This window comes from Pristiophorus japonicus, chromosome 12 (assembly GCF_044704955.1).
Source record: "Pristiophorus japonicus isolate sPriJap1 chromosome 12, sPriJap1.hap1, whole genome shotgun sequence".
NCBI lineage: Eukaryota > Metazoa > Chordata > Chondrichthyes > Pristiophoridae > Pristiophorus > Pristiophorus japonicus.
In genome coordinates this window covers 108287497-108431675 of record NC_091988.1, presented here as the reverse complement: position 1 = coordinate 108431675, position 144179 = coordinate 108287497, and the positions used below count along the sequence as shown (strand labels likewise).

Here is a 144179-nt window from a genome sequence, read left to right as displayed (position 1 = left end):
GGTGAGGCCACACCTGGAATACTGTGTGCAGTTTTGGTTTCCATATTTACGAAAGGATATACTTGCTTTGGAGGCAGTTCAGAGAAGGTTCACTCGGTTGATCCCGGGGATGAGGGGGTTGATTTATGAGGAAAGGTTGAGTAGGTTGGGCCTCTACTCATTGGAATTCAGAAGAATGAGAGGTGATCTTATCAAAACGTATAAGATTATGAGAGGGCTTGACAAGATGGATGTAGAGAGGATGTTTCCACTGATGGGGGAGACTAGAACTAGGGGGCATAACATTAGAATGCCACCCATTTAAAACTGAGATGAGGAGGAATTTCTTCTCTCAGAGGGTTGTAAATCTGTGGAATTCGCTGCCTCAGAGAGCTGTGGAAGCTGGGAGCTGGGACATTGAATATATTTAAGACAGAAATAGACAGTTTCTTAACCGATAAGGGGATAAGGGGTTATGGGGAGCGGGCGGGGAAGTGGAGCTGAGTCCATGATCAGATCAGCCATGATCTTATTGAATGGCGGAGCAGGCTCGAGGGATCTGATGGCCTACTCCTGCTCCTATTTCTTATGTTCTTATGAGAGACCCTTTAAATGCCCCAACTATGAGAAGAGCTTTAAAAGCACCGAAGAGCTGAAGAAGCATCAATGAGTTCACACCGGGGAGAGGCCCTTCAGCTGCTCTCACTGTGGGAACAGGTCATCGAACCCAGTGAGACACCAGCCAGTTCACAGCGAGGACACAGACTCTTTAAATGTTCCGACAGTGAGAAGAGCTTCAAAAGCTCCAAAGACCGTTGACGAGAGCCTGTTCAAATGCTCTCACTGTACGTGTAGGCCATCATCCGGCCTTCTGAAACATGATTGCATTTACACCGGGGAAAGGCTGCTCCCCAGCGCCCTGAGTGAAAAGCGATTCCCCAGTCCATGTGACCTGTTGAGACACCAGTGCGTTCACACTTCACCGCAGTGGGCTGATTCTGCAATCAATCATATCCAGGGCTGATCCATGTTAATTATGGTAATGGGGGGGAGGGATTGTGATGCTGATACCCCCGAATAATTAGGCTGGAGTTTAATATTCTGTATCTACATGTGTTGGGAAAAAATTGCTCCTTTTATGTCGGGTTTCATAAGAACATAACAAATGGGAGCAGGAGTCGGCCATTTGGCCCCTCGAGCCTGCTCCAACATTCAATAAGATCATGGCTGATCTGATCTTGGTCTCAACTCCACTTCCCTGCCCGCTCCCCAGAACCCTCGACTCCTTTCGTGCTAAGCAATGTGGCTAACACCAGCATCTTGGGTAAGCACTCCAATACACCCTTTCAGGTTGAATGGAGGTGTTCCACAAAGCAGTCACCCAATCTACGTTTGGTTTCCCCAATGTAGAGGAGACCACATCGTGAGCAGCGAATACAGTATACTACATTGCAAGAAGTACAAGTAAATCGCTGTTGCCCCTGGAAGGTGTATTTGGGGGCCGGGACAGTGGGAAGGGAGGGAGTAAAAGGGCAGGGAAGGTGCTGTGGGAAGAGGAGAGGGTGCTGGGGGTGACTGCGGAATGGACCAGGATGCCATGGAGGGAGCGGTCCCTTCGGAATGCTGAGAGGGGAGGGGAGGGGAAGATGTGATTGGTGGTGGGATCACGCTGGAGGTGGAGGAAATGGCGGAGGATGATCCGTTGAACGTGGAGGCTGGTGAGGTGGGAGGTGAGGACAAGGGGAACCCTGTCGTGGTTCTGGGAGGGGAAGGGGTGAGAGCAGAGGTGCGGGAAATGGAACTGGCACAGTCGAGAGCCATGTGAACCAAGGTAGAGAGGAATCCTCGGTTGAGGGAAAGACATATCGGAAGCATGAGTATTGAAGGTGGTATCGTCAGAACAGAAGCGGCAGAGACGGAGAAACTGGGAGAATGGAACAGAATCCTTACAGGAAGCAGGGTGGGAGGAAGTGTAGTCCAGGTAGCTGTGGGAGTCAGTGGGCTTATGGTGGGTGTTTGTCGAAAGCCTATCCCCAGAAGTCGAGGCAGAGAAGGGATGAGTCAGAGATGGATCATGTGAAGGTGAGGGAAGGGTGGAAATTGCAAACAAAGAGAATGACATTTCCTAGCACAGGGCGAGCGCAGGAAACAGCACCAATACAGACATCAATATACCAGGAAAGAAGGGGACTCGAGTAGGACTGGAACAAAGAATGTTCCACATATCTGACCGGAGGTGCTCTGACTGATAAAATGTCCCATTCCCCAGCACTGACATCCATCACCTCGATGAGCACAAAGATTCACCTAAAGGAAACACAAACCCACATTCATCCCCAGACACAGATACCGAGGGACAGGGAGTGTCCGGGACAACGACATTTCTCACTCTAAGGTATAAATTCACCCTGTCCCTCTCCCCATTAATCCTGGGCTCCACACGGGTCGAATCCTGCTCCTGTTTCCCTTCCTGTAACAGCACTGAGCTAAATCCAGCCCATAATGAGCAGGGCTCAGAGAGGTTGTTGCTAGGCAGTGATGTCATAAAGCAGAGCTCTTCAACCCAGCTGGTCCTCTCCTTGTCCCTTTAAAGGTGGAGAGCTGGGACATCCCGTGTCAACACACATCCCCCTGTTCATACTGAGAATCCCTGGGGAAGGCCCAAGGCCCAGAGTGTGGAGCATAACCCAGGGGGAAAGTGGAGGAGAGCTGGTGCTGTGTGGGAGATGAGAGAGGAGTCTGCTAACTCCCAGGGGCAGATCAGACAAAGTGCTTTGAGTGGTGGGTCCAGTGGTGAAACTGATCCCAAACCAAAGGGAATAAATAAAATGCAATCCAAGTGAACAAGCAACGGGACAACGGGAGGAAACCACAACCGGCCCAAAAGTGGGAATAATCTCCCCAACAGGTCGGTCCGGGTGTTTAGAAACTACTCCTAGTGACTGTGTGCCTGCAGGACTCGGCTTCACTCCAGTGTTTACAGGCTCACACCCAGGGGACAATGTGTGGGAATTACAGGGCAGCAAGGACATGCCCAGAAATACCCCAGAGCACTGAAAGCCCACTGGGCCCCAGCCCATGCTCATCGCAAAACCCCAGGAAAGGGCAAATTGAAAACTAGGTTTTCAAGCATGATGCTCTGTTCACACATCGAAGGTGAGAGAGATGCTGTGGGGCACATGCTAAGTCCAGTAGGTGAAAGTGATTAACAGACTGGGTTTTGTGTTCAGTGATCCCGGGCGTGTTACCAAAACCATGGTTTTATGAAAGGGAAATCATGTTTGACAAATTTGCTGGAGTTCTTCAAGTAACGAGCAGAGTGGATAAAGGAGAACCAGTTGATGTTGTATATTTGGATTTCCAGAAAGCATTCGATAAGATGTCACACAAAAGGTTACTGCACAAGTTGCCAAATTAATTTAATCTAGGGGTTAAGTCATGGCAGGAGAGCTCGGACACGTGTTATGCTCCTCCTGTACTATGTGGGAAATCAGGGATGCCTCCGGTGTCCCTGATGACTACGTGTGCGGGAAGTTTATCCACTTCCAGCTCCTGACCAACCGCGTTGCGGAACTGGAGCTGCGGGTAGATTCACTCTGGAGCATGCACGATGCTGAGAATGATGTGAATAGCACATTTAATGAGTTGGTCTTATCGCAGGTAAATGGTACACAGCCAGATAGAGAATGCAAGACCAACAGGAAGAGCAGTGCAAGGAAGGTAGTGCAGGGATCCCCTGTGGTCAGCCCCTACAAAACAGATACACCGCTTAGGGTAATGTTGAGGGGGATGACTCATCAGGGGAGAGCAGCAGCAGCCAGGTTCATGGCACCATGGGTGGCTCTGCTGCACAGGAGGGCAGGAAAAAGAGTGGGAGAGCGATAGTGATAGGGGATTCTATTGTAAGGGGAATAGATAGGCGTTTCTGCGGCCACAACCGAGACTCCAGGATGGTATGTTGCCTCCCTGGTGCAAGGGTCAAGGATGACTCGGAGCGGGTGCAGGACATTCTGAAAAGGGAGGGTGAACAGCCAGTTGTCGTGGTGCATATAGGTACCAACGACATAGGTAAAAAATGGGATGAGGTCCCACAAGACGAATTTAGGGAGCTAGGAGCTAAATTAAAAAGTAGGACCTCAAAAGTAGTAATCTCGGGATTGCTACCTGTGCCACGTGCGAGTCAGAGTAGCAATCACAGGATAGCTCAGATGAATACGTGGCTTGAGCAATGGTGCAGAAGGGAGGGATTCAAATTCCTGGGGCATTGGAACCTGTTCTGGGGGAGGTGGGACCAGTACAAACCGGACGGTCTGCACCTGTCCTAGGGGGAGTGTTTGCTAGTGCTGTTGGGGAGGAGTTAAACTAATATGGCAGGGGGATGGGAATCAATGCAGGTAGACAGAGGGAAAAAAAATGGAGACAGAAGCAAAAGACAGAAAGGAGAAGAGTAAAAGTGGAGGGCAGAGAAACCCAAGGCAAAAAACAAAAAGGGTCGCTTTACAGAAAAATTCTAAAGGTTCAAAGTGTGCTAAAAAGGCAAGCCTGAAGGCTCTGTGCCTCAATGCGAGGAGTATTCAGAATAAGGTGGACGAATTAACTGTGCAGATAGCAGTTAATGGATACGATATGGTTGGCATCAAGGAGACATGGCTCCAGGGTGACCAAGGCTAGGAACTCAACATCCAAGGGTATTCAACATTTAGGAAGGATAGACAGAAAGGAAAAGGAGGCAGGGTAGCGTTGCTGGTTAAAGAGGAAATTAATGCAATTGTAAGGAAGGACATTAGCTTGGATGATGTGGAATCGGTATGGGTGGAGCTACGGAATATCAAAGGGCAGAAAACGCTAGTGGGAGTTGTGTACAGACCACCAAACAGTAGTAGTGATGTTGGGGAGGGCATCAAACAGGAAATTAGGGGTGCATGCAATAAAAGTTCAGCAGTTATCATGGGTGACTTTAATATGCATATAGATTGGGCTAACCAAACTGGAAACAATACGGTGGAGGAGGATTTCCTGAAGTGCATAAGGGATGGTTTTCTAGACCAATATGTCGAGGAACTAACTAGGGGGAAGGCCATCTTAGACTGGGTGTTGTGTAATGAGAGAGGATTAATTAGAAATCTCATTGTGCGAGGCCCCTTGGGGAAGAGTGACCATAATATGGTGGAATTCTACATTAGGATGGAGAATGAAACAGTTAATTCAGAGACCATGGTCCAGAACTTAAAGAAGGGTAAGTTTGAAGATATGAGGCGTGAATTGGCTAGGATAGATTGGCGAATGATACTTAAGGAGTTGACAGTGGATGGGCAATGGCAGACATTTAGAGACCGCATGGATGAACTACAACAATTGTACATCCCTGTCTGGCGTAAAAATAAAAAAGGGAAGGTGGCTCAACCGTGGCGATAAAGGGATATCAGGGATAGTATTAAAGCCAAGGAAGTGGCATACAAATTGGCCAGAAAAAGCAACGAACCCGGGGACTGGGAGAAATTTAGAACTCAGCAGAGGAGGACAAAGGGTTTGATTAGGGCAGGGAAAATAGAGTACGAGAGGAAGCTTGCAGGGACCATTAAGACGGACTGCAAAAGCTATGTAAAGAGAAAAAGGTTGGTAAAGACAAACGTAGGTCCCCTGCAGTCAGAATCAGGGGAAGTCATAACGGGGAACAAAGAAATGGCAGACCAATTGAACAAGTACTTTGGTTCAGTGTTCACTAAGGAGGACACAAAAAACCTTCCGGATATAAAAGTGGTCAGAGGGTCTAGTAAGAAGGAGGAACTGAGGGAAAGCCTTATTAGTCAGGAAATTGCGTTGGGGAAATTGATGGGATTGAAGGCCGATAAATCCCCAAGACCTGATGGTCTGCATCCCAGAGTACTTAAGGAGGTGGCCTTGGAAATAGCGGATGCATTGACAGTCATTTTCCAACATTCCATAGACTCTGGATCAGTTCCTATGGAGTGGAGGGTAGCCAATGTAACCCCACTTTTTAAAAAAGGAGGGAGAGAGAAAACAGGTAATTATAGACCGGTCAGCCTGACATCAGTAGTGGGTAAAATGATGGAATCAGTTATTAAGGATGTCATAGCAGCGCATTTGGAAAGAGGTGACATGATAGGTCCAAGTCAGCATGCATTTGTGAAATGGAAATCATGCTTGACAAATCTTCTGGAATCTTTTGAGAATGTTTCCAGTAGAGTGGACAAGGTGGTGTATTTGGACTTTCAGAAGGCTTTCGACAAGGTCCCACATCAGAGATTAATGTGCAAAGTTAAAGCACATGGGATTGGGGGTAGTGTGCTGACTTGGATTGAGAACTGGTTGGCAGACAGGGAGCAAAGAGTAGGAGTAAATGGGTACTTTTCAGAATGGCAGGCAGTGACTAGTGGGGTACCGCAAGGTTCTGTGCTGGGGCCCCAGCTGTTTACACTGCACATTAATGATTTAGACGAGGGGATTAAATGTAGTATCTCCAAACTTGCGGATGACACTAAGTTGGGTGGCAGTGTGAGCTGCGAGGAGGATGCTATGAGGCTGCAGAGTGACTTGAATAGGTTAGGTGAGTGGGCAAATGCATGGCAGATGAAGTATAATGTGGATAAATGTTAGGTTATCCACTTTGATTGTAAAAACAGAGACAGACTATTATCTGAATGGTGACAGATTAGGAAATGGTGACCTGGGTGTCATAGTACATCAGTCATTGAAGGTTGGCATGCAGGTACAGCAGGCGGTTAAGAAAGCAAAGATATGTTGGCCTTCATAGCGAGGGGATTTGAGTACAGGGGCAGGGAAGTGTTACTACAATTGTACAGGGCCTTGGTGAGGCCACACCTGGAGTATTGTGTACAGTTTTGGTCTCCTAACTTGAGGAAGGACATTCTTGCTATTGAGGGAGTGCAGCGAAGGTTCACCGGACTGATTCCCGGGATGGCGGGACTGACATATCAAGAAAGACTGGATCAACTGGTCTTGTATTCACTGGAGTTCAGAAGAATGAGAGGGGATCTCATAGAAATATTTAAAATACTGACGGGTTTAGACAGGTTAGATGCAGGAAGAATGTTCCCAATGTTGGGGAAGTCCAGAACCAGGGGTCACAGTCTAAGGATTTAGAACTGAGATGAGGAGAAACTTCTTCACCCAGAGAGTGGTGAACCTGTGGAATTCTCTACCACAGAAAGTTGTTGAGGCCAATTCACTAAATATATTCAAAAAGGAGTTAGATGTCGTCCTTACTACTTGGGGGATCAAGGGGTATGGCGAGAAAGCAGGAATGGGGTATTGAAGTTGTATTGTTCAGTCATGAACTCATTGAATGGCGGTGCAGGCTCGAAGGGCCAAATGGCCTACTCCTGCACCTATTTTCTATGATTCTATGTTTCTAAGATAAAAGCTCACGGGGTTGGGGGTAATATATTAGCGTGGATAGAGGATTAGCTAACTGACAGAAAACAGAGAGTCGGGATAAATGGGTCATTCTCAGGTTGGCAAACTGTAACTAGTGGAGTGCCACAGGGATCAGTGCTGGGGCCTCAACTATTTACAACTAATGACTTGGATGAAGGGACCAAGTTTAATGTAGCCAAATTTGCTGATGATACAAAGATGGGAGGAACAGCAAATTGTGAAGATGGCGCAAAGAATCTACAAAGTGATATAGACAGACTAAGTCAGTGAGCAAAAATTTGGCAGATGGAGTATAATGTGGGAAAATGTGAGGTTATCCACTTTAGTATGAAAAATTAAAAAGCAAATTATTATTAAATGGGGAGCGATTACAAAATGCTGAGGTACAGAGGGATCTGGGAGTTTGCATGAAACACAAAAAGTTAGTATGCAGGTACAGCAAGTAATCAGGAAGGCCAATGGAATGCTGGCCTTTATTGCAAGGGGGATAGAGTATAAAAGCAGAGAAGTCCTGCTACAACTGTACAGGGTATTGGTGAGGCCACACCTGGAGTACTGCATACAGTTTTCTCTCCGTATTTAAGGAAGGATATACTTGCATTGGAGGCTGTTCAGAGAAGATTCACAAAATTGATTCCTGAGATGAGGGGGTTGTCCTATGGAGAAAGATTGAGCAGGTTGGGCCTATACTCATTGGAGTTTAGAAAGAATGTGAGGTGATCTTATTGAAACATGTAAGATTCTGAGGGGGCTTGACAGGGTAGATGCAGAGAGGATGTTTCCCCTCGTGGGGAAATCTAGAACTAGGGAGCATAGTTTCAGAATAAGGGGTTGCCTATTTAAAACAGAGATAAGGAGGAATTTCTTCTCTCAGAGGGGTGTGAATCTTTGGATTCTCTGCCCCAGAGAACTGTGGAGGCTGGGTCATTGAATATATTTAAGGTGGAGATAGACAGCTTTTTGAATGATATAAGTCAACGGTTATGGGGAGCGGGCAGGGAAGTGGAGCTGAGTCCATGATCGGATCAGCCATGATCTTATTAAATGGCGGAGCAGGCTCGAGGGGCCAAATGGCCGACTCCTGCTCCTATTTCTTATGTTCTTATATTCCCTGGAGACCAAGGCTGGGGGAGGCACTCTGGAAAGTATGGGGATCTGGGATTTGTCCATGAGAATAACCGAAGATATGAGAACTGAAATAATCTCGAGTTAGATCACATTAGAACAGTGACTATACTCATTGGCTATAAAGTGCTTTGAGACATCCGGTGGTCATGAAAGGCGCTATATAAATACAAGTCTTTCTTTAGAAAAGAGAAAAGGCCCAAAACTGGAACAGTCGGGAACAGGACATTAATTAGTCTCACCTCATCTTGGAGACATCAAGGACTCGACACACTGTGCTTGAAAGCTGATTTATTTGACGTATATGCATAATATTAAACTGCAGCCCAGTTATAGGGTTAATAACATCAGCAGAAACAACCGCAACTGTCAGAGTGAACATGGCTCAGTCCTGGATGTGATTAACAGCAGCAATAACAGCAGAATCCAACCCCTGCAGTCACTTGTGAACTCGCTGGTGTGTCAGCAGGTTGGATGACCGAGTCAATCCCTTCCCACACACGGAGCAAGTGAACGGCCTCTCCCCAGTGTGAACTCTGTCATGTATGTAACCTTTATGTGACAACACTGCAATACTGTATATACTTGAGAAATGCACACCTTGACCACAGGGGGTGAACTTGTGGGAGACACTCCTCACCTGGTCATCCAGGTATATAAAGGGAGGTCCCACGCAGGGTCATCACTTCTTGGTCCTGTGAATAAAGGTTCAGGTCACAGAGTGACCTTGTCCATAGAATGTGCCTCGTGTGGATTTGTGGTATTGTGTAAGGACTTTACATTGGCAACGAGAAACGGGAATCAGCGACCCATGAGAATGGCCACCGGCAGCACAGATGAACGGTACTGTGTTGGTGAGGACTGGGACAATTTCATTGAGAGGCTCCAGTAGAGTTTTGTCATGTAGGACTGGCTGGGAGACGCAGGGGCCGACAAGCGAAGGGCTCATCTGCTGACCAGCTGCGAACCTAAGACTTACGCACTCATGAAAGACCTGTTAGCACCCGAGAAGCCGGCGGACAAAACCTTTGAAGAGCTCAGCAAACTAATCGGGGAGCACCTCAAACCGGCGAGCAGCATATACATGGCCCGACACAGATTCTATACCCACCGACGTCGGGAAGGACAGAGCATCCCGGATTCCGTTGCGGACCTCCGGCGCTTGGCCAGCATCTGTAAGTTCACAGACGCCTGCAGGGGGGAGATGCTAAGGGACTTCTTTATTGAGGGCATTGGTCATGCTGGGATTTTCAGAAAGCTAATTGAGACCAAGGACTTGACCTTGGAAGCGGCGGCGTTGATGGCTCAGACTTTTATGGCGGGGGAGGAGGAAACCAAGATAATATACGCGCGCAATTCTGCCTCCAACGTGGCGATGGATCAGGGAGTCAATATCATAAACGCGACACAGAGCCCCGGAGGTAGGCAAGGGCAGTTCGAGACACCCCAGGCAGCAATAGACCCAAGAGTAAGTCTCCAACAGAGACAATGGCAGACTGAACGGACACTTACGCGCCCCCAGTGGTGCTAAAGAGCAGTCAAAGAGACAATCAGCGAGGAATGCCTTGGAACAGCTCTTTTGTGCACAACAATGGGAATCTCAGTTCATGCTGGAGGTGTGGGGCAGACATGCTGCCAGGACTTGCAGGTTTCAACAGTTCGTCTGCAGAAATTGTAACCTCAGTGGCCATTTAGCCAGAATGTGCAGAAAGCCTGTAACCAGGCTAATATACGAGGAGGATGAACCAAATGAGGGGTCTGCGAGGCAGGATGACGCTTGGGGCAAATCAATGGATGCTGAAGTTTAGCGGGTTCATGTGGCAAACATTCACAGCTCATATACCAAAATGCCACCTATGATGATGAAAGTCCTATTAAACAGCATCCCTGTATGCATGGAGCTGGACATGGAGGCCCAGCCAGTCACTCATGGGTGTTCAACAATTCGAAAAGCTGTGGCCACTCAAAGCTAGCAGACCCAAACTAGAACGCATTGAAATGCAATTACGGACGTACACCAAAGAAATCATTCCAGTGCTGGGCAGTGCAATGTTGGCAGTCACACACAATGGATCGGTGAACTGGCTGCCGCTCTCGATTGTCCCGGGCAATGGTCCCGCGCTGTTGGGAAGGAGCTGGTTAGCTGAGATGAACTGGAAATGGAGGGATGTGCACGCAATGTCATCTGTGGAGCGAAGTTCATGCTCACAGGTCCGACAGCAATTCGAGTCACTATTTCAACTTGGCGTCGGGACGTTCAAAGGTACCAAAGTAGTGATACATATCACCGCGGACGCCAGACCAGTGCACCACAAAGCCAGAGCGGTGCTGTATGTGATGTGGGAGAAAATTGAGAGCGAGTTGGATTGGTTGCTGAGAGAGGGCATCATCTCGCCTGTTGAATTCAACGACTGGGCGAGTCCCATTGTTCCCGTCCTAAAAGCAGATGGCTCAGTCAGGATCTGTGGTGACAACAAGGCCACTATCAACCAGGTGTCCCGACAAGACCAATACCCGCTCCCGAGAGTGGAAGATCTTTTCGCCACGCTGGCAGGCGGCAAGCTGTTCATCAAGTTAGACCTCACTTCAGCCTACATGACCCAAGAACTGGCCGACGAATCTAAACTGCTGACCACCATCACCACGCACAAGGGACTGTTTGTTTACAACAGGTGTCTATTTGGCATTCGATCAGCAGCCGCAATTTTTCAAAGAAACATGGAAAGCCTGCTCAAATCCATTCCTGGAACGATCGTATTCCAGGACGACATCGTCATCACGGGTCGAGACACCGAGGAACACCTCCACAACCTGGAGGATGTGCTACGCCGACTGGACTGGGTAGGCCTGCGACTCAAGAAGTCTAAATGTGTGTTTTTGGCTCCTGAGGTTAAGTTTCTGGGCAGGAGGGTTGCTGCAGATGAGATTCGGCCCACCGAATCCAAAACAGAGGCGATTCGACGAGTTCGGCAACACATCGGAGTTGCGTTCATTTCTGGAACTCTTGAACTATTTCAAGAACTTTCTGCCGAACTTAAGCACATTGCTGGAGCCGCTACACATGCTCCTGCATAAGGGTTGCGACTGGTTTTGGGGGGACTGTCAGGAACGGGCTTTTGATCGGGCGCGGAACCTACTTTGCTCAAATAATTTGTTGACCCTGTACGATCCCTGTAAAAAATTGGTTCTGACATGTGATGCAGGATCTTATGGGCTTGGGTGCGTGTTGCAGCAGGGCAATGCTGAGGGTCAACTACAACCTGTGGCTTGTGCCTCCAGGTCGCTCTCTCAAGCTGAACGGGGATATGGGATGGTTGAGAAGGAAGCACTCGCATGTGTCTATGGGGTGAAAAAGATGCACCAGTACCTTTTTGGCAGAAGGTTCGAATTAGAAATGGACCACAAGCCGTTAACATCCCTGTTGTCAGACAGCAAGGCTGTCAATGCCAATGCGTCAGCTCACATGTAGCGATGGGCTCTCACGCTTGCTGCGTATGACTACACCATCCGGCCCGGCACCGAAAATTGCGCTGACGTGCTCAGCAGGCTTCCACTGGCCACCACTGAGGGGTCAGCGGAGCAAAGCGCTGAGATGGTCATGGCTGTCGATGCCTTTGACAGCGCAGGCTCTCCCATCACAACCCGCCAGATCAAAATCTGGACAAACAGAGATCCCCTCCTATCCCTGATTAAGAAATGTGTCCTGACTGGGGATTGGGCGCCCGCACACGGAGCACGCCCTGAGGAGGTCAGACCGTTTCACAGACGGATGGATGAGCTCTCCATCCAAGCCGACTGCCTACTATGGGGCAGCTGGGTAGTCATGCCCCAGAGGAGCGGGGAGGCCTTCATCAGGGAACTCCACAGCGAGCACCCAGGCATTGTGATGATGAAGGCCATTGCCCGGTCACATGTGTGGTGGCCTGGAATTGATTCAGACATGGAACATTGTGTTCGCAGGTGCACGACGTGTGCCCAGCTGGGTCATGCCCCCAGGGAGGCGCCGCTCAGCCCGTGGCCCACCAGGCCATGGTCACATATTCACGTAGACTACGCGGGCCCATTCATGGGAAAAATGTTTCTCACTGTGGTTGATGCGTACTCGAAATGGATCGAGTGCATCATTTTGAATTCGTGCATGACATCCACCACTGTGGAGAGTTTGTGCGCGGTCTTTGCGACCCATGGCTTGCCGGACATCCTTGCTAGCGATAATGGCCCATGTTTCATGAGCTACGAATTCCGGGAGTTCATGTCGGGTAATGGCATTAACCATGTCAGGACAACACCATTCAAGCCGGCTTCCAATGGCCAGGTGGAACGTGCGGTCTAAATCATAAAACAAGGCATGCTCCGGATTCAAGGACCCTCCCTTCAATGCCGCCTATCGCACCTCCTGCTGGCCTACAGGTCCCGACCGCACTCGCTCACGGGGGTCTCGCCCGCGGAGCTACCCATGAAACGAACACTCAAAACTCGGCTGTCCCTCATTCATCCACTCCTGTCTGACATTGTTGAGGGCAAGCGCCAGTCCCAAAACGAGTACCATGACCGAAATTCAAGGGCGAGATGTATAGAAATTGATGACCCCGTATTTGTTCTTAATCACGCTTTGGGGCCCAAATGCCTCGAGGGTACTGTATTAGACAAAGAGGGGAATAGGGTCATAGTGGTTAAACTTAACAATGGGCAGATATGCTGCAAGCATCTGGACCAAGTTAAAAAAAGGTTCAGCATGGACACTGAGGAACCTGAGGAAGATCATGAGACGGTATTCACACCACCACCAGTGAACGAACAACAAGAACATTCAGCAGCATGCACAGTCCCTGCGGCCAGCCCGGACAGGCCGGAATCACCACAGGTGACAGAGACGCAGGCCAAGGCTCAACAACCAGAGCCCCAACTGCGGCGCTCCACGAGGGAGCGCAGACCACCCGAGAGACTTAACCTATGATCCCAATAAGATGTTGAGGGGGAGGTGATGTCATGTATGTAACCTTTATGTAACAACACTGCAATACTGTATATACTTAAGCAATGCATACCTTGACCACAGGGGGTGAACTTGTGGGAGACACTCCTCACCTGGTCATCCAGGTATATAAAGAGTCATCACTTCTCGGTCCTGTGAATAAAGGTACAGGTCACAGAGTGACCTTGTCCATAGAATGTGCCTCGTGTGGATTTGTGGTATTGTGTAAGGACTTTACAAACTCGCTGGTGTCTCAGCAGGGTGGATGACTGGGTGAATCCCTTCCCACACACGAAGCAGGGGAATGATCTCTCTCCAGAGTGAACTGGCTGGTGTGCAATGAGATGGGATGAATTAGTGAATCCCTTCCCACACACGGAGCAGGTGTCCGGTCTCTCCCCTGTGTGAACTCGCTGGTGAGCAATAAGGTTGGATGAATTAGTGAATTGCTTCCCACACACAGAGCAGGTGAATGGTCTCTCCCCAGAGTGAACTCGCTGGTGAGCAATGAGATGGGATGACTGCATGAACCTTTTCCCACAATGAGAGCAACTGAACGGTCGCTCCCCAGTGTGAACTCGCTGATGGTTCAGGAGGTTGGATGAGCGAGTGAATCCCTTCCCACACAGGGAGCAAATAAATGGCCTCTCCCCAGTGTGAATGCGTCGATGAGTTTCCAGCTGAGACGGGTAATTAAATCCCTTCCCACAGTCCCCACATTCCCAGGATTTTTCAATGGTGTGACTGCACTTGTGTCTCGACAGGCCAGATGATTGGCTGAAGTCTCGTCCACACACAGAACACGTGTACGGTTTCTCCCCGCTGTGCACGGTGCTTTTTGCTTCCATCTTCAAAAGCCGATGATATTCAGGTCCTGATGAATTGAGTGATTTTGTCAAATCTTACTGTTGTTTGATTTGATCGTCCGGTGTACAAATACTCCCCTTCTTATACCCAGTAAAATGAATTTAAAAACAGGAAAAAGTGAATGTGAGAGAGAACCCGTGAAAATACAAAGGCAGGTTGTGAAATTGAGCTTAATTTATCTGGTCATTTGTGGGATAAAAACAGAAAATGCCCCAAACCCACAACCTCCACCACTTTGAAGGACAAGGTGCGTGGGAACACCATCACCTCCAAGTTCCCTTCCAAATCATGCATCATCCTGACTTGGTCATATATTGCCCTTCTTTCATCGTCGCTGGGTGAAAATCGTGGAACTCCCTACCAGCACTGTGGGAGTACCTTCACCACAAGGACTGCAGCGGTTCAAAAAGACAGCTCACCACCACCTTCTCGAGCAGCAACTGAGGACTGGCAATAAATGCTGGCCGTGCCAGCGATGCCCACACCCCATGAATGAATTAAACAAATCTGCATATGTAAAAGAAGATAAGAACATAGGAACTAGAAACAGGAGTAGGCCATATGGCCCCTCGAGCCTGCTCCACCATTCAGTAAGCACATGGCTAATCAAAGCCTCCCTGATAAAATGCGACATCCCCACTGACACCTGGGAGTCCTTGGCCATAGACCGCCCTAAGTAAAGGAAGTGCATTCGGGAGGGCACTGTGGTTCTCGTATTGGACAGTACAGCCACCTGAGAACTCATGCTAAGAATGGAAGCAAGTCTTCCTCGATTCCGAGGGACTGCCTATGATGATGATGATGATGGCTAATCTGATCATGGACTCAGCTCCACTTCCCCGCCCGCTCCCCATAACCCCTTATCGTTTAAGAAACTGTCTATTTCTGTCAAATTTATTCAATGTCCCAGCTTCCACAGCTCTCTGAGGCAGCAAATTCCACAGATTTACAACCCTCTGAGAGAAGAAATTTCTCCTCATCTCAGTTTTAAATGGGCGGCCCCTTATTCTAAGACCATGTTCTAGTCTCCCCCATCAGTGGAAACATCCTCTCTGCATCCACCTTGTCAAGCCCCCTCATAATCTTATACATTTCGATAAGATTACCTCTCATTCTTTTGAATTCCAATGAGTAGAGGCCTAACCTACTCAAACTTCCCTCATAAGTCAACCCCTCATCTCCGGAATCAACCGAGTGAACCTTCTCTGAACTGCCTCCAAAGCAAGTATATCCTTTTGTAAATATGGAAACCAAAACTGCACGCAGTATTTCAGGTGTGACCTCACCAATACCTTATATAGCTGTAGCAAGACTTCCCTGCTTTAATACTCCATCCCCTTTGCAATAAAGGCCAAGATTCCATTGGCCTCCCTGATCACTTGCTGTATCTGCATACTATCCTTTTGTGTTTCATGCACAAGTACCCCCAGGTTCCGCTGTACTGCAGCACTTTGCAATCTTTCTCCATTTAAATAATAACTTGCTCTTTGATTTTTTTTCCTGCCAAAGTGCATGACCTCACACTTTCCAACATTATACTCCATCTGCCAAATTTTTGCCCACTCACTGGATGAAAAGCTTCTACAGAAATACCTGTTCGTAAAACAATATTGTTTTACATTGTACATGCAGCATCTAGCTAACAACCTAATCTCCCTCAGAACCCGACTCCCCGGACAGACCCACATGGTCAATTGTTGGTGCCACTGGGCCCAGCAGTCGTGGGGGTGAAACCCAGCAGCTTCTCCTCCATCCCCACTACAGCTCAAACCGATGCAACAAACAGATCCACACAGGAGGCCAGGGATATAAATCTGAAATAAAGAGAGAAAATACAGGAAATATTCAGCAGGTGAGGCAGCATCTGTGGAGAGAAACAAAGTTAACGTTTCAGGCTGTTGACCACCTGTCTGCGTGCAATAAAACACTGCCTGACAGTTGCTGACTAATGACGGCTGCAGGACCCACAATTCTCTGCTCACCAGAAACCGTTCTGTACAACGCTGCGAGTGCGCATGCTCCCCAGGGCCACGCGCCATTCTGGGAGCGCCTGGGTCCTGTCCTTCGTCCTGAGTCGGACTCGGTGGACCCTGTTGAAGATTGCCCTCTCTCTCCTCCCCCGAAATGTGCTGACTCCGGCTGGGTTCAGTTCTACACTCACTGGTTCCCCACCTTTTGTGAAATGCTTCGGGCACTTTGTTAAACACACATACACAGCAGAGGCACATTATTTTAATGGGAGATCACTTACGCAGGAGCAGCCAGTGGTGTGGAGCCTCCTGAGAGTCCGGCCACCTTCCAGCCAGTATTTACAGGAGCTGGGACACAGAAAATGGTCTCATTAAAATCAGAGAAATATTTGTTCACACAACCCGACCCCCCAAAAATACTGAGTAATTTCTCCTTCACTTATAGACGCTCCCCAACCGGTCGCCACTGACAGACGCTCCCTGACCGGTCACCATTGACAGACGCTCCCTGACCGGTCACCATTGACAGACGCTCCCTGACCGGTCACCATTGACAGACGCTCCCTGATCGGTCGCCACTGACAGACGCTCCCTGACCGATCACCATTGACAGACGCTCCCTGACCGGTCACCATTGACAGACGCTCCCTGACCGGTCACCATTGACAGAAGCTCCCTGACCGGTCACCATTGACAGACGCTCCCCGACCGGTCACCATTGACAGACGCTCCCTGACCGGTCACCATTGACAGACGCTCCCTGACCGGTCACCATTGACAGACGCTCCCTGACCGGTCACATCCACATCACACACACTCCATTCAGCAGGGCCCCAATATAGAAACATAGAAACATAGAAAATAGGTGCAGGAGTAGGCCATTCGGCCCTTCTAGCCTGCACCGCCATTCAATGAGTTCATGGCTGAACATGCAACTTCAGTACCCCATTCCTGCTTTCTCACCATACCCCTTGATTCCCCTAGTAGTAAGGACTTCATCTAACTCCTTTTTGAATATATTTAGTGAATTGGCTTCAACAACTTTCTGTGGTAGAGAATTCCACAGGTTCACCACTCTCTGGGTGAAGAAATTCCTCCTCATCTCGGTCCTAAATGGCTTCCCCCTTATCCTTAGACTGTGTCCCCTGGTTCTGGACTTCCCCAACATTGGGAACATTCTTCCTGCATCTAACCTATCTAACCCCGTCAGAATTTTAAACGTTTCTATGAGGTCCCCTCTCATTCTTCTGAACTCCAGTGAATACAAGCCCAGTTGATCAGCGGCCTTTCAGTGTGGAAGGAGAAATGTTTGTCTGTTCTGTCTGTGGGGAAAGATTTCAGACATCAGTGTGACTGGAGAAGGCCCGAGACACACACACCCGAGTGAGAGTGTTCCAGTGCACTGACTGTGGAAAGAGCTTTTACCAGTTACACAGCCTGAAAACATCACCATTCACAGCGGGGAGAAACCGTACACGTGTTGTGTGTGTGGACGCGGCTTCGACTGATCATCCAATCTGAAGAGACATCAGCAATTCACACCGGGGAGAGGCCGTTCCCCTGCTCCGAGTGTGGGAAGGAATTACTTCTGTCATCCCATCTTCTGACACACCGACTTGTGCACACTGTTAAGAGACCATTTAAATGCTGTGACTGTGAGAAGAGCTTTAAAAGCAGGAAGGATGTGCTGACACACACGTACTCACACTGGGGAAGACTGTTTAGCCGCTCCGTGTGTGGGAAGTGATTCACTCAGTCACTCTACTTGTTGTAACAGCAATGAGTTCATACTGAGGAGAGATCTTTCACATGCTCTTATTGTGGGAAGGGTTTCACTTCGAAGTCCTAACCTGCTTAATCACCAGCGGGGTCACTTGCACGTGAGCGACTTCACCTGCTCCGTGTGTGCAGCCCAAGTATAAAAGGCCAGTCATTTTGTATATTAGTCACTTTGGGCCTTAATAAAGCAGAGCCAAGGTCATACCTCTTGGAGTTAAATAGTACTCAGTCTAACAGTTATTGCATATACAACATTTGGCGACGAGGCAACAAGAACCTTTGCATGCAAAAATGAGCACAATTGGATTGTTGGAGTGATTTGTGGAAGGAGAAGATTGGGCAGACTTTGTGAGCCGTTTGAGCCAGTTCTTCGTGGCCATCAAAATGGAGGAGGTCGGCGACGCAGATCGGCACCGGGCGGTGTTCCTCACGGTCTGCGGTCCAAACATTTATGGTCTGATAAAGAATCTACTCCTGCCTGTGAGACAACAGAGAAGACGTATGAAGAATTGTGTACACTGGTACAGGATCAACATAAGCCAGACGAAGGCATCATCATCTCGAGATACAGATTTTACACGCACGTTCACTCAGAGGGCCAGAATGCGGCGGAATTCGTTGCCGACCTGAGACATCTAGCGGGACTGTGTAAGTTCGGGGCTGTGTTGGCTGACATGCTGTGGGACTTCTTTGTAATCGGCATCAACCACAAGGTGATCCTGCGTAAACTACTGGCGGTGGAGACGTTGGACTTGAGCAGGGCCATCACGATCGCTCAGTCATGCATGACGATGGATAGAAGTCCAAAGCAGATATCAGTGAAAAATCGAAACTCGGCAAGTACTGTAAATGTGACTGATTCGGCGTTCGACAGAGCGGCACATGGCAGGGCCTACATGATTGCGTACGCAAAACCTGTGCCTGCCCAAAGTCCGCCGAGGGAATGCATCTGATTTCTCCGTGTTGGCGTTGTGGGGGAAATCACCAGCACCGGCAGTGCCGATTTAAGCAATATAGTTGCAAAGGCTGTCTGAGAGTGGGGCATCTCCAGCGCAAGTGTCCGCAGATGAGCAAGCCTACTGCGACACACCACATGAAGGATGATGGTCAGACTAGCGTGGATCCAGATATGCAATCCTAGATACCAGAGGAAGAAGTGTATGGACTGTTCTCGTTCCTAACTAAGAGCAAACCGATAATGGGGTGCTGGTGTCGATGGAACTGGACATGGGGGTGAGTCAATCGATAATGAGCTAGAGGGCATTCGACAAGCTGTGGGATACTAAGACTGTGAGGCCCAGGCTGAGTCCAGTCAATGACAAGTTGCGCACGAACACCAAAGAACTCATAATGGTGATTGGCAGTGCCACAATTAAAGTGTCATATGATGGTGCGGTTTACGAGTTACCACTATGGATTGTCCCAGGCAATGGCCCAACGCTGTTCGGCAGGAACTGGCTTGAAAAAAATCAGATGCGATTGGAACAACATCAAGGCGTTGTCATCGGAGAAAGATACATGTGCCCAAGTACTGAGCAAGTTCCCCTCGCTGTTCAAACCAGGTATCGGCAACTTCACGGGAGCCAAGGTACAGATCCACGTGGACTCAGATGCAAGACCCGTCCATCATAAAGCTCAGGCAGTTCCGTACATGATGATGGAGAAGGTCAAAATCGAACTGGACAGACTCCAGCATGAAGGGGTCATATCACCTGTTGAATTTAATGAATGGGCCAGCCCCATTGTTCCTGTGCTGAAAAGTGATGGCACAGTCAGAATCTGTGGAGACTACAAGGCTACGATCAACAGGGTTTCGAAACAGGATCAGTACCCGTTATTCGAAGGCTGATGACTTGTTTGCAATGCTAGCAGAGGGGGGGGAAGTCGTTCACCAAACTGGACTTGACGTCGGCCTACATGACACAGGAGCTGATCGAGTCATCGAAGAGACTTACGTGCATTAACATGCATAAAGGACTGTTTATTTATCACAGGTGCCCTTTTGGAATTCACTCGGCTGCAGCAATATTTCAGAGGAACATGGAGAGTCTACTGAAGTCCGTTCCCAGAACCGTCGTGTTCCAAGATGACATCCTGGTCACAGGTCGTGACTCCAAGGAATATCTGAACAACCTGGAAGAGGTTCTACATCGTCTGGACAAAGTGGGACTCAGACTGAAATGCTCGAAGTGCATCTTCATGGCACCAGAGGTCGAATTCCTGGGGAGGAAAATTGCTGCTGACGGCATCAGGCCCATGGACGCGAAAACCAAGGCCACCAAGATTGCACCCAAACCAAAGAATGTGAAGGAGCTGCGTTCGTTCCTGGGCCTACTCAACTACTTTGGTAACTTCCTACCTAAATTGAGCAGCTTATTAGAACCAATGCACATGCTGCTAAGAAAAGAAGAAAAGGCAATAACTGGGTGTGGGGTGCGTCTCAAGACAGAGCTTTTGAGAAAGCCACTAATCTGCTTCGCTCTAACAAGCTGCTGGTACATTAAGACTCATGTAAACATTTAGTATTGGCCTGTAATGCTTCGTCATGTGGAATTGGTTGCATACTCCAACAAGCTAATGAGTCGGGTAAACTTCAACGAGTCGCGTATGCTGAAGGGTGAAAAATTTGTGGGAACTCCCCCCCCCCCCCAGTGTTTGGACTCATTGGACAGGAAATTTAATTTGGAACTATCTACCAGAAAGTTTGAAATCCTAAAGTACACATGGAAGAAACTACGAACTTTAATCGAATTTGGGATTTTACGAGATAAATTTAGTCTGTGTGGGCAAGGCTAGAAAACTAAAGGATGGCTATCCTACAAAGAAATCAATTTGAGTATTGAAGCTGTCTGGGGCATTGAAATGAAACTGTTTGGAGAATTGTGGATACTCGAAAACCCTTCTCCACAGAAGACATTAACATAGCAACAATTAACCCAGAGATAGCTAACCATCAGCCTGAATCTGGAAAGCCATTTCAGCATATGCATAACAACAAAGGCCCATCCAGCCCTCATGGAAAAAAACCCAAGCACAGACAGACATTGCAAATACCAAGCTAATATTTCCATCAAGAAACAGATTTAGAATATCGGCACACCCGAGACAAGTTAACATTTTAATGAGCCCGCCAATATATGACAAAGAATTATCGGGCCCACTAAAATTAAACAAAGGATTCTGGACTGATTCGGCGTGAAGATTAGGACAGCTCCAACAGTATAGCTGGACCCTGCTTTAACAAAGGGTATGCTACTGCCTCAGAAGACACTGCTAGGGATGCTTAGCATCAAGAAAGGAGAGAGACCACCGCAGCAGTTGTAAACTAACTTCTCCAGCCTCGATGTCCTGAAATCGGAAAAGGGGAGGAAGAACATCACCATCACGGTAGCAACCGACCACAGCCAACATGGTATCACCAAAACCACCGCGATTGACCAACTTCGAAACAAAACTCCACAAGGAAGAAACCGAAGAATCGAAAGTTTCCACTCTACAATCTAAGGCCTGACTACCAACAGGTGAAAACATTACCTGAAGAGACTTTAAACCTATGCCTAACGAAAGAAAATGGGTGCTTACTCCATAAGTCCAAAATGCACCTTACTGCATCAGCGGACACCACCCAACTGAAGATTGCGCAGTAAGAAGTCTTCTCCGACGTTCGGGGTACGGCAAGCAGAACCTACAGAATCCAGCGAACCCCGAAATTGCGAACTACCGCCAACTGACCAGAAAGGATTGGTAAATATAGTCGCTGTTTGACCTGGAGTCTAATCTAGTCAATGTTAGGCATTGGGAGGTGGGAGGTGTATTATTCACTATAACCCCTTTGAATGTGTGATGTACTGTTCTTTATTAGAGTGATTATAAATTTGACATTGCATTTTCTTGTCTTTAATAAAAAATCAAAGTTTCTTTTGCACCAAACCAGTTGTGTCTTGCACTTTATCACATCCCCCAAATAAATCCAGAGTCGAGAACCCAAGGGAGTGGGAGCGATTCGAACCGCTCAGAAGGTCAGAGGTGAACCTGACCCCCGGGACCACCCCCTACAATGCTTCAAAAAGTTTGTCTAAAGCGGAACGAGCCTACAGTATGGTAGAGAAAGAAGCACTAGCCTGTATGTATGGGGTTAAAAAGATGCATCAGTACCTGTTTGGTCTTCGGTTTGAACTGGAGACAGATCACAAGCCACTCATTTCACTGTTCTCTGAAAACAAAGGTATCAATACCAATGCTTCATCCCACATCCAGAGATAGGCGCTGACATTATCCGTTTATGATTATGTCATTCGCCATAGACCTGGCACTGAGAATTGAGCTGATGCTTTGAGCCATCTGCCGTTGCCCACACCGGAGGTGGAAACGCCACAACCGGCAGACCTATTGTTAGTTATGGATGCTTTTGAGAGTGAGTCACGGCCCAACAAGTTAAGACCTGGACCAGCCAGGACCCGATTTTATCGGTGGTGAAGAGTTGCATCCTCAAAGGTGATTGGTCTGCCATACCCAAGCAAATGTGCGAGGAGACCAAACCTTACATTCGTTGCAAAGACGAACTGTCTATTTAGTTGTATTGTATACTGTGGGGCAATCGTGTTGTTATACCCAAGAAAGGGAGAGAGAAATTTATACGTGAGCTACACAGCACACATCCCGGCATTGTAATGATGAAAGCCATTGCCAGGTCTCATGTATGGTGGCCGGGAATTGACTCTGAGCTGGAATCATGTGTGCATCAGTGCAACACTTGCATGCAGCTCAGCAAAGCTCCAGCGGAATCGCCGTTGAGTCTGTGGTCGTGGCCATCCAAACCATGGTCCAGGATCCACATAGACTTTGCAGATCCCTTCCTGGGGAAGATGTTTTTAGTTGTGGTGGATACATATTCGATGTGGATAGAGTGTATAATCATGTCATCCAGCACATCCACATCTATCATTGAGAATCTCAGCATCATGTTTGCGACACATGGTCTGCCTGACATCGTTGTTAGCGACAACGGATCATGCTTCACCAGTCAGGAGTTTCAAGAGTTCATGAAACTCAAAGGTATCAAACATGTGAGGTCAGCACCGTTCAAACCTGCATCCAATGGGCAAGCAGAACGTGCTGTCCAAATCATAAAGCAGAGTACGAAGCAAGTAACCCAAGGGTCACTGCAGACCCACCTGTCATGCATACTGCTTAGTTACAGGACAAGACCACACACGCTTACCGGGGTCTCACCTGATGAACTAACGATGAATTGAGGTCTTAAAACCAAGCTATCTCTTGTATACCCTGACTTGAATAATCATGTTGAATACAGAAGACAAAGTCAGCAAGGGTATTACGATCGTGTAGCTGTGTCATGTGACATTTCTGTAAATGATCCTGTATATGTTCTGAATTATGGTCAGGGTCCCAAGTGGATCGCTGGGACTGTCATGGCCAAGGAGGACAACAGAGTCAAGCTCAAAAATGGCCAAACATACAGGAAATATATGGGTCAGACAAAGCTATGGCACACAGACGAACTGGAACAGGCGGAGGAAGAGACAATCGACGACCAATCAACCTACCCCCAGTCATCAGAGGACTCAGTGGTCATCAGTGAATCAGGACTTTCAATCCCTGATATGGCCATTGCCACTCCCACTAGGTCAGCTACCCAGCCAGCAGTCACAACAGACTCTGAACACTCACCCAAGGCTGGAGTTGAACTGAGACAGTCAACCCGGGAGCGTAAAACACCGGACCGTCTCAATTTGTAAACGACTGTGTTAATAGAAACATAGAAACATAGAAAATAGATGCAGGAGCAGGCCATTCAGCCCTTCTAGCCTGCACCGCCATTCAATGAGTTCATGGCTGAACATGAAACTTCAGTACCCCATTCCTGCTTTCTCGCCATACCCCTTGATCCCCCAAGTAGTAAGGACTTCATCTAACTCCCTTTTGAATATATTTAGTGCATTGGTCCCAACCACTTTCTGTGGCAGAGAATTCCACAGGTTCACCACTCACTGGGTGAAGAAGTCTCTCCTCATCTCGGTCCTAAATGGCTTACCTCTTATCCTTAGACTGTGACCCCTGGTTCTGAACTTCGCCAACATTGGGAACATTCTTCCTGCATCCAACCTGTCCAAACCCGTCAGAATTTTAAACGTTTCTATGAGGACCCCTCTCATTCTTCTGAACTCCAGTGATTATAAGCCCAGTTGATCGAGTCTTTCTTGATAGGTCAGTCCCACTATCCCGGGAATCAGTCTGGTGAATCTTCGCTGCACTCCCTCAATAGCAAGAATGTCCTTCCTCAAGTTAGGAGACCAAAATTGTACACAATACTCCAGGTGTGGCCTCACCAAGGCCCTGTACAACTGTAGCAACACCTCCCTGCCCCTGTACTCAAATCCCCTCGCTATGAAGGCCAACATGCCATTTGCTTTCTTAACCGCCTGCTGTACCTGCATGCCAACCTTCAATGACTGATGTACCATGACACCCAGGTCTCGTTGCACCTTCCCTTTTCCTAATCTGTCACCATTCAGATAATAGTCTGTCTCTCTGTTTTTACCACCAAAGTGGATAACCTCACATTTATCCACATTATATTTCAACTGCCATGCATTTGCCCACTCACCTAACCTATCCAAGTCACTCTGCAGCCTCATAGCATCCTCCTCGCAGCTCACACTGCCACCCAACTTAGTGTCATCCGCAAATTTGGAGATACTACATTTAATCCCCTCGTCTAAATCATTAATGTACAATGTAAACAGCTGGGGCCCCAGCACAGAACCTTGCGGTACCCCACTAGTCACTGCCTGCCATTCTGAAAAGTACCCATTTACTCCTACTCTTTGCTTCCTGTCTGACAACCAGTTCTCAATCCACATCAGCACACTACCCCCAATCCCATGTGCTTTAACTTTGCACATTAATCTCTTGTGTGGGACCTTGTCGAAAGCCTTCTGAAAGTCCAAATATACCACATCAACTGGTTCTCCTTTGTCCACTTTACTGGAAACATCCTCAAAAAATTCCAGAAGATTTGTCAAGCATGATTTCCCTTTCACAAATCCATGCTGACTTGGACCTATCATGTCACCATTTTCCAAATGCGCTGCTATGACATCCTTAATAATTAATTCCATCATTTTACCCACTACTGAGGTCAGGCTGACCGGTCTATAATTCCCTGTTTTCTCTTTCCCTCCTTTTTTAAAAAGTGGGGTTACATTGGCTACCCTCCACTCCATAGGAACTGATCCAGAGTCTATGGAATGTTGGAAAATGACTGTCAATGCATCCACTATTTCCAAGGCCACCTCCTTAAGTACTCTGGGATGCAGTCCATCAGGCCCTGGGGATTTATCGGCCTTCAATCCCATCAATTTCCCCAACACAATTTCCCGACTAATAAAGTTTTCCCTCAGTTCCTCCTCCCTACTAGACCCTCTGACCCCTTTTATAGCCGGAAGGTTTTTTGTGTCCTCCTTAGTGAACACTGAACCAAAGTACTTGTTCAATTGGTCTGCCATTTCTTTGTTCCCCGTTATGACTTCCCCTGATTCTGACTGCAGGGGACCTACGTTTGTCTTTACTAACCTTTTTTTCTTTACTAACCTTTTTTTCTTTACATACCTATAGAAACTTTTGCAATCCGCCTTAATGTTCCCTGCAAGCTTCTGCTCGTACTCCATTTTCCCTGCCCTAATCAAACCCTTTGTCCTCCTCTGTTAAGAGCTAAATTTCTCCCAGTCCCCAGGTTCGCTGCTATTTCTGGCCAATTTGTATGCCACTTCCTTGGCTTTAATACTATCCCTGATTTCCCTAGATAGCCACGGTTGAGCCACCTTCCCTTTTTTATTTTTACGCCAGACAGGAATGTACAATTGTTGTAATTCATCCATGCAGTCTCTAAATGTCTGCCATTGCCCATCCACAGTCAACCCCTTAAGTATCTTTCGCCAATCTATCCTAGCCAATTCACGCCTCATACCTCCAAAGTTACCCTTCTTTAAGTTCTGGACCATGGTCTCTGAATTAACTGTATCATTCTCCATCCTAATGCAGAATTCCACCATATTATGGTCACTCTTCCCCAAAGGGCCTCGCACAATGAGATTGCTAATTAGTCCTCTCTCATTACACAACACCCAGTCTAAGATGGCCTCCCCCCTAGTTGGTTCCTCGACATATTGGTCTAGAAAACCACCCCTTATGCACTCCAGGAAATCCTCCTCCACCGTATTGCTTCCAGTTTGGCTAGCCCAATCTATGTGCATATTAAAGTCACCCATTATAACTGCTGCACCTTTATTGCATGCACCCTTAATTTCCTGGTTGATGCCCTCCCCAACATCACTACTACTGTTTGGAGGTCTGTACACAACTCCCACTAACGTTTTTTGCCCTTTGGTGTTCTGCAGCTCTACCCATATAGATTCCACATCATCCAAGCTAATGTCTTTCCTAACTATTGCATTAATCTCCTCTTTAACCAGCAATGCTACCCCACCTCCTTTTCCTTTTATTCTATCCTTCCTGAATGTTGAATACCCCTGGATGTTGAGTTCCCAGCCCTGATCATCCTGGAGCCACGTCTCCGTAATCCCAATCACATCATATTTGTTAACATCTATTTGCACAGTTAATTCATCCACCTTATTGCGGATACTCCTTGCATTAAGACACAAAGCCTTCAGGCTTGTTTTTTTAACACCCTTTGTCCTTTTAGAATTCTGCCGCACAGTGGCCCTTCCTGTTCCCCGCCCCGGGCCTCTCCACCCCCCACCCCCACCCCCCATCTCCCCTCCGTCTCCTGCCTCTGCCTCCCTTTTGTCTCCCTCTGTCTCCCTGCATTGGTTCCCATCCCCCTGCCATATTAGTTTAACTTCTCCCCAACAGCACTAGCAAACACTCCCCCTAGGACATTGGTTCCGGTCCTGCCCAGGTGCAGACCGTCCGGTTTGTACTGGTCCCACCTCCCCCAGAACCGGTTCCAATGCCCCAGGAATTTGAATCCCTCCCTGCTGCACCACTGCTCAAGCCACATATTCATCTGCGCTATCCTGCGATTCCTACTCTGACTAGCACGTGGCACTGGTAGCAATCCCGAGATTACTACTTTTGAGGTCCTACTTTTTAATTTAGCTCCTAGCTCCTTAAATTCATTTCGTAGGACCTCATCCCTTTTTTTACCTATGTCGTTGGTACCAATGTGCAGCACGACAACTGGCTGTTCTCCCTCCCATTTCAGAATGTCCTGCACCCGCTCCGAGATATCCTTGACCCTTGCACCAGGGAGGCAACATACCATCCTGGAGTCTCGGTTGCGGCTGCAGAAACGCCTATCTATTCCCCTCACCATCGAATCCCCTATCACTATCGCGCTCCCACTCTTTTTCTTGCCCTCCTGTGCAGCAGCGCCAGCCATGGTGCCATGAACTTGTCTGCTGCTGCCCTCCTCCGATGAGTCATCCCCCCCAACAGTACTCAAAACGGTGTATCTGTTTTGCAGGGGGATGACCACAGGGGACCCCTGCACTACCTTCCTTGCACTGCTCTTCCTGCTGGTCTTCCATTCCCTATCTGGCTGTGGACCCTTCTCCTGCGGTAAGACCAACTCACTACACGTGATACTCACGTCATTCTCAGCATCGTGGATGCTCCAGAGTGAATCCACCCTCAGCTCCAATTCCGTAACGCGGATCGTCAGGAGCTCAAGGCAGATAAACTTCTCACACACGTAGTCGTCAGGGATACCGGAAGTGTCCCTGAGTTCCCACATGGTACAGGAGGAGCATATCACGTGACCGAGCTCTCCTGCCATGCCTTAACCCTTAGATACCTTAAATTGGTAATAACAATGTTACAGTTCACTTACTGATATAAAAAAGAAAAAGAAAAGCTACTCACCAATCACCAGCCAATCACTTACCCCATTGGCTGTGACGTCATCTTTTGATTCCTTTCTACTTCTATTTTGCTTTCTCTCCCGCAGTAGCTGCACCGGTACGCCTTTTATAGGCCGCTCCGATGCTGCTCCCACCTCTCGCCAACTGCCGCTGACTCTCGAGCTCCCGCTGGGCCTTTTATAGGCCGCTCCGACACTGCTCCCACCTCTCGCCATAATATCTCAGAGCGGGGTATTGCCATGTATGTACTTTTGGGATCACTTGGAGGCCATTGGGCTGCATGCACGTGTGTGCAGCCCAAGTATAAAAGGCCAGCCATTTTGTATATTAGCCACTTTTGGGCCTTAATTAAAGCAGAGACAAGGTCATACCTCTTGGAGTTAAACAGAACTCAGTCCAACAGTTATTGCATACACAAGTGTCCATGGTTTGTACCTGTGATAGACTGAACTGTTGTGTCTCACTTTACACTCAGCTGACACTCTGCTGACCCACCCCTTTGCCACACATATTGCGTGTGATGGTGTTTGAAATGTTCTGATCTTTGTAATTGATTGCTCGTTGATTTAATCTTTTGTTACAAACGTACCTTGCACTATTTCCTTAATCGAGATAATTGTTTCAAATACTTCCAGGTCTTTTGCTCCTCCATTGAACCGTGTCAATAATCCTTGGTTAGGGACTGGGGGATGGGTGTAGGTTTAGGGGCTAGTGGTTGGGGCTGTGGTTATTGGTTAGGGAGAGTCGATCTGATCTTTGGCTTACTAGATTCGGGTTAGAAAGCATTATTGCCAGCACAGTGTCACTAGACGTGTCGATATTCATTTCATGTTTTTAAAACCACTCGCAGATGAGTCACAAAACAGTCTCAGGGATTGTTCATTCAAGGAACATTCTTTCTGACCAAGTCTGATTTCCTCCCTTTCACATCTCGACATTTCCCACGGAAAAGACATCAGGGACATTAGACTTTGGGATTTTGGGACAAGAACAGGCAGATCCAGGTGTTGCACTGGTTACATCCAATCATCAGCCTGCCTGAAAAGGGCTTCTGACAATAACCCTTCACCAGGCCCCACCGATCGCCATCTGATTCCACCGTCATATCTTCATCCATTACCCGCCTTTCGTCCTCACTGGGGCTGGATTCACCACCATGACTGTCATGTATTCAACCAGCATTGTAACCCATGTATAATCTGACCTAAGTTGTACACTGAGTACAATGACCACTAGGTGGTGAACTTGTGGGAGACACTCCTAACCTGGATCTTCAGATATAAAAGGGGAAGCTCCACCCACTTCCTGCACTTGAGTGCTAAGGAATAAAGGACAGGTCACAGACTGACCTTCTCTCAAGCATGGGCCTCGTGTGCATTTATACTGTATAGTAAGGACGTATCAATGGCGACGAGAAACTGGGATTTAAACCACGCGAGCATGGCCACTAGCAGAACAGACGAGAGGTACTGTGTTAAGGAATGGTTGGGGCAGAAATTCAACATTGTTAAAGCAGCACACAGTTCTCCAGGTAGACAAGGGCAATTGGGCATGCCCCAACTTTAGTCGAACCCAGAGGGGGAGTTCGACAGAGACAATGGCAAGCTGAACGGCGATTCACGTCATTGCAAGGGACAATGCGGCCAGTAATGGGGCCATCAACACCTGTTAATGGCGCACTCAAGGACAGTCACAGGGGCAGTCAGGGACGATCGACTGGCAAGGGACCTTTTGTTTCCAACAGCAGCTCATGTTGGAGGTGTGGAGGCACACACTCAGCCGGAATTTGCAGAGATGAGCAAAATACCTGCAGAAATTGCAGAAATAAACGCTGGGGGAAATCGCTGGAAGCTGAAGTTCAGCGAGTTCATGTGGAGCACGTATATAGTTCATACACCAGGACACCACCGATAATGATGAAAGTGCTCTTCAATGGCATCCCAGTATCAATGGAGCTAGACACGGGGCCAGCCAGTCCCTGATGGGTATCAAACAGTTCGAAAAGTTGTGGCCGTCCAAGGCCAGGAGGCCAAAATTATCGCCGATTGACGCACAGCTACGGACATACACAAAGGAGATCATGTAGTCGTGACCCACAAAGATTCGGAGAACAGGTTGCCACTCTGGGTTCTCCCGGGGGACGGTCCCGCATTGCTGGGGAGGAGTTGGCTTGCTGTCGTGAACTGGAAATTGGACGATGTCAATGCAATTTCCTCTGTGGAGCGAGTATCATGCTCACAGATCCTGAACAAATTTGACTCATTATTTCAACCCGGCATTGGCACTTTCATGGGGGCCAAGGTAGTGATTCACATAAACCCGGACGCCAGGCCAGTACACCACAAGGCCAGGGCGGTGCCGTATGTGATGCGGGAAAAGATAGAAGACGAATTGAACCGCCTGCTGAGGGAAGGCATCATTTCGCCAGTCGAATTCAGTGACTGGGCAAGCCCGATCGTGCCGGTGCTCAAGGCGGATGGGTCGGTCAGGAAATGTGGTGATTACAAGGCCACCATCAATTGGGTGTCACTCCAAGACCAGTACCCGCTACCGAGAGCGGAGGACCTCTTTGCGACGGTATCCGGTGGCAAACTTTTTTCAAAATTGGGCCTGACCTCAGCTTACATGACCCAGGAGCTGGCGAGTGAGTTGAAGAAGCTGACCACCATCACGACACACAAGGGGTTGTTTGAGTACAACAGATGTCCGTTCGGGATTCGCTTGGCTGCCGCGATCTTTCAGCGAGATATGGAAAGCCTCCTCAAGTCAATTCCAAGGACGGTGGTTTTTCAGGACGACATCCTCATCACAGGTTACGATACTGAAGAACACCTCCACAACCTGGAGGAGGTGCTACGCAGACTGGACCGGGTAGGGCTGCGACTGAAAAAGGCAAAGTGCATCTTCCTAGCTCCAGAGGTAGAATTCCTGGGGATGAGGGTAGCAGCAGACAGGATCAGCCCTACTGCGTCCAAAACGGAAGCGATCCAGAGAGCACCCAGACCCCGTGACACGACGGAGCTGCGTTCATTCCTGGGGCTCCTGAACTATTTTGGTAACTTTCTTCCCAAATTGAGCACGCTGCTAGAGCCGCTACATGTGCTCCTATGCAAACGTCGCGAATGGGTCTGGGGGGACAGCCAGGAAAGGGCTTTTAATAGAGCACGCAATTTGTTATGTTCCAACAATCTGTTAACGCTATATGACCCATGTAAGAAACTTGTGTTAACGTGCGATGCGTCATCCTATGGTGTCGGGTGTGTGTTGCAGCATGTCAATGCCAAAGGTCAGTTACAGCCGATAGCTTATGCCTCCAGAAGTCTGTCCCAGGCAGAAAGGGGCTATGGAATGGTAGAAAAGGAGGCACTCGCATGTGTATAAGCGGTAAAGAAAATGCACCAGTACCTGTTTGGCAGAAAATTTGAGCTGGAGACAGATCACAAACCCCTAACGTCCCTTTTGGCCGACAACAAGGCCATAAATGCAAACGCATCGGCCCACATACAGAGGTGGGCACTCACGTTAGCCGCCTATGACTATATAATTCGGCACAGACCGGGCACCGAAAACTGCGCCGATGTACTCAGCAGGCTCCCACTAGCCACCACTGAGGGGGCTACCGAGCATGCTGCTGAGATGGTCATGGCTGTTGAAGCTTTCGAAAGCGAAGGCTCACCTGTGACAGCCTGTCAGATTAAAGTCTGGACAAATAGAGACCCGCTATTGTCTCTAGTCAAGAAATGTGTCCTGAATGGGGACTGGGCAGCCACGTACAGGGCATGCCCTGAGGAATTTAAACCATTTCACAGGCGCAAGGATGAACTCTCGATTCAGGTCGATTGCCTGCTGTGGGGAAACCGAGTAGTCATGCCCCAGATGGGCAGAGAGATATTTATCAGAGAACTCCACAATGAGCACCCGGGCATTGTCATAATGAAGGCAATTGCCAGGTCACGCGTTTGGTGGCCAGGGATAGACGCAGATCTGGAACTTTGTGTTCGCAGGTGCAACACGTGTGCCCAGCTGGACAATGCGCCCAGGGAAGCCCCCCTTAGCCCCTGGTCCTGGCCCGCCAAGCCTTGGTCACACATCCATGTGGACTACGCAGGTCCTTTCATAGGAAAAATGTTTTTGGTTGTAGTAACGCCTACTCAAAATGGATCGAGTGTGACATTTTAAATTCAAGCACATCCTCTGCCACGGTAGAAAGTCTACGGGCAATGTTCGCCGCCCACGGTCTACCGGACGTCTTGGTCAGCGACAATGGCCCATGCTTCACAAGCCTACTGAATTCCAGGACTTCATGGCTGGCAATGGAATCAACCATGTTAGAACGGCACCGTTCAAGCCGGCCTCATACCGCCAGGCAGAACGAGCAGTGCAGATAATCAAACAGGGGATGCTCAGAATCCAAGGGGGTTCCCTACAAAGCCACTTATCATGCTTGCTGTTGGCCGACAGATCCCGACCACACTCGCTCACAGGGGTTCCACCCGCAGAGCTGCAAATGAAAAGGACGCTCAAAACCAGGTTATCCCTTACACACCCTACTATGAAAGAAATTGTTGAGAGCAGGCGCCAGTCACAATGTGACTACCATGACAGGAATGCGAGGGCGTGATGTATTGATGTAATTGACCCTGTTTTTGACCTCAACTACGCTGCAGGTCCCAAATGGCTCGTAGGCACTGTGATTGCCAAAGAGGGAAATAGGATTCTGGTCGTTAAACTTACCAATGGACAAATCTGCCGCAAACATGTGGATCAAACAAAAAGGAGGTTCAGCAACCCCATAGAAGCAGAGGAAGAACACAATATAGAGTTCACTCCTCCACAGGTGTCCGAACACCGGAACCAAGTGGAGGAGAGCCCAGTTATTGTGGACAGTCCGGACAGGCCTGAGGCACCGCAAACAGCAGACACTCAGGCCAGCGCCCAACAACCGGAGCCCCAACTCAGGTGCTCTGCAAGGGAGCGTAAACCACCAGACTCAACCTGTGATCCCAATAAGACTTTGGAGGGGAGGTGATGTCATGTATTCAACCAACATTGTAACCCATGTATAAGCTGATCTAAGTTGTGCACCTTGAGAACACTGACCACAAGGGGGTGAACTTGTGGGAGACACTCCTAACCTGGACCTTCAGATATAAAAGGGGAAGCTCCACCCACTTCCTGACTTGAGTGCTGAGGAATAAAGGACAGGTCACAGACTGACCTTCTCTCAAGCATGGGCCTCGAATGTATTTATACTGTATAGTAAGGACGGATCAATGACCATTCCCCACACTGAGGGCTCTCTGATTCCCAATTATAGTCTCAGTGTAAGTGGTCCCTGGATTCGGTGTCACAGTGTAAGTGGTCCCCGGATTTGGTGTCTCTGTATAATTCGTCCAATGAATTGGTGGCACAAAGTAAGTGGTCCCTAGATTTGGTGTCACCCTCTAAGTGGTCCCTGGATTTGGTGTCTCACTGTAAGTGGTCAATCAAATTGGTATCTTGGTGCAAGTGGTCCCCGGAATTGGTGTCACAGTATAATTCGTCCTCAGATTTGGTGTCACAGTGCAAATAGTCCCTGGATTTGGTGTTGTGATGTATGTAGCACTCAAATCACTGACTCCACACAATCTGGTGTTGTAGTAACTGCTGTGACCTTGGTCCTTTATTGTGTAACTCCAGAGTGCCTCCCAGATGTTGTGGGCAGCCTTTTATACTCTGTCTCGCATGTCCTTTCAGGTCTCCCACCACAGTGCTCCTTGTGGCGCACCATTGTACTTATACATTTAATGTACCTGGACAATACATAACAGGTGTCACAGTGCAAAAAGTCCCTGGATTTGGTGCCACAGTGTAAGTGCTCCCCGGAATTGGTGTCACAGTATAATTCATCCCCAGATTTGGTGTAAATGTGAAAGTGGTCCTTGGATTTGGTGTTTCAGTGTAAGTGCTCCCTGGATTTGGTGTCACCATGTAAGTTGTTCCAGGACTTTGTGTCACAGTATAAGTGGTCCCCGGATTTGGTGTCACGGCATAATTCGTCCCCAGAATTGGTGACACAAAGTGATCCCTGGATTTGGTGCCTCAGTGTAAGTGGTCCTCGGATTTGGTGTCACAGTATAATTCATCACAAGATTTTGTGTCACAAAGTTAGTCATCGCTGGAATTGGTCCTAGGAATCAGTGTTTCAGTGTAAGTGGTCCGCAGATTTGGTGTCTCAGTGTAATTGGTCCATGGATTCGCTGTCACAGTGCAAGTGGTCCCTGGGTTCGGTGTCACCATGTAAGTGCTCCTTGGATTCGGTGTCACCATCTAAGTGGTCTCAGGATTTGGTGTCTCGGTGTAAGTGGTCCCTGGATTTGGTCCCAGGATTCAGTGTCACCATCTAAGTCATTGCTGGATTTGGTGTCACAGTGTAAGTGGTCTCTGGACTTGGTGTAAATGTGGAAGTGGTCCTTGGATTCGCTGTCAGTGTAAGTGCTCCCAGGATTTGGTGTCTCAGTATAAGTGCTCCTTCAATTTGATGTCTCAGTTTAAGTGCTCACTGGATTTGGTGTCTCGGTGTAAGGGTCCCATGATTTGGTGTTGCACTGTAAGTGGTCCCTGGATTTGCTATCACAGTGTAAGTGCTCACTGGATTTAGTGTCACGGTGCAAGTGGTCCATGGATTTGGTGTCGGTGTAATTGGTTCCTGAATTTGGTGTCCCAGTGTAAATGCTCGGTGTATTTTGTGTCTTGATGTAAGCGAGTCCCTGGATTTGGTGTCTGTTGGAGAGAAATTTCTTAACCCATAACCTTTGTAACTTTTATAATGTGTAGCCAACTCCCCTGTCTTTCTCTGATGAATTATGGGACAAGGAGAGTAGTCAAGTAAGAAATGTATACTGAAGCAAAAAGCATGTATAGTTTCAAGTCCGGTGACCCTGAGTCATGGAGATAGGGGAAGTAAGACAATGGGCGGTTGAAGAGGCAAACAGATATATATCGCTTGTACTAATAACAGGAAGATAGTTCCTTGTTTTTCTGCTGATGCGGAGAACTAACCCTACTTGTGCGAGCGTATGCTAGTTAACCTTTGACTTACCACAATGTAAAGATAGATTGTCATAGCATTACCATATAGGGTAAGACGTTACAAAAATGTTAGATAATTGGACAATGGTGTAAGGGGGCGGGACCGCCCCCAAAGGTATAATTGTAATTTCGAAACTTCGCTCGGAGAGAAGGTGTGGCGAAGCTGCGGAGTTTCCCCACTTCTCCCAGAGCGCTCTGTACAAATAAACTGTGACGTTTTCCTCACTGTTCTCGGACTCAGTGTGGAATTTATTTCCCTTACAGATTTGGTGCTGCGAGCAGAGTGAATACGGTCGCCTCGGGTCGCCTAGCCAGTGAAGAGGGACAAGTAGTCATGGTTTGACCGTCCAGTCAGTTGGGCCCCGGAACAGGGCGACCCCTGAGTCTGATTCACCAAAGAACAAAACGTCCGTGAACGGTGAGAAAAACCACAGTTGAGCGGTGGGTTAGAGTCTAAGCTAGCTTGGTCTGAGTGATGTGTGAAAGAAACAAATGTTCGCCGCCACTTCGATTGTCACAAACTATCTCAGTCACCTAACTTGAGCCGGAATTAAGAGGGCAAATGCCCCACATGAAGGCCAAGGATTAAGGTCGAAGGGAACATAGAGAGGACAAAGTGGCGACGGAAAAGTGGAACAGTGAGTGAAGTAGGGACTAATCTCCTTGCGACTTTGAGTCACACAGGTCGGGATATTGGGGGTCGTGTGTAGAACAATTAATGTGGTTGTAGTAAGTTGCGGGTGCAGCTGGAAAAGATCGTAGTGGGTCACGGAGGCGCCATTTTTAACGAATCGCAAGCGTGTTGAAACACCTGTGACGATAGAGACTGCAAGTCCTGAACGGACCGCTGACAGTAGTAAGAACGCGATGGGAAAGACTACAATGTCCGGTAAGGAAATGGAGTGAGGCCCCCTGGGGTCCCTGACCAGACTCTACCTAGTCGACCAAAAGGAAGGTTGGGACCCGGCAAAGAAGGTACACGAACAACGGGAGTGGTGGGAGACACAGAAGCAAAAGAAAATGAAGAAAGGTGCTGTTTTGTTGGTCCACCAGTTGGTCAAATTGACTGATGCGGTGGAGAATAAAATGACAGAATGTGTAGAATTAAGCGCTAAACTGACAGAAAAAAATAAGCGAATACGGGAGTTGGAAAAACAATTGGAAATGTACAATCCTCCCCGGTTTTTGGGGTTTAACGTAACAGCGGGCAAAATTGGAGGAGAAGGGCCACCCGGGTATCAAGAGGAAGAAGAAGTTAGTCCAACTGCCCCACCGGCAGGGGACGACTCAGACACCAAGGAGGCGAAAGCTGCCCCTCTGAAATGGGGGAGGACGGAGGCAAACCCTACCTCAAAATTTTGGCCATTCAGCCCGGCCGAAAAACGAATAGTCATGACCGAATTGGGACTCTTGAAGCCCAGGTCGAACAACGAGGCTTATTGGGCAAAATTAGACATGTTATGGAACCTACACGACCTACACCCCCGAGACATTCACACCATAGTACCTGCCAGTTGTCCACGAGACAAGTGGAGGAATCTACAGGGCGCTGGGATGTCGGATGGAGGACGGGCAACGGCAGTGACACTACTCGCGACTCGGGCCCAGCAGGTCGCTGCGTTCCTCCTCTTTAAAACAGCGCTCCAAACCGCCCTGGGCAATCCTCAGGTTAATTGGGGAAAAATCATGACATGTAAGCAAAGGAAGGGTGAGGGGAGTAGTGAATTCGGGGAACGATTATTCGAGGCCTATAAGGAGTCGTCCGGACAGGCCGACCCGCAACTGACCGATCGCCCTTCATTCAGATGTATAAAGACGGGTTGTCCGCTAGACACCAAGCGGTAATAAAGTTGGGAGTAATGACCCACAATGTATACGATGAGGTTGTCCGCTGGGAATGTTCGGTGGATGCTCAAGATCATGAGGACAAGCACACAGTGGTGAAACAGGAGCGGGTGGGGGCGGCAGGGACCACCTCCAAGGGGGGTGGGGCATGTTTCCAATGTGGAAGGATGGGTCACATGGCACGAGACTGCCGCTCTGCCAATCTATGTACATATTGCAATAAGAAAGGCCATGAAGAGGAGAATTGTTGGAAGAAAGGAAAGGGCGCGGGAACGTCCGGAAACACCTTGCGCGATAAAGTAGGAGCCGAGGAATATAACCAGTTCCTAGACTATCTAAAGACCAAGGGGACTCGCTGACGGGTGGTGGCCCCGGCCCGGGGGCGAGGAGACGAGCGGATGTTTGTGTCTGCACTAGTGGGGGGCCGGCCATGTGAAATGCTAGTGGACACCGGAGCCGCCGTCTCAATCACAAACCTACCCCTGCCCCTGACTCGGCATAAGATTCACATAGTGGGACTGGGGGGGAACAAATTCCGGCGTTCAAAAGCGAGATGCAGGTGGTGGAACTGGAGAATAAACTCTTGTTAGCCCAGTTTTGGGTATGTAAAAATAATGAGGGAACTATCTTGGGAATAGACCTGATAAGGGAATTTAGATTGCTGGTAGACGCCGGACACATTAAAATAATTTGGCCAGAGGCTGACGGACGAAAAAAATAACTCATCCGTCGCCTTACGAAACATTGCAACAATAGGTAGCGCCGCCCTAAGGGTCCGAAATTGGAAACAGGAGCTGGGGATATACAGGATAATATGTGAGGCGTTAGGAGAGGTCTGAGCAAAAACAAAACCGGACACGGGACGGGTAAATATGACACCAATCCATATTGCGGGACCTGAGCATTAGGCGCACCGACAGTACCCAATAAAGCCGGAAGCGGCGGAAGCCGTATTAAGAATCGTGTCCGAGCTCATCAGCAAAAGGATACTCCGGGAAACGGAGAGTACCACAAACTCTCCGGTATGGCCGGTCGTAAAACCTGACGGGTCCTACCGTCTCACTATTGATTACACTGCCCTGAACAAAGTTACCCCTAAATTACATCCCATAGTGGCTAGCCCGGCTACTATTTTGAATGTCCTGAGCCCACGGCATAGGATATTCACGGTGCTGGACATTGCAAATGGATTCTGGTCCCTTCCCCTGGACCAGGAGTCACAGGAGAAACTGGCCTTTATGGTGAGTGGGAGACAGTATACCTGGACCCGACTGCCGCAGGGATTTCACAATAGTCCAGCAATCTTTCACTGGGTCATGGACTCGGTGCTGGAAACCATCGACTTGATTTCCTACCGTAGCACAGTATTGCAGTTTGTGGATGACCTATTGATAGTGTCTGAAGACTCGGAAGGCCACCAGGCAGCACTTATTGCAGTCCTGAAAGCTCTGAGCAATGGAGGGTTTAAAGTAAACCCCAAGAAGGCTCAGATCGGCCAGGAGACTGTGTCGTACCTGGGAAAGGAAATATCCCAAGGAATCAGGACCAGGCCTAGAGATCGGAAGGTGGTGATCCAGAGAATGCTCCGACCGATCTCAGTGCGAGGAGTCAGGAAGGTATTAGGACTGTTTAACTAAAGTAGGAATTTTGTCCCAGGGTTCGCCGGAATAGTCGAGCCAATCCAATGGTTGGTAAAAGGCGGAAAGCCCGCCACCGCACCCATAGAATAGGGAACAGAACAGGAGGAGGCCTATGGGCGACTCAAACAAGCCCTGACCTCTGCCCTGGGACTGGGACTGCCCGACATGGGGAAGCCCTTCCACATTTATTGTGAAAACGAAGCAGGGTTTTATGCGGCGGTAGTCACGCAACAGCATGGGGACCAGAAGCGGCCGGTGGCGTATTATTCCACACAACAGTCACCCGTAGTAGGCAGACTGTCGAAATGCGTGGCCGCCCTCGATTGTGCCGCATGGGCAGTGAAAGTCAGTGAACCCACCGTGATGACTGGGAATATTGTCCTGCACACGAGACACACCTTGGTAGAAATGCTGAATACCGGACGGTTGAAATCGGTCTCCAATATGCGCAGAGCACGGTGGGAGGCGGTCCTGCTGCCGGTAGATCAATCCGTAGGGATACGGGAGGAAACCCGGCCAAGGGGATGATCTCCTACATGGTAGCCTTGGGGAGAAGGGGGTTCATCACAACAGGAGGGGAACCAATCCAGCACCAGGAGAGGGTCCAGGAGTTATTAAAAGCAACGGATGAGCTGTTACAGGCAGCCGTAATAAAGGTTCAGGCCCATCAGAAGGTCAGATCCCCGGAACAAGAGGGTAATCAGGCAGTGGATGCTGCCGTGCAAAGGGCGCTGGAACAAGATTTAGAGGAGAGAACTGAGGGAGTGGGTAGTGTGTCGCATTAGAAGGTGGACATAGTCCAACCTCACGCGGATACCTCCCCCGAGGAGCGGGAAGAGTGGAAGGCGATGGGAGGCGCCCCGGATAAAGACTCAGTGTGGAGGAAAGAGGGGAAGGTCATAGCCCCAAATTGTATTAAGCACACTTTGTTGGACCTACACCATGGTGTGGCACATCTGGGCAGAGGGTCCATGACGGAGCTACTCACGCGCGAATAGCGGTGGCCTGGAATGGGCCCATATAGCCAAACACTGTCAGCACTGTATAACATGTGCGCAACATAACCCTGGCAAGCCGGTTAGAATACGGATGGCCCATCAACCGAGACCAAGGGGGCCATGGGAAAATATACAGATAGATTTCACTGGGCCACTGCCGGACTCGTGGGGGAAAGGATACTGCTTGGTGGTAATTGACCAATTCACTCGGTGGAAGCGTTCCCCACACTACAGTGGCCAGGATACTGGCCGAGGAGATCATCCCCAGATGGGGGGTGCCGGTGCAAATGGATTCTGATCAGGGCACCCACTTCACGGGAGGGGTGATAAAGGCAGTATGTAAACTGATGGGGATAAGATGGAAATTCCACATCCCATACCATCCCCAGAGCTCGGGGATGGTAGAACGGATGAATCGAACCCTCAAGGTGGCAATTGCAAAGGCAATCCAAGAAACCGGGAGGACCTGGGTTGAAGTGTTGCCCCTCATTCTAATGAAGTTAAGAGCGATCCCAAACAGGATGACTGGGCTGTCCCCCTATGAGCTAATGACGGGTAGAGCAATGCAACTCCCAGAAGGGATCGTCACAGGAGGGACTGATGTGGGACCTTAAGGGATAGGATCAGGAGGTACGTCCTGGAAATGAGCAACAGTCTTAAGGAGATGAGAACGCAGGTCAGGGATAAGCAGCTCCGACAGGACGAGAAATTAGAATCCACCGCCCTCCAAGATGTGCCGCAGGCAGGGACCCGCGTAATGGTAAAGGTCATCCCTGGGAAGCCTGGCTTTGCCCCAAAGTGGATAGGACCGTACGAGGTTATGATTAGTGGAGATACATGTGCCTGCGTTGACATGAGAGGACGGGGGCAGTGGAAACACTGGACTCAGCTTAAGGTTTTCGAGCCGAAAAACTAATGCCTGTAGTATCCACTATTCTTTGATTCGCCCACAGGTCAATAGACACTACAAGCAACATATACGGCCATTTTGCCTTTGACTATTTGTTAATATAGAGTGATAAGGTGAAACTGTGTGCCGCAGTCTGTATAATAGCCTTGGTGTACGTCAAGTGCAGCGCGTGGGAAGCGAGAGCTCCATGTAAACACCTTTCTGTATATGTCTTATGTTTATGCGCGAAATGGGAACTTTTCTAGTTGCTGGGTGTGCTCACATATCCCTATACATTCCAAAGGGGGAATTCCTTTGCGCCCCGTTGCCCTGACCCTAACTGAGACTGTCAAGTGGCTTCTGAGCCAGAATGGCACAGGAGGAGGAGGGGAGCCAATGCAAGAACGAAGGATGAAAGGCGGGTCAAGAGAGGGATCACGGATAGGAGGGGGACCATCATACTACTACCGTGTGGACAACCACGGGGACGTCACCGAGTGGGAGAGTGCTGGGTACCCCATTAGTCAAACGTTCCAGGGATGGTACCAACCACCCTATGACCACAAAAGGGAACCCCCATACCTAGTCCTGACCAATACCTCGGGGATCGGGAGGCCAACCGGGACTATATGTTTAACCCAAAACGACATATCATAGGGTACAGCGATTGCCCACGCAACCTCAATATCACAACAGGCGCACAGGTCACTATCCTCTCACTCCTTCCGAATAAAACAGGTGGAGGTCTGTGGGCCCAGTCTTGGCACCCCGACACAATATATGAAATGGCAGCGTATAACGGCACGTATTTTGTGTGCGGGCATAGGGCATATCCCTGGTTACCCAGGCGATGGACAGGGTCCTGTTATTTGGGATATGTGGTCCCCTTTGTCAGACAGGTACGTACCCTGGCAGAGGTGCGTACACCAGGTCGACGAAGATGAGCGATTACCCCGGTAGAAAGACTCTTTAGAGTTGTGATGTTCCCATACGGGATAGGGCGCACCATGGATGAACTAAAAAACGTAGAGAGAGTTCTGGAACAAATAGCTAACGACACTGCTGAGGCGATGGAGAGCATAACAGCTGAAATGGTAGCCATACATACTACCGTACTTCAGAACCGAATGGCCCTAGATTACGTATTGGCCCAGAACGGAGGCACTTGCGCATTGATTGGGGCCGAATGTTGCACTTATATACCCGATAATTCGGAGAATATAACCAACCTAGCCGACCATATAAGGAGAGAAGTGAGGCAACTAACCACCCCGGATGGTGCAGTTGGCTGGCTGGGGGGATGGATGTCTAAGTTGGGACAAAGTATTGTACAGGGGCTGATTTTGATTGTGGGCATATGCCTGGCCTTGTACCTCGCGGTAATGATGATTAAGATATGTATGTCCAAGTTGTGTACCGCGATACCCATAGCTGCCAGGACTTACATCAACGATACAACAACCCAAATTCCACCCGCAACATACCAGAAGCTGCTCCTCCATTTTCAGCAGTACCACCAACTTCAGGCTCGCCCAAGAATCCTGGCACAAGACGACAAGACAGTCCGAATGTCGGATTGGATTGTTCTTATCCGCATGAGATGGGAAAAGATCAAAAGGAGGGACTGTTGGAGAGAAATTTCTTAACCTATAACCTTTGTAACTTTTATAATGTGTAGCCAGCTCCCCTGTCTTTCTCTGATGAATTATGGGACAAGGAGGGTAGTCAAGTAAGAAATGTATACTGAAGCAAAAAGCATGTATAGTCTCAAGTCCGGTGACCCTGAGTCATGGAGACAGGGGAAGTAAGACAATGGGCGGTTAGAGAGGCAAACAGATGTATATCGCTTGTACAAATAACAGGAAGATGCAGAGAACTAACCCCACTTGTGCGAGCGTATGCTAGTTAACCTTTGACTTACCACAATGTAAAGATAGATTGTCATAGCATTACCATATAGGGTAAGACGTTACAAAAATGATAGATATTTGGACAATGGTGTAAGGGGGCAGGACCGACCCCCCAAAGGTATAATTGTAACTTCGAAACTTCGCTCGGAGAGAAGGTGTGGCGAAGCTGCGGAGTTTCCCCACTTCTCCCAGAGTGCTCTGTACAAATAAACTGTGACGTTTCCCTCACTGTTCTCGGACTCAGTGTGGAATTTATTTCCCTTACAGTGTCTCATTGTAAGTGCTCCCTTGCTTTTTTGCCCCAGTGTAAGTGGTCCCTGAATTTGGTGTCTCATTGTAACGGTCTCAGTATTTGCTGTCACAGTGCAAGTGGTCCCTGGATTTTGAGCACATTGTATTTGTCCCTGGATTTGGAAAGTTTGTTGAGCTACAGCGCCGAGGCCCTGCTGCAGTGAGTGAAGTGTCAGAAGGACGGGCGCGGGCTGAGCGCTCAAACCCCGCGGGGATAGGGAGAGCGAGACAGTCAAGCTGTGATTGGAGGATCAGCGAGGGGCGGGGGGAGGGGCCCGGGACTGACCTGAAGGAATCTTTCCCCCCACCACAATGACGTCACTAAGGGATTGCCCACGGGTTTAAATCTTTGGCGGGTTTGTGTTCCAACAGCACTTCTTCTCTGGGACTGAGGGCAAAGGTGCTGCCCAGCAATGTGTTCAGCACAGAATGATCCCACACAAATCTGTTCCCCATTAACACAGGTCACATTCATTCACCAGAAACAGCCCAGGGCCTGCAGTAACTGCAGCCCCGCGCCTAACTTCAGTTAAACACACAACTGAAAACATGGTAAAGAAAAAATAAAACCCACTATAGTTCAACAGAGTCTATTCGTGGGCAGTGAGCCCCCCTCTCCCCAATTCCTCTTTCACCCTTACTCTCCAATCTTCCTCCCCCCCCCCCCTCCTTTCACCCCTACTCTCCAATCTCCCTCCCCCCCTCCTTTCACCCCTACTCTCCAATCTCCCTCCCCCCCCCCTCCTTTCACCCCTACTCTCCAACCCCACTCATCCTAACTCCCTTATAAGAACTAGTAGGCCATTCGGCCCCTGGAGCCTTCTCCGCCATTCAATAAGATCGTGGCTGATCATCTACCTGAACTCCACTTTCCTGCACTATCCCCATATCCTTTGATTCACTTACTATCCAAAAATCTATCGATCTCTGTCTTGAATATACTTAAAGACTGAGACTCCACAGCCCTCTGGGACAGAGAATTCCAAAGATGCACCACCCTCTGAGTGAAGACGTTTCTCCTCATCTCAGCCATAAATGGCCGACCCCTTATTCTGAGACTGTGATTCCTGGTTCTAGACTCCCAAGCCAGAGGAAACACCCTCCCTGCATCTACCCTATCAAGCCCTGTAAGAATGTTGTATGTTTCAATTAGATCACCTCTCATTCTTCTAAACTCTAGAGAATATAGGCCTAGTCTACTCAATCTCTCCTCATAGGACAATCCCCCCATCCCAGGAATCAGTCTGGTGAACCTTCGTTGCACTCCCTCTATGCCAAGTATATCCTTCCTCAGGTAAGGAGACCAAAACTGTACACAATATTCCAGGAGTGGTCTCACCAGGGCCCTATATACAGGCAACTCTTGATTATCCGGGTCCCTCGGGGATTGGGCTATTCCGGGTAAACAATTTTTCCGTTAGGGTGAGTTTACATTTATAAGTTAAAACTTTAATGAATCAATACAATCAGCTACAACCAGTAACAAAAGATGGACATTACCAGCATGCATGTATAGGCCCAGTGCCGGCTCTGCCCCAGTTCCCAACGTCAGCGGTGGCTGTTAGAGACAGCGGCTGCAGCAACGCGCACACACACACCCACAAAGCAAGGGCAGAGGAGGGTAATTTTTATGGTGAGTAAGAGAGAGAATTTGCAAGTGTGAGAGAAAGAGCAAATACAAATGAGCAGTGTTTGGAAGGTGATTTTTCCAAATTATTTGGGGCTGTCTTTTCTGTTAGCAACAGAATTTTAAATCCCGTTACAACGGTTTTCCGTTGCATCCATGTACGAATAATCGAGAGTTGTCTGTAATTGCAGTAAGACGTCTTCACTCTTATACGCTAATCCTCTTGTAATAAAGGCGAACATACCATTTGCTTTCCTGATTGCCTGCTGTACCTGCATGTTAACTTTCAGTGATTGGTGTACAAGGACACCCAGGTCCCTCTGAACAACAACATTTCCCAATCTCTCACCATTTAAAACATACTCTGCTTTTCTATTTTTCCTACGAAAGTGGATAACTTCACATTTCTCCACATTATATTCCATTTGCCATGTTCTTGCCCACTCACTTAGCCTGTCTGTATCCCCTTGAATTCTCTTTGTATCCTCCTCGCAACTTACATTCCCACCTAGCTTTGTATCATCAGCAAACTTCGATACATTACATTTGGTCCCCTCATCCCAATCATTGATATAGATTGTGAATAGCTGGGGCCCAAGCACCGATCCTTGTGGTACCCCACTAGTTAAAGACCTCCAACTCGAAAATAATCCGTTTATTCCTACTCTGTTTTCTGTCTGTTAACCAATCCTGAGTCCGTGCTAGTATATTACCCCAATCCCACGAACCCTAATTTTGTTCAATAAATTCTTGTATCTTATCGAATGCCTTCTGAAAATCCAAATACACCACATTCATTGGTTCCTCCTTATATATTCTGCTAGTTACAAACCTCAAAAACTGTAACAGATTTGTCAAATATGTTTTCCCTTTCATAAATCCGTGTTGACTGCTCAATCCTATTATTATTTTCGAAGTGCCCTGTTACCACGTCCTTAATAATAGATTCTAGCATTTTCCCTACTCCTGATGTCAGGCTAACTGGTCTGTTGTTCCCTGTTTTCCCGCCCCTCCTTTCTTAAATAACGGGATTACATTTGCTACCTTCCAATCTGCAGGAACCGTTCTAGAATCTGGGGAATTTTGGAAGATGACAATCAATGCATCCGCTATCTCTATAGCCACCTCTTTCAAACCCCACAGCAGGTGAACGGCCTCTTCCCCTGTGTGGACTCACTGGTGTAAAATGTGAAGGCTGTGAGTTTGTGAGTAAATGCTGCCCCCCTTCTCTCTCAGCCTGGAAGAAGAGTTTACAAAAGCCCTGACTGTGAGCCCAGGATAGAAACTCACAACATTCTCTCCTCCTGGTTCCTGGGCCAGGGAAAGGCCGCGCATGCGCCCTGCTGCCCCAGCAAGATGGCAGCCTGTCACCGGGAGAAAGCCCCGCAGCTGCCCCTCCCCCGGGGGCCCACAGCGGGTGTGTGTGAAGCGGAGTTTGCTGTGGGGCCTGGGCCGCACTCGGTGTGTGTGAAGCCCGCGTCCCCCCGGGGTTTATTAACCCGCTCCCTCCGCCCATCCCTCACCCGCGGCCGCGCCCCACTGCGCATGCTCAGCTCACACTGCCCGGGTGACTGACGGCAGCTCCCGACCAATAGGGAGAGCGGGGGCGGGGCTGGAGGACCGAGCGGGCGGATGGTCTTCCAACCAATGGGAGTGTGTGAGGGGCGGGGCCGCGGGTGAGGGATGGGCGGAGGGAGCGGGTTAATAAACCCCGGGGGGACGCAGGCTTCACACACACCGAGTGCGGCCCAGGTCCCACAGCAAACTCCGCATTATCCGCCTCCCCGCAACTGGCGCCAGGTTAAGGCCCAAACTCCGGGACATCCCGACAGTCAGGGAGCGTCTGTCAGTGGTGACCGGCCGGGGAGCGTCTGTCAATGGTGACCGGTCGGGGAGCGTCTGCAATTGAGGAGACTTAGTATTTTGCGGGTTGGTTTGTGAGAACAAATACATCACTAATTTTAATAAAATTCTTTTTTTTGTTTCCCAGCTCCTGTATATACTGGCTGTAAAGGGGCTGGACTCTCCGGAAGCTCCATAACGCTGGTTGCTTGTGTGTAAGTGATCTTCCATCAGATTAATGTCCTTCTGCTTTGTGTGTGTTTAACAAAGTGCCTGAAGCACTTCACAAAATGTGAGGATCCAGTGAGTGTAGAACTGAACCCAGCCAGAATCAGTACCTTCAGGGGAGGAGAGGGAGGGGAACCAGTGAGTGTAGAACTGAACCCAGCCAGAGTCAGCACAATTGTCTGTTTCAATTTTCTATCCTGTACTTGCAGTGATGACTTTTGTAAACTCCTTTTACGCGGTATTAGAAAGAGTGAATTTTCAGACAGGAAACTCAAACTAAACATCGTGTCAAGATCAAGTCACTCCATTTATCAGCACCTGAATATCAGCGGCCTTTCAATGTGGAAGGAGAAATGTTTGTCTGTTCTGTCTGTGGGGAAAGATTTCAAACATCAGTGTGACTGGAGAAGGCCTGAGACACACACACCCGAGTGAGAGTGTTCCAGTGCACTGACTGTGGAAAGAGCTTTAACCAGTTACACAGCCTGAAAACATCACCATTCACAGTGGGGAGAAACCGTACACGTGTTGTGTGTGTGGACGAGGCTTCGACTGATCGTCCAACCTGGAGAGACACAAGGACACCCACACCACGGAGAAACAGTGGGAATGTGGGGACTGTGGGAAGGGATTCAATTATCCATCCAAACTGGAAACTCATCGACGCAGTCACACCGGGAGAGGCCGTTCACCTGCTCCGAGTGTGGGAAGGGATTCACTTGTTCATCCAACCTCCATGAACACCAATAAGAGAACTTTTAAATGTTGTGACTGAGAAGAGCTTTAATAGAACAAAGGATCTGCTGACGCACCAACACTTACACCGGGGAGAGGCCGTTCACCTGCTCCGTGTGTGGGAAGGGATTCATTGAGTTATCACACCTGCTGACACACAAGTGACTGACACACAAGTGACTGAAGGGGTTGGATTTTGCTGTTATTGGTGCTGTTAATCACATCCAGGACTGAGCCATGTTACTCTGACAGTTTGTATGTTAATAACCCTGTAACTGGGCTGCAGTTTCATAGAATTTTACAGCATTTGGCTCATTTTGCCAATGCTGGCTCTTTGGTAGAGCTATCTAATTATTCCCACACTCCAGCTCTTTGCCCTGAGCCCTGTAATTTCTCCTTTTCAAGGATTCCCTTTTTGAGAGTTGTTATTGAATCTGTTTCCAACACTCTTTCAGGCAGTGTATGCTAGATCAAAACAACTCGCTGTGTAAAAAATTCTCCTCATCTTCCCTCAGTTTTGCCAATTATTTTTAATCCTATTATTTGCCCTCTGGTTACCGGCCCTCTTGCCAGTGGAAACCGTTTCTCCAGGGGCTACAAGATTCTAGCTTTCTAGTGTTGGGTAAGGCCAAGTTCAACAGGATGTGGCCAAGACTGTCCACAGTAAACTGGCCAAATTTGTTTATGGGTAAAACGGCACAAAATCAGTGGTAGATGTTTAAAAAATAATTTAATGTGATACAAAACCGGTTTATACCCCTGAGGGGCAAGAGCTCGACTTGCCAAAAAAAACAGCCCTGGACAACTAAATGAAAAGCTTACAAAAATGCAAACAATAGCCTGAATCCTGGAGAATGGGAAATGTACATAGATGAGCAAAGGGTCACAATACAGGCAGTAAGATCAACAAAAAGGAAGTATGAAAAGAAACTTGCGAGGGATATCAAAATCAACACACAATTTTTACAATTACATTAAGAAAAAAGGGTAGTCAGGAGCAGTGTTGGCCCCTTCAAAACTGATGTCAATGATAAGGAAATGGCAGGCATATTGAATAATTACTTTGGTCAGTATTTACAGTAGAAGAAGCATGCCAGAAATCCCAAGGAAATTAATATTGAATCAGGGAATCAATAAAAATTAACATTAGTAATTAAAAGTCTCATAAAAAAGGGATTGGCCATTTAGGACTGAGACGAGGAGAAATTCCTTCACTTCAAGGGTGGTGAATCTTTGGAATTCTCTGAGCCCCCACAGTCCTCTGGGGTAATCATTGAGTATATTCAAGACAGAAATCGATAGATTTTTGGATATTAAGGGAATCCAGGGATATGGAGATCGGGCGGGAAAGTGGAGTTGAGGTCGATGATCAGCCATGATCTTATTAAATGGCGGAGCAGGCTCGAATGGCCGACTCCTGCTCCTATTTCTTATGTAAGTAAAATAACAGTAATGAAGAAAATAATGGTACTGAGAGTGACAAACCCCCAGGACCAGATGGTTTCCATCCCAAGGTTTAAAGGAAATAGGTGAGCATATTGCAGATGCTCCAAAGTTCTCTCAATTCAGGAACCGTCCCTTTTTAAATTGGAAAAATGTGCATTTCACTCTGCTGGTGAGAGGGGGAAACCAGGGAATTATAGAGCAGTTAGCCTAACATCTATTGTCGGGAAATTACTAGAGTCTATAATTAAGGATAGGATGACTGAACACCTCAGAAATTTTCAGCTGATCGAAGAGAGCCAGCTTAGATTTGTGAAAGGCAGGTCATGCCTGACAAATCTGATTGGATTTTTTGAAGAGCTGACTAAAGTAGTGGTCAGGAGAATGTTTATGGACTTCCAGAAGGCATTTGATAAAGTCCCTCATAAGAGTCTGTTATCTAAGGTAGAAGCCCACGGAATTGAGGGCAAATTATTGGCCGGGTTAGGAAATTGCCTGAGTGGCAGGAGAGAGAGAGAGTAAGGATAATGGGCAGGATGTGACTAGTGATGTCCCACAGGGATTGTGTTGGGGCCTCAACTATTCACAATATTTATTAACGACTTAGATGATGGGATAGAAAGTCATATATCAAAATTTGCCGATGCCACAAAGATAGGCGACATTGTAAGCATTGGAGATGGAAGCATAAAATTATAGCGGGATATCGATAGATTATGTGAATGGGCAAATCTCTGGCAAATAGATTTCAGTGTGGGCAAATGTGGGGTCATTCACTTTGGACCAAAAAGGAGAGAACAGAGTATTTTCTAAATGGTGAAAAGCTTAAAAACAGTGGATGCCCAAAGAGACTTGGGGTCCAGGTACATCGATCATTAAAATGTCAAGAACAGGTACAGAAAATAATCAAAAAGGCTACTGGAATGCTGGCGTTTATATCTAGAGGACTAGAATACAAGGGGGGGTGGGGGGGTGGGGGGTAGAAGTTATGCTGCAGCTGTACAAACCCTGGTTAGACCACGCCTGCAGCACTGTGAGCAGTTGTGGACACCACACCTTAGGGAGGATATTTTGGCCTTGGAGGGAGTGCAGCGTAGGTTTACCAGAATGGTTGCCGTATTACAGGAAGGACGTGATTGCACTAGAGAGGGTGCAGAGGAGATTTACTAGGATGCTGCCTGGAATGGAGAATCTTAGTTATGAGGATAGATTGGATAAGCTGGGTTTGTTTTCATTGGAACCGAGGAGGTTGAGAGGAGACCTCATCGAGGTGTAGAAAATATTGAGGGGCCTGGACATAGTGGATAGTAAGGGTCTATTTCCATTGGTGGAGGGGACTATTACGAGGGGGCATAGTTTTAAGGTTTATAGGGGATTTGAGGGGGGGGCGCTTCTTTACCCCGAGGGTTGTGGGGGATCTGGAACTCGCTGCCTGGAAGAGTGGTGGATGCAGAAACCCTCCCACGTTTAAGAGATGGTTGGATGGGCCTAGAGCTGGTAATTGGGATTAGACTGGATGACCTTTTTGTTGGTCGATGCAGATATAATGGTAAGTACTGCAGGGAATAGAATACGGCCAGGGTGATCTCCTGGACTAGTGTCGATCGCCTGGATGGGTCGGAGAGGAATTTTCCCAGATTTTTTCTCCCTAAATTGGCCTGTGTTTTATCTGTTTTTTGCCTCTCCCAGGAGATCACATGGCTCCAGTTGGGGTGGAGTGTAGAATGTTTCAGTATAAGGGGTGTCGCAGTTGTGTGGGGCGGACTGGTTGGGCTGGGTGCTCTTTGCCTTTCATTGTTCATAGGTTTATATGTAACCTTTAGGGCTGCTGACCAAGGGCCGTGCGGCTCTTTGTCAGCCGGCGCGGACACGATGGGCCGAAATGCCCTCCTTCTGCGCTGTAGATTTCTATGTTTCTATACCTGGACTTCAAAGATTAAGTTACGAGGAGATTCATTAATACGCCCCAGCTGGAAGTTCATCATCGCAGCGACACTGGGGAGAGGCTGTTCACCTGCACCGTGTGTGTGAAGAGGTTCACGCGCTGATCCCACCTTCTGACACACCAGTGTTCACAGCAGAGAGAGGCTTAGCGTATGAGTCTTGCTAACTAACTATAATATTGTAGGAATATTACAATAAGTATGTCTTTGTAGTAACTCCCGTATGAATATTTTGCACTCATTTAACTCTAGTTGTATTATTGTAGAATCTATATGTTAAAAATAGTATAGTATTAGGCAGTCCCTCGTATCGAGGATGGCCCGCTTCCACACCAAAAAGGGATGAGGTCACAGATATTTCAATGAGGGCCCTGACATTCCAGATCCCGAACTGCATATTGAAGGGTGGAAGATGCCTGTGCGTGGATTCTTTTAACGTGGGGTGGTGTTGCACACCAGCCACCAAATTCAGAAAAAAAATAAAGCCTGTGCTCGGGACTGAGGTGTGTGGAGTGTTTCATTGCAGATCTCAAACTTGACTAGGAATAGCGTAAAAGCTCATAAGGATTGTAAGCAACTTCAGTCTGACATACACTGGAGATTGGTGTCAGTGACTGTGGGATGGGTTTATATCAAACAGAGATTAGCGTAAATGCAATGATGTCTCTTGCAAAGTTTTGCCCTGTGAAAATTCTGGTGGATAGTTGGGAATGTGATTAATGGGGATGTCCTGTGTAATAATTGTAGAATCACAGCCTCCTTTTATAATGCAGAGGGAGCTTTACTCTGTATCTAACCCATGCTGTACCTGCCCTGGCAGTGTTTGATGGAACAGTGTAGAGGGAGCTTTACTCTGTATCTAATCCTCTGTACCTGCACTGGGAGTGTTTGATGGGACAGTGTAGAGGGAAGCTTTACTCTGTATCTAACCCCGTGCTGTACCTGCCCTGGAAGTGTTTGATGGAACAGTGTAGAGGGAGCTTTACTCTGTATCTAACCCCGTGCTGTATCTGCCCTGGGAGTGTTTGATGGGACATTATAAAGGGAGCTTTATTCTGTATCGAACCTGTTGTGGAAAGAAACCACTCGGAGTCATGGGTAGGCTATGATGTGAGAAACTTTATTACAAGCATGCAGGGGAGAGAACTTTAGCAAAGCAAAGACTCTCCCATCGAACAATTACATGAGATTTTCTACATTATTGGGCGGAAGTGGAAGCTTGTCAGTTTACAAAGATAAGAAACGTCCATATATGTCTGTGACTGACGACTGCTGAACCGTTGACCCTGCCCACGTAACCAGTAAATGTCTACGCCCATGTCTCTTCCATGGAGTCTGGAACAGAGTCTAGCACGTAGGCTTTGAAAGATGCTTTCAGTTATCTCAAATATTCCAGTTTCAAGACCTTTGCATCTCACTTTCTGTGGTTCTTCAACCACCATGTCTGAAGTCACAAGTTCAACTTATTGTCCTTTGTTCTAAACTGCAGAAGCCTGCAGTTTTAACATCTTTTAGCTTACAAATGGCCAAGCTTCCCATCATGCCTTGCGATTACAATGGCTTGTTACTGACACCAGCATCCATTAAAAGGTAATTCTGACTTGCACGTGAAGCAATAAACACAGGTTCTCATCACATTAAACAATGTTACATATAAACCGATGAGCAATAAACAATGGCAGAACGGTAAAGAGCATCCGGCCCAACCAGTCCGCCCCACACACTGCAACACCTCCTGCACAACTATGTTGTGACTTCAACTATTTCATCATCATCATAGGCAGTCCCTCGGAATCGAGGAAGACTGGCTTCCACTCTAAAAATGAGTCCTTAGATGACTGAACAGTCCAATATAAGAACCACAGACCCTGTCACAGGTGGGACAGATAGTCGTTGAGGGAAAGGGGTGGGTGGGTCTGGTTTGCTGCACGCTCCTTCCGCTGCCTGCGCTTGGTTTCTGCATGCTCTCGGCGACGAGACTCGGCTCAGCGCCCTCCTGGATGCACTTCCTCCACTTAAGGCGGTCTTTGGCCTGGGGCTCCCAGGTGCCAGTGGGGATGTTGCATTTTATCAAGGAGGCTGTGAGGGTGTCCTTGAAACAATTCCTCTGCCCACCTTGGACTCGTTTGCCGTAAAGGAGTTCCGAGTAGAGCGCTTGCTTTGGGAGTCTCGTGTCTGGCATGCGGACAATGTGGCCTGCCCAGCGGAGCTGGTCGAGTGTGGTCAGTGCTTCAATGCTGGGGATGTTGGCCTGGTCGAGGACGCTGACGTTGGTGCCCTCCCAGGGGATTAGTAGGATCTTGCCGAGAGATCTTTGGTGGTTTTCCAGCGACTTGAGGTGTCTACTGTACATGGTCCATGTCTCTGAGCCATACAGGAGACGGGTATTACTACAGCCCTGTAGACCATGAGCTTGGTGGCAACTATTTACTGTATGTACTAATGACTTGGATGATGGGATAGAAAGCCACACATCCAAGTTTGAGATGACACAAAGATAGGAGGCAGTGTAAGAAGTGGAGATGGGAGCATAAATTTACAGAGATATTGATCGATTATACAAATAGGCAAAACTGTGGCAAATGGATTTCAGTGTGGGCAAATATGGGGTCATCCACTTTGGACCAAAAAAGGAGAGAACAGAGTATTTTCTAAATGGTGAAAAGCTAGAAACAGTAATGGTCCAAAGGGACTTGGGGGGGGGGGTCTATGTACATCGATCATTAAAATGTTATAGAAACATAAGAAATTTTCAGCGCAGGAGGAGGCCACCTCGGCCCATTGTGTCTGCGCCGGCCGACAAAGAGCCATACGGCCCTCGGTCAGCAGCCCTGAAGGTTACATATAAACCTATGAACAATGATGGACGGGTAAAGAGCACCCAGCCCAACCAGTCCGCCTCACACAACTGCAACACCCCTTACACTGAAACATTTTACACTCCATCCCAACTGGAGCCATGTGATCTCCTGGGAGAGGCAAAAAACCAGATTAAAAACCCAGGCCAATTGGGGGAAAAAGATTTGGGAAAATTCCTCTCCGACCCATCCAGGCGATCGAAACTAGTCCAGGAGATCACCCTGGCCGTATTCTATTCCCTGCAGTACTTACCATTATATCTGCTCCGTCCAACAAAAGGTTATCCAGTCTAATCCCACTTTCCAGCTCTAGGTCCGTAACCCTGCAGGTTACTGCACTTCAAGTGCCCATCCAAGCACCTTTTTAAAAGTGGTGAGGGTTTCTGCATCCACCACCCTTCCAGGCAGTGAGTTCCAGATCCCCACAACCCTCCGTGTGAAGAAGCCTCCCCTCAAATCCCCTCTAAACCTTCCACCAATCACTTTAAAACTATGCCCCCTCATAATTGACCTCTCCACCAATGGAAATAGACCCTTACTATCCACTATGTCCGGACTCTGTTTGTACCCCTCACTGAGGTCTCCTCTCAACCTCCTCTGTTCCAATGAGAACAAACCCAGCCTATCCAATCTGTCCTCATAACTAAAATTCTCCATTCCAGGCAGCATCCTAGTAAATCTCCTCTGCACCCTCTCTCGTGCAATCACGTCCTTCCTATAATACAGCGATAAGAACTCCACACAGTACTCCAGCTGTGGCCTAACCAGAGTATTATACAATTTTAAGCATAACCTCCCTGCTCTTATATTCTATGCTCGGCCAATAAAGGCAAGCAATCCTTCTTAACCACCTTATCCACCTGGCCTGCTACTTTCAGGGATCTGTGGACAAGCATTCCAAGGTCCCTTTGTTCATCTACACTATTAAGTGGCCTACTGCTTAATGTGTATACCCTTTCCTTACTAACCCTCCCAAAGTGCATCACCTCACACTTCTCTGAATTAAATTCCATTTGCCACTGCTCTGCCCACCTGACCAATAGATTGATATCCTCCTGCAGTCCATGACTTTCCTCTTCATTATCAACCACACAGCCAATTTTAGTGTCATCTGCAAACTTCTTAATCATACTCCCTATATTCAAATCTAAATCGTTGATATATACCACAAAAAGCAAGGGACCCAGTACTGAGCCCTGCGGAACCCCACTGGAAACATCCTTCCAGTCACAAAAACATCCATCAATCATTACCCTTTGCTTCCTACCTCCAAGCCAATTTTGGATCCAACTTGCCACTTTGCCCTGGATCCCACGGGCTTTAACCTTCGTGACCAGTCTGCCATGTGGGACCTTATCAAAAGCCTTGCTAAAGTCCATATACACTATATTATCATGAACAGGTACAGAAAATAATCAGAACGGCCAAGGGAATGCTGGCCTTTATATCTAAAGATCTAGAATCCTGTATCCCAGAAGCTCCTCGTTTACCGTAGCTTTGGCAAAGTCCTCTTCCTTGGTCAACACCGATGCAAAGTGCTCAGTTAGTACCTCAGCCATGCCTTCTGCCTCCACCAATACATCTCCATGTTGGTCCCTAATCGGCCCCACCATTCCTCTGACAAGCCTTTTACTGTTAATATGCCGAGAAGCCCTTTGGATTCCCTTTCATGTTAGTTGCCATTCGATTCTCAAACTGTCGCTTTGCCCCTTTTATTTTCTTTTCCACTTGCCCTCTGTACTTTCTATATTCAGCCTGATTTTCCCCTTGTATTATGGAGCTGACATCTGTAATTTGCCCCTTTCTCTGCTTCATCCCAGTCTCTAACTCTTTCGTCATTCAGGGAGCTCTGGCTTTAGTCGGCCACCCTTTCCTCCTTGTACCAAACCTGTCCCCGAACCATCTCCTCTTTGAAGGCCGCCTATTTCTCCATTACTAGTTGACGACGGCAGAAGAAGCTTCGCCTGAAAGACGGCATCCAAACAGAAGAAGAACCTCAAGTGCGACAAGAGCTGATCGCTCTCCCGCCTTAACGCTCAAATCCTTGGTCTTCACCTTTATCTACTGATTGATGCCTGTGTGAACTGTTAAATCAGTAACCATAACTTTGATGAACTAAAGTCCAGAACAGGGAGTCTTTCTTTGCCGAATGTCCAGGTCCGCAAAATCACTGGAATATCTGTATCCCTTCACCAGTGGGTGCAGAACCGAACCCAGCCCAAGCAGTGGGACAGAGAAAACTGCACGTGAAGGAAAGAATTTGAAAATTGTGTGATTGGTTTGGATTTCAGCATGGGGGATGACGGAGTGTGTGTGCGTGGCTGGGATTTAGCTTTAGAGGAACACGTGAAAATAATGCTCCATATAAATGAGAATTGTCTGTTCTGAATTTCTATCCTGTAGTTACAGAGATGACTTTTGCAAACTCTTTTTACAGGGTATTAGAAGGGGAGGATTTGCAGACTAAGCAAACTCCACATGGCCCGACCTTGATCATCTTGTAGATCTTACACACTGTTATGGATAGCAAGCTGGTTACAAAACAGGAAGCAGAGAGTAGGGATTAAGAGTAACTACTCCGACTGGCAAAGGATGGGAAGTGGTGTTCCATAGGGATCGGTGATGGGACCATTGTTGTTCACCAGTTACATAAACGGTTTGGACTCGGGAATCGGAAGTATAATTTCAAAATTTGTCAGTGACCAAATTGGGAGGTAGAGTTAATACTGAGGAAGACTGCGACAAAATGCAAGACAGCATTAATAAGCTTTCAGAATGTGTGTGTAATTAGCAAATGAATTTCAATAATTGTCCATTTTGGTTGGAATAATAAGGAGGCCACACACACACTACTTGTAACATAAGATTCTAACGGGGGTGGAGGAGGAAAGGGCTCCCGGGGTACAGATACACACATCACTAAAAATAATAACGCAGGTTAATAAGGCCATAACAGAAGCTAATCACTGGGCTGCATTACTAGAGGGACCAAACAGAAAAGCAGAGAAGTTATGTTAAACTTGTATTGAACCTTGGTCAGACCACACTTGGCGCACTGTGCACAGTTCTGTCACCGTATTATGAACAGGATATAGAGGCACTCGAGAAGCTGGAAAAGGATTCACAAGGATGATCCCAGAACTGAGAGGATACACTTATTAGGAAAGATTGAACTAGCTTGGGGCTTTTTTCCCTAGATGGGTGAGCTGATCAAGGTCTTTAAGACTATGAAAAAGTTATATAGGGTGGACATGGAGAAAATGTTTCCACTTGTGGGAGTGTCCATAACTACAGGTCATTAGTAAATCCTACAGGGAATTCAGGAGAAACTTCTTTCCCCAGAGAGGTAAGGATGTGGAATATGTTACCACAAGGAGTGGTTGAGGCAAATATTTTAGATGCAAATATTTTAAGGGGAAACTAGATGAGTGCACGAGGGAGAAAGGAATCGAAGGATATGCTGATAGGGTTCGATGAAGAGTGCTGTGTGGAAAGAATGACTTGGATTTATATAGCGCCTTTCACGACTACCAGATTCCTGAAAGTACTTTGAGTGTGGTCACTGTTGTAATGTAGGAAACGTGGCAGCCAATTTGCGCACAGCAAGCTCCCATCATCGGCATTCCCTCGGGATCGAGGAAGACTTGCTTCCACTCTAAAAATGAGTCCTTGAGGTGGCTGAACAGTCCAATATGAGAACCACAGTCCCTGTCACAGGTGGGACAGACAGTGGTTGAGGGAAGGGAGGGTGGGTCAGGTTTGCCGCACGCTCTTTCCGCTGCCTGCGCTTGATTTCTGCATGCTCTCGCCTAGGTGCTTAGTGCCCTCCCGGATGCACTTCCTCCACTTAGTGCAGTCTTTGGCCAGGGACTCCCAGGTGTCAGTGGGTATATTGCAATTTATCAGGGAGGCTACGGATCATGAGCTGGAAAGTGGGATTAGGCTGGATAGTTCTTGGTCGGCTGGCGCGGACACGATGGGCTGAAATGGCCTCCTATGCTGTAAACTTCTATGATTCTATTCTATGATTTGAGTATAAGAGTAAAGATATCTTGATGCAATTATACAGGGCCCTGGTGAGACCACACTGGGAGTATTGTGCACAGTTCTGGTCTCCTTACCTAAGTAAGGATATACTTGCCATAGAGGGAGTACAACGAAGGTTCACCAGACTGATTCCTGGGATGGGGGGATTGTCCTATGAGGAGAGATTGAGTCAACTAGGCCTATATTCTCTAGAGTATAGAAGAATGAGAGGTGATCTCATTGAATCATTGAAAACTCTTACATGGCTTGACAGGGTAGATGCAGGGAGGATGTTTCCCCTGGCTGGGGAGTCTAGTCTCAGAATAAGGGGTCGGCTATTTAGGACTGAGATGAGGAGAAACTTCTTCACTCAGATGGTGGTGAATCTCTGGAATTCTGTATCCCAGAGGGTTGTGGAGGCTCAGTCTTTGGTAAGGTTATCAAGGTTATATACTCAATCTCCGCCCTCCAAGCGCTGACCCTGTGGATGCTGGCAGTGGATCAGCCATCACCGATCCTCCCCGCATCTCCTTGCAGAATGTCCGTTCACTTGCAAACAAGGCCCTTTGCCATCCATGAGCTTATCGTGGATGATCCCAATTCCATAGATCCCAAAAAGTTAGTTTGCAGGTGATCAGGAAGGCGAATGGAATGTTGGCCTTCATTGCGAGAGGGATGGAGTACAAAAGCAGGGAGGTCCTGCTGCAACTGTACAGGGTATTGGTGTGGCCGCACCTGGAGTACTGCGTGCAGTTTTGGTCACCTTACTTAAGGAAGGATATACTAGCTTTGGAGGAGGTACAGAGACGATTCACTCGGCTGATTCCGGAGATGAGGGGGTTACCTTATGATGATAGATTGAGTAGACTGGGTCTTTACTCGTTGGAGTTCAGAAGGATGAGGGGTGATCTCATAGAAACATTTAAAATAATGAAAGGGATAGACAAGATAGAGGCAGAGAGGTTGTTTCCACTGGTCGGGGAGACTAGAACTAGGGGGCACAGCCTCAAAATACGGGGGAGCCAATTTAAAACCGAGTTGAGAAGGAATTTCTTCTCCCAGAGGGTTGTGAATCTGTGGAATTCTCTGCCCAGGGAAGCAGTTGAGGCTAGCTCATTGAATGTATTCAAATCACAGATAGATAGATTTTTAACCAATAAGGGAATTAAGGGTTACGGGGAGCGGGCGGGTAAGTGGAGCTGAGTCATGATCTTGTTGAATGGCGGAGCAGGCTCGAGGGGCTAGATGGCCTATTCCTGTTCCTAATTCTTATGTTCTTATATGTTGATTGTATCGACATCATGGAACTTGGCTGAGGGGAGATGGCACCTTACCCTTAAACAAAGCCTCCCTGCCTGGCTATACCTTCCACCACTTGCCCCACTCAGATCGCCTCTCATCAAATCATACCTTGGTCTATCCCCCTACTCCTCCAGCACTTAACATCTCACCCTATTCCGCCCTCTCACCTCTCATTCAAAACTTTCATTCTCGAGCGCCCACCCAAGTATGATAATGTTATCACAGATATATCTTCACTGCTTTCCTCCCTCAGCCTCTGCACCGAGCGACTTCTCATCCTCAGTGATTTCAACCTCCATCTCAATTCATCATGCTGTCTCTCTCTCTCTCTCTCTCTCTCTCTCCTCTGAGTTCACTACCCTCCTGTCCTCCCTTAATCTCTCCCTCCATGTGAACTCCCCAACCCATATTCACGGCCACCCCTCGCTATTCCTACCATGTCAATGACAGATAAGGTCTTCTCTGACCATTTCCTTGTATCGCTCTCCACCCACATTCATCTTTCCCCACCCAAACCTACTTCCTTCTGCATCTGCCCCTGGAACAAACTCTCTACAAACTCTCTACAACTGCACATCAATTCCAAACTGTCCAACCTCTGGCCTTCCTTTCACAGTGACATTTCTGCAGCCACCAATCTGCTCAACCACACCCTCACCACTACCTTTGATGCCCTAGTCTCCCTGTTAAACCATTACTCTCTCTCACCCTGGCCGTCCCCCCTGATACAACCCTCAACTTCGCTCCCTCAAGTCCAAGGGACGCAGACTTGAACGGGTGTGATGGACAACTGGTTTAGCCATTCACCGCCAGATCTGGTTGGACCACAAAGCATTATCGGATCTTACCCGGGTCTCACTATTCCAGGATCATTCTGGAATGTAAAGATAACACCCGGCTACTATTCTCCACTTCTACCCATCTCCTTAAACCCCTCTCCCCTGTCTCCATAACACTCGCCTCCAAGTGTGAGGAGCTAATGGACTTCTTAGTCTCACAGATTGCGACCGTCTGATCAGCTGCCTCTGAGAGTTCCCTTCCTTCTCCTAGCCCACCGGGCCAAACTTCCTCTGAGGTTTCCCCTGTCCTAAACTCGTGTCTTTCTCCAGTTTCTCTCTGATCTCCCCTATTGATCTCTCCACATCATCCTGTCCATGAGACCCACTTCCTGCTCCCTTGACCCTATTTCCACTAAACTGCTGACCACCCAACTTCCTTTTTTGGATGGAGATAAGGGAAATAAGTCACTGGTGGGAATGGTCGACAGGCCCCCTAACAGTAGCTATGAATCAAAAAATAATGGAAGCTTGTAAGAAAGGTATGGCAATAATCATGGGCGATTTAAATCTTCATATAGATTGGACAAATCAAATTGGCAAGGGTAGCCTTGAGGAAGAGTTCATAGTGTATTCAGGATCGTTTCTTAGAACAATACGTTGTGGAATCAACCAGGGGGCAGACTATTTTAGATCTGGTAATGTGTAGTGAGACAGGATTAATTAATCTCATAGTAAAGGATCCTCTAGGGAAGAGTGATCACAGTATGGTAGAATTTCAAATTCAGTTTGAGGGTGAGAAACTTGGGTCTCAAACTAGTGTGCTGAACTTAAATAAAGGCAGTTACAAAGGTATGAAGTGGACTGGGAAAATAGATTGAAGGGTAAGACTGTAGATAAGCGGTGGCAGATCTTGCGGAGACATCATTGGTGGTATTTCTCCAGCGACGTGAGCTGTCTACTGTACATGGTCCATGTCTCTGAGCATACAGGAGGGTGGGTATTACTACAGCCCTGACACTGTCAACCACGAGGGTCTATGGAACTTCCTCCTCCATTTTGGTTGGCCCCAAAAGTTCGTCAACATCCTTTGCCTGCTCCACGACGACATGCAGGCCGTGATCCTTACCAACCGATCCATTACAGACCCAATCCATGTCTGGACCGGGGTCAAACAGTGCTGGCCCCTAATCAAGATCCACGGCGCGGCCCTGAGCAACGTGGATCATTTCCCATATCACGGGAGCCTCTTATCAACAAAAGCAGACATTAATGAGGAGATTTAACACCGCCTCCAGTGTACCAGTGCAGCCTTCGGCCACCTGAGGAAAAGAGTTTTCGAAGACCAGGCCCTCAAATCTACCACCAAGCTCATGGTCTACAGGGTGTAATAATACCCGCCCTCCTGTATGGCTCAGAGACATGGACCATGTACAGTAGACACCTCAAATTGCTGGAGAAATACCACCAACGATGCCTTTGTAAGATCCTACAAATACCCTGGGAGGACAAACGTACCAACATTAGCGTCCTCGACCAGGCCGACATCCCCAGCATCGAAGCACTGACCACACTATCAGCTCCGCTGGGCAGGCCACATTGTCCGCATGCCAGACACGAGACTCCCAAAGCAAGCGCTCTACTCTGGCTCGTTTGCCATGAAGGAGTTCAAAGGTGGACAGAGGAAACGTTACAAGCACATCCTCAAAGCCTCCCTGATAAAGTGCAGCATCCCCACCGACACCCGAGAGTTCCTGGCCAAAGACCGCCCTAAGTGGAGGAAGTGCATCCAGGAGGGCGCTGAGCATCTTGAGTCTCATCGCCGAGTACATGCAGAAAACAAGTGCAGGCAGTGGAAGGAACGCGCGACAAACCTGTCAACCAGTGTCTGTCCCACCTGTGGGAGGGTATTGGACTGTTCTGCCACCTAATTCTAAGAGTGGAAGCAAGTCTTCCTCGATTCCGAGGGACTGCCTATGATGAGGAGACCATGAGCTTGGTGACCACGCACAGCCCCGGGCCTGGCATCGCCACGCACAGTGCCAGAGGTGAGAGTGCGACCCACTGAGCAATGGCTGGCACTTACAATATGAGCCAGTGGGTTGTGAGACAAGGGCAACAAAGGCCCACAGCCTCCCCAGGCCCGGAAGAAGGGACGGCTCACTGTAGGGCAGCGAATCAGCCGGTACAAGTCCTTCCCCTTGGGCTCTCCGGTTGGTTGGAGGACCCATTGCCACCTCAGTCCTCCAGTCCAGCCCTACTTGCTCCCAATTGGTCGGAAGCTCCCCCAGCCCCACCTCACTCACTCCCTATTGGTCGGAAGCTCCCATCAATCAGGCCGTGGGCCCGGGTCACGTGTCGCTCGAGCGTGCTCTGCCATACTGAAGCAGCTCCGCTCGGGGCCCAGATGGGCAGCTCTCACATGGGATTTCCCTTTATTCTCCCCCCCCCCCCCCCCTCTACCCAATCGGAGCGGAGAAAACTCACTGTGTCACGGATCTAACGGACACAGACGCCTTTCCCTGGGAGGCCCCGTAGTGACTTCGTGCCACAGGGTCCGAGTGCACAGGCGCAACTCCGGGGCAGGGGACAGGAGGGGCAGTTGGTGTCCTCTGGGCATGGGCAGAGGGGGGCACTGTGCCAGACTCGGCACAAACAGCGGCTCCACATGCGCAGACTCTCAGCTGTCAATCACCCATCAGGCAGACTCGGCTGGTGAGACCTGTGACATCACTAAATGTACAGCACAGAAGGAGGCCATTCGGCCCATTGTCTCCGCGCCTGCCGACAAAGAGCTATTCTGTCCAATCGCCCTTTCCAGTTTTTGGTCCGTAGCCTTGTAGGTTATGACACTTTCTTTTAAAGACTTGTATTTATATAGCACCTTTCACAACCACCAGATGTCAAAGCGTTTTACAGAGAATTAGGTACTTTTTCAGTGTAGTTGTAATATGGAAAACGCAGCAGCCAATTTGCGCACAGCAAGCTCCCACAGACAGCAATGTGATAATGACCAGATAAATTGTTTCTGTTATGTTGATTGAGGGATAAATATTGGCCAGGACACTGGGGATAACTCCCTTGCTCTTCTTCGAAAATATTGCCATTGGATCTTTTATGTCCATTTGAGAGCCGACGGGGCCTCGGTTTAACGTCTCATCCAAAAGACAGCACCTCCGACAGTGCAGCACTTCCTCAGCACTGGGAGTGTAAGCCTAGATTTTTGTTCTCCAGTCCCTAGTGGGACTTGAACCCACAACCTTCTGACTTAGAGGCAAGTGTGATACCCACTGAGCTCCAACTGACCCCACTGCTGAGGGAATTGGTCCTTCATAATTTTATACACCTCAATCAGGTCTCCCCTCAGCCTTCTCTGTTCCAAACAGTACAACCCCAGCCTATCCAACATCCTCGTAAATCTTCTCTACCCGTTCTGTGCAATCACACCTTTCCTGTAATGCGGTGACCACAATGCGCCAGCTGAGGCCTAACCAGTGTTTTATAAAGGTTTAGCATAATTAAACGTCAAATGCTGAGAGTTGTGTGATGAGGTTTAGAAGGGCAAGGTTTATCCAGTCAGTTGGATGTGAGCTGAAACATGCTCTTATTCGGCTAAAAAAGGCAAGTATTCCGTATGCCGCCTTAACCTCATCAGCTACCTTCAGGGATCTGTGGACATGTACTCCAAGGTCCCTTTGTTCCTCTACACTTCTCAGTGTCCTACCATTTAATGTGTATTCCCTTGCCTTGTTAGCCCTCCCCAAATACATTACCTCACACTTCTCCGGATTGAATTCCATTTGTCACTGTTCTGCCCACCTGACCAGTTCATTGATATCTTCCTGCAGTCTACAGCTTTCTGCTTCATTATCAACCACATGGAAATTTCTGTATCATCTGCAAACTTCTTAATACTCCCTACATTCAAGTCTAAATCATTGATATATATACACACCACAAAAAGCAAGGACCTAGCACTGATCCCTGGAGAACCCCACTTCCAGTCACAAAAACATCCATCAACCATTACCCTTTGCTTCCTGCTTCTGAGCTAATTTTGGATCCAACTTGCCACTTTGCCCTGGATCCCAGGGGCATTTACTTTCGTCACCAGTCTGCCATGTGGGACCTTGTCAAAAGCCTTGCTAAAATCGTTTCTTCATCTTGGGCAGTCCCTCGGAGTTGAGGAGGACTTGTCTCCACGCTAATATGAATTCTGAGATTACTGCTGAGTCCAATGCGGGACCTACAGCCTCTGTCACCGGTGGGGCAGATGGTGGTTGGAGGGACGGGTGGGTGGGGTGCTTGGGTTGCCGTACGTTCCTTTCACTGTTTGCGCTTGCTCCCGGCGAAGGGACTCGAGGTGTTCGGCGCCTTCCGGATGCTCTTCCTCTACTTTGGGCGGTCTTGGGCCAGGGATTCCCAGGTGTCAGGGATGTTGCACTTTATCAAGGAGGCTTTCAGGGTGTCCTTGAAGCGTTTCCTCTGCCCACTTGGGGCTCGCTTGCTGTGTTGGAGCTCTGAGTAGAGCGCTTGTTTTGGGAGTCTAGTATCGGAGATGAGGCCCATCCAGCTGATCCATATACACTATATCAAACGCATTACCCTCATCGACCCTCCTTGTTAAGTCTATGGTAGAGCTGTCCAGTTAGTTCCACTCCCTACTCTTTCCCCATAGCTCTGCAAATATTTTCCCTTCAGCATTTATCCAATTCACTTTTGAAGGTTGCTATTGAATCTGCTTCCACCTTTCAGACAACGTTTTCCAGATTGCAACAACTCACTGCATAATAAATGGTTCCTCATGTCGCCTCTGCTCCTTTCGCCAATCACCTGAACTCTGTGTCCTCTGGTTACCGACCCTTCTGCCTCGAGAAAGTGTCTCTCATTATTTAGTCTATTAAAACCATTCATGATTTTGAACACTATCAAATCTCAACCTTTTCTGCTCCACGGAGAACAACCTCAGCTTCTCCAGTATCTCCACATAACTGAAGTTCCTCATCCTTGGTACCATTCTAATGAATCCCTTCTGCACCCTCTCTAAGGTGTAGACATCCTTCAGAAAGTGTGGTGCCCAGAATTGAACACAATGCACCAGCTGAGGCCGAACCAGTGTTTTATAAAGGTTTAGCAGAACTGAACATCAGTGGGGTTTAGGAGGGTGAGGTTTATCCAGTCAGTGAGATGTGCACTTGGAGTGGGGAGCCAGGGACTCGCTGTGTAACCGGGCACAGGCACTCTGCACAGCCCACACATCACTTGTTTCATAAGAACATAAGAAATAGGAGTAGGCCATAAGGCCCCTCGAGCCTGCTCCACCATTTAATAAGATCATGGCTGATCTGATCATGGACTCGGCTTCACTTCCCTGCCCGCTCCCCATAACCCCTTAGCCCCTTATCATTTAAGAAACTGTCTATTTCTGTCTTAAATTTATTTAATGTCTCAGCTTCCACAGATTCACAACCCTCAGAGAAGAAATTTCTCCTCATCTCAGTTCTAAATGGGCGGCCACTTATCCTAAGATCATGCCCTCTAGTTCTAGTCTCCCCCACAAGTGGAAACATCCTCTCTGCATCCACCTTGTCAAGCCCCCTCATAATCTTATACATTTCTATAAGATCACCTCTCATTCTTCTGAATTCCAATGAGTAGAGTCCCAATCTACTCAACCTTTCCTCATAAGTCAACCCCCTCATCCCCGGGATCAACCGAGTGAACCTTCTCTGAACTGCCTCCACAGCAAGTATATCCTTTCATAAATATGGAAACCAAAACTGCACACAGTATTCCAGGTGTGGCCTCGCCAATACCCTGTACAGCTGTAACAAGATTTATCTGCTTTTATACTCCATCCCCTTTGCAATAAAGGCCAAGATACCATTGGCCTTCCTGATCACTTGCTGTACCTACATACTATCCTTTTGTGTTTCGTGCACAAGTACCCTCAGGTCCCGCTGTACTGCAGCACTTTGCAATCTTTCTCCATTTAATTAATAACTTGCTCTTTGATTTTTTTTCTGCCAAAGTGCATGACCTCACATTTTCCAACATTATACTCCATCTGCCAAATTCTTGCCCACTCACTTAGCCTGTCTATGTCCTCCTGCAGCCTCTTTATGTCCTCCTCACACATTACCCTTCCTCCCATCTTTATAGCGTCAGCAAACTTGGCTACGTTACACACAGTCCCCTCTTCCAAGTCGTTAATATAGATTGTAAATAGTTGGGGTCCCAGCACTGATCCCTGCGGCACCCCACTAGTTACTGATTGCCACGCCGAGAATGAACCATTTATCTCGACTATCTGTTTTCTGTTTGTCAGCCAATCTTCTATCCATGCTAATATATTACCCCCAACCCCGTGAACTTTTATCTTGTGCAGTAATCTTCTGTGGGCACCTTGTCAAATGCCTTCTGGAAGTCCAAATACACCACATCCACTGGTTCCCCTTTATCCATCCTGTCCATTACATCCTCAAAGAATTCCAGCAAATTTGTCAAACATGACTTCCCCTTCATAAATCCATGCTGACCCTGCCTGACCGAATTTTGCGTTTCCAAATGTCCTGTTACTGCTTCTTTAACAATGGACTCCAACATTTTCCCAACCAAAGATGTTTCCCACTTGGTGCAAAAGAAATTTATTAATTGCAACAATTCATTTGATTTGATTTTAAATAGTTGAATTTATAAATTTAATCTGTAATTTTATTTCTTCCTCTGAGCCTCTCCACTTCACCTGTCAGTGTGCTGTGGGCGAGTGGTGATTGATTGCCCTGGGAACCAACAGGAAGAGAGGTCAGAGGCTGAAGGGCCCAGGGAGCAACGTGTTCTGCAACCAATAGCGTGGCTTGAGGGGTGGATCCTGAGTCGGCCTGTCAGGTGAGTCAGTGTGAACCCATTAAACAATTTATCTCTTAAATGTTAAATCGAGATTTCTTTTGTCAACCAAACAGTTTAACATTTGTCAGTACAGGTTGAACCTCTGTAATCCAGCACCCTCAGGACCTGGCCTGTGTCGGACTAGAGAATTTGCTGGACCACGGGAGGTCACGCCAACCCTCGACTTACCGGGTCCTGATGACAGCGCTCGTGCCCCTGACCGCCTCCTCCACGCTCCAGCTCCAAAACCCTCGCCATGCTCCTTCTCAGTGCTACTTTGTCTGACCAGATGGCCTGCACGGCATTTAGTCCCGATTCACTCAATCTGAAAAGGCACCCACTTTTTCCTGCCTGTGAGGAAGCTCCCAGAAGGAGCATCAGGATCATTTTAAGGAGACATCCTGTATGAGACATGGTCACCAAACACTGGGAAAAACATGCCAGGAACGTACACCTACATCACTTTTAGGATAGTAACTCGGTGTTACTTTATTTGATGAAAGTTTCCTTCTGATGGTGCAGAATAAAGTAAAAGCAGATCAGAGGGTCAGTGTGGCTTGTGCTGTTGGCGAAGAGGTTCTGCCCCATTGAATTGTGCATGTGCACAGCATTGACTCAATCCATACTGTAACCCCCCCCCTGGGCCTCAGTTCGATTGTTTCAACAAATAAATTTTTTCTCGTTAGTGTTCGGCATATAACGTTCTTGCAGTATGCCAGATGACCTTACTGCTGTGTTCTGCGCATGTCCCCGGCCGGGAATGATGTCGGACCAAAGAGTGCCAGATTTGAGGTTCAACCTGTATTTTGTTTCCCTGATCTTCCAATTAGGAGTTTTAGACACTCCAGTGCCAAGTGGACCAGGTGTTTAAAGGCCATTCATTTCCACCATGTCGCTGTTAGTTAAAGGTACAGAGATTGATTTCCCATCATTGAGCATTTGTAGTAGTTAAAGTCACATCCTTCCTGTCAGTGAGTCACACTCTGCACTGGGAGAGTCGGCTGGTGGCTTCAGCCTTTAAAATTCTCATCCTCTTGTTCACATCCCTCCAAGGCCTCGCCCCTCCTATCTCTCTGATCTCCAGCTCGCCAACCCTCTTAATAAGAAGCAATGTTCAGTGTCAGAAGGGTCGGTAACCAGAGGCACAGATTTAAGGTGATTGGCGAATGAACAGATGCTACATGAGGGGAGAAAACACGCAGCGAGTTGTTATGGCCTAGAACGCACGGCAAGGGTGGTGGAAGCAGATTCAATAGTAACTTTCAAAAGACAAATATTTGAGTTGAAAAAAATTACAGCATTATGAGGCAAGAGCAGGGCAGTGGGACTAATTCTACAGCAAGAGGAGAAAGAATGTTCAAGAGAAACTATAAGTGTCTGTTCAGAATTTCTATCATGGTGAGGCAGCTCAGTCCCATGGAATGCACATCCTGTGGCAAATCCTGGATGTTTATCGTGATCTGGACGACCATGTTGCAGGAAGTATTGCCATCTGGAACAGCTTGAGCTCTGGTTTCGGAGCTTGAGCGACGGCTGGGGTCGCTGCAGTGCATCTGCGAGGCTGAGAGCTACGTGGATAGCACGTTGCAGGAGGTGGTCACCCCACAGCTTCAGTGTGTGCAGGCAGAGAGGGATTGGGTGACTGTCAGACAGACCAGGATGACTGGCAGGTAGTGCAGGAGTCCCCTGAACGTATCTCGCTCACTAACTGGTTTTCAGTTCTGGATACTGGTGGGGGCAATTGTTCCTCTGGGGACTGCAGCCAGAACCATGTCCACGGTACCATGGGCAGCTGCACGGTTGCGGGGGGCAGATGTAGAAGAGTGGAAGAGCTATCGTGGTGGGGGATTCAATAGTTTGGGGAGCAGACAGGTGTTTCTGAGGCCGCAGACATGACTCCAGGATGGTATGTTGCCTCCCTGGTCAAAGATGTCACTGAACGGCTGCAGGTCATTCTGGGGGGAAGAGGGTGAATAGCCAGAGGTCATGGTCCATGTCGGCACCAATGACATTGGTAGAAAGAGGGATGAGGTCCTGCAGGCAGATTTTTAGGGAGCTAGGAGACAGATTAAAAAGCGGGACCTTAAAGGTACTAATCTCCGGATTACTCCCGGTGCCATGAGCTAGTGAGAACTAGGAGAATAGTGTGATTGGAGAGATGGTGCAGGAGGGAGGGCTTTAGTTGTCTGAGGCATTGGAACCGCTTCTGGGGAAGGTGGGACCTGTACAAGCCGGATGGGTTGCACCTCAACAGGCCTGGGACCAATATCCTCATGGGGGTTTATTAGTGCTGTTGGGGAGAGTTTAAACTAGCTTAGCAGGGGAATGGGAATCTGAGAACAGATTCAGAAAAGCATGAATGGAAGGCAGAAAATGAGTAAGTGGGTTTGGAAAGCGGAGGAACAAAATCTAGAAACTAGACAACAAGTGAGTTTGGCAGTGCTAAATGGTATATACAACACAAGGAGTCGAGGAAATAAGGCAGATGAACTGAGAGCACAGATAGACACTTGGGAGTATGATATTATAGCTATTAATGAGACATGGCTAAAAGAAAGGCAGGTATGGCAGCTCAACATTTCAGACGGAATCGAGAGGGGGATAAAAAGGAGTGGGGGGGTCGCAATATTGATTTAAAAAAAAATTATAGCTGTGAGGAGGGATGATATGTTAGGATAATAACTTTTATTTATATAGTGCCTTTAATGTAGTAAAATGTCCCAAGGAATTTCACAACAGTGTTACAGACAAAACATAAATTGGACACCAAGCCACAAAAGAAGTAGTTAAGGGAGATGACCAAAAGCTTGTTTAAAGAGGTCGGTTTAAAGGACAACGAGAGGTAGAGAGGTAGAGAGGCGGAGAGGTTTAGGGAGGGAGTTCTAGAGCTTAGGGCCCAGGCAGCTGAAGGCACGTTGAGCAGTTATAATGGGGGATGTTCAAGAGGCCAGAAGTTGAGGACGCAGACATCTTACATAAGAACATAAGAATTAGGAACAGGAGTAGGCCATCTAGCCCCTTGAGCCTGCTCCACCATTCAACAAGATCATGGCTGATCTGGCCGTGGACTCAGCTCCACTTACCCGCCTGCACCCCATAACCCTTAATTCCCTTATTGGTTAATAATCTATCTGTGACTTGAATACATTCAATGAGCTAGCCTCAACTGCTTCCTTGGGCAGAGAATTCCACAGATTCACAACCCTCTGGGAGAAGAAGTTCCTTCTCAACTCGATTTTAAATTGGCTCCCCCGTATTTTGAGGCTGTGCTCCCTAGTTCTAGTCTCCCCGACCATTGGAAACAACCTCTCTGCCTCTATCTTGTCTATCCCTTTCATTATTTTAAATGTTTCTATAAGATCACCCCTCATCCTTCTGAACTCCAACGAGTAAAGACCCAGTCTACTCAATCTATCATCATAAGGTAACCCCCTCATCTCCGGCATCAGCCCAGTGAATCGTCTCTGTACCCCCTCCAAAGCCAGTATATCCTTCCTTAAGTAAGGTGACCAAAACTGCACGCAGTACTCCAGGTGCGGCCTCACCAATACCCTGTACAGATGCAGCAGGACCTCCCTGCTTTTGTAGTCCATCCTCTCGCAATGAAGGCCAACATTCCATTCGCCTTCCTGATTACCTGCTGCACCTGCAAACTAACTTTTTGGGATTCATGCACAAGGACCCCCAGGTCCCTCTGCACCGCAGCATGTTGTAATTTCTCCCCATTCAAATAATATTCCCTTTTACTGTTTTTTTTTCCAAGGTGGATGACCTCACATTTTCCGACATTGTATTCCATCTGCCAAATCTTAGCCCATTTGCTTAACCTATCTAAATCTCTTTGCAGCCTCTCTGTGCCCTCTACACAACCCGCTTTCCCACTAATCTTTGTCATCTGCAAATTTTGTTACACTACACTCTGTCCCCTCTTCCAGGTCATCTATGTATATTGTAAACAGTTGTGGTCCCAGTACCGATCCCTGTGGCACACCACTAACCACCGATTTTCAACCCGAAAAGGACCCATTTATCCCGACTCTCTGCTTTCTGTTAGCCAGCCAATTCTCTATCCATGCTAATACATTTCCTCTGACTCCGCGTACCTTTATCTTCTGCAGTAACCTTTTGTGTGGCACCTTATCGAATGCCTTTTGGAAATCTAAATACACCACATCCATTGGTATACCTCTATCCACCATGCTCGTTATATCCTCAAAGAATTCCAGTAAATTAGTTAAACATGATTTCCCCTTCATGAATCCATGTTGCGTCTGCTTGATAACACTATTCCTATCTAGATGTCCCGCTATTTCTTTCTTAATGATAGCTTCAAGCATTTTCCCCACTACAGATGTTAAACTAACCGGCCTATAGTTACCTGCCTTTTGTCTGCCCCCTTTTTTTAAACAGAGGCGTTACATTAGCTGCTTTCCAGTCCGATGGTACCTCCCCAGAGTCCAGAGAATTTTGGTAGATTATAACGAATGCATCTGCTATAACTTCCGCCATCTCTTTTAATACCCTGGGATGCATTTCATCAGGACCAGGGGACTTGTCTACCTTGAGTCCCATTAGCCTGTCCAGCACTACCTCCCTAGTGATAGTGATTGTCTCAAGGTCCTCCCTTCCCACATTCCCGTGACCAGCAATTTTTGGCATGATTTTTGTGTCTTCCACTGTGAAGACCAAAGCAAAATAATTATTTAAGGTCTCAGCCATTTCCCCATTTCCCATTATTAAATCCCCCTTCTCATCTTCTAAGGGACCAACATTTACTTTACTTGTAGGGTTGTGAGGCTGAAAAAGATTACAGAGATAGGGAGGGGCAAGGCCATGGAGTGATTTGTAAACAAGGATGAGAATTTTGAAATGGAGGCGTTGTTTATCCAGGAACCAATGTAGATCAGAAAGCACAGGGGTGATGGGTCATCGTGACTTGGTGCCGGTTAGTACATGGGCTGCCGAGTTTTGGATGACCCTAAGTCTACGTGGTGTGGAATGTGGGAGGCCGGCCCCTGAGTGAGTTGGAGCTGTCAAGTCTAGAGGTAACAAAGGCATGGATGAAGGTTTCAGCAGCAGGAGAGCTGAGGCAGGGGCGGAGACAGGCAATGTTACGGAGGTGGGAATAGGCGGTTTTAGTTATGCCGCGGATGTGTGTCTGGAAACCCATTTCATGTTCAAATATGACACCCAGGTTGCGAACAGTCTTGTTCACCCTCAGATTGATGCTGGGGAGAGGGATGGAGTCACTGGTTAGGGAACGCAGTTTGTGGCGGGGACCAAAGACAATGGCTTCGGTCTTCCCAATATTTAATTGGAGAACATTTCTGCTCATCCAGTACTGGATGTTGGACAAGCAGTCTGACAATTTGGAGACCATGGAGGGGTCGAGAGAAGTGGTGGAGAGGTAGAGCTGGGTGTTGTCAGCGTACATCATCATAGGCAGTCCCTCGGAATCGAGGAAGACTTGCTCCCACTCTAAAAGTGAGTTCTCAGGTGGTTGTACAGTCCAATGCGAGAATTACAGTCTCTGTCACAGGTGGGACAGACAGTGGTTGAAGGAAAGGGTGGGTGGGGGGGTCTGGTTTTCCGCACGCTCCTTCCGCTGCCTGCGTTTGGTTTCTGCATGCTCTTGGCGACGAGACTCGAGGTGCTCAGCGCCCTCACCGATGCACTTCCTCCACTTAGGGTGGCCTTTGGCCAGGTGTCGGTGGGGATGTCACACTTTATCAGGAAGGCTTTGAGGGTGTCCTTGAAACCTTTCCTCTGCCCACCTGGGGCTCGCTTGCCATCTAAGAGTTCCGAGTAGAGTGCTTGCTCAGGGAGTCTCATGTCAGGCATGTGGGCGATGTGGCCCAGCCAACGAAGCTGATCGAGCTTGGTCAGTGCTGGGGATGTTGACCTGAGTGAGAACACTGACGTTGGTGCGTCGGTCCTCCCAATGGATTTGCAGGATCTTGCGGAGGCAGCGCTGGTGGTACTTGAGATGTCTGCTGTATATGGCCCACGTCTCTGAGCCATATGTATCACTACTGCCCTGTAGACCATAAGCTTGGTGCCAGATTTGAGGTCCTGGTCTTGAAACGCTCTCCTCCTCAGGCAACTGAAGGTTGCACTGGCACTCTGGAGGCAGTGTTGGACCTTGTCATTGATGTCTGACCTTGCTGTGATAGTAGGCTCCCGAGGTATGGAAAATGGTCCACGTTATCCAGAGCTATGCCGTGGATTTTGATGGCCGTGGATTTTGATGACCGGGGGGGGTGGGGGGCAGTGCTGTGTGGTGGGGTCAGGTTTGTGGAGGACCTTTGTCTTACGGATGTTTAGTGCAAGGCCTATGCTTTTGTTCGCCTCGCTGAAAGTGTTGCCGATGGCTTGGAGTTTGGCCTTTGAGTGCACAGACGCAAGCGTCATTCGCGTACTGTAGTTCGATGACAAAGGATGGGACGACCTTGGATCATCAGTGTACATGTGGAAACTGACTCTCTGTTTTGGGCAAGGAGCAGCATATAGATGAGAAATAGGAGGGGGCCAAGGATAGATCCTTGGGGGGACACCAGAGGTAACGATGCGGGGGCAGGAAGAGAAGCCATTGCAGGTGATGTTCTGGCTACGATTAGATAGATAGGGATGGAACCAGGCGAGTGCAGTCCCACCCAGCTGGACGATGGTGGAGAGGCGTTGGAGGAGGATGGAGTGGTCAACTGTGTCAAAGGCTGCAGACAGGTCCAGGAGGATGAGGAGGGATAGTTTACCACAGTCACAGTCACAAAGGATGTCATTTGTGACTTTGATGAGAGCCGTTTCGTTACTGTGGCAGGAGCAAAAACCAGATTGAAGAGATTTAAACATTGAATTCAAGGAAAGATGGTCACGGATTTAGGAGGCAACAACACGTTCAAGGACTTTGGAGAGGAAAGGGAGGTTGGAGATGGGGCGATAGCTAGCAAGCAAAGTGGGGTCAAGGGTTTTTTTGAGGAGAGGGGTGATGACAGCAGATTTGAGGGAGAGGGTAACAGTCATCATCATAGGCAGTCTCTCGGAATCGAGGAAGACTTGCTTCCACTCTTAGCATGAGTTCTCAGGTGGCTGTACAGTCCAATACGAGAACCACAGTCTCTGTCACAGGTGGGACAGATAGTCATTGAGGGAAAGGGTGGGCAGGGAGCCTGGTTTGCTGCACGCTCCTTCCGCTGCCTGCGCTTGATTTCTGCATGCTCTCAGCGATGAGACTCGAGGTGCTCAGCGCCCTCCCGGATGCACTTCCTTCACTTAGGGCGGTCTTTGGCTAGGGACTCCCAGGTGTCGGTGGGGATGTCGCACTTTATCAGGGAGGCTTTGAGGGTGTCCTTGTAATGTTTCCTCTGCCCGCCTTTGGCAGGTTTGCCGTGAAGGAGTTCCGAGGAGAGCGCTTGCTTTGGGAGTCTCGTGTCTGGCATGCGAACTATGTGGCCTGCCCAGCAGAGCTGATCCAGTGTGGTCAGTGCTTCAGTGCTGGGGATGTTGGCCTGGACGAGGACACTGAAGAGTCTGAAGAGAACCGTTAACAATGTTGGCTAACATGCGAGCCATAAAAGGAAGTTAGGTGGTCAGCAGTTTAGTGGGAATAGGGTCAAGGGAACAGGAAGTGGGTCTCATGGACAGGATGAGTTTGGAGAGATCAAGAGGGGAGATCAGAGAGAAACTAGAGAAAGATACGAGTTTAGGGCTCGGGCAAGGGGGAGACAAAAGTCCATGAGCTGCTCACACTTGTTGGAGGTGAGTGTGGTGGAGAGGGGTTTAAGGAGACCGTTAGCAGTAGAGAATAGTAGCGGGTTATTTTTACAATCCAGAATGATCCTATCTACAGTTTTTGTAGACTAGAGTAGGACCCGATAATGCTTTGTGTTCGAGCCAGATCTAGCGATGAATGGCTAAACCAGTTGTCCACCACATCCGTTCAAGTCTGTACCCTTTTTGACTTGAGGAAGCGAAGATGAGGGCTGTACCAGGGGCAACGACCAGCGTGGGAGAGAGCAATCTTTTTAATAGGGCATCAAAGGTGGTGGTGAGGGTGTGGTTGAGCAGATCGGTGGCTGCAGAAATGTCATTGTTAAGAGGGCCAGAGGCTGGACAGTTTTGAGTTGATAAATGCAGCTGTAAGAAAGTTTGGAGAGAGTTTTTTTCAGGGGCAGATGCAGAGGGCCGTAAGTTTAGATTGGGGAAGGGGAAGGGGGATGTGGGGCAAGAGCGATGCAAGGAAATGGTCAGAGATGACCTTGTCTTTAATTGATACGGTTGGAATAACGAGGCCACGAGAGATGGCAAGGTCAAGGGGGTGGTCATAAATACATGGAGATTGAGGGAGGACAGGAGGGTACTGAACTCAGAGGAGAGAGAACATGATGAATTGAATGGATCATCAAATGAGGTCATGTGGGTTGAACTTAAGAACAAAAAAGGGGCAATCACACTGCTGGGAGTGTACTATAGACCCCCAGTCAGAGGGAGATAGAAGAGCAAATATGTAGGCAAATTGCTGAGAAGTTCAAAAACAATAGTGCAGTAACGGTAAGGGATTTCAACTAGCCTAATATTGACTGGGATAGAATTAGTGTAAAAGTATAGATGGAGCCGAATTCTTAAAATGCATTCAGGAGAATATTTTTAGCCAGTATGTAACAAGCCCAACAAGGGAGGGGGCAGTTCTGGACTTAGTTTGAGGGAATTAAGCTGGGCAGGTGGAAGGGGTATCAGTGGGAGAGCATTTTGCTCGTGATCATAATTCAGTTAGATTTCAGGTAGATATGGAAAAGGATAAAGATAGACCAGGAATAAAAGTTCTCAATTGAGGAAAAGCTAATTTTACTAAGCTGAGAGGTGATTTAGCCAAGGTGGACTGGAAACAGCTACTTTAAGGTAAATCAGTGTCAGCGCAGTGGGAGGCATTCAAGGAGGAGATCCGGAGGGTTCAGTGCAAATATTTTCCCTTAAAGAAAACAGGTGGGACTAACAAATCTAGAGCCCCCTGGATGGTTCATTCTCAGGTTGGCAATCAGTAACCAGTGGGGTGCCGCAGGGATCAGTGCTGGGACCCCAACTATTTACAATCTATTTTAACGACTTGGAGGAAGGGACTGAGTGTAACGTAGCCAAGTTTGGTGAACAATACAAAGATGGGAGGAAAAGCAATGTGTGAGGAGGACACAAAAAATCTGCAAAAGGACATAGACATGCTAAGTGAGTGGGCAAAAATTTGGTAGATGGAGTATAATGTTGGAAAGTGTGAGGTCATGCACTTTGGCAGGAAAAATCAAAGAGCAAGTTATTATTTAAATGGAGAAAGATTGCAAAGTACAGCAGGACCTGGGGGTACTTGTGCATGAAACACAAAAGGTTAGTATGCGGGTACAGCAAGTAATCAGGAAGGCCAATGGTATCTTGGCCTTTATTGCAAAGGGGATGGAGTATAAAAGCAGGGAAGTCTTGCTACAGTTATACAGGGTATTGGTGAGGCCACACCTGGAATACTGCGTGCAGTTTTGGTTTCCATATTTACGAAAGGATATACTTGCTTTGGAGGCAGTTCAGAGAAGGTTCACTCGGTTGATTCCAGAGATGAGAGGGTTGACTTATGAGGAAAGATTGAGTAGGTTGGGCCTCAACTCATTGGAATTCAGAAGAATGAGAGGTGATCTTATCGAAACCTATAAGATTATGAGGGGGCTTGACAGGGTGGATGCAGAGAGGATGTTTCCACTGATGGGGAAACTAGAACTAGAGGGCACAATCTTAGAGTAAGGGGCCGCCCATTTAAAACTAAGATGAGGAGAAATTTCTTCTCTGAGGGTTGTGGATCTGTGGAATTCGCTGCCTCAGAGAGAGCTGTGGAAGCTGGGACATTGAATAAATTTAAGACAGAAATAGACAGTTTCTTAAACGATAAGAGAAAAAGGGTTATGGAGAGCGGGCAGGGAAGTGGACCTGAGTCCATGATCAGATCAGCCGTATGACCTACTCCTGCTCCTATGTTCTTATGTTATGTCAGGATTCTGAGGCCTCAATACTGCAGAAACTCTAGAGGAGTATAGAAAGTGCAGGGGTGAAATTAAAAAGAAAATCAGGAAAGCAAAGAAAGAGCATGAAAAAATATTGGCAACAGGATAACTAATCTGTATGTGGAGGCAGAAGACATGGGTATGGTTCTTAATGAATACTTTGTGTCTGTTTTCACAAGAGTGTGAAATATTAGATGAAATAAACAGCGTACGTGGCACAATGACTGAGGGCCCGGGCTGTGGGTTTCTATATAATTTATTAATTGATGTTGTTTATTGCCTCTCTAGCCCCAATCTTGATGGAATGATAAACAAAATTATCTGTTCACTAATTGAGGCTTTCAATGGCAGGGAATTTACCCAGAATCCCCCACGGAGCAGAAAGTACCCTATCAATGTCTACAGGAGCCCTGTGCGCAGGCGCAGGGCAGGGCTGTGTTCTGAGCATGCAGAGAGCGAGTAGTGGAGCCAGGCTGATGTGGAAGAGTCGGTTCCGGGAGGCGGTAGGAGATTGTGGGCGGTGGGGAGGAACTGGACCGGCGGGTGGGCCGGGAATCTTTATAATCACCCGGTGTAGGCCTCAGGCCCCGAGTGAGAGCCTGCAGGCCCCGTATTTGTCCCGCGGGGACAGGCCCGGTCAGCAGGGTCACTGGCCGCCATCTTGAACAGTCCGGGGTCACGGTATATGTGCAGCCATCCTCGCCAGGAACAAAGAGTGGACGGGGCTTCAGGGTCCCATTGAAAAGGAGAGAATATCATTGACTCATTGATTTTATTCTCGCTCTGCACACAGGGGGTGTCTTAACATTTTCAAAACTATTTCAAACATCAATGTGACTGGAGAAGGCCCGAGACACACACACCCCCGAGTGAGAGTGTTCCAGTGCACTGACTGTGGAAAGAGCTTTAACCAGTTACACAGCCTGAAAACATCACCATTCACAGCGGGAAGAAACCGTACACGTGTTGTGTGTGTGGACGAGGCTTCGACTGATCGTCCAACCTGGAGAGACACAAGGACACCCGCACCACGGAGAAACCGTGGGAATGTGGGGACTGTGGGAAGGGATTCAGTTCCCCGTCCCACCTGGAAACTCATCGACGCAGTCACACCGGGGAGAGGCCGTTCACCTGCTCCGTGTGTGGGAAGGGATTCACTCACTCATCCTATCTGAAGAGACATGAACGAGTTCACACTGGGAAGACGCCGTTCACCTGCTCTGCGTGTGGGAAGGGATTCACTCATTCAACCACATTGCTGCAACACCATCGAGTACACACCGGGGAGAGGCCGTTCACCTGCTCTGTGTGTGGGAAAAGATTCACTCAGTCATCCACCCTACTGAAACACCAACTTGTTCACTCTGATGATAGACCATTTAAATGTTATAAGTGTAAGCTGAGCTTTAAAAGTGCAAGTGGTCTGCTGCGACACCAGCGAGTTCACACCGGGGAGAGGCCGTTCACCTGCTCCGTGTGTGGGAAGGGATTCACTAATTCATCCAACCTGCTGACACACCAGCGAGTTCACACTGACGAGAGACCTTTTAAATGCCTGGACTGCGGGAAGTTCTATAAAAGTTCCGGGGAACTGACGTGCCATCAACGTGTTCACACCGGGGAGAAACCGTTCAGGTGCTCTCACTGTGGGACTGGGTTCAGGCAATCATCTGAGCTCATTGTACACCAGCGAGTTCACACTGGGGAGAAGCCGTTCACCTGCTCCGTGTGTGGGAAAGGATTCACTCGTTCATGCCACCTCACTGATCACCAACTTGTTCACACTGATGATAGACCTTTTAAATGTTCTGACTGTGAGAAGAGCTTTAAAAGCAAAAGGAAACTGATGCAACACCAGCGAGTTCACACTGGGGATTGGCCAGTCATCTGCTCAGTGTGTGGGAAGGGATTCAATCAGTCATCCCAGCTGCTGAGACACCAGCGAGTTCACACTGGGGAGAGGCCGTTCACCTGCTCTGTGTGTGGGAAGGGATTCACTCAGTCATCCAGCCTGCTGAGACACCAACGAATTCACAAGTGACTGAAGGGGTTGGATTCTGCTGTTATTGCTGCTGTTAATCACATCCAGGACTGAACCATGTTCACTCTGACCCCTATAACTGAGCGAGAATTTAATATTCTGGATATATCAAATAAATCCGCTTTGCTTTATACACATTGTTGGAGATTTTTGTCTTCCTAGTGTCAGCTGTGGCTCAGTGGGTAGCACACTCACCTCTGAGTCACAGGTTGTGGATTCAAGTCCAACTCCAAGGACTTGAACATATAAAATCTAGGCTGACATTGCAGTGCAGTGGTGAGGGAGTGCTGCACTGTCAGAGGTACCATCTTTCGGATGAAATGTTAAACCGAGGCCCCGTTTGCTCTCTCAAGTGGACGTAAAAGATTCTACAGCATTATTTTGAAGAGTCGGGGAGGCCCAGCGGGAGATCGAGAGGCGGAGCGGCAGTGTCCCAGGCCTACAAAAGGCCAGCGTGAGTCGGAGAGGCCCAGCGGGAGATCGAGAGGCGGAGCGGCAGTGTCCCAGGCCTACAAAAGGCCAGCGTGAGTCGGAGAGGCCCAGCGGGAGGCCGAGAGGCGGAGCGGCAGTGTCCCAGGCCTACAAAAGGCCAGCGTGAGTCGGAGAGGCCCAGCGGGAGGTCGAGAGGCAGAGCGGCAGCGTCCCAGGCCTACAAAAGGCCAGCGGGAGGCTGAGAGGCCCAGCGGGAGGCTGAGAGGCGGAGCTTGTGCAGCTGCAGCGGGGAAAGAAAGCAAAACAGTAGAAAGAAATCAAAAGGTGACGTCACAGCCAAAGGCGTAAGTGATTGGCTGGTGATTGGTAAGTAGCTTTTCTTTTTATATCAGTAAGTAACCTGTTAACATTGTTGTCGCCAAATTAAGTGTATCTAAGGGTTAAGTCATGGCAGGAGAGCTCGGACAAGTGATATTCTCCTCCTGTACTATGTGGGAACTCTGGGACACCGGAGACAACTGTGGGAAATGTATCCGCCTGACGGTCCGCGTTGCGGAGTTGGAGCTGAGGGTGGATTCACTCTGGAGCATCCACGATGCTGAGAATGACGTGAGTAGCACGTATAGCGAGTTGGTCTTACCGCAGGTGAAGGGTCCACAGCCAGATAGGGAATGGGTGGCCAACAGGAAGAGCAGTGCAAGGAAGGTAGTGCAGGGGTCTCCTGCGGTCATCCCCCTGCAAAACAGATACACTGCTTTGAGTACTATTGAGGGGGATGACTCATCAGGGGAGGGCAGCAGCAGCCGCCAAGTTCATGGCACCGTGGCTGGCTTTGCTGCACAGGAGGGCAGGAAAAAGAGTGGGAGAGCGATAGTGATAGGGGATTCAATTGTAAGGGGAATAGATAGGCGTTTCTGCGGCCGCAACCGAGACTCCAGGATGGTATGTTGCCTCCATGGTGCAAGGGTCAAGGATGTCTCGGAGAGGGTGCAGGACATTCTGAAAAGGGAGGGTAAACAGCCAGTTGTCGTGGTGCACATTGGTACCAACGATATAGGTAAAAAAACGGGATGAGGTCCTACGATACGAATTTAAGGAGCTAGGAGCTAAATTTAAAAAGTAGGACCTCAAAAGTAGTAATCTCGGGATTGCTACCAGTGCCACTTGCTAGTCAGATAGCTCAGATGAATACGTGGCTTGAGCAGTGGTGCAGCAGGGAGGGATTCAAATTCCTGGGACATTGGAACCGGTTCTGGGGGAGGTGGGACCAGTACAAACTGGACGGTCTGCACCTGGGCAGGACCGGAACCAATGTCCTAGGAGGAGTGTTTGCTCGTGCTGTTGGGGAGGAGTTAAACTAATATGGCAGGGGGATGGGAACCAATGCAGGGAGACAGAGGGAAACAAAATGGAGACAGAAGCAAAAGACAGAAAGGAGATGAGGAAAAGTGGAGGGCAGAGAAACCCAAGGCAAAAAACAAAAAGGGCCACTTTGCAGCAAAATTCTAAAGGGTCAAAGTATGTTAGAAAGACAAGCCTGACGGCTCTGTGCCTCAATGCAAGGAGTATTCGGAATAAGGCGGACGAATTAACTGTGCAGATAGCAGTTAACGGATACGATGTGGTTGGCATCATGGAGACGTGGCTCCAGGATGATCAGGGCTGGGAACTCAACATCCAGGGGTATTCAACATTCAGGAAGGATAGACAGAAAGGAAAAGGAGGCGGGGTGGCGTTGCTGGTTAAAGAGGAAATTAATGCAATTGTAAGGAGGGACATTAGCCTGGATGATGTGGAATCGGTATGGGTGGAGCTACGGGATACCAACGGGCAGAAAGCGCTCGTGGGAGTTGTGTACAGACCTCCAAACAGTAGTAGTGATGTTGGGGAGGGCATCAAACAGGAAATTAGGGGTGCATGCAATAAAGGTACAGCAGTTATCATGGGTGACTTTAATATAGATTGGGCTAACCGAACTGGAAACAATACGGTGGAGGAGGATTTCCTGGAGTGCTTAAGGGATGGTTTTCTAGACCAATATGTCGAGGAACCAACTAGGGGGGAGGCCATCTTAGACTGAGTGTTGTGTAATGAGAGAGGATTAATTAGAAATCTCGTTGTGCGAGGCTCCTTCGGGAGGAGTGACCATAATATGGTGGAATTCTGCATTAGGATGGAGAATGAAACAGTTAATTCAGAGACCATGGTCCAGAACTTAAAGAAGGGTAACTTTGAAGGTATGAGGCGTGAATTGGCTAGGATAGAGTGGCGAATGATACTTAAGGGGTTGACAGTGGATGGGCAATGGCAGACATTTAGAGACCGCATGGATGAACTACGACAATTGTACATCCCTGTCTGGCGTTAAAAATAAAAAAGGGAAAGTGGCTCAACCGTGGCTATCAAGGGAAATCAGGGATAGTATTAAAGCCAAGGAAGTGGCATACAAATTGGCCAGAAATAGCAGCGAACCCGGGGACTGGGAGAAATTTAGAACTCAGCAGAGGAGGACAAAGCGTTTGATTACGGCAAGGAAAATGGAGTACGAGAAGAAGCTTGCAGGGAACATTAAGACGGACTGCAAAAGCTTCTAGAGATATGTAAAGAGAAAAAGGTTAGTAAAGACAAACGTAGGTCCCCTGCAGTCAGAATCAGGGGAAGTCATAACGGGGAACAAAGAAATGGCGGAGCAATTGAAGAAATACTTTGGTTCGGTATTCACTAAGGAGGACACAAACAACCTTCCGGATATAAAAGGGGTCGGAGGGTCTAGTAAGAAGGAGGAACTGAGGGAAATCCTTATTAGTCGGGAAATTGTGTTGGGGAAATTGATGGGATTGGAGGCCGATAAATCCCCAGGATCTGATGGTCTGCATCCCAGAGTACTTGAGGTGGCCTTGGAAATAGCGGATGCATTGACAGTGATTTTCCAACATTCCATAGACTCTGGATCAGGTCCTATGGCTACCCTCCACTCCAATGTAACCCCACTTTTTTTTTTTAAAAAAAGGAGGGAGAAAGAAAACAGGGAATTATAGACCGGTCAGCCTGACAATCGGTAGTGGGTAAAATGATGGAATCAATTATTAAGGATGTCATAGCAGCGCATTTGGAAAGAGGTGATATGATAGGTCCAAGTCAGCATGGATTTGTGAAAGGGAAATCATGCTTGACAAATCTTTTGGAATTTTTTGAGGATGTTTCCAGTCGAGTGGACAAGGGGGAATTTGGACTTTCAGAAGGCTTTCGACAAGGTCCCACACAAGAGATTAATGTGCAAAGTTAAAGCACATGGGATTGGGGGTAGTGTGCCGACGTGGATTGAGAACTGGTTGGCAGACAGGAAGCAAAGAGTAGGAGTAAATGGGTACTTTTCAGAATGGCAGGCAGTGACTAGTGGTGTATCGCAAGGTTCTGTGCTGGGGCCCCAGCTGTTTACATTGTACATTAATGATTTAGACGAGGGGATTAAATGTAGTATCTCCAAATTTGCGGATGACACTAAGTTGGGTGGCAGTGTGAGCTGCGAGGAGGATGCTATGAGGCTGCAGAGTGACTTGGATAGGTTAGGTGAGTGGGCAGATGAAGTATAATGTGGATAAATGTGAGGTTATCCACTTTGGTTGTAAAAACAGAGAGACAGACTATTATCTGAATGGTGACAGATTAGGAAAAGGGGAGGTGCAACGAGACCTGGGTGTCATGGTACATCAGTCACTGAAGGTTAGCATGCAGGTGCAGCAGGCATGTTGGCCTTCATAACAAGGGGATTTGAGTACAGGGGCAGGGAGGCGTTACTACAGTTGTACAGGGCCTTGGTGAAGCCACACCTGGAGTATTGTGTACAGTTTTGGTCTCCTAACTTGAGGAAGGACATTCTTGCTATTGAGGGAGTGCAGCGAAGATTCACCAGACTGATTCCTGGGATGGCGGGACTGACATATCAAGAAAGACTGGATCAACTGGGCTTATATTCACTGGAATTCAGAAGAATGAGAGGGGATCCCATAGAAACGTTTAAAATTCTGACGGGTTTCGACAGGTTAGATGCAGGAAGAATGTTCCCAATGTTGGAAGTCCAGAACCAGGGGTCACAGTCTAAGGATAAGGGGTAAGCCATTTCGGACCGAGATGAGGAGAAACAACTTCACCCCGAGAGTGGTGAACCTGTGGAATTCTCTACCACAGAAAGTTGTTGAGGCCAATTCACTAAATATATTCAAAAAGGAGTTAGATATAGGGGAATCAAGGGGTATGGCGAGAAAGCAGGAATGGGGTAATGAAGTTGCATGTTCAGCCATGAACTCATTGAATGGCAGAGCAGGCTCGAAGGGCCGAATGGCCTACTCCTGCACCTATTTTCTATGTTTCTAAGAGCAGGGAGTTATCCCCGGTGTCCTGGCCAATATTTATCCCTCAAACAGCATCACTAAAAACAGATTACTTGGTCATTATCACATTGCTGTGTGTGGGAGCTTGCTGTGTGCAAATTGGCTGCCACGTTTCCCACATTCCAACAGTGACTGCACTGTACAAGTACTTCATTGGCTGTAAAGCGCTTTGAGATGTCCGGTGGTCATGAACAGTGCTATATCAATGCAAGTCTTTCACCGGAGTGTTTAGCATCACCTGGCTGGAGCTCAGAGAGGACAATCTGGAGGAGGATTGTACGGGGGCGGGGGAACAGAACTTCTGCCGGACACAGTCCTTCAGGGCCACACTGAGAGGGGCAAACGACACTTTGGTCTTTCTCGTCTCTCTTCACCAACAGCAAAGTCACTGTGCAGGTTAATCTCGAGGTGTGTATGAAATGTGTCCCAGCCGCGCTCTTCCAAGGTTCAGAGCTCCTGGGCACCGAACAGAAGGCTCCTTTACAGCTGTGTTTAGAGTCAGGAAGAACAACAGTGAATGCTGGAAAGGAGCTGTCAAATCTGTGATTGCTGTAAAATGGCATGTTGAAGTTTCCAGTCTAAAAATGACCTGCAGTTATTCGACACAGATTTAGCATGTTTGTGGGACAGTCGTGAGCCAACCATTTTAAGACAGGGTAAAATAAATTGCTTAAAGTCTGCATTAAAATAGCAGACAGAATTCACAGGAGCCCATTAACTGCTGCTACAATTATACAAGACATTCGAACTCCAGATGAAGAAGGACCTGCAGCGTGTTCCTAGGAATTCCCTGTTTTATTGATGCGCGTGTGTTAACCACCAGGATTACTAAAAATACAGAGTGCGATCCCGACAGTTACTCTGGGATCACTCCCGCTGCAGAACTCCACCACTGACCCCGTTGAAGGTTATAGGGTCAGGGGGCGGGGCCACGGGATCTATATCCTGACAAATATATGGCGAGGAACCCGAGGAATCCTGACTGAGGAACCATCTGGGGTTTTACCGGCCAGTGTAGTTCTCGGGTGAGTGATTCCTGACTCCCAGAATTGTCCTCGTCCAGTTCAGATCAAGGTTGTGGTATCACGTTCCACATCCTTACCTCGCTGGGGAAAGAAGTTTCTCCTGAATTCCCTGTTGGATTTACTAGTGACCTGTAGTTATGGACACTCCTGCAAGTGGAAACGTTTTCTCCATGTCCACCCTATATAACCTTTTCAGAATCTTAGACCTCGATCAGCTCATCCATCAGCCTTCTCTTTATTTTAGAGAAAAGAGCTCAGCCTGTTCAGTCTATTCTGATAAGTGTAATCTCTCAGTTCTGGGATCATCCTTGTGAATCCTGTTCCAGTGCCTCTATATCCTGTTTATAATACGGTGACCAGAACTGTACACAGTGCGCCAAGTGTGGTCTGACCAAGGTTCAATACAAATTTAACATAACTTCTCTGCTTTTCAGTTCGATCCCTCTAGAAATGCAGCCCAGTCATTGGTTAGCTTCTTTTCATCATCATAGACAGTCCCTCGAAGTGAGGATGACTTGCTTCCACGCCAAAAAAGGCTGAGTTCACAGGTGTTCAATGAAGGATCTAATATTCCGGATCCCGAGCTAAATCTTGAAGGGTGGAAGATGCCGGTGCGTGGATTTTTTTAACATGGCCGTTGCACACCAGCCACCACACGGGCTTGACCGAGTAGGTCTTGGTCCAGTGGCAAGGATTAACCAAGACAAATGGAGACCAGCTCTGCTTTTAAGACCTTATTAACCTGCATTACTACTTTGAATAATTTGTGTATCTGCACCCCAAGACCCCTTTGCTCTTCTGCCCCATTGAGACCCTTATTTTCCAAGTCGTTGTAGCCGCCTTATTCTTCCTACCAAAATGCACCATCTACTTTAACTTTCATTTGCTAATTACCCTCCCATTCTGCAAGCTTGTCATCTTGCATTTTGTCAGTCTTTCTCAGTATTAACTCTACCTCCCAATTTGGTGTCATCCACAAATTTTCAAATTGTACTTCCGATTTCAGAGTCCAAACCGTTTATATAAATGGTGAACAACAGTGGTCCCAGCACCGATCCCTGTGGAACACCACCTCCCATCATTTGCCAGTCCGAGTAGTTACTCTTAACCCCTACTCTCTGCTTCCTGTTTTGTAACCAGCTTGCTATCCATAAGTGTGTAAGATCTACAAGATGACCAGGGTCAGGCCGTGTGGAGTGAAGGGCGAGGCAGCAGAGTAGATAGAACGGTGGCTACAAAACGGAAATCAGTGGTTGGAGTTGAGGGAAGTTTGTCGCGATCTTTCCATCCATTCTATTACCTGACCTTTGACTCCACATGACCTGACCCTGATCATCTTGTGGACCGTACTTACTGCAGACACCGTCTTCTTCTTACGCGGTCCCTTGAAGCGAGGATGACTTGCTTCCAGGCCAAAAAGGGATGAGTTGACAGCTGTTCAATGAAGGACCTAATATTCCAGATGCCGAACTAAATCTTGAAGGGTGGAAGATGCCTGTGCGTGGATTTTTTTTACGTGGCCGTTGCACACCAGCCACCACACGGGCTTGACAGAGCGAGGTCTTGGTCCAGTGGCAAGGATTATCCAAGACGATTGGAGACCAGCTCTGCTGCATGGACCCAGTGCACCAGTGGTGGAGGGGGTGGATATTGAGCCCTGTGGCAGGGGCGATGATGAAGTGGATTTCTCTGTCCCTGAGTTTTGAGGCATCGCTAATGGTGTTTTTCACCACTTTCCACCTTTAGAAAAACCTTGCTGTCAGTTAATTAAAGCCATTAACAGCCTCTTGGGTGGGACACACTAATAAATTTAGGAAGGTAAAGAGGAACTATGAAATAAAAAAATAAAATTATCAGGGAACATCATCATAGGCAGTCCCTCGGAATATTTCCACTCTTAAAGTGAGTCCTTAGGTGGCTGAACAGTCCCAATACGGGAACCAGTCTCTGTCACAGGTGGGACAGACAGTGGTTGAGAGAAGGGGAGGGTGGGACTGGTTTGCCGCACGTTCCTTCCGCTGTCTGCGCTTGATTTCTGCATGCTCTCGGTGACGAGACTCGAGGTGCTCAGCGCCCTCCCGGATGCACTTCCTCCACTTAGGGCGGTCTTTGGCCAGGGACTCCCAGGTGTCAGTGGGGATGTTGCACTTTATCAGGGAGGCTTTGAGGGTGTCCTTGTAACATTTCCTCTGCCCGCCTTTGGCTCGTTTGCCGTTAAGAAGTTCCGAGTAAAACGCTTGCTTTGGGAGTCTCGTGTCTGGCATGCGAACTATGTGGCCTGCCCAGCGGAGCTGATCAAGTGTGGTCAGTGCTTCAATGCTGGGGATGTTGGCCTGGTCGAGGACACTAATGTTGGTGCGTCTGTCCTCCCAGGGGATTTGCAGGATCTTGCGGAGACATCATTGGTGGTATTTCTCCAGCGACTTGAGGTGTCTGCTGTACATGGTCCATGTCTCTGAGCCATACATAAAGCAAAACAGTAAAATATTTTGCTGCCACGTCAATCACAAAGGAAGGTTGGGATGGGTATAGGGCCATTTAGGGTTAATCGGGAAAATACCACAGGTAACAATAGAGAGTTGGCAGAAATATTAAATGATTATTTTGCTTCAGTATTTACCAAAGAGAACAGGTGGACACGACATTGAGTGATGAGATTAGTAATGAGATAAGTGCATTTAAAATAAAACGAGGAGCTATATTAAATAAACTATTGAAACTCAGAGAATCAAACCCCTCGTCCGGATGGATTACGTCTGCGCATTTTTTTTTTATTCTAGGGAAGAGATAGCAGAGGCATTACTAAAGAAAAAAAGACTCTCAGTTATATACCGGATGTCTCAAGGTGCTTTTCAGCCAATGGAATACTTTTGGAGTGTAGTCGCTGTTGTAATGTGGGAAATGCGTCAGCCAACAAACTCCCACAAACAGCAATGTAATAATGACCAGATAATCTGTTTTTGTTATGTTGATTGAGGGATAAATATTGTCCAGGACACTGGATTACTCCCCTGCTTCTCTTCGAAATAGTGCCATGGGATCTTTTACATCCACCTGATGGGGAAATAATGTCTTATGCGAAAGACGCACCTCCGACTGTGCAGCACTCCCTCAGCACTGCACTGGGAGTGTCAGCCTAGATTTATGTGCTCAAGTCCCTGGAGTGGGACTTGAACCCACAACCTTCTGACTCAGAGGCGAGAGTGCTGCCCACTGAGGCACAGCTGACACTTCACATATTTTATAATTCGTTAGAAAAAGGTGTAGTGCCAGAGGACAAGCGGATAGCAAACGTAATACCTACATTCAAGAAGGTGGATGGACTATGATGAATTATTTACCAGTCAGTTCAACATCGATGGGAGGAAAAATAATGGAATCCCAACCAAAGGTGAAAATAGACATCAAGAAACCAAAAATATAATAATGAATAGTCAGCATGGATTCAAAAGGGAAACATACATAGAAACATAGAAAATAGGTGCAGGAGTAGGCCATTCGGCCCTTTGAGCCTGCACCGCCATTCAATGAGTTCATGGCTGAACATGCAACTTCAGTACCCCATTCCTGCTTTCTCACCATACCCCTTGATCCCCCTAGTAGTAAGGACTACATCTAACTCCTTTTTGAATATATTTAGTAAATTGGCCTCAACAATTTTCTGTGGTAGAGAATTCCACAGGTTCACCACTCTCTGGGTGAAGAAGTTTCTCCTCATCTCGGTCCGAAATGGCTTACCCCTTATCCTTAGACTGTGACCCCTGGTTCTGGACTTCCCCAACATTGGGAATATTCTTCCTGCATCTCACCTGTCTAAACCCGTCAGAATTTTAAACGTTTCTGAGATCCCTTCTCATTCTTCTGAACTCCAGTGAATACATGCCCCGTTGATCCAATCTTTCTTGATTTGTCAGTCCCGCCATCACGGGAATCAGTCTGGTGAACCTTCGCTGCACTCCCTCAATCGCAAGAATGTCCTTCCTCAAGTTAGGAGACCAAAACTGTACACAATACTCCAGGTGTGGCCTCACCAAGGCCCTGTACAACTGTAGCAACACCTCCCTGCCCCTGTACTCAAATCCCCTCGCTATGAAGGCCAACATGCCATTTGCGTTCTTAACCGCCTGCTGTACCTGCATGCCAACCTTCAATGACTGATGTACTATGACACCCAGGTCTCGTTGCACCTCCCCTTTTCCTAATCTGTCACCATTCAGATAATAGTCTGTCTCTCTGTTTTTACCACCAAAGTGGATAACCTCACATTTATCCACATTGTACTTCATCTGCCATGCATTTGCCCACTCACCTAACCTTTCCAAGTCATTCTGCAGCCTCATAGCATCCTCCTCGCAGCTCACACTGCCACCCAACTTAGTGTCATCTGCAAATTTGGAGATACTACATTTAATCCCCTCGTCTAAATCATTAATGTATAATGTAAACAGCTGGGGGCCCCAGCACAGAACCTTGCGGTACCCCACTAGTCACTCCCTGCCATTCTGAAAAGTACCCATTTACTCCTTGCTTCCTGTCTGCCAATTGTTTCTAAATCACTTGAAACCCCTAATGGCCATATGTCTGAACCTAATTTCTGATTCAAACCTCCTGACAATTGTCTGAGTTGCTCGTTTTTATCTGGGTGTTTATTACCCATGATATAACTTATCTTAACCTAGGTATTCAGTGTTTTGACGGACTCATTAAGTGAGACAATTTCAAATCGGTTATTCAACGTTTTGACGGACTCATTAAGTGAGACAATTTCAAATCAGTTATTCAACGTTTTGACGGACTCATTAAGTGAGACAATTTCAAATCAGTTATTCAACGTTTTGACGGACTCATTAAGTGAGACAATTTCAAATCAGTTATCTTTTAACCCACCACCGTGGTGGGCACCCACAACTTCCTTTTCTCTTTATTCCTTTTCTCTTTATTCCTTACTGTTTTAACGTTTGACGGACTACTTGTGGTAGACAATTTCCAGATCAACCTACACCTTCGTCATTTTAACGGACCACCATCGTGGACAATTCCAAATCTATTCCTTCGTAACTTTAACGGACCACTATCGTGGACAATTCCAAATCTATCTTTTCCTGGGGTAATCTGACAATTGACCACGGGCGATCCCGTCAACAATTAATTGAACAGTGGTGAAAGATCCGCGTCCAGAACTTACGTCAGGAGGAAAACAAAGTGGCAATTTAACTAAATATACTCACTTTGGGGCCCATTTCCTCTGCCGCGTCCTGTCTGTAGGCTATCAATGATTCAGCCACTTCCAATCGAGAGTTTTTGGGATCCCACTTCTGACACCAAATGTTAAGTCCTAGTTCGGGTGGTCAGCTGCATTCGACAATAATCGAGTCAGATACCTTCAATCTTTACGTCTTTATTGAAGCAGCTTCGGACCTGTTACCAAACTGCCAGCACAGAGTCTACAGATTCCGGGGCAGGCAGACAAAAGGTCTGCCTATCCTCAGACGCATCCCTTTTATTCTTACAAACCGAAGGAGGTATGGCCCGCTTCATCAATCACAGTGTGTTACTAGGGCTTCATGAATTGACAGCCTGTTTATCTTTAGAACACTTTATGCTTTTACGAACGGAATAGCCCAGCTTAATCACACGAAGCAAATGTGCACTTTATCAAGTCATGGCCATCAACCCTTGTTTATCAGTGATGGTCACACAAGCTACTTTGTCCATTACTTTCTCACGGGAAACTAATTCTGTCTTTTCTTATTTTCTTATTGATTCGTAGAACCATTTTATTAACCCTTTCATGATTCTTCCACTTACATTCACAGTAATGCAGTAGGAGTAATTTATCTAGATTTTCAAAGGGCTTTCGATAAGGTATCCCATAATAGACTGATGAACAAGGTCAGAGAATGCGGTGTCAGGGGACAAGTAGCAGAGTGGATAGCTAGGTGGCTTCAAGACACAAAGCAGAGAGTAGGGGTAAAGGGTAGCTATTCACAGTGGCAGAAGGTGGTTTGTGGTGTTCCACAAGGATCAGTGCTGGGACCACTGTTGATCACAATTTATATTAACGATTTAGACCATGAATCAAAAACACAATTTTTAAATGACACCAAATTGGGGGATAATCAATACTGAGGAGGACTGCAACAAATTACAGGGGGATATTAATAAACTTGCAGAATGGGCATATAATTTGCAAATTAAATTCAACACAGGTAAATGTGAGGTATTACACTTTAGTAGGAAGAATAGGGAGGTCACTTATTACTTGGAGGATGCGAGTCTGGGTGGGGTAGAGGAACAAAGGGATCTCGGGGTACAAATACACCAATAACTAAAAGTTGCAGGTTAGCAAGGCCATAAAAAAAGCAAACCTATGTTTATTTCAAGAGGTATAGCATTGAAAAGTAGGGAAGTTATGCTAAACCTGTACCGTACTGTGGTTTAACCACACTTGGAGCACTGGGTGCCGTTCTGGTCGCCATATTATAAAAAGGATATAGAGGCACTGGTGAGGGTGCAGAGAAGATTTAAAAAAATGATACCAGAAATGTGAGGGTATACATATCAGGAAAGGATGAACAGGCTAGGTCTCTTTTCTCTTGAAAAATGAAGGCTTTTAAAATTAAAAGAGATCTTTAATATTATGAAAGGTTTTGAAAGATTGGATACGGAGAGAATGTTTCCACTTGATAAGATAGTCACCAAAAATCCAATAGAGAATTCAGAAGAAACTTCTTTACCCAAAGAGTGGTGAGAATGTGGAACTTGCTGCCACAGGGAGTGGTTAGAATCAGAGTGCCTATGCCGGTTGAAGCAGAAGAGAGGCAGACACCCAGAGTGTCCCCCACCATTCTGGACCTACAAATTGTTGTTTGAGCCAGGCACGAGAACAGGTCCAGGAGCAGATCCTCATCTTGGAGGATGGCTCCGGTTGAGGTGGAGTGTAGAATGTTTCAGTGTAAGGGTGTCGCAGTTGTGTGAGGTGGACTGGTTGGGCTGGCGCTCTTTACCTTTCCGCCATGGTTCACCTTCAGGGCTGCAGACCGAGGGCTGTACAGCTCTTTGTCGGCTGGCGTGGACACGATAGGTCAAAATGGCCTCCTTCGCACTGTAAATTTCTATCTTTCTTACCCGCTCCGCTTGGCTCCGGGTGGTGAAAGATTAGGAACGAGGGGCTGAAGTGTAATCAGGAGTTGAGGAGCAGCCCCTTCAGGTAACTATCCAGGGGCTGTAACCTCTCACACTGAATATCGACATGGCCCATGGACCCCTCGAGGCTGCAAACATCACCTGCGGCCTGGGAGTGGGTGGAGGGGACCAATAACCTTTTGCCCAGAGTGCTCCATCTCCCGGGCGCCGGGACCCGGTTGGGAACAGACACCCTGAAGCCCCGCCCACTCTTTGTTCCAGCAACAATGAGGCAGCGCATGCGCCGTGACCCCGCCCTGTCCAAGATGGCGGCCTGGCCTGTCCCCGCAGGGCCTGAAGCCTACACCGGGTGTTTATACACATTCCCGGCCCACCCGCCGGTCCAGTTCCTCCCCACCGCCCACAATCTCCTACCGCCTGTCCAACCGAAGTCTGTCTCCGCCGCCCGCGCATGCTCAGACAGTGAGGGGGAGTTGGGCTCGGTCCCGCACCCTGGTGCCGCAAGCCCCGCCCTTCACACACTCCCATTGGTTGGATGACCAACCGGCCACTCGGTACTCCAGCCCCGCCCCCGCTCTCCCTATTGGTCGGGAGCTGCCGTCAGTCACCCGGGCAGTGTGAGATGAGCAGACGTGGGCTTCACACACACCGAGTGCGGCCCAAACTCCGCATTATATGCTTCACACACACCCGCTGTGGGCTCAGGCCTTTGCCCGGGGAAGGGGCAGCTGCGGGGCTTTCTCCCGGTGACAGGCCTGGGGAGCGGCCGCAATCTTGCTGGGGCATAGAAAATAGGTGCAGGAGTAGGCCATTCAGCCCTTCTAGCCTGCACCGCCATTCAATGAGTTCATGGCTGAACATACAACTTCAGTACCCCCTTCCTGCTTTCTCGCCATACCCCTTGATTCCCCTAGTAGTAAGGACTACATCTAACTCCCTTTTGAATATATTTAGTGAATTGGCCTCAACAACTTTCTGTGGTAGAGAATTCCACAGGTTCACCACTCTCTGGGTGAAGAAATTCCTCCTCATCTCGTTCCTAAATGGCTTACCCCTTATCCTCAGACTGTGACCCCTGGTTCTGGACTTTCCCAACATTGGGAACATTCTTCCTGCATCTAACCTGTCTAAGCCCGTCAGAATTTTAAACGTTTCTATGAGGTCCCCTCTCATTCTTCTGAACTCCAGTGAATACAAGCCCAGTTGATCCAGTCTTTCATGATAGGGAATCATCCCGGGAATCAGTCTGGTGAATCTTTGCTGCATTCCCTGAATAGCAAGAATGTCCTTCCTCAAGTTAGGAGACCAAAACTGTACACAATACTCCAGGTGTGGCCTCACCAAGGCCCTGTACAACTGTAGCAACACCTCCCTGCCCCTGTACTCAAATCCCCTCGCTATGAAGGCCAACATGCCATTTACTTTCTTAACTGCCTGCTGTACCTGCATGCCAACCTTCAATGACTGATGTACCATGACACCCAGGTCTCGTTGCACCTTCCCTTTTCCTAATCTGTCACCATTCAGATACTAGTCTATCTCTCTGTTTTTACCACCAAAGTGGATAACCTCACATTTATCCACATTATACTTCATCTGCCATGCATTTGCCCACTCACCTAACCTATCCAAGTCACTCTGCAGCCTCATAGCATCCTCCTCGCAGCTCACACTGCCACCCAACTTAGTGTCATCTGCAAATTTGGAGATACTACATTTAATCCCCTTGTCTAAATCATTAATGTACAGTGTAAACAGCTGGGGCCCCAGCACAGAACCTTACGGTACCCCACTAGTCACTGCCTGCCATTCTGAAAAGTACCCATTTACTCCTACTCTTTGCTTCCTGCCTGACAACCAGTTCTCAATCCACGTCAGCACACTACCCCCAATCCCATGTGCTTTAACTTTGCACATTAATCTCTTGTGTGGGACCTTGTCGAAAGCCTTCTGAAAGTCCAAATATACCACGTCAACTGGTTCTCCTTTGTCCACTCTACTGGAAACATCCTCAAAAAATTCCAGAAGATTTGTCAAACATGATTTCCCTTTCACAAATCCATGCTGACTTGGACCTATCATGTCACCATTTTCCAAATGCGCTGCTATGACATCCTTAATAATTGATTCCATCATTTTACCCACTACTGAGGTCAGGCTGACCGGTCTATAATTCCCTGTTTTCTCTCCCCTCCTTTTTTAAAAAGTGGGGTTACATTGGCTACCCTCCACTCCATAGGAACTGATCCAGAGTCAATGGAATGTTGGAAAATGGCTGTCAATGCATCTGCTATTTCCACGGCCACCTCCTTAAGTACTCTGGGATGCAGTCCATCAGGCCCTGGGGATTTATCGGCCTTCAATCCCATCAATTTCCCCAACACAATTTCCCGACTAATAAAGATTTCCCTCAGTTCCTCCTCCCTACTAGACCCTCTGACCCCTTTTATATCCGGAAGGTTGTTTGTGTCCTCCTTAGTGAATACTGAACCAAAGTACTTGTTCAATTGGTCTGCCATTTCTTTGTTCCCCGTTATGACTTCCCCTGATTCTGACTGCAGGGGACCTACGTTTGTCTTTACTAACCTTTTTCTCTTTACATACCTATAGAAACTTTTGCAATCCGCCTTAATGTTCCCTGCAAGCTTCTTCTCGTACTCCATTTTCCCTGCCCTAATCAAACCCTTTGTCCTCCTCTGCTGAGTTCTAAATTTCTCCCAGTCCCCAGGTTCGCTGCTATTTCTGGCCAATTTGTATGCCACTTCCTTGGCTTTAATACTATCCCTGATTTCCCTAGATAGCCACGGTTGAGCCACCCTACCTTTTTTATTTTTACGCCAGACAGGAATGTACAATTGTAATTCATCCATGCGGTCTCTAAATGTCTGCCATTGCCCATCCACAGTTAACCCCTTAAGTATCATTCGCCAATCTATCCTAGCCAATTTACGCCTCATACCTTCAAAGTTATCCTTCTTTAAGTTCTGGACCATGGTCTCTGAATTAACTGTATCATTCTCCATCCTAATGCAGAATTCCACCATATTATGGTCACTCTTCCCCAAGGGGCCTTGCACAATGAGATTGCTAATTAGTCCTCTCTCATTACACAACACCCAGTCTAAGATGGCCTCCCCCCTAGTTGGTTCCTCGACATATTGGTCTAGAAAACCATCCCTTATGCACTCCAGGAAATCCTCCTCCACCGTATTGCTTCCAGTTTGGCTAGCCCAATCTATGTGCATATTAAAGTCACCCATTATAACTGCTGCACCTTTATTGCATGCACCCATAATTTCCTGTTTGATGCCCCCCCCCAACATCACTACTACTGTTTGGAGGTCTGTACACAACTCCCACTAACGTTTTTTGCCCTTTGGTGTTCTGCAGCTCTACCCATATAGATTCCACATCATCCAAGCTAATGTCTTTCCTAACTATTGCATTAATCTCTTCTTTAACCAGCAATGCTGCCCCACCTCCTTTTCCTTTTATTCTATCCTTCCTGAATGTTGAATACCCCTGGATGTTGAGTTCCCAGCCGTGACCATCCCGCAGGGCGCATGCGCGGCCTTTGCCTGGCCCAGGAACCAGGAGGAGAGAATGTTGTGAGTTTCTATCCTGGGCTCACAGTCAGGGCTTTTGTAAACTCTTCTTCCAGGCTGTGAGAGAAGGGGGGCAGCATTTACAGGCCGCAAACTCACAGCCTTCACATCCACATCACACACTCCATTCAGCAGGGACCCAATATCAGCGTCCTTTCAATGTGGAAGGAGAAATGTTTGTCTGTTCTGTCTGTGGGGAAAGATTTCAAACATCAGTGTGACTGGAGAAGGCCCGAGACACACACACCCGAGTGAGAGTGTTCCAGTGCACTGACTGTGGAAAGAGCTTTAACCAGTTACACAGCCTGAAAACATCACCATTCACAGCGGGGAGAAACCGTACACGTGTTGTGTGTGTGGACGCAGCTTCGACTGATCGTCCAACCTGGAGAGACACAAGGACACCCGCACCACGGAGAAACCGTGGGAATGTGGAGACTGTGGGAAGGGATTACATTTCCCATCCCAGCTGCAATCGCATCGACGCAGTCACACTGGGGAGAGACTGTTCACCTGGCAGCATAATGTGGGGGAGTGGTGAGTGATTGCCCTGGCAACAAACAGCAAGAGAGTGCCGAAGCCAGAGGACCAAGGTAGTAGCATTTACTGTAACCAATCGCTAAAGGAGTGGATCTTGAGTTGGCCAGTCGGGTGAGTCAGTGTGAACCTCTGTTTAACAACGTAACTTTTAAAAGTTAAATTGAAATTTTTAATCAACAAAACCGTTTAACATTTGTCAGTAATCTGTTTCCCTGCAGTTCCTGTTATGAGTTTGAGACTTCAGTGCCAAGTGGACTGTCAATGAGGAGAAACTGGTTCCAGTGTCAGAAGGGTCGGTAACCAGAGGACTCAGATTAAAGGTACTTTTCAAAAGAGCCAGAGGCGACATGAGGGAAAAAATATTTACGCCGTAAGTTGTTATGACCTGGAAGGCACTGCCTGAAGTGGTGGAAGCAGATTCAATATTAACTTTCGAAGGGAATTGGATAAATATTTAGAATCATTGAAAGATTACGACTCAGAAGGAGGCCATTAGGCCCATCGTGTCTGTGCCGGTCAAAAAAGAGTTACCCAAACTCATCCCACTTTCCAGCTCTTGGTCCGTGGCCCAGTAGGTTACGCCACTTTAAGTGCACATCTAAGTACTTTCTAACCATGATGAAGGGTTTGGCCTTGATCACCCTTTCAGGCACTGAGTTCCAGCCCTCCACCACCCTCTGGGTGAAATTTTGTTCCTCATCTCTCCTGCTCCTACCAACTACTTCAAATCTATGCCCCTTGGTTATTGACCCTTCTGCTCAGGGAAATAGGTCCTTCCTAGCCACTCTATCTAGGCCCCTCATAATTTTATACACTTCCATTAAATCTCCCCTTAGTCTCTTCTACATAACGTAAGAAATAGCAGGAGTAGGCCATACGGTTCCTCAAGCCTGCTCCGCCATTTAATACGATCATAGCTGATCCGATCATGGACTCGGGTCCACTTCCCTGCACCCCAGAACCTCTTATTCCCTTATCAGTTGAGAAATTATCTATCTCTGTCTTAAATTTATTCAAGGACCCAGCTTCCACAGCTCTCAGGCAGCGAATTCCACAGATTTACAACCCTCTGAGAGAAGAAATTCCTCCTCATCTCAGTTTTAAATAGGCAGCCCCTTATGCACAAGAGATTGTTGTGCAAAATCAAAGTGCATGGTACTGGGGGTGATGTACTGACGCAGATAGAGAACTGGTTGGCAGACAGGAAGCAGAGAGTCGGGATAAACGGGTCCTTTTCAGAATGGCAGGCAGTGACTAGTGGAGTGCCGCAGGGCTCAGTGCTGGGACCCCAGCTCTTTACAATATACAATATACATGAACGATTTAGATGAAGGAATTGAGTGTAATATCTTCAAGTTTGCAAACACTAAACTGGGTGGCGGTGTGAGCTGTGAGGGGGATGCTAAGAGGCTGCAGGGTGACTTGGACAGGTTAGGTGAGTGGGCAAATGCATGGCAGATACAGTATAATGTGGACAAATGTGAGGTTATCCACTTTGGGGGCAAAAACACGAAGGCAGAATATTATCTGAATGGCGACAGATTAGGAAAAGGGGAGGTGCAACAAGACCTGGGTGTCATGGTTCATCAGTCATTGAAAGTTGGCATGCAGGTACAGCAGGCGGTGAAGAAGGCAAATGGTGTGTTGGCCTTCATAGCTAGGGGATTTGAGTATAGGAGCACGGAGATCTTACTGCAGTTGTACGGGGCCTTAGTGAGGCATCACCTGGAATATTGTGTTCAGTTTTGGTCTCCTAATCTGAGGAAGGACGTTCTTGCTATTGAGAGAGTGCAGCGAAGGTTCACCAGACTGATTCCAGGGATGGTTGGGCTGTCATGTGAGAAGAGACTGGATCAACTGGGCCTTTATTCACTGGAGTTTAGAAGGATGAGAGGGGATCTCATAGAAACGTATAAGATTCTGACGGGACTGGACAGGTTCTATGCAGGAAGAATGTTCCTGATGTTGAAGTCCAGAACCAGGGGACATAGTCTTAGGATAAGGGGTAGGCCATTTAGGACTGAGATGAGGAGAAACATCTTCACTCAGAGAGTTGTTGACCTGTGGAATTCCCTGCCGCAGAGAGTTGTTAATGCCAGTTCATTGGATATATTCAAGAGGGAGTTAGATATGGCCCTTACGGCTAAGGGGATCGAGGGGTATGGAGAGAAAGCAGGAAAGGGGTACTGAGAGAATGATCAGCCATGATCTTATTGAATGGCGGCGCAGGCTCGAAGGGCCAAATGTCCTACTCCTGCACCTATTTTCTATGTTTCTATTCTAATATTATTCCCCCTAGTTCTAGTCTCCCCTATCAGTGGAAACATCCTCTCTGCAGCCACCTTGTCGAGCCCCCTCATAATCTTATACATTTCAATAAGGTCACCTCTCATTCTTCTGAATTCCAATGAGTAGAAGCCCAACCTACTCAACCTTTCCTCATAAATCAACCCCCTCATCTCTGGAATCAACCGAGTGAACCTTCTCTGAACTGCCTCCAAAGCAAGTATATCCTTTTGTAAATATGGAAACCAAAACTGCACGCAGTATTCCAGGTGTGGCCTCACCAATACCCTATATAACTGTAACAAGATTTCTCTGCTTTTATACTCCATCCCCTTTGCAATGAAGGCCAAGATTCCATTGGCTTTCCTGATCACTTGCTGTACCTGCATACTGACCTTTTGTGTTTCATGCACCAGGACCCCCCAGGTCCCGCTGTACTGCAGCACTTTGCAATCTTTCTCCATTTAAGTAATAACTTGCTCTTCGATTTTTTTTTCTGCCAAAGTACATACCTCTCACTTTCCAACATTATACTCCATCTGCCAAATTTTTGCCCACTCACTTAACCTGTCTATGTCCTTTTGCAGGTTTTTTGTGTCCTCTTTACACGGCAGCAAACTTGGCTACGTTACACTTGGTCCTTTCATCCAAGTCGTTAATATAGATTGTAAATAGTTGGGGTCCCAGCACTGATCCCTGCAGCACCCCACTAGTTACTGGTTGCCAACCCAAGAATGCACCATTTATCCTGACTTTTTTTGTTAGTTAGCCCATCCTCTCCATGCTAATATATTACCACCAACCCCGTGAACTTTTATCTTGTGCAGTAACCTTTTATGTGGCACCTTGTCAAATGCCTTCTGGAAGTCAAATACACCACATCCACTGGTTCCCCTTTATCCACCCTGTTAGTTACATCCTCCAATAATTCTAACAAATTTGTCAAACATGACTTCCCCTCAGTAAATCCATGCTGACTCTGCCTGACCGAATTTTGCTTTCCGAATGTCCTGCTACTGCTTCTTTAATAATGGACTCCAACATTTTCCCGACCACAGATGTTAGGCTAACTGGTCTATAGTTTCCTGCTTTTTGTCTGTCTCCTTTTTTAAATAGTGGTGTTACATTTGCAGTTTTCCAATCTGCCGGGACCTCCCCAGAATCCAGGGAATTTTGGTAAATTACAACCAATGCATCCACTATCCCTGCTGCTACTTCTCTCAAGACCCTAGGATGCAAACCTCGGGTCTTCTGTTCCAAAGAAAACAACCCCAGCCGACCCAATCTTTCCTCATCGCTAAAATTCTCCATTCCTGGCAGCATCCTCGTAAATCTCCTCTCTACTCTCTCTCGTGCAATCACATCTTTCCTGTAATGTGGTGACCAGGACTGCACGCAGTACTCTAGCTGTGGCCTACTTAGTGTTTTATACAGTTCAAGCATAACCTCCCTGCTCTAGTATTCTGTGCTTCGGCTAATAAAGGCAAGTATTCAGTATGCCTTCTTAAACACCTTATCTACCTGTCCTGCTACCTTCAGGGATCTGTGGACATACACTCCAAGGTCCCTTTGTTCCTCTACACTTCTCAGTATTCTCCCATTTATTGTGTATGACATAAGAACATAAGAATTAGGAACAGGAGTAGGCCATCTAGCCCCTCGAGCCTGCTCCGCCATTCAACAAGATCATGGCTGATCTGGCCGTGGACACAGCTCCACTTACCCGCCCGCTCCCCATAATCCTTAATTCACTTATTGGTTAAAAATCTATCTATCTGTGATTTGAATATATTTAATGAGCTAGCCTCAACTGCTTCCTTGGGCAGAGAATTCCACAGATTCACAACCCTCTGGGAGAAGAAATTCCTTCTCAACTCGGTTTTAAATTGGCTCCCCCGTATTTTGAGACTGCGCCCCCCAGTTCTAGTCTCCCCGACCAGTGGAAACAACCTCTCTGCCGATATCCTGTCTATCCCCTTCATTATTTTAAATGTTTCGCTAAGATCACCCCTCATCCTTCTGAACTCCAACAAGTAAAGACCCAGTCTACTCAATCTATCATCATAAGGTAACCCCCTCATCTCCGGAATCAGCCTAGTGAATCGTCTCTGTACCCCCTCCAAAGCTAGTATATCCTTCCTTAAGTAAGGTGACCAAAACTGCACGCAGTACTCCAGGTGCGGCCTCACCAATACCCTGTACAGTTGCAGCAGGACCTCCCTGCTTTTGTACTCCATCCCTCTCGCAATGAAGGCCAACATTCCATTCACCTTCCTGATTACCTGCTGCACCTGCAAACTAACTTTTTGGGTTTCATGCACAAGGACCCCCAGGTCCCTCTGCACTGCAGCATGTTGTAATTTCTCCCCATTCAAATAATATTCCCTTTTACTGTTTTTTTTTTCCCAAGGTGGATGACCTCACATTTTCCGACATTGTATTCCATCTGCCAAACCTTAGCCCATTCGCTTAACCTATCTAAATCTCTTTTCAGCCTCTCTCTGTCCTCTACACAACCCACTTTCCCACTAATCTTTGTGTCATCTGCAAATTTTGTTACACTACACTCTGTCCCCTCTTCCAGGTCACCTATGTATATTGTAAACAGTTGTGGTCCCAGCACCGATCCCTGTGGCACACCACTGACCACCGATTTCCAACCTGAAAAGGACCCATTTATCCTGACTCTCTGCTTTCTGTTAGCCAGCCAATTTTCTATCCATGCTAATACATTTCCTCTGACTCCGCGTACCTTTATCTTCTGCAGTAACCTTTTGTGTGGCACCTTATCGAATGCCTTTTGGAAATCTAAATACACCACATCCATCGGTACACCTCTATCCACCATGCTCGTTATATCCTCAAAGAATTTCAGTAAATTAGTTAAACATGATTTCCCCTTCATGAATCCATTTCCCTTCCCTTGCCTTGTTGCCCCTCCCCAAATGCATTACCTCACAGTTTTCCGGATTGAATTCCATTTGCCACTGTTCTGCCCAACTCACCAGTGCATCGATATCTTCCTGCAGTCGACAGCTTTCCTCCTCACTGTCAACCACACGGCCAGTTTTAGTATCATCCGCAAACTTCATTATCATACCCCCTACATTTAAGCCTAAATCATTAATACACATTACAAAAAGCAAGTGACCAATTATTAAGGATGTCATAGCAGTGCATTTGGAACGAGGTGATATGATAGGTCCAAGTGAGCATGGATTTGTGAAAGGGAAATCATGCTTGACAAATCTTCTGGAATTTTTTGAGGATGTTTCCAGTAGAGTGGACAAGGGAGAACCAGTTGACGTGGTATATTTGGACTTTCAGAAGGCTTTCGACAAGGTCCCACACAAGAGATTAATGTGCAAAGTTAAAGCACATGGGATTGGGGGTAGTGTGCTGACATGGATTGAGAACTGGTTGTCAGACAGGAAGCAAAGAGTAGGAGTAAATGGGGACTTTTCAGAATGGGGTACCGCAAGGTTCTGTGCTGGGGCCCCAGCTGTTTACACTGTACATTAATGATTTAGACGAGGGGATTAAATGTAGTATCTCCAAATTTGCGGATGACACTAAGTTGGGTGGCAGTGTGAGCTGCGAGGAGGATGCTATGAGGCTGCAGAGCGACTTGGATAGGTTAGGTGAGTGGGCAAATGCATGGCAGATGAAGTATAATGTGGATAAATGTGAGGTTATCCACTTTGGTGGTAAAAACAGAGAGACAGACTATTATCTGAATGGTGATAGATTAGGAAAAGGGGAGGTGCAAAGAGACCTGGGTGTCATGGTACATCAGTCATTGAAGGTTGGCATGCAGGTTCAGCAGGCGGTTAAGAAAGCAAACGGCATGTTGGCCTTCATAGCGAGGGGATTTGAATACAGGGGCAGGGAGGTGTTGCTACAGTTGTACAGGGCCTTGGTGAGGCCACACCTGGAGTATTGTGTACAGTTTTGGTCTCCTAACCTGAGGAAGGACATTCTTGCTATTGAGGGAGTGCAGCAAAGATTCACCAGACTGATTCCCGGGATGGCGGGACTGACCTATCAAGAAAGACTGGATCAACTGGGCTTGTATTCACTGGAGTTCAGAAGAATGAGAGGGGACCTCATAGAAATGTTTAAAAATCTGACGGGGTTAGACAGGTTAGATGCAGGAAGAATGTTCCCAATGTTGGGGAAGTCCAGAACCAGGGGACACAGTCTAAGGATAAGGGGTAAGCCATTTAGGACCGAGATGAGGAGGAATTTCTTCACCCAGAGAGTGGTGAACCTGTGGAATTCTCTACCACAGAAAGTTGTTGAGGCCAATTCACTAAATATATTCAAAAAGGAGTTAGATGAAGTCCTTACTACTAGGGGGATCAAGGAGTATGGTGAGAAAGCAGGAATGGGGTACTGAAGTTGCATGTTCAGCCATGAACTCATTGAATGGCGGTGCAGGCTAGAAGGGCCGAATGGCCTACTCCACCTATTTTCTATGTTTCTGAGCCCTGTGGAACCCCAGTGGATACAGCCATCCAGTCACACCCAACCATTACCCTTTGCTTCCTGCCACTGAGCCAATGTTGGATCCAATTTCCACTCTCCCCAGGATCCCATGGGCTTTTACTTTTCTAATCAGCCTGCCATGTGGACCTTGTCAAAAGCCTTGCTGAAATCCATCAAACGCACTGCCCTCATCAACCCTCCTTGTTACCTCCTCAAAAACTTTAATCAAGTTAGTCAGACACGACCTTCCCTTAACAAATCCATGCTGACTGTCCTTGATTAACCTGTGTCTGTCTAAATGAAGGTTAATACTGACCCTCAGAATTGATTCCAGTAATTTGCCCACCACCGAGGTTAAACTAACTGGCTTGTAATTACTCGGTTTATCCCTTCCTCCCTTTGTAAACAATGGTACAATGTTAGCAGTTCTCCAGTCCTCTGGCACCATTCCTGCAGCCAGAGAGAATTGGAAAATGATGGTCAGAGCCTCTGCGATTTCCTCCCTTGCTTCTTTTAATAGCCTCGGATATATTTCATCCGGTCCTGACGATTTATTTATTTTCAAAGAAGATGATACTTCCTCTCTCACTATGTTTATCCCGTCCAATATTTCACTCTCTTCCTCCTTAACTTCAACGTCGGCATTATCCTCTTTTATGAAAACAGCCTCAAGGTATTCATTTAGTACCTTGCCCACATCCTCCGCCTCCATACACAGATCACCATTTTGGTTCCTAATAGGCCCTGCACTTTCTGTAATTATCCTCTTGCTTTTTATGTAATTATAAAACATCTTTGGGTTTTCTTTGATTCTACTTGCCAGTATTTTTTCATGCCCTCTCTTTGCATTCCTAATTTCCTATTTAATTTCATTCCTGCACTTTCTGTACTCTTCTCGGCTTTCTGCAGTATTGAGCTCTCGATGTCTGATGTATAAGCTTCCCTTTTTTGCCTTGTCTTACCCTGTCGGCACCAGTGAGTTCTAAATTTGGCAGTCCTTTGTCTTTGTGGGAACATGTTTATCCTGAACTCCATGAACCTCCCTCTTGAATGCCTCCCACTGCTCTGCCACTGATTTACCTTCAAGTGGCTAATTCTAGTCCACTTTTGCTGAATCACTTTGAGTAAAATTATCCTTCCCCCAATTTACAACCTAACTCCTGTATCTTCTTTGTCCTTATCCATAATTATGCTAAAACTAACTGAGTTATGATCACTACCACAACAATGCTCTCCCACTGATGCCCCTTCCACCTGCCCAGCTTCATTCCCTAACACTAAGTCCAGAACTGCCCCCTTCTCTTGTTGGACTTACTACGTACTGGTGAAAAAAGTTCTCCTGAATGCAATTTAGAAATTCTGTGCCATCTCTACCTTTTACACTCATTGTATCCCAGTTAATATTGGGGTCATTCAAATCCCCCACTATTGCTGCCCTATTGTTTTTACACTTGTCAGAAATTTGCCTACATATTTGCTTTTCTATCTCCCTCTGACTGTTTGGGGGTCTATAGTACACTCCCAGCAGTGTGATCGGCAATTTTTGTTCTTTAGTTCAACCCAAATGGCCTCGTTTGATGATTCTTCCAACATATCATTCCTCTTCACAGCTGGATTTGTTTCTTTAATCAATATTGCCAGCCCCTCCTTTTTTACCTCGTCTCAAAACCCCGTAACCAGGAACATTGAGCTGCCATTCCTGCTCTTAAAGCCATGTTTCAGTAATCGCTAAGATATCATACTATCTGTGCCGTCAGCTTATCTGCCTTATTTACTATATTCCTTGCATTTGGGTATATACCATCAAGCACAGCCAAACTCCTTTTTTGTATTCGGAATAAGGTGGACGAATTAACTGCGCAGATAGCAGTTAACGGATATGATGTAATTGGCATCACGGAGACATGGCTCCAGGGTGACCAAGGCTGGGAACTCAACATTCAGGGGTATTCAACAATTAGGAAGGATAGACAGAAAGGAAAAGGAGGTGGGGTGGCGTTGCTGGTTAAAGAGGAAATTAATGCAATAGTAAGAAGGGACATTAGCCTGGATGACGTGGAATCGGTATGGGTGGAGTTACGGAATACCAAAGGGCAGAAAACGCTAGTGGGAGTTGTGTACAGATCACCAAACAGTAGTAGTGAGGTTGGGGACAGCATCAAACAAGAAATTAGGGATGCATGCAATAAAGGTTCAGCAGTTAACATGGGCGACTTTAATCTACATATTGATTGGGTTAAACAAACTGGTAGCAATGCGGTGGAGGAGGATTTCCTGGGGTGTATTAGGGATGGTTTTCTAGACCAATATGTCGAGAAACCAACTAGGGAGCTGCCCATCCTAGACTGGGTGATATGTAATGAAAAAGGACTAATTAGCACTCTTGTTGTGCGAGGCCCCTTGGAGAAGAGACACCATAGCATGGTAGAATTCTTTATTAAGATGGAGAGTAATACAGTTAATTCAGAAAATAGGGTCCTGAACTTAAGGAAAGGTAACTTCGATGGTTTGAGGCGTAAATTGGCTAGAATAGACTGGCAAATGATACTTAAAGGGTTGAAGGTGGATAGGCAATGGCAAACATTTAAAGATCACATGCAATTGTACATCCCTGTCTGGAGTAAAAATAAAATGGGGAAGGTGGCTCAACCGTGGCTAACAAGGGAAATCCAAGGAAGAGGCATATAAATTGGCCAGAAAAAGCAGCAAACCTGAGCACTGGGAGAAATTTAGAATTCAGCATAGGAGGACAAAGGGTTTAATTAAGAGGGGGAAAATAGAGTACGAGAAGAAGCTTGCCGGGAACATAAAAACTGACTGCAAAAGCTTCTATAGATATGTGAAGAGAAAAAGATCAGTAGGTCCCTTGCAGTCAGATTCAGGTGAATTTATAATGGGGAACAAAGAAATAGCAGACCAATTGAACAAATACTTTGGTTCTGTCTTCACGAAGGAAGACACAAATAACCTTCCGAAAGTACTAGGGGACTGAGGGTCTAGTGAGAAGGAGGAACTGAAGGATATCCTTATTAGGCGGTGTTAGATCTATTAATTTCCAATGAAATACGAACTCCAATTATAGTTTTAATGTCACTTTATTTTGGCAGACAGCAACAAGCTCTTGGCTTTAAGCCAGGTCTTTGTCCTTCTGAGACCACATGGTCAAAATGGCTGTCCTTATACCTGGATCAATTTACGGAAAAGAACTCGCCTTCTTTGACCTTATTGGCTCAATTAATAGTCTTTTAACCTTTTAATTGGCTCGCTACCCAAAGGTCCTCAAATGTCAAGTTGATTGATGACTTAATGCAACATGCTCCCACTCACGTAGCATCTCTGACTTGTTTGTGAATTTTCACAGCCTGTCTAAATGCAGCCTGTTTGAATTCTCTATCAATCCCCCCTTTGATTCTTTCACAAACTGAATCATAAAACATCAGGTGTCACTGGTTAAACATTCTACAAAATAATTTCATACATGTTAATTGAGTTTCCTTCTAAAATTTGTTGATATGTTTCGCCACATGTCCGGACTAGTAGCTTCCACACAAATTTACACCAACCCGAGTTCCATCGTGGCCACAATGGAAGTCTGGTGGTAGTAGGTTAATTAACCTTATTCCAATTTAATCCAAATCAATATCTTAGTTCAACCAGTAAACAACCTTCCCTTAAGCATAATATACCCCTGTGCCACGTACAGACGGTCTGCTGGGACCTGCAAGATGTCTCACCTGCGGGACAGCAGCTACAGCCGCCTGGTTGCAACAACATTTAATCAACATAAACAAACAATATAAAAGTAAAACAATTACAACAAATAGAATTAAACCTTCCACCAATGAAGTTCCTATTGAACCTAGCCATTCAGTGGCTCCACTCCACAAAGTGGATGATGGGGGTTGCTTAAGTTTTTCTACCTCCTTTTGGATATGCTCCGCTAAGTGGGTAATTTCTTCGGAGCTATCTGGGATATATGTGCAACACTCAGTTCCGAGTAGGGCGCAAGTACCTCCCTTTTCAGCCAGGATGTAATCAAGGGCCAATCTATTCTGTATGGCTACTGTGCAGATTGCTACCATTTCTGCATTGATTTTAACTAGAGCCTCTGAGGTATCATTGGCTACCCGTTCCACAACGGATGCCATGTTAATAGATTCCCTTGCCAGTCTGGTGGTCCCATACCCGGGGATCAGAATGGCAAAGGAACCTCTCTGTTTCTGTGATAGCTCTCTTAGGACGGTGTAAATGTTCCGACAGTGACTTTATATGATACATATAAGGCACAATGTAGGCTAAATAGCAGGATCCCGTCCAATTTTGGGGCAACCAAGGGTAGGCCTTGTGGCCACACACCCAATATGTGCCATTATATGCAATGAAGGTTAGCTGTTTCTTTGTCAGCAACACTCCGGGGCCTGACCAGGCTTTTCCATCTGTTTTATTCAGAATCCTCGTTACGTTAAGAATTCCCACATCGGCCCAGTTTGGACGGTTCCGTGGCTTGATTATATTATAATTCCGGGAGCAGTTACTATACCCCATATTTTGGCCTCCTTTGATGCTTCTAATCAGACAGACCGATTCCCCCGGTCTTCCTACCCCCGTTGTATTAGTGATAACAAAAAATGGGGGCCACGGTTGGTATCCCCCTTCAAAGGTAGTCAGATTGTAACCTACTGACTTCCATTTACGTGCGCAGTTTTCCGTATCCTGAAACGCATTGCCTGTTTTGTTTTGATTAATTATCCACTCAGCCATTTCCGAGATATTCAAGGGAACTGGCCTCAAGGGAATCCCTCCTTTTGAGTGAATAGGAATATGCGCACACACCCAACAACTAGAAATGTTACCTTGTTTGGCATAAATGTATGACATATATAAAAAGGTATTTACATGTAATTCCCTTGCTACCCTACTATTTCCCTTTGGTGCAGAGGGTCGGCTAGTAAGAAGTAGGCCTATGCCTAGAATACCTACAATCAATAATACAGTGAATTTATACATTTTCTCAAAAAGTAATTGTCCTTATTAGATTTCAGCTTCAGTTACGGATGCTCGTTTAACGTGTGAAGCGTGGATCCAGGCTTTCTTTCCTTGGACTTTAACAGCTGCCTGGGTGGTCAATAACACTTGATAAGGTCCCTCCAACTTGGCACCCAAAGGTTCTTTATGCAACTTTTTCACATACACCCAGACTCCCGGGATGATGTCGTGTCCTCCTTCGGGTGGATTACCCCAAGCTGCCGATACCTGTCGGGAAACAGAACTAATAGCATTGGTTAGGTTCTGACAGTATGATAACAAAGTGTCACTCATTAAGTGAACATCAGCTTTCCGTAAATCGATAGTTCCTGGCAGCGACATGGGTCTTCCTGTTATAATTTCAAATGGGCTTCGACCTGTAGTTCTGTTCGGGGTTGCCCTAATACTACATAGCACTATTGGTAGTGCCTGGGGCCATGGTGTTCCTGCTTGGTGATATTTGGCAAGCTGTTGTTTCAGAGTTCGATTCATTCGTTCTACTTGTCCTGATGATTGTGGATGATAAGGACAGTGTAAATCCCACATAATGTTCAGTAACCTACAGACTTCTTGGCAGACAGCACCTGTGAAGTGTGTTCCCTGATCTGAGTCAATGCTACTCGGGACTCCCCATCAGGGAATGTAATCCTTACACAAGACCTTTACAGTGTGATTGACTGTGGCTCTTTTCGTTGGGACAGCTTCTACCCATCTAGAGAATCTGTCGACCATGACAAACATAGAAACATAGAAACATAGAAAATAGGTGCAGGAGTAGGCCATTCGGCCCTTCTAGCCTGCACCGCCATTCAATGAGTTCATGGCTGAACATGCAACTTCAGTACCCCATTCCTGCTTTCTCACCATACCCCTTGATTCCCCTAGTAGTAAGGACTTCATCTAACTCCTTTTTGAATATATTCAGTGAACTGGCCTCAACAACTTTCTGTGGTAGAGAATTCCACAGATTCACCACTCTCTGGGTGAAGAAATTCCTCCTCATCTCGGTCCTAAATGGCTTACCCCTTATCCTTAGACTGTGTCCCCTGGTTCTGGACTTCCCCAACATTGGGAACATTCTTCCTGCATCTAACCTGTCTAACCCCGTCAGAATTTTAAATGTTTCTATGAGGTCCCCTCTCATTCTTCTGAACTCCAGTGAATACAAGCCCAGTTGATCCAGTCTTTCTTGATCGGTCAGTCCCGCCATCCCGGGAATCAGTCTGGTGAACCTTTGCTGCACTCCCTCAATAGCAAGAATGTCCTTCCTCAGGTTAAGAGACCAAAACTGTACACAATACTCCAGGTGTGGCCTCACCAAGGCCCTGTACAACTGTAGCAACACCTCCCTGCCCCTGTACTCAAATCCCCTTGCTATGAAGGCCAACATGCCATTTGCTTTCTTAACAAGAATGTTAGTGTATCCTTGGCATGAAGGAAGAGATATATAATCAACCTGCAGATGCTGGAATGGTCCGACAGGGGCAGGGGGCCTCAGTTGGGGCATTACCGTGATGGGTCCAGAATTATTTTTCTGGCAGACCACACAGCAGTCTATTACCAGCTGGGCATGTTTTTTAAATCCCCGACCCCACCAGCTTTTCTAGAACCGTGCGGTCATCTGTTGTGAGGCCAAGTGCCCCCACGAGTGGATCTGTTGGGCTAAAAAAGGCATAGGCACGACTGGCTTGTCGGTAGCTCTTTGTCTCCAGACACCATCTTCGCATAGCTTAATTCCTGCCTCAATCCATGTCCATTTTTCCTCTCGGGAGCACGCGCCTTGCATTGTTCGAAGGTCTCGTGTCAGAGTCCTGAGTGCTTTCAATCTGCACATCTGTGTTGGTTCTTCTGAGGGAACGCCCTGTGAGGCGGCATCTTTAGCTGCCTGGTCGGCTAGGGCATTTCCCTGTGCTTCTGTGGTATTTTCCTTGGTATGGGCTTTACACTTCAGGATGGACACTTCCTGAGGTAATTGTATGGCCTCCAGTAAGTCTAGAACTTCTTTTCCATTTCGGATAGGTGTACCAGCAGCAGTGAGGAATCCTCTTTTCCGCCATAACAGACCAAAGTCGTGAGCGACTCCAAAAGCATAACGCGAATCTGTGTAGACATTAGCTGTCTGTCCTTCTGCTATTCGACATGCTTCTGACAGGGCCCATAACTCGGCCTGTTGTGCTGACGTTCCTGAGGGTAAACATCCTTTTGCCACTACCTCATATAAGGTTGTAACTGCCCATCCTGCTTTTCTGGTACCATTGTCCACAAAGGAGGAACCATCTGTAAACAGGATGAGGTCTGGGTTGTGTAGAGGCTCCTCTGCTGCTAAGGCTGCTTCTTCTGTTTCTTTTAAAATCTCCACACAGTCATGCTCTTCACATTCTCCCCCCTCTTGCTCCCTCGCTTCTGACATCGGGAGCATAGTTGCGGGATTAACCGGGCTGGCCCGGACGATATGGAGATTAGGAGCTTCCAAAACTGCTGTCCAGCGGGTCCATCTAGCTGCCGTCACCTGAGACATTCTATTCATAGACAGCAAAGCATGTACGGCGTGGGGACACTTGACAGTCAGCTTTTGGTCGAGGACTAGACCCGCAGTGGTCATTACCGCTCGACATGTAGCTTCCATGGCCCTTAGGCAATTTCCCCATCTGAGGGCTACCGCATCCAGTTTTGCCGAATAATAGCCAATAGGTCTTTGCCGATCCCCACGTTCTTGTGTCAGTATAGCTGTCATATATCCTTCTTTCTCATGGACAAACAGGGTAAATGGCTTACCACTGTCGGGGATTCCCAGAGCTGGTGCCGAACACAAAGCCTTTTTCAAACTCAGAAAGGCCTCTTGCTGTTCCTTAGTGAGGGTGATGGCTTCTTTAGAGGCACATTTCCCCTTTAAAATATCATTCAATGGCTGAGCAAGCTGTGTGAAGGAGTCAATCCAATTTCTGTTAAAGTTACACAATCCCAAAAAAGACCTTAGTTCCTGAATAGTGGTGGGTTTTTTAGCAGCCCGAATGGCTGCAGTTCTATCCTGGGTAAGTTCTCTCTTTCCTTGTAAAATCTTTTGTCCCAGGTATACAACCTCTTCTTGGGATATTTGTGCTTTGTCGATGCTGGCTTTATGTCCTTTCAGCCGAAGGTGGTCCAGCAAAGCTCATAAATCTTGTTCATGCTGTTCTTCCGTGTTTGAAGCTAGCAGGATATCGTCTACATATTGGATGACTGTGGATGACAGGGAAGGTAATTCTCGCAAATGGCTTTATAAAGCCATGTGGAATACCGTAGGGCTGTTGTGGAAACCCTGCGGTAACCGGGTCCAAGTATACTGTTGTCCTTGGACAGTGAAAGCAAACCACTGTCGAACTTCCGGTGCCAGAGGCACCGACCAAAATCCGTTGGCCATGTCTATAACCGAGAAATATTTATGTTCCGGTTTGAGGGCATTAAAAATGGTGGAGGGATCTGCGACCAAAGGAGCTTTTTGATCATTACACTGGTTAGCTTTCCTATAATCGACAGTCAAATGCCAAGTCTCATTAGATTTCTGTACCGGCCGCACGAGGCTATTGGAGGAGCTATGCATTTTAATAAACACCCCTTGTTTCTCCAATTGCTGAATAACCGGTAAGATTCCCGCGATGGCAGTTGGATTGATGGGATACTGTTTAGTGCATGGAGGCTTGGTCCCGGTAAATGACGCAGGCTCCATCTGGAGTAGGCCACAATCGTTCTTATCTTTAGCCCATATCGGGTGTTCCTTCAATTCTTCTTTCTTCAAAGTTCTAATTGACCATGTTACCTTACCATCCTCGAAATGCAACGATGAATCTATTTGGATTAGAACGTCCATTCCCAAAAGGGGTTGATCTACTGGGCCTATCCAGACCGGCGTGGTTAGTTCATGTGGACCCAGCCCTATAAGTACCGGTGTTGTCCTTTTTAATTTCCATTTTATGGCCCCCAACTCCATAGGCTGTACGTGCCCTACCATCCAACAGCAAAAAGTCTCCATATTGTAGGGGTAAGCATGTTAATTCCGCCCTGTGTCTAAAAGACAGTCCACATCCTTATCACCCACCCTCACAGTTATATATATATCCCATTCCCCTCTGTTGTATTAGTGCGAGGAGGGGGGCCAAGGTGGGCTCTAATCGTTCTTTGCTATCCCAAGTAACTCCTTCTGTTGTTGTATTGTCAGTCGCTTAAATGCTTCTATGAGGTCGTTATCTTGTGACAAGCCTGGTTTGTTGGCTGAATTGTATCCCTGGCAGCGTCCTCTTCCCCAGCCGCGACCTTTCTGTTTTTCCTGCACGTCTTGGCCCAGTGACGACCTATCCCACAATAATTACATTTTCCGGGTAATTTTCCTAATGACTGTTTATCAGAATCCTGGGATTTCCATCCCATAGCCTGTACAGCTTGGACTTTAGCTCCCATATCCCAGTCTAATTGGTAACATCGATCCACCAACTCTGCAAAGGTAGTTCCTCTACCTTCCCAGTCCGGTAACACTACCTTAAGGATTTTGGACAGTTCTGGCTTTAGACCTGCCATAAAAGCTGATTTCAGGGGTCCAAACACTTGTTCATCCATTTCCTCATCCATATTATTCATACCCGAATGTTCTAGCCACGTGCATCTAAACCGCTCGTCATACTCCAGGACCTCCTCTGTTCCTTTCTGTTGGCAGGCTGCAATTTTTCCCCAGTCTGTCTTGGCTGGACTGAAGGCTTGCAGCCAGTGTTTAATCGCCTCCCATCCTGCATCTAATTCTTGCTCATCCCGCCCCAAAGCTCCTTCTACCTTGTTGTGCAATTTTCTTCTGTGTTTTTGGCACCATTATGGTCAAAATTTGCACTCCGTCCCAGGGATGAAGTTGATAGATATTTCTTAAGCGGTCCAATTGATCCCACGTTTTCACTCCCCCTTTCTTTGGATTGGGCAATTCCTTGGACCATTTATCAATTTTCTCTGGGTCTGCCGGATCATGAACTAAGTATTTTTCGTACACCCTTTTCCTCGTTTTTTTGGTTCCGCCCTCATCCGCAGTCTCTTCTGATTTGACTACAACTCGTATTTTTTTAATTTCATCCTCCGACCCTGTATCATCAGAGGATTCAGAATCCGTATCTATTCCTCGGTCGTGTCTTCGGGTTTGCGCTTTTAATTTATCCAAACATGGGTATCCTGGGAATTGACCGATACATTTTCCTTTTCCTATTACTGTCTCTTGACCTAATGATTTTTTCCATTCTTTAATTTCACCTTTAAGATCTTTAACTTCCGCTTCCAGCTTTTCAAGTTCAAGTTTTTTCTGTCGCAGTTGTGCACAAACAGCTTGCAATTGATCCTTTGTACTGGTCAGTTCTCGATCATGTTGGGAATGCATTATAATTTCATTCCAGTTTCGGATCTTTCCCATAACGGCTAGGGACTATCTAGTTCGCTCTTTATTTTTCATACAGGTCGTTTTTCCCCAGACCCATTTAATCTCGTCCAAGGACCATTGTCCTTTGGAGGTTCCGTACTTTTGTTCGATCTTAATACAGGTTTTAGATAAGTTGAATTGTTGCTCTATGTATTCTTTCAACTGTTCGAGAATCTCATCTAGTGAAACTTCAGGTGGTGCTTGCCCACCTTTAACAGTTGTAGGCAATTCTTTGCTCTTATCTCCTGCTGCCATAATACTGATTTCTTTACTGGGGTCTCAAGTTGTAGGCTTTCCAGCCGATCAACAGGTCGGTGATTAATTAACTAACACACTGCCGAACTTAGAAGTCTATGGGACCTCGAGCCGACTACCAACCGGAGGGTTCGCAAACCGGAGGCTTTCGGAATCGCGTAGAAGGAGAGGCAAATTTAGACTTTTGACCGAGGACTTTTATAAAGAGGAGTCCTTACCTCAGTATGTAGGTCCGATGTCCAAAATTCAGTTTCTTCCCTCAGCGATCCTGTTCGTGACGCCAAAATTGTTAGATCTATTAATTTCCAATGAAATACGAACTCCGATTGTAGTTTTAATGTCACTTTATTTTGACAGACAGCAACAAGCTCTTGGCTTTAAGCCAAGTCTTTGTCCTTCTGAGACCACATGGTCAAAATGGCTGTACTTATACCTGATCAGTTTACAGAAAAGAACTCGCCTTCTTTGACCTTATTGGCTCAATTAATAGTCTTTTAACCTTTTAATTGGCTCGTTACCCAAAGGTCCTAAAATGTCAAATTGATTGATGACTTAATGCAACATGCTCCCACTCACGTAGCATCTCTGACTTGTTGTCTGTGAATTTTCACAGCCTGTCTAAATGCAGCCTGTTTGAATTCTCTATCAGGCAGGAAATTGTGTTAAGGAAATTGATGGGATTGAAGGCCAATAAATCCCCGGGACCTGATAGTCTGCATCCCAGAGTACTTAAGGAAGTGGCCCTCGAAATAGTAGATGCATTGGTGATCATTTTCCAACAGTCTATCAACTCTGGATCTGTTCCTATGGACTGGAGGGTAGCTAATGTAACACCACTTTTCAAAAAAGGAGGGAGAGAGAAAGCAGGTAATTATAGACCGGTTAGCCTGACATCAGTAGTAGGGAAAATGTTGGAATCAATTAATAAGGATGAAATAGCAGCGCATTTTTAAAGCAGTGACAGGATCGGTCCAAGTCAGCATGGATTTCTGAAGGGGAAATCATGCTTGACAAATCTCCTGGGATTTTTTGAGGATGTAACTAGTAGAGTGGACAAGGGAGAACCAGTGGATGTGGTGTATTTGGACTTTCAAAAGGCTTTTGACAAGGTCCCACACAAGAGATTGGTGTGCAAAATTAAACCAAATGCTATCGGGGGTAATGTACTGACGTGGATAGAGAACTCGTTGGCAGACAGGAAGCAGGGAGTCGGGATAAACGGGTCCTTTTCAGAATGGCAGGTAGTGACTAGTGGAGTGCCGCAGGGACCCCAGCTCTTTACAATATACATCAATGATTTAGATGAAGGAATTGAGTATAATATCTCCAAGTTTGCAGATGACAACTGAGCTGGGTGGCGGTGTGAGCTGTGAAGGGGATGCTAAGAGGCTGCAGGGTGACTTGGACAAGTTAGGTGAGTGGGAAAATGCATGGCAGATCCAGTATAATGTGGATAAATGTGAGGTTATCCACTTTGGGAGCAAAAACGCGAAGACAGAATATTATCTGAATGGCGGCAGATTAGGAAAAGGGGAGGTGCAATGAGACCTAGGTGTCATGATTCATCAGTCATTGAAAGTTGGCATGCAGGTACAGCAGGCGATGAAGAAGGCAAATGGTATGTTGGCCTTCATAGCTAGGGTATTTGAGTATAGGAGCAGGGAGGTCTTACTGCAGTTGTACAGGGCCTTAGTGAGGCCTCACCTGGAATATTGTGTTCAGTTTTGGTCTCCTAATCTGAGAAAGGACATTCTTGCTATTGAGGGAGTGTAGCAAAGGTTTCCCAGACTGATTCCCGGGATGGCTGGACTGACATATGAGGAGAGACTGGATCAACTGGACCTTTGTACATTGGAGTTTAGAAACATATAAGATTCTGACGGGACGGGACAGGCTAGATGCGGGAAGAATGTTCCCGATGTTGGGGAAGTCCAGAACCAGAGGACACAGTCTTAGGATAAGGGGTAGACCATTTGGGACTGAGATGAGGAGGAACTTTTTCACTCAGAGAGTTGCTAACCTGTGGAATTCCCTGCCGCAGAGAGTTGTTGAGGCAGTTCATTGGATATATTCAAGAGGGAGTTAGATATGGCCCTTATGGCTAAAGGGATCAAGGGGTATGGAGAGAAAGCAGGAAAGGGGTACTGAGGGAATGATCAGCCATGATCTTATTGAATGGTGGTGCAGACTCGAAGGGCCGAATGGCTTGCTCCTGCACCTATTTTCTATGTCTATTTTCCAACCTTTGTTTGCTCTGTTTTCGAAACTCTCTTACTACTCTTTACTACCTTCCAGCTCAAGCTCTACTTTTCTCCCGTCTGAATCTATGTTCGGGTTCCTATCCCCGTGCCATGCTAGTTTAAACCATCCCCAAAAGCAACAGCAAGCTCCCTAGTGAGGATATTGGGTCCTGGCTCTGTTGAAGTCTACTTCCTCCAGAACCGGTCCCAATGCCCCAGGAATCTGAAGCCCTCCCTCATGCACCATCTCTCCAGCCGCACATTCATTTCTTCTATCCTCCTATTTTTCACTAGCACATGGCACTTGGAGTAATCTGGAGATTACTAACTTTGAGTTCCTGCTTAATCTCTTCCCCAACTCCCTAAAATCTGCCTGCAGGACCTCATCTACTGATGTCATTTGTGCCGATATGGACCACGACCTCTGTCTGTTCACCCTCCCCCCTCAGAATGTCCTGCAGCTGCTCGGTGATACCTTTAACCCTGGCACCAGGGAGGCAACATACCAGCCTGAAATGAGTGCAGCCGCAGAAATGCCTGTCTGCCCCCCTGTCTATAGAATCCCCTAAAACTATCAGTCACTTGACCTTTCTCTCTCCCCACCCCCGATACAGCTGGGCCACCCTTGGTGCTGTGATCTTGGATCTGCTTGCACTAACCTGGGGGATCAGAATTCTGAAAACTGGCTAGACAGTGAGATGCCCTCAGGGGTCTCCTGAAATACCTGCCTGTTGTGTTTTATGATTTCCTGCTCTTTGTACTCACTCTCTTAGTTATTTTATCTGTTAGTGTTTAAGTTACTCAATTGTCTAGTTATAGTTTTTAAATAATTTAACAAGCTTTAAATTTTTAATTTTAGCTGTACACTTTTAGGGCCCAAAATTACACACTGCCATTTAGATTATTTCAGATTAATGGATGTTTTCTTAAGTCCGAAATAACGCCAAAAAAAAGTCCAAAGTTTCGCCAAAATTAGTTTTAATTTTGGCTCAGCGCAGAAACACCTCTGGTTTTGAGGGCGGAGCTAATTTTTTGCGTCGAGTGAGGCCCGTTCTGTGCATGCCCAAGCATTTAGATTTCCAGGGTAATGCGTGGCACAATGGAAGGGAACAAGCTGTCTCTCTCCGGTTCCCGGGCATGGGAGGAAGGAAATGTGGGCTGAGAGCTGCTTTCATATAATTGTGTAGAGGGAGCTTTACTCTGTATCTAACCCTGTGCTGTACCTGCCCTGGGAGTGTTTGATGGGACAGTGTAGAGGGAGCTTTACTCTGTATCTAACCCCGTGCTGTACCTGCCCTGGGAGTGTTTGATGGGACAGTGTAGAGGGAGCTTTACTCTGTATCTAACCCCCTGTACCTGCCCTGGGAGTGTTTGATGGGACAGTGTAGAGGGAGCTTTACTCTGTATCTAACCCCCTGTACCTGCCCTGGGAGTGTTTGATGGTGAAATGTGAACTCCCCGTCTGAGCTGCCGGACTCTGCCACAGCAGCCCCCATCCTTGGCCAAATGGTCTGAGTGTTTTATCACAGTAAATATTAAGTCCTAAAAATAAAATAACTTTATTTTATAATGAAATAATTCAAAGATTGCATCACTATATTCAATAGGAACATAATAAATACAGATCAACACATCAAACCAATCGTTAACGCCGATTTCCATCAGACTCCGACTTGAAAGGTAAGGTATTAAAAAGTGGTCCTTAACGGTGTGCTTAAAAAATCCTAATTGGTGAAAGTCGCAAAAATGGGGTCATGGGTCGGTTTGCCCCCGAGTGACGTCAGAAAAACGGTACTTAAAAAAACAAACGGCTGTTTTCTGTTAAGGAAGGCATCATACTATTGGCGAAACTTGCAAAATTAAGTTAGCTCCAAACAAATGGAGCTAAATGGTGGCAAAATTTGGGCCCAGAGTTCTATACTGTAATTTAGACCAAACCCCAAACTCAAAAACAAGCTGCAGTACTCACCAGCCAATCGTCTCCCTGCCTCCCAGTGATGTCCTACTTTCTGCAACTCCTGAAAGCTCCCTTCGCGGGCCGGCCCTCGCCCCCGCTCCCCCTCCCCCTCGCGGGCCGGCCCTCGCCCTGTTGCTCTTCCCTCCATGGAAAAAAATTGCAGGGCTACAGGGATAAAGCAGAGCAGTGGGACTAAATTCAAGGAGCTGGCTTTGGAAGAATGGGCCGAATGCTGTACCGTGATTCGATGAACTTTGCGTTCCTCCAGTTCTGGCCTATTGTGCAACCCCCACTTCCTTCGCTCCACCATTGGCAGCTGTGCCTTCAGCTGCCTTTGCCATAAGATCAATTCTGATTACGCTCTTGTGAAGCCCCTTGGGACATTTTACTACGTTAAAGGGGCTATGTAAATGCAAGTTGTTGTTGGTGTGCTACCCTTGGCCTCGGCTCTGGGAGACAGAATCAGCCAGGGACAGCGGCTGTGCTGCTCCCCATGGTCGAATTGCTGGCAGCTTGCTGTCTAGGCTCACAGGCTGAGAATTACCACTGGGTAAGGTACAGGACTGGGGCCGAACCCCACCTTCACACAGCACCCTCAGGAGAGAAAGGGAGAAAAATGCTAATTTCTATCCTGCATTTACAGTGATGACTTTTGTAAACTCCTTTTACAGGTTATTCGAAGGGGAGAATGTGCAGGCGGGAAATTCAAACCAAACATCACTTCAAGATCTGACAGAGTCACTCCATTCACCAGGACCTGAATATCATCGACCTTTCAATGTGGAAGGAGAAATGTTTGTTCTGTCTGTGGGGAAAGATTTCAAACATCAGTGTGACTGGAGAAGGCCCGAGACACACACACCCGAGTGAGAGTGTTCCAGTGCACTGACTGTGGAAAGAGCTTTAACCAGTTACACAGCCTGAAAACATCACCGTTCACAGCGGGGAGAAACCGTACACGTGTTGTGTGTGTGGACGTGGCTTCGACTGATCGTCCAATCTGGAGAGACACAAGGACACCCGCACCACGGAGAAACTGTGGGAATGTGGAGACTGTGGGAAGGGATTCAATGATCCATCCAAACTGGAAACTCATCGGCGCAGTCAAACCGGGGAGAGGCCGTTCACCTGCTCCGTTTGTGGGAAGGGATTCACTCATTCATCCGAGCTTGTTAAACACCAGCGGGTTCACACTAGAGAGAGGCCGTTTACCTGCTCCATTTGTGTGAAGTTCTGAGACACCAGCGCATTCACACGAGAGAGAGTGCGTTCACCTGCTCCACGTGCGGGAAGGGATTTAATCGAGCATCCAAACTTCTGACACACCAACGCATTCACACTGTGGAGAGACCGTTCACCTGTTGTGTGTGTGGGAAGGGATTCACTAATTCATCTGATGTTCTGACACACCAGCGAGTTCACACTGGGAAGAGACCGTTCATCTGCTCTGAGTGTGGGAAGGGATTCACTCGGTCATCGCACCTCACTGAACATCAGCTTGTTCACACCGATAAGAGACCTTTTAAATGTTCTGACTGTAAGAAGTGCTTTAAAAGCACAAAGGATCTGCTGACATACCAGCGCACTCACACAGGGGAGAGGCTGTTCACCTGCTCTGAGTGTGGGAATGGATACATTCAGTTATCCAGCCTGCTAACACACCAGCAAGTTCACATGTGATGGCAGGGGTTGGATTCTGCTGTTAATAACATCCAGGACTGAATCATGTTCATTCCGTCAGTTTGTTTCTGCTGCTGTTAGTAACCCCTGTAACTGGGCTGGAGTTTAATATTCTGGATATAGATTTTTGTCTTTCCCACCTCGGTATCTTTCATGGTTCTGAGCTCCAAGGCACGGAACAGAAGGCTCCTTTACAGCAGTGTTTAGAATCCGGAAGAACAACGGTGAATGCTGGGAAGGTGCTGTCAAATCCGAGATTGGTGTAAAACTGCGATCTGTTCCTGACAGTGCAATGCCTGGTTGAAGTTTCCAGTCTAAAAATGACTGTCAATCATTTAACGTATTTGTGGGACAGTCCTGAGCCCACTATTTTAAGGCAGGTGTTTGTTAACCCATTTAAAATAAACCCGTTTAAAATAAATAGCTTAAAGTCTGCATTAAAATAGCAAATATAGTTCACAGGAGCCCGTTAACTGCTGCTACAATTATACAACAGACATTCAAACTCCAGATAAAGAAGCACCTGCAGCGTGTTCCCAGGAATTCCCTGTTTTATTGATGTGTGTGTTAAATACCAGGATAACTAAGAATACACGGAGTGCGATCCCGGCAGTTACTCTGGGATCACTCCCGCTGCAGAACTCCACCACTGACCCCGCTGAAGGTTATAGGCTCAGGAGTGGACTGTAAAAAAACTGGGTTTTAGTAGATCAGATTTAATATGTAATGATTAAAGTAAAGTCTTGCTTTGTTTTATATAGATGTATGTTTAATATTAGTGTATTAAAGGCCCGTGTCTAGTAAACTATTAGCTTGTAATTACCTCAGACAGAACAGGCACTAATTATCCCTTTTAAGATGAAACAGACCTGGTGTGAACAGAACGGGCAGAGCTGAGAACTCTGCCAGTTTGGGGACTGGCTGGAATCACAAAGGCGATTTGTTTTTTGAAATGCCCAAGTAAAAGCAAACTCTGACATTGTTCTGACTCACAGATTCCTTGTAGCTCCAACAAAACAGGAAGAGGATACTCGATGAAACCTAAACAGCCATCCAATGGAATGTTTTGTTTGATAAATGTCTTTCAGCGTAATAGTTTGATTGGCCGAGGTAACCAGAGTCACATGGGCTGCACCTTATTGGACTTTAAATACAAGAACAGTTTGCAGCTTGGGTCAGAGAGCACCCTGGGAAGAAAGCTGACGACTACAGCCAGGGTAGAACATCCTTTGGGCTGTCCCTGGAGAGGGAGCAGGTGGAGGCTGCCCGTACGCTGCAGACCTTCCTGACCGCTGGGCACCGCACACACCAGTAACAGTATTCGGGTTTGATTTCATTCTAATTTGGTGTTAATTGTGCCCCTGTAAAGAGGGGGCTCTCTCGGTAGTTTGACATCGAGTGATGACAATGTCATTCTAACTGGCATTTTAAAAGAATCGAATTTCCTTTCGTGCCCCCCCAGGCTTGGCAATTATCAAAGTCTGAGGTCAAGGATACAGCTTGTTAGATTGAGTCTTACGATATGAATATTACAATGTATTCCTTTGTCGAATCTCCCGTATGAATATTTTGCACTCATTTAACACAAGTTGTATTATTGTGGAATCTGCATGTTAAAAATAAAGCCTGTGCTCGGGACTGAGGTGTGTGGAGTGCTTCATTGCAGATCTCAAACTCGACTAGGAATAGCGTAAAAGCTCAAGGATTGTAAGCAACTTCAGTCTGACATACACTGGAGATTGGTGTCAGTGACTGTGGGTGGGTTTATATCAGACAGGAGGAGATTGGTGTCAGTGACTGTGGGTGGATTTATATCAGACAGGAGGAGATTGGTGTCAGTGACTGTGGGTGGGTTTATATCAGACAGGAGGAGATTGGTGTCAGTGACTGTGGGTGGGTTTATATCAGATCGGAGGAGATTGATGTCAGTGACTGTGGGTGGGTTTGTATCAGACAGGAGATTAGTGTAAATGGACTGAAGTCTCCAGGAAGGTTTTGCTCTGAAAATTCTGTGAGTAGTTGGGAATATGAGTAATGGGAATCACAGCCTACTTATCATGCACAGAGGCCTCTAAACTGTGCTGTACCTGCCCTGGGAGTGTTTGATGGGACAGTGTAGACGGAGCTTTACTCTGTATCTAACCCGTGCTGTACCTGCCCTTGGAGTGGTTGATGGGACAATGTAGATGGAGCTTTACTCTGTATCTAACTCTCGCTGTACCTGCCCTGGGCATGTATTGTGGGATAATGTAGAATAGTTTGATGAGACATGTGCTGTTCACCTCGATGATCACAACATTTCACCCAAAGCCAAAGGTGATGCGTTTATCTTCTATCAGGGTTAAATTTGCTGACAATGGACTCTTGAACCTGCTAATAGGACAAGTCTCCGAAGTCTCTGTTCCTCTACTTTCAAAGTTTTACCGTTCATGTACACTCCTGAACTTAAGGAAAGGTAACTTCGACGGCATGAGGCGTGAATTGGCTAGAATAGACTGCCAAAAGATACTTAAACGTTGACGGTGGATAAGCAATGCCAAACATTTAAAGATCACTTGGATGAACTTCAACAATTATACATCCCTGTCTAGAGTAAAAGTAAAAGGGAAGGTGGCTCAACCATGGCTAACAAGGGAAATTAAGGATAGTGTTAAAGCCAAGGAAGAGGCATATAAATTGGCTAAAAAAACAACAAACCTGAGGACTGGGAGAAATTTAGAATTCAACAGAGGAGGACTAAGGGTTTAATTAAGAGGGGGAAAATAGAGTATGAGAGCAAGCTAGCAGGGAACATAAAAACTGACTGCAAAAGCTTCTATAAATATGTGAAGAGAAAAGGATTAGTGAAGACAAATGTAGGTCCCTTGCTGTCGGATTCAAGTGAATTTATAATGGGGAACAAAGAAATATCAGACCAATTAAACCAATACTTCGGTTCTGTCTTCACGAAGGAAGACACAAATAACCTTCCGAATGTACTCGGGGACAGTGGGTCGAGTGAGGAGGAGGAACTGCAGGATATCCTTATTAGGCAGGAAATTGTGTTAGGGAAATTGATGGGATTGAAGGCCGATAAATCCCCGGGGCCTGATAGTCTGCATCCCAGAGTACTTATGGAAGTGGCCCTAGAAATAGTGGATGTATTGGTGATCATTTTCCAACAGTCTATCGACCTGGATCAGTTCCTATGGACTGGAGGGTAGCTAATGTAACACTACTTTTTAAAAAAGGTGGGAGAGAGAAAACGGGTAATAATAAACCGGTTACCCTGACATCAGTAGTGGGGAAAATGTTGGAATCAATCATTAAGGATGAAATAGCAGCGCATTTGGAAAGCAGTGACAGATCGGACCAAGTCAGCATGGATTTATGAAAGGGAAATCATGCTTGACGAATCTTCTGGAATATTTTGAGGATGTAACTAGCAGAGTGGACAAGGGAGAACCAGTGGATGTGGTGTATTTGGACTTTCAAACGGCTTTTGATAAGGTCCCGCACAAGAGATTGGTATGCAAAAAGCACATGGTATTGGGGGTAATGTACTGACATGGATAGAGAACTGGTTGGCAGACAGGAAGCAGAAAGTCGGGATAAACGGGTCCTTTTCAGAATGGCAGGCAGTGACTAGTGGAGTGCCGCAGGGCTCAGTGCTGGGACCCCAGCTCGTTACAATATACATTAATGATTTGGATGAAGGAATTGAGTGTCCACGTTTGCGGATGACACTAAACTGGGTGGCGGTGTGAGCTGTGAGGAGGACGCGAAGAGGCTGCAGGGTGACTTGGATAGGATAGGTGAGTGGGCAAATGCATGGCAGATGCAGTATAATGTGGATAAATGTGAGGTTATCCACTTTGGTGGCAAAAACAGGAAGGCAGAATATTATCTGAATGGTGGCAGATTAGGAAAAGGTGAGGTGCAATGAGACCTGGGTGTCATGGTACATCAGTCATTGAAAGTTTCATGCAGGTACAGCAGGCGATGAAGAAGGCAAATGGTATGTTGGCCTTCATAGCTAGGGAATTTGAGTATAGGAGCAGGGAGGTCTTACTGCAATTGTACAGGGCCTGGGTATATTGAGGGAGTGCAGCGAAGGTTCACCAGATTGATTCCAGGGATGGCTGGACTGTCATATGAGGAGAGACTGGATCAACTGGGCCTTTGTTCACTGGAGTTTAGAAGGATGAGGGGGGATCTCATAGAAACGTATAAGATTTTGACGGGACTGGACAGGTTAGATGCGGGAAGAATGTTCCCGATGTTGGGGAAGTCCAGAACCAGGGGACATAGCCTTAGGATAAGGGGTAGGCCATTTAGGACTGAGATGAGGAGAAACTTCTTGTTGTGGAAAAATATTTCCGAGACTGTATAATATATAAAGAGAGGTTTATTAAATCGGAGACAAAGCTTTGGGAGAAGTGTTAAGAGACCCCTGTCTCTGAACCAGCTTCTCAATTTGGTATCTCCAGTGAGGTTCTTTTATCTTACAAATTATGTCACTTTACATCACATGCTTTAGCACTAATCCTTAAGTCTAATCATCGCATTACAAGGTTTACAAAGCTTTCATACAATTACTATCCAAGGCTGAGCTCTTGATATAAACCATCCTCGCATTGTGACAGGGCATTATAAACAAGTGCAGGCTTTTTGGCACGGGTATAGACAAACATACCCCCACTTATGTCTCCAGTCATTCATTATCTCACTTTCCTATCTCCATAACTCAAGGCCAGCATACCTTGAAGTCTAACTGTGTTTTTTTTATATAAAGCATAATGCATCAGTATTGTCCCTTACAAAATTCATTAAAGGGGAAAATAAAAACAAATGTTTGGTCCCGTATACTAGTCAAGTATATGTCCAAAAATCCGCTCCAACAATATTCCCCCTTTTGGTCCTGGAGGATGTTCACGAAATCCAGATGACCACAATGATAGTAGCATGGTGTCATATATTCGTCCTTTGGGGTATGTTACTTCCCTGATGTTCCGTATGTCCACCTTGCCTGTAGCTCTAGGCTACCCTTCAAAGATAGTGGTCGGTGTCATTGTCGTCTGTTTCTTCATCCTTGGTGTCTTCAGGTATTTCCATCAGGTGTGCTTCTTCTTCGGCGATTACACTGGCTACTGGCATCAGTCGGGCCATCATAACTTTACAGCAGATATTAAAACACCCGATAATCAGACAGCAAGTAATTATTATTACAACCAGAATAATTACTCCATGCATAAGATAGGACCCCCAGGATTCCCCTAACAGCCAGTCAAACCAGCCAGATCCTCCTGCTGTCGTGGATAACTTCTTTACCTCCCTTCTTATGTGATCAGTGAGGTTGGTTATGTTTTCTGAATTATCGTAAATGTAAGTGCAACATTCAGCTCCAATTAAGGCACATGTGCCCCCACTTTGTGCTAGTATCTAGGGCCATTCGGTTCTGGAGTACCATTGTGCGTATGGCTACCATTTTAGCCGTTATGCCCTCTATTGCTTCAGCAGTATCATTAACTATCTGTTCCAGTACCCTCTCTAGGTTACGTAATTCATCCATGGTGCGTCCTATCCCGAATGGGAGCATCATGACCCCAAATAGCCTCTCTACCGGGGTAAGATCTCGTCTAAGTCGACCTGGTGTCTGTACTTCTGCTAAAGTACGTACCCGTCTGACAAAAGGGGACCACATATCCCAAATAACAGGACCCCCTCCAGTCCTGTGGCAACCAGGGGTAGGCCTTGTGCCCGCACACAAAATAAGTGCCATTGTATGCTGTTAGATTCAATCCCAATCTCTCTCTCAGTCCCCGTCGCCACCTAATTTTAGGATCCCAGTCCTGGCTACTTGTCTGATTCTTCAAACCCTTCATTTCAAAGAACCCCTGGTTTGTTGTTTTGCTGTCTGTTACGTTCCACCTGGTGAGGTTAAAGTATTGCGTACAATTGCTATATCTTGCTACAAAACCTGTTTTCTCACCAGTCAGGTTTCTAGTGAAACAAATGTCAGCGGTGGGCCTTCCAACTCCTGAGGTGTTGGTCAAAACCAGGAACGGGGGTCGTACCGACCTATTATATTCCGGCTGGTACCATCCGTCAAATGCATCCAAAAGGTAACCTCCCGATCTCCATGTTTCTGTATTCCCACTCTGATTCCAATAATCATTTACTTCTCCTGTACCGTTTTGTCGCATTACCCACTCCGCTACTTCCGAAATGTTAAGGGAGATTGACCTGAAGGGGATGCCTCCTTTGCTATGTATGGGGATGTGCGAACATACCCAGCAACTGGAAAAGTTCTCATTTTGCGCATAAACATAAGACATGTACAAAAAGGTATTCACATGTAACTCTCGTTTCGGTCTAGCTAGCAGGCCGGACCGAACACGAACTATGATAATCGCACCGATCGCAATATATAGTTTCATCTTATTACTCTATATTTAACAAATAGTCAAAGGCAAAATGGCCGTATGGCTTGCTTGAAGAATCTCTCACTGTCAATCTGTAAATAGACAAACAACAACAACTAATACGTGTGCTAAACGGCTGGTTCAAAAACCTGAAGCTGGGTCCGATGCTTCCATTGTCCGTTCCCTTTAATATCGATGCAGGCACAAGTGTCCCCACTGATTATAACCTCATATGGTCCTATCCATTTTTGGGGAAAACCCCGGTTTTCCCGGGAGGACCCTTACCATAACGCGACTTCCCGCCAATGGGACTTCAGGGTGCTTTGTAAGCTCTGCTTCCGCGTCTCTTTCTTCCTGATTGTCCCTAACTAATTTACGCATCCCTTTCAATTGAGTACTTAGTTCCAAAACATACCGTTTTATTTTGTCTTTTAATGGGCCTACATCGCCCCACCTGTTATGATGTTCTCTGGTAATTGCATCGCCCTTCCGGTCATTAGTTCATAAGGGGTTAATCCGGTTGTCCGGTTTGTCGTGGCTCTTAACTTCATCAATATAATGGGTAATACTTCTGTCCACGTTTTTCCTGACGTTTGCATGGCCTTTGCCAGGGCGTTCTTAAGGGTATGGTTCATGCGCTCTACCATCCCAGAACTCTGCGGATGGTAGGGGATGTGGAATTTTTGTTTTATGCCCATCAGCTGGCATATTGTTTTTACAATTTTCCCGGTGAAGTGGGTGCCTTGGTCAGAATATCCTTGCCACTGTTGAGGCAGTGCAATCACGTGTGGGGAAAGCTTCCACCCACCGGGTAAATTGATCTATAATCACTAGGCAATATCTTTTTCCATGGGATGGGGGCAAAGGACCTGTGAAATCAATTTGTACGTGTTCCCATGGCCCCCGTGGACGGGGTTGGTGTCCCATTTTAATTTTAATGGGCCTGCCTGGATTATATTGTGCTCACATAACGCATCGATGGCAATATTTGGCGATAACTCTCCCCATCCCTTTCCACCACCAATCTCTCCCAAGACTCCCGGTCATGGCCTCTCGTCCTGAATGGGACAGGCCATGATGCAACTCCAGTAAGGTATTCTGTATGCATTCAGGCGCCATTACCTTGTCGTTTCGTCTCCAAACGTTATCCTTCCCTTGCGTTGCGCCCTGCTTTGTCCACATACCTATTTCCTCCTCAGAAGTGTCCTGGTGTAGTTTCTCAATACTTATCTGTTCGTCTCGGGCCCCAGCGGCACTGACTGAGGCTTCCTCACACTCTTCCTGTTCTAAGGCCTTCTGTGCAGCTACGTCTGCAGCTTTATTCCCTGGTGACTCAGTCAATCTGGACTGGTCGGTCCGGCTCCCTCCTGTGGGCTTTAATTTTAATAACCGCTACCTGTTTTGGTTTATTACTGGCTGCTAAAAGAGCTTCTATTCTCAGCTGATGCTTTATGAGATGTCCGCCAGTTGTGATAAAACTCCTTCTCCCCCATGCTGTCATATAATCGTGTACTACCCCGAATGCATATCTACTGTCCGTATAGATATTAACAATCTTATTTTCCGATAATTTCAGTGCCCGGGTGAGGGCTACCAGTTCTGCCACTTGAGCTGACGACCCCCCATTAATTTGCCCTGATTCAACTGTCTCTAGATCCTGGTTAACTACGGCACATCCGGTACGAGGTAGTCCCTCTACGTATTTTTGTGAGCAGTCCACAAACAAGGTTTGTTCTGCGGTTTGTTGGGGGGCGTCTTTTATTCTATCCTCTTCCATATCCTCACATACCTCTTCGCAAAAGTGGGGTTCCCCTTCACCCATCATACCTTCTGCGGGGTTGTTTCCTACATCCCTAATTATGGTTACCGCTTTGTTGGGTGTTAAGAGGACTGCTTCCCACTTTGCCCGTCTCATATTAGATACGGTTCTCAGTTTTCCTGTGTTTAACATTTCTACCAATGTGTGTTTAGTGTGGAGAATGATGTTTCCAGTCATCACCACAGGCTCGCTTAATTTTTACCGCCCAAGCTGCGCAATCTAGTGCGGCTGTACATCTGGATAACCCAGTCACCACCGAGCTTTCGGTGGTAGAGTAATAGGCTATAGGTCTCCTTTTATCCCCGTGATCTTTGGTGACCACGGCCATATAGAACCCACCTTCATTGTTACAGTGGATGTGGAAATCCTTACCCATTATCAGGCAGTCCCAATCCAGGTGCGGAGACTAGTTCTGACTTGAGTTTACTATACGCCTGTTCTTGTTCAAGGCCCCACTCTATGAGGTCTAGGGCCAGTTTCCCCCCTTTCACTAATCTTTGTATTGGCTCAGCAATTTTTGCAAAATCAGGGATAAAGTTCTGGCTGTAATTAAAGAGGCCCAGTACCTTCCTCACCCCCCTTACCGTTACTGGTCTAGGCATGCCCTTGACAGCCTTTTTCCTATCCGAGGGCATTTCTTTCAGCCCCTTTGAGAGGCAGTACCCTAGGTACAAGACCTGGGATTTTCCTACCGGGGCCTTTTTGGGGTTAACCTTAAGGCCCGCCATTTCCAGAGCCCTTAATACTAAGTATAGGGTTGCCTGATGTCCTTCCTTGGTTTCTGAGGCTATTAATATGTCGTCGACATATTGTAAAATACTATTTCCTGCCGGTACCTCTATTTGTTTTAGTATATCACTCATGACTCGATGGAATATGGCAGGACTATTATGGAATCCTTGTGGTAATCGGGTCCAAGTATATTGTTTATCCTCCACCGTGAAGGCAAATTTTTCTTGTGATTCTGGGTCGAGGGGAAGGGCCCAAAAACCATTGGCTATGTCTAGGACTGTAAAGATCTTATGTTCAGGGGATAATCCATTAAGAATTGTGGAGGGGCTGGCCACTATCGGGTGTAATTTGGGGGTGACCTTGTTAAGGGCAGTGTAGTCGATAGTGAGTCTATAACTCCCATCTGGTTTCCCTACCGGCCATGTTGGGGAGTTAGTGGTGCTAACTGTTTCTTTTAAGATACCCTTTTCCACTAGCCCTTTTACTATTTCTACAACCGCTGTTCTAGCTTCAGGTCTTATAGGGTATTGTCGGTGTGGTTTATGAGGTGGTCCAGGGACTTTAATAGGATCCATCTTCGCCTTTCCAGTATCCAATTTTGTCTGTGCCCAGACCGCAGGCACAGAGGCACATACCCTCCAGTCCCGATAAGCCAGTCAGTTTTTGTGGCTGTAGCTACACCTATACTTTCCACATGGTGGGCTATCTGTCCTAAATCTCCCTTACTGCCATCCGCCTTTGGCCATGTCAGTTTCCCCTTGCCGCAATCAATCAGGGCCTTAAATTCCCTCATTACATCATTCCCCAATATTGTTCCCTCACGATTCTTGCATACGTAAAATCTCATGGGTATATATAAGTTATCAATTTCCACCAATTGGGTGGTGCTCAGGTAGGCCAGTGTGGGCCGTCCATCTATTCGGTTTATCAGAGCCTTCTTGTCGGTGGCGGGAAGGGGCATATTGGTAATGGATATTGAGGCTCCCGTGTCCACTAGCATCTCACACTGTCGGCCCCCTACTAGTGCAGACACATATATCCTTCCCTCATTTTTACTTTGTACAGGGGCCGCCGGACATCACCGGGTGGCTTTGTACGCCTGCCACTGCTGGTATTCCTGTTCCGACAGGGTCCTTGCCTTATTAGGATAGCCATTAGGATAGCATGTCGCTTCCAGGTGCCCTTTCTTACCACAATACATACATTGCTTTTCACTGCCTTTCCCTTTGCATTCCCTGGCAAAATGGCCCGGTTTTCCACAATTACGGCAAGTCCCCCTTTTCTGCCCTCCTCCTGTTCCCGTGGCAGAGACCTTTTCCTGCTTTATCTTTTTCTTTTCTAAACTGCTAAAGCTTACTGTTTTAGCCTTTTTCAAAAGTCCCTTTTACACCTTCACAGATAGCTCACCACTTGCCCAGGAGTTTGACCTGATCCCTGAAGGTATTTCTAAATTTAAAACTCTTTCGTGTCAAGGTTTTACACAAAGGAAAATGGGAGCGTTTTAAAAGACATTCTTTATCTCATTCCTAGACTAAATTTATGTCTTTCAACCCAATTGCATGTTTTCTTTCGACAAGTGAGCGTGTCAAATAAATTATTTTTTTTTACTACTGGGACAATGTATTTTTTTAATCTTTTACTCAACAAACCTATCCTTTGTGCATTTCCTAGCTCCGTAACTTATCATCCGAATATATCCACACCTTCGTTTCTAACTTAAAATGTAATACCATAAGGTTCACAGTTTCTTAAACTTCCCACATACAGGACAACACTAGGAAGGGTTAAAAGAAATGTCACTCTGTTTGGAAAAAGTGGGTGGAGCTAAAACAGGCAGGCAACTCCACACCTTCCCAAACAGGCTTTCATTCATTCCGCAGTCAAAATCACTCAAGTACTCTCTTCATTCAAAATAGATACTCACAAAAGTCTCTCTTCATTCAACAAAGCTTATGTCTGGATCCATATGTCACTTAAGATAGTCACTATCAGCTTTTTTTATGGCATTACGTAATTACGCAAGTTACAATTAATGATAGGAATTAATTAATGACCCGGGCAGCCCGCGTTTTACATTCCCTTCCTTACCTTCCATGTTCGCCAGTCTCGGACGTTTCCCTTTGTTTCTGTAATACTCACGGCCACGACTACTCTCTTGGAGACCCTTTGTCTTCGCAACAAAGCTAGCGTGTTTCCTTACCACCGGAGTTTTCGGCTCTAGGTTGGAGTGATCAGTTCCCTTCCGCACCGGCCTTATTTACTAAAGGGACAACTCAAACTGGTTAGTTAGCCTCTTCCCGCTATCTACTTACTCGTATCTTATACACTATCCCGTCGTGCCCGTACACCTCTCTTTTCAGTCTCTAACACCAGATTCCAGATACTGTCTTAAGTGATCACGTCTGATCGGACAGCATCCTGTTCGTGACGCCATTTTGTTGTGGAAAAATATTTCCGAGACTGTATAATATATAAAGGGAGGTTTATTAAATCGGAGACAAAGCTTTGGGAGAAGTGTTAGAGACCCCTGTCTCTGAACCAGCTTCTCAATTTGGTATCTCCAGTGAGGTTCTTTTCTCTTACAAATTACGTCACTTTACATCACATGCTTTAGCACTAGTCCTTAAATCTAATCATCGCATTACAAGGTTTACAAAGCTTTCATACAATTACTATCCAAGGCTGAGCTCTTGATATAAACCATCCTCGCATTGTGACAGGGCATTATAAACAAGTGCAGGCTTTTTGGCACCGGTATAGACAAACATACCCCCACTTATCTCTCCAGTCGTTCATTATCTCACTTTCCTATCTCCATAACTCAAGGCCAGCATACCTTGAAGTCTAACTGTTTTTTTTATATAAAACATAATGCATCAGTATTGTCCCTTACAAAATTCATTAAAGGGGAAAATAAAAACAAATGTTTGGTCCCGTATACTAGTCAAGTATATGTCCAAAAATCCGCTCCAACACTTCTTCACTCAGAGAGTTGTTAACCTGTGGAATTCCCAGCCACAGAGAGTTGTTGATGCCAGTTCATTGGATATATTTAAGAGGGAGTTAGATGTGGCCCTTACGGCTAAAGGGATCAAGGGGTATGGCGAAAAAGCAGGAAACGAGTACTGAGGGAATGATCAGCCATGATCTTATTGAATGGCGGTGCAGGCTCGAAGGGCTGAATGGCCTACTCCTGCACCTATTTTCTATGTTTCCAACACTTTTCTTCCTCGTAAAATCTATCACCTCAACTCTGAACCTGCATTAACCATACTTTCTGTTTCTGCCTTTCCCCAGCTTCCTCCCCACACTGCCCCACTCCCTTTAATACCATGAGCCTTAATCTGATTGACAAGCCTCCTGTCCGGCACCTTATCAAACACCGTTTGACAATCCATCTACACCACGTCCACTGCATTTCCATAGATATGTGAGAGAAAAAGATTAGTGAAGACAAACGTAGATCCCTTGCAGTCAGATTCAGGTGAATTTATAATGGAGAACAAAGAAATGGCAGACCAATTGAACAAATATTTTGGTTCTGTCTTCACGAAAGAAGACACAAATAACCTTCCGGAAATACTAGGGGACTGAGGGTCTAGTGAGAAGGAGGAACTGAAGGATATCCTTATTAGGCGGGAAATTGTGTTAGGGAAATTGATGGGATTGAAGGCCAATAAATCCCCGTGGCCTGACAGTCTGCATCCCAGAGTACGTAAGGAAGTGGCCCTAGAAATGGTGGATGCATTGGTGATCATTTTCCAACAGTCTATCAACTCTGGATCAGCCCCTATGGACTGGAGGGTAGCTAATGTAACAACACTTTTTAAAAAAGGAGGGAGAGACAAAACGGGTAATTATAGACCGGTTAGCCTGACATCAGTCGTGGGGAAAATGTTGGAATCAATTATTAAAGATGAAATAGCAGCGCATTTGGAAAGCAGTGACAGGATTGGTCCAAGTCAGCATGGATTTATGAAAGTGAAATCCTGCTTGACAAATCTTCTAGAATTTTTTGAGCATGTAACTGGTAGAGTGGACAAGGGAGAACCAGTGGATGTGATGTATTTGGACGTTCAAAAAGCTTTTGACATGGTCCCACACAAGAGATTGGTATGCAAAAAGCACATGATATTGGGGGTAATGTACTGACATGGATAGAGAACTGGTTGGCAGACAGGAAGCAGAAAGTCGGGATAAATGGGTCCTTTTCAGAATGGCAGGCTGACTAGTGGAATGCCGCAGGGCTCGGTGCTGGGACCCCAGCTATTTACAATATACATTCATGATTTAGATAAAGGAATTGAGTGTAATATCTCCAAATTTGCAGATGACACTAAACTGGGTGGTGGTGTGAGCTGTGAGGAGGACGCTAAAAGGCTGCAGGGTGAGTTGGACAGGTTAGGTGAGTGGGCAAATGCATAGCAGATGCAGTATAATGTGGATAAATGTGAGGTTATCCACTTTGGGGGCAATACCACGAAGGCAGAATATTATCTGAATGGTGGCAGATTAGGAAAAGGGAAGGTGCAACGGGATCTGGGTGTCATGGTACATCAGTCATTGAAAGTTGGCATACAGGTACAGCAGGTGGTGAAGAAGGCAAATGGTATGTTGGCCTTCATAGCTAGGGGATTTGAGTATAGGATCAGGGAGGACTTACTACAGTTGTACAGGGCCTTGGTGAGACCTCACATGTAATATTGTGTTCAGTTTTGGTCTCCCATTAGAAACATAGAAAATAGGTGCAGGAGTAGGCCATTTGGCCCTTTGAGCCTGCAACGCCTTCAATGAGTTCATGGCTGAACATGCAACTTCAGTACCCCATTCCTGCTTTCTCGCCATACCCCTTGATCTCCCAAGTAGTAAGGACTACATCTAACTCCTTTTTGAATCTATTTAGTGAATTGGCCTCAACAACTTTCTGTGGTAGAGAATTCCACAGGTTCACCACTCTCTGGATGAAGAAGTTTATCCTCATCTCGGTCCTAAATGGCTTACCCCTTATCTTAGACTGTGACACCTGGTTTCCCCAACATTAATAAGAACATAAGAATTAGGAACAGGAGTAGGCCATCTAGCCCCTCGAGCCTGCTCCGCCACCCAACAAGACGATGGCTGATCTGGCCGTGGACTGAGCTCCCCATAACCCTTAATTCCCTTATTGGTTAAAAATCTATCTATCTGTGACTTGAATATATTCAATGAGCTAGCCTCAACTGCTTCCCTGGGCAGAGAATTCCACAGATTCACAACCCTCTGGGAGAAGAAATTCATTCTCAACTCGGTTTTAAATTGGCTCCCCCGTTTTTTGAGGCTGTGCCCCCTAGTTCTAGTCTCCACGACCAGTGGAAACAACCTCTCTGCCTCTATCTTGTCTATCCCCTTCATTATTTTAAATGTTTCTATAAGATCACCCCTCATCCTTCTGAACTCCAACAAGAAAAGACCCAGACTGCTCAATCTATCATCATAAGGTAACCCCCTCATCTCCGGAATCAGCCTAGTGAATCGTCTCTGTACTTCTTCCAAAGCTAGTATATCCTTCTTTAAGTAAGATGACCAAAACTGCACGCAGTACTCCAGGTGCGGCCTCACCAATACCCTGTACAGTTGCAGCAGGACCTCCCTGCTTTTGTACTCCATCCCTCTCGCAATGAAGGCCAACATTCCATTCGCCTTCCTGATTACCTGCTGCACCTGCAAACTAACTTTTTGGGATTCATGCACAAGGAACCAATCGAGGAGCAGTGGAGGCGTGTCTTGCTCAGTTGGAGCTGTGAGCAGTGAGTGGAGCTGCTAGCAACTTGAGCTCCAGCCTGGAGAGCCCTGAGACCAGCCCAGGAAGAGAAGGAAGGAAGGGGCTTCAACACAACTTTTACCCAGAGGGAGAGGAGGAGAAAGCAGAAAACTCTTTCAACATCTTTATCATTCTGCAAGGAGTTGGAGAGAGGGGGAAAAGACCAACAACATCCAGTGTGGAAGGAGGGAGACTCTACACTTTCTACAGGTGGGTGTGGGTGCATTTCCCAAACAGACTTTGTTGTATCGGTGGGGGGAGGAAAGAAGACCACTGAGGGCCGGAACATCGCGGGGGGTGTGTGTGTGTGTGGTAGTGTGCGTGGGGGCCTTGCTTACAACTAGGCCCCCCCCACAATTGGAACCCCCCCCACCCCCCACATTTGCCTAGCCTGGGATAGCTGGAGCTACCAGGCTGAAGATTGTTATTAATCACCCAATTAAAGATCGTTAGGAGTGCCTGGTGGCTCCAGCTACCCCAGGTGAAGACATCTTCTCCCCCCACCTGAAGACCACCCCAAGGACTTTTGTGTTTTTGCCATCTGGGGAGTGCACCCACCCACAGCTGCGAGGGGAGACCTGCCCTCGCAGTCCCCCCCCCCCCTTCCCACCCCCCTCTCTCTTTCTCTGCTACTCTGTTTCTCCCCTCTCTCTCTGAGGCCTCTTCCTTCCAAATTTGCAAAAAAAAACCAATTAAGACAACTGAGCAGAGGGAGCAAGGCCTCTCCCCAATTGTCAACGAGGGGAGAGGTGCCTCGTTAAGGGCTCCTCTGCTCAGTTAACATACGAGGCCATTAAAGACCATTAAGGCCTGTGACTTTGGGGTGGGTGTAGCCCTTAAAGGGACCCCGTGATGGCGACCCCATCCACGCCGGTGGCAGGGCCAGCAAGGACGTATGCGCAGGCGGTGTCCACATCCACGGCACCTCCTGCGCCACCCGCTGCCCTGCCACCGTTCAGACTTATAACCAGGAAACACGGGGTCAAGAGCTACACTCACCCCACAATGAGCATTGAGGAGTGCGTGCGGGCGATGGCTGGGGTAGTCGGCCCCTCGGCCATTGTCGCAGCCTCCAAGATGTCTGGGAAGGCCGTGTTCTTCCTGGGGTCGGAGCGGGCGGTGTCCCTGGCCCTTGAAAAGGGGCTCACGGTGGGCGGGACGTTCCTGCCGGTGGACCCTCTCGAGGCCACCGCGCAGAGGGTCATCATTTCAAACGTCCCGCCCTTTGTTTCCGCTGAGCTCCTCCTCCCTCACCTACAACAACTGGGGGAGGTAAGGTCAGGGATCAACCCCATACCGCTCGGCCTCAGGGAGAGCAGCCTGCGCCACGTGTTCTCCTTCCGCCGCCAGCTCTTTGTCCGGCTGGCGCGGGAGGACACGACGGAGGGAGATTTTAATGTGGTGCACGAGGGGACTGCCTACCGCGTCTTCTGGACGTCGGACGGCGTGCGGTGCCATGCCTGCAGGGAGGTGGGGCATGTTCGCAAGAACTGCCCCGCCTCCAAGGCCGCCAAACCACCGAAGGCGGCCAAGGCTGGCGCTGCCGCCACCCCTCCCCCTAGTTGCGTCCGCGTGCCGGGAGCCATAGGTGCGCGGGCATCGTCGGAGGCCTTTGTTTTCAGGGCCTCCGGCGGGGGGGAGGGAGAGCGTCCGACCGGAAAGAAGGCGCGGAAGAAGGAGAAACATCTCGAGGCGGGTCCCCTCGGTGCGCCGGAAAGTCTGACCACCGCGCTCAGCCCAACCCAGTCACCGGCGAGCGCGGGGTGCCCCGAGCCCGTGCCCGGGCCCTTGAATACCACCACAGAGGGGCCCAGGCGCGGGCAAGAAAAGGAAAAGGGGGGGGCGGAGCGGGAGGCCTCGGCAGACATGGAGGTCTCCCTGACTCCGCGCGCCCCCAGGAACAAAAAGAGGCACCGCCCCAATGAGGCGGAGGGGGAACAACATCCCTCCGCGGAGGAGGCGGTGCCCGCCGCGTGTCCCGCGTCCCCCACCAGCGCCCCCAAATTGCGCTGCAGGCGCGAGGAGTCTTTCCCCGGGGAGGGTGAGACAGTTGAGGCTGCCCAGCCTCTGCCTCCCGGGGATGGAGTGGAAGATCTGCCTGTCGTGGGGGGCGTGGGGACCGCGGAGGAATGCGTAGCCGCCGGGCCGGGCGTCCCGGGGACTGAGGCGGGCGAGGCCGAAAAGGCCGAACCTGAGCCCGCCCAGCTATTACCCAACTTCCCCCGGGATTTGCTCGACCCGGCAGAGAATGAAACAAATAATTATGACACTGTAGATGCTGGGCCGGGGGGTGGCAGCGGGGAGGGGGAGGAACACCCACCCTCGCCCCTTACTTTGGAGCTGGAGCACTTGGAGGGCCTGGGGATTTCCTATGGCCGGGTCTCTCCTTGTTCTCCGGTTCCTGGGGCGGAGGGGGAACCCCTTCCGCTGTCATTTCCCGACCCAGCACCATTTTTAAAAGAGCCCAGTGGGGACTCCTCTGCCGACGATCCTGGGGGTGGGATCGGGGCAGTGCCAGGGCCGGTTGGAGCGGCCGGTTCATTTGCCGTACCTTGTGCGGTCGATGGGCCGGCTGCTGGCGGCCACCTCCCGGAGGAGGACGGGGACTCGGTGGGGGACGCGGGTGAAGACCTAGAGACCACCGCCAGTGAGGCGGTGGATCTGCTCGCGGCCGCCGCTGAGGCCCTCCTCGTTCCTGCAAAGGAACTCCGGGACTTTTTGGCCCAGAGCCGGGGTCGCCGCGACCAAGCCCGACTGGCCCTGGAAAAATGGTCCGAGCCGGAGCTGATCAAGGGGTCCGTCCGCGCCGCCGTTAAAACCTTGGCCGCGGGCGGGCCCTTGACAAAGGAGCAGCACCTTGAGCTGCGCGAGCTCGAGGGACTCCTCGCTGGGCTGCGGAGGGAGCGGAGTTCAACAAAAGACTCCGCTCCCTCCCCCACAATAGGTTAAGGTAGAGGTTGCACTATGCTTTTGCCATGAAGATAACCATAGCCAGCCTCAACATCAACGGCGGCAGAGGGGCACGCCGTAGATTTGACAATTTTTCGCTCCTGCGGGAGGGGAAATATGCGGTGTGCTTCCTGCAAGAAACCCACACCGTTCCGGGAGACGAAGCCACGTGGCTCCTGGAATGGCAAGGAGAGGTCCGCATGAGCCACCTCACCGCCATTTCTAGTGGGGTGGCCATCTTGCTGGGCCCGCATTTTCAGCCGGAGATCTTGGGGGTCGAGGAGCCCGTGCCAGGCCGCTTGCTGCACGTAACGGTTCGCCTGGGGGACGTGCCGCTCCATCTCGTGAACGTGTACGCCCCTCATCCCGGCCCGCAGCAAACGCGCTTCTTTGAAGAGGTGTCCGCTCTTCTTGGCTCCGTCGACGTCGGCGACTGCATTGTCCTCGGGGGGGATTTTAACTGCACCCTCGAGGCGAGGGACCGCTCCGGTGCCCCGCAGTGCATGACGGCGATGGAGAAGTTGAGGGACCTGGTCGGGTCCTTCGACTTGGTGGACGTCTGGCGAAATCTCCACCCCGACTCCAGCGCCTTTACTTGGGTGAGGCCTGGAGTTGGATGGTCTAGAGTCGACCGCCTTTACGTGTCTCGGGCGTACGTTTCCTGCGTCCCGGCGGCCTCCATGCGGCCGGTGCCGTGTTTGGACCACCACCTGGTGTGGGCGGAGCTCGCTTCGCTCCGCGCGAGGACGGGGTCCGCGTACTGGCACTTTAACAACCGGCTGCTGGAGGACGTGCGGTTCCAGGACTCGTTCCGTCGATTCTGGTCCGACTGGAGAAGGAAGCAGGGGGGCTTCCCCTCCTTGAGGCTATGGTGGGACGTGGGCAAGGCTCACGTCCGCGTCTTCTGTCAAGAGTACGCGAGGGGGTCGACCAAGAGGCGGGCGGCCAGAGTCGGGCGCCTAGAAAAAGAGGTGCTCGACCTGGAAGCCCGTCTCGGTCCAGTCGTCCAGGACCCGGCCCTGCGGACGGTGTACGAAGCGAAGAAGGCCGCGCTGAAGGACCTGCAGCTCGTCGGGTCCCGAGGCGCGTTCGTGAGGTCGCGGATCCGGTTCCTGCGGGATCTGGACCGCGGCTCCCCCTTCTTCTACTCGCTGGAAAAAAGGCAGAGTGTCCGTAAGCAGCTCTTGACGCTGCTGGCCGACGACGGCTCTCTCGTCTCGGATCCGGAGGGCGTCAACAACAGGGTCCGTGAATATTACGGGGCTCTGTTCTCTCCGGATCCGTCCAGCGAGGAAGCGCGTAGAGTTTTGTGGGAGGACCTGCCGAAGGTCAGCCCGGAGGGCGCCGAAAATCTGGAAGCTCCGCTAAGCCTGGCGGAGCTGACCGGTGCCCTCGCCCGGCTCTCGAGGGGAAAATCCCCGGGGCTGGACGGGCTGACCGTGGAGTTCCACAGGGCGTTCTGGGACGTCCTGGGGAGCGACTACGCGCGGGTCCTGGGGGAAAGTCTGGCGACCGGGGAGATGCCCCTCTCTTGGCGCAGGGCAGTCATCGTCCTGCTGCCTAAGAAGGGCGATCTCCGCCTCCTTAAGAACTGGCGCCCGGTCTCCCTCCTCAGCACGGACTACAAAATCTTCGCCAGGGCGATGTCTGCTCGCCTTGGTGCCGTGCTGGACCACATGATTCACCCCGACCAGTCATACACGGTCCCGGGCCGGACGATCCACGACAACATCCATCTGGTCCGGGACCTCATCCATTGCTCCCAGGAGGCTGGTCTGTCGGTCGCCTTCCTATCCCTCGACCAAGAGAAGGCGTTCGACAGGGTGGATCACGACTATCTGCTCGGAACTCTGCGCGCTTTCGGGTTCGGGACGCATTTCGTCGCCCGGATCCGACTTTTGTACGCCGCCGCGGAGTGTCTGATTAAGGTTAACGGGTCCTTGACGGCGCCCCTTCGCTTTAGGAGAGGGGTGCGCCAGGGATGCCCCATGTCCGGCCAGTTATACGCCGTTTGCGTGGAGCCTTTCCTGCGCCTCTTGCGGACGAGGTTGACGGGACTGGCTCTGCAAGGGCCGGGCGTGGAGGTCGTCCTCTCGGCTTACGCCAATGACGTGCTCCTCGCGGTAGAGGATCCCGCTGACCTGCGGAGGATGCGTGAGTGCCAGGAGATTTACTCGGCCGCGTCCTCCGCCAGGATCAACTGGGAGAAATGTTCCGGACTCCTGGTGGGTCAGTGGCGGGTGGACTCCCTGCCGGAGGAGCTCAGGCCTTTTGCCTGGAGCACGACCCATCTCCTCTATCTGGGAGTCTACCTTAGCCCCGACGAGGAAGCCTGGCCGGCGAACTGGCAGGAGCTGGAGGCCAAGGTCGCCGCTCGCCTAGGGCGCTGGACAGGACTGCTCCGAGTGCTGTCCTACAGGGGTCGAGCGCTAGTCATAAACCAGCTGGTGGCCGCAATGCTGTGGTACCGGCTGGTCACTTTGACCCCTCCCCCTGCGTTTGTCGCCAAGATACAGAAGAAGCTGGTGGACTTCTTCTGGAACAACAGGAAGCACTGGGTCTCTGTCGCGGTCTTGAGTCTCCCGCTTGAGGAGGGCGGTCAGTCGTTGGTGTGCGTCAGCGCCCAGCTCGCGACTTTCCGTCTTCAGACCCTGCAGAGATACCTTTACGTCGAGCCCCCTCCTAGGTGGTGTGCTCTGGCGAGGTATTTCTTCCGCCAGCAGCTCGACCTCAATTATGACACGCAGCTCCTGTTTGTGAACTTGGGGGGTGCCAGGACCGCCCTCCGGGAGCTGCCTGTCTTTTACAGGGAACTCATCAGGGTCTGGAACAAAGTCTCCACCAAGCGCAGCTCTCCGCCGGCTGGAGTGGCGGCCGTCCTGCAGGAACCGCTGCTCGGGAATCCGTACCTCCACGGCCGAGGCTTCATGTGGCGGTCGGAAGAGAGGGCTGTGGCTGGTGAGGTGACCAGGGTCAGGGACCTGCTCGATGGCGGAGGAGCGGGCTGGATGGCGCCAGTCACGCTGGCGCGGCGCCTAAATTCTGCCAACGTCCGCCGCGCGGCCGATGCCATCGAGTCGCTAAAAACAGCTCTGGGCCCTGACTCCGTTAGGTGTATCGAGGAGGCTCAGGCACGTGGGGAGATCCCGTCCGAACTGACCCCCGTCCGGACGGAATTCCTCATCGGCGCCAAACCCCGGAACCTCCCTCGGGGACCGGCGCCTCACAACTTGAGCCGCCTCGGGGAAATCCCCTCCGTGCCTTTCAGTTCCGCGCGGAGGGGTTTCCTGTACGGGCTGCTCCTGCACACCCTCAACTTTGCCATCCTCGCCGGCCGTCTGGACACGCCATGGCGTACCATCTTGCCGTCCGGAGGAGGCGGGGGTCCCCGATGGAGGGCACTCTACGCAGGGGTCCTCCCACTATTCATCGGGGACTTGGCCTGGAGGGTGGTGCACGGAGCAGTGCCGTGCAACAAATTTTTAAGCCGGTTCACGGACTCCCAAGCCGCCTGCAATTTCTGCGGTCTGGAGGAGTCCGTGTTCCATGTTTTTATTGAATGCACAAGGTTGCAGCCCCTGTTCCACTATTTGAAGGGGCTGCTCCTGAAATTCTGGCTGCACTTCAGTCCCACTCTCCTGATCTTTGGGCACCCTGTGCGGAGGGGAGCGGGTAGGTCCGAGGGCCTCCTCGTAGGACTGCTCCTGGGCACGGCCAAGGGTGCCATCAGCCGGTCCAGGCAGCGGGCGGTCGAGGGGGTCGTTCAACCTGACTGCCTGCCTCTCTTCCGCTCTTACATCCGATCCAGGGTGTCCTTGGAGATGGAGCACGCAGTGTCCACCGGTACGCTCGCGGCCTTCCGCGAGAGGTGGGCACCGGAGGGACTGGAGTGCATCATCACGCCCGGCAACCAAATTTTAATTTGATTTTACGTTTTAAAGTTTAATTTGTTTTAATTGCCGGTGTTTTTAGTGTCCCCCTCTCCTTTTATAGGGGGCACTGGAAAAATTTGATTTTAGCGCCCCAAAAAAAAAAAAAAAAAAAAAAAAAATAAAGGGGCTTGAAAATGTCTGCTGTGTCACCCAGGTCGGGTGGCACAGTTTAATGTTGTTTATGTTTTGCAGGTAGACTCTTAAAAGAGTTTCATGCACAAGGAACCAATCGAGGAGCAGTGGAGGCGTGTCTTGCTCAGTTGGAGCTGTGAGCAGTGAGTGGAGCTGCTAGCAACTTGAGCTCCAGCCTGGAGAGCCCTGAGACCAGCCCAGGAAGAGAAGGAAGGAAGGGGCTTCAACACAACTTTTACCCAGAGGGAGAGGAGGAGAACAGAAAACTTTGAACATCTTTATCATTTCTGCAAGGAGTTGGAGAGAGGGGGAAAAACCACAACAACCAACATCCAGTGTGGAAGGAGGGAGACTCTACTATCTCTACAGGTGGGTGTGGGTGCATTTCCCCAAACAGACTTTGTTGTATCGGTGGGGGGAGGAAAGAAGACCACTGAGGGCCGGAACATCGCGGGGGGTGTGTGTGTGTGTGGTAGTGTGCGTGGGGGCCGTGCTTACAACTAGGCCCCCCCCCACAATTGGAACCCCCCCCACCCCCCACATTTGCCTAGCCTGGGATAGCTGGAGCTACCAGGCTGAAGATTGTTATTAATCACCCAATTAAAGATCGTTGGGAGTGCCTGGTGGCTCCAGCTACCCCAGGTGAAGACATCTTCTCCCCCCACCTGAAGACCACCTCAAAGACTTTTGTGTTTTGCCATCTGGGGAGTGCACCCACCCACAGCTGCGAGGAGAGACCTGCCCTCACAGCCCCCCCCCCCTTCCCACCCCCCTCTCTCTTTTCTCTGCTACTCTGTTTCTCCCCTCTCTCTCTGAGAACCCTTTCCTTCCAAATTTTTAAAAAAAAAACAATTAAGACAACTGAGCAGAGGGAGCAAGGCCTCTCCCCAATAGTCAACGAGGGGAGAGGTGCCTCGTTAAGGGCTCCTCTGCTCAGTTAACATAAGAGGCCATTAAAGACCATTAAGGCCTGTGACTTTGGGGTGGGTGTGGCCCTTAAAGGGACCCCGTGATGGCGACCCCATCCACGCCGGTGGCAGGGCCAGCAAGGACGTATGCGCAGGTGGCAACCGCTTCCACAGCACCTCTTGCGCCACCCGCTGCCCTGCCACCATTTACACTTATAACAAAAAAACACGGGGTCAAGAGCTACACTCACCCCACAATGAGCATCGAGGAGTGCGTGCGGGCGATGGCTGGGGTAGTCGGCCCCTCGGCCATTGTCGCAGCCTCCAAGATGTCTGGGAAGGCTGTTTTCTTCCTGGGGTCGGAGCGGGCGGTGTCCCTGGCCCTCGAAAAGGGGCTCACGGTGGGCGGGACGTTCCTGCCGGTGGATCCTCTCGAGGCCACCGCGCAGAGGGTCATCGTGTCGAACGTCCCGCCCTTTGTTCCCGCTGGGCTCCTCCTCCCTCACCTACAACAACTGGGGGAGGTAAGGTCAGGGATCAACCCCATACCGCTCGGCCTCAGGGAGAGCAGCCTGCGCCACGTGTTCTCCTTCCGCCGCCAGCTCTTTGTCCGGCTGGCGCGGGAGGACACGACGGAGGGAGATTTTAACGTGGTGCACGAGGGGACTGCCTACCGCGTCTTCTGGACGTCGGACGGCGTGCGGTGCCATGCCTGCAGGGAGGTGGGGCATGTTCGCAAGAACTGCCCCGCCTCCAAGGCCGCCAAACCACCGAAGGCGGCCAAGGCTGGCGCTGCCGCCACCCCTCCCCCTAGTTGCGTCCGCGTGCCGGGATCCATGGGTGCGCGGGCATCGTCGGAGGCCTTTGTTTTCAGGGCCTCCGGCGGGGGGGAGGGAGAGCGTCCGAGCGGAAAGAAGGCGCGGAAGAAGGAGAAACATCTAGAGGCGGGTCCCCTCGGTGCGCCGGAAAGTCTGACCACCGCGCTCAGCCCAACCCAGTCACCGGCGAGCGCGGGGTGCCCCGAGCCCGTGCCCGGGCCCTTGAATACCACCACAGAGGGGCCCAGGCGCGGGCAAGAAAAGGAAAAGGGGGGGGCGGAGCGGGAGGCCTCGGCAGACATGGAGGTCTCCCTGACTCCGCGCGCCCCCAGGAACAAAAAGAGGCACCGCCCCAATGAGGCGGAGGGGGAACAACATCCCTCCGCGGAGGAGGCGGTGCCCGCCGCGTGTCCCGCGTCCCCCACCAGCGCCCCCAAATTGCGCTGCAGGCGCGAGGAGTCTTTCCCCGGGGAGGGTGAGACAGTTGAGGCTGCCCAGCCTCTGCCTCCCGGGGATGGAGTGGAAGATCTGCCTGTCGTGGGGGGCGTGGGGACCGCGGAGGAATGCGTAGCCGCCGGGCCGGGCGTCCCGGGGACTGAGGCGGGCGAGGCCGAAAAGGCCGAACCTGAGCCCGCCCAGCTATTATCCAACTTCCCCCGGGAGTCGCTCGACCCGGCAGAAAAACAATTAAATAATTATGACACTGTAGATGCTGGGCCGGGGGGTGGCAGCGGGGAGGGGGAGGAACACCCACCCTCGCCCCTTACTTTGGAGCTGGAGCACTTGGAGGGCCTGGGGATTTCCTATGGCCGGGTCTCTCCTTGTTCTCCGGTTCCTGGGGCGGAGGGGGAACCCCTTCCGCTGTCATTTCCCGACCCAGCACCATTTTTAAAAGAGCCCAGTGGGGACTCCTCTGCCGACGATCCTGGGGGTGGGATCGGGGCAGTGCCAGGGCCGGTTGGAGCGGCCGGTTCATTTGCCGTACCTTGTGCGGTCGATGGGCCGGCTGCTGGCGGCCACCTCCCGGAGGAGGACGGGGACTCGGTGGGGGACGCGGGTGAAGACCTAGAGACCACCGCCAGGGAGGCGGTGGATCTGCTCGCGGCCGCCGCTGAGGCCCTCCTCGTTCCTGCAAAGGAACTCCGGGACTTTTTGGCCCAGAGCCGGGGTCGCCGCGACCAAGCCCGACTGGCCCTGGAAAAATGGTCCGAGCCGGAGCTGATCAAGGGGTCCGTCCGCGCCGCCGTTAAAACCTTGGCCGCGGGCGGGCCCTTGACAAAGGAGCAGCACCTTGAGCTGCGCGAGCTCGAGGGACTCCTCGCTGGGCTGCGGAGGGAGCGGAGTTCAACAAAAGACTCCGCTCCCTCCCCCACAATAGGTTAAGGTAGAGGTTGCACTATGCTTTTGTCATGAAGATAACCATAGCCAGCCTCAACATCAACGGCGGCAGAGGGGCACGCCGTAGATTTGACAATTTTTCGCTCCTGCGGGAGGGGAAATATGCGGTGTGCTTCCTGCAAGAAACCCACACCGTTCCGGGAGACGAAGCCACGTGGCTCCTGGAATGGCAAGGAGAGGTCCGCATGAGCCACCTCACCGCCATTTCTAGTGGGGTGGCCATCTTGCTGGGCCCGCATTTTCAGCCGGAGATCTTGGGGGTCGAGGAGCCCGTGCCAGGCCGCTTGCTGCACGTAACGGTTCGCCTGGGGGACGTGCCGCTCCATCTCGTGAACGTGTACGCCCCTCATCCCGGCCCGCAGCAAACGCGCTTCTTTGAAGAG

General features: G+C 48.2%; 1 protein-coding gene and 1 pseudogene across 1 annotated transcript; one reads left to right on the top strand and one right to left on the bottom strand.

Moving 5' to 3' along the window:
• Positions 1–8908: 8908 nt before the first annotated feature.
• On the bottom strand, positions 8909–16684 carry LOC139276835 (zinc finger protein 664-like). Its single transcript, XM_070894834.1, has 4 exons — positions 16617–16684; positions 13737–14372; positions 9635–9714; positions 8909–8914 (listed from the first exon to the last, which is right to left on the bottom strand). Exons 2-4 carry the CDS (start codon positions 14344–14346, stop codon positions 8909–8911), a joined length of 696 nt encoding a protein of 231 aa, XP_070750935.1. The 5' UTR covers positions 14347–14372; positions 16617–16684.
• A 22059-nt stretch (positions 16685–38743) lies between these two features.
• LOC139276834 (zinc finger protein 585B-like) lies at positions 38744–120542 on the top strand (annotated as a pseudogene).
• Positions 120543–144179: the final 23637 nt, after the last annotated feature.

What these genes read in the sequence shown, in the direction of transcription:
- LOC139276835 (XM_070894834.1), bottom strand. Translation starts at nt 14,346, where the DNA reads ATGGAAGCAAAAAGCACCGTGCACAGCGGGGAGAAACCGTACACGTGT. An exon ending in GCTGAGACACCAGCGAGTTT is followed by an intron (nt 9,715 to 13,736) that starts GTAAAGTCCTTA and finishes TCCCCCCTGCAG; the next exon opens with GCGTCTGTGAACTTACAGAT.